At 38.5% G+C, this 141,689-nt stretch overlaps 2 protein-coding genes across 5 annotated transcripts; both read left to right on the top strand.

Moving 5' to 3' along the window:
• The first annotated feature begins 45,614 nt into the window (after positions 1-45,614).
• On the top strand, positions 45,615-104,492 carry FOLH1B (folate hydrolase 1B). Of its 3 annotated transcripts, XM_032358132.1 has the most exons (19): positions 45,616-45,885; positions 47,827-47,935; positions 53,446-53,632; positions 59,890-59,991; positions 69,862-69,987; positions 70,833-71,019; positions 73,511-73,604; positions 77,374-77,472; positions 77,765-77,850; positions 79,364-79,483; positions 81,645-81,727; positions 86,448-86,511; positions 90,987-91,054; positions 92,877-92,968; positions 94,551-94,641; positions 97,886-98,150; positions 98,425-98,506; positions 101,892-101,984; positions 103,559-104,492. In XM_032358132.1, the coding sequence occupies exons 1-19, from the start codon at positions 45,768-45,770 to the stop codon at positions 103,746-103,748; spliced, it is 2,256 nt and encodes a 751-aa protein (XP_032214023.1). In that variant the 5' UTR covers positions 45,616-45,767; the 3' UTR covers positions 103,749-104,492. The 3 variants fall into 3 exon arrangements, with proteins under 3 accessions (XP_032214025.1, XP_032214023.1, XP_032214024.1); XM_032358134.1 differs by lacking the exon at positions 101,892-101,984 and having other exon boundaries at positions 45,615-45,885; positions 98,425-98,502; positions 103,559-103,680; XM_032358133.1 differs by lacking the exon at positions 103,559-104,492 and having other exon boundaries at positions 101,833-101,921.
• A 25,686-nt stretch (positions 104,493-130,178) lies between these two features.
• Positions 130,179-137,763, top strand: LOC116598806 (tripartite motif-containing protein 77-like). Of its 2 annotated transcripts, XM_032358136.1 has the most exons (5): positions 130,179-130,530; positions 132,909-132,956; positions 133,849-133,871; positions 134,602-134,699; positions 136,627-137,763. In XM_032358136.1, exons 1-5 carry the CDS (start codon positions 130,513-130,515, stop codon positions 136,707-136,709), a joined length of 270 nt encoding a protein of 89 aa, XP_032214027.1. In that variant the 5' UTR covers positions 130,179-130,512; the 3' UTR covers positions 136,710-137,763. The 2 variants fall into 2 exon arrangements, with proteins under 2 accessions (XP_032214027.1, XP_032214026.1); XM_032358135.1 differs by lacking the exon at positions 136,627-137,763 and having other exon boundaries at positions 134,602-135,010.
• Positions 137,764-141,689: the final 3,926 nt, after the last annotated feature.

Raw genomic sequence — 141,689 nt, 5'->3', positions numbered from 1 at the left:
TCCTAAAGGAAATTAGAAAATACTGTTACCCGGGGCGGACATGACACATATGAAAAATAGGTAACGAATATATGGTTGATACATGGAGTACCAACATCAAATTTTGTTTCATTGATTTTCTTTTAGGAATATTCTGATAAAACAAATACCTCCCAGACTTGGAACCTTCAACTATTGAAAACTTAAGCCTGATTGTTTTAGTCCAGCACAGGAAATAAAATCACATGAGTGAGAATTTAGCTCTTGGATACTGGCGTAAAGGAAGGATTCTGGACAAATGAAGAGAACAGGAAGTCATCACATGGCTTTGATTCACTTCCATCCAAAAACAGTGTTTGAACAAGAGTAAATCCCTGGTCATCATCTCTTCTCAGATGCCTTTTCATTAACTAATGAGAGGGGACTATCTGTTATATCCTTAGGTACCAGGATTCAAATTCTAGGAGCAAAGAGCACAGTATGGATACCATGATGGATGATAAGGAAAACAATACCAAGGTCTCTGATTAGTTCAACTCCCTCCTCAAAGATCCTCAGGGACACCTGTTGATCACACAAAGCCAAGACTCTTAAGCTTTCTGAGAAAGTGACAGCAAAACGTTAGCAAGGGTATCCATAGTTCTCAAGAGGGAAAATTTAGGGAGAGGTATGTCTAGAATTTGGATTGGGGGATAATTGATAGACATAGTGATTTTAGAGTAGAAGTTAATAAGCATGGTCTAGGCCCGAGTTGGTCAGAATTTATAAACAAGACAAATCGGTAAGACAGTCATGGTCTTCTCTTTGAAAAATACGAGTTCAGACTTAGGATTAATCAATTCATCTGTGGTCTTATCTTGGAACACATGGGTCTAAATGGGGCAATGTTAAAGCAGTTTGGGCTTATGCAGTGTATGCTGATGCCGTAATTTAGTATAGTCTGTCGTACAAGTCATGCTATGTTTTGTAAATTATCATTTCTATTTTAGCTTCTCAGAATGTACGGAATAAGCTCTTAAAAGAGATGTTCAACCTCCTCCACTACAGTGGTGGATTCCTAACAAGGAAGAATGAGGAAAACAATACTTTTGTGTGAAGGGAAGATTCCAAACTTTTGAGTGAAAAGCCAATGTTGTTATCACTCCTACACTCATTTTATCCAGGTGGCTTACTGAAGAAATACTTGAGAAAAATACATCAGACACTGGAAAAGTGAGGGTAATTTCCATTTCTAGAATATATCAGATAGATTTTCATGTAAGAAATATTGCCAAGAACATCTGGCATTGTGAATGATCCAGACAGAGTTTATCAGCCTGTTTCCTAACTACATCATCAGAATGACTGGAAATGCTGGCACATTTGTCTTTGAATCTGAAGAAGATACTATGAGCATCCCAGAATATGACAGAACTAATGATAAGCCATTTGAGGACCAAAATAAATGTTGTGGTTGGGTTTTTTGTTTGTTTGTTTGTTTGTCCTGATGCACTGGCAGAGAGAGCTTGAAATATTGGGGAGAATAGGTAAGATAGCAACTAGATATAGCATATACATGGCAATAGCAGGGAATTCCTTAATTCTCTAACAAATAAATATCTCTGAGGAAATAGTGTTGTGGAAACCAACTTTGTTATCTCAATCTTATTAAAGAAAAATAATGCCCCAATCTCTCTATCAAAATAACACTGGGTAGAAACAAAACTTTTTTCTAAGTAATTAAGTATACTTGCCCATAAGCAATTGAATAAACATAATACTTGCTGGTTTCATACATTAATAAAAACAAAGAACAGTGTTCAGAACTAAGCCCCACACAGAGGCAATTGAAACCAGTTACAATTCTAAATCAAAGCAGAGGCAAAGATCTATTATGGTAGCTTACTTAATGAAAAGAATAACTTACCACTATGTGATATGAATAATTATTTAAAATTTTTTTGTCTCCATGACCAAGTGGACTTATGTTAAAAGTATCATAATAACCCAGGTACTCTTTAGAGTTTACAATTCATTCTTATGTATATTAAAGGTTGATTTTCATTAATAGCCCCATGGGCAGTCAGAATCCCCTCTGTGTTAAAGAAGAATATTTTAATTTTAACAAATGCAGCTCAAGCTACTTTAAGAGGAAAAGGAAGACAATTGGTTCATATAACTAGAAAGTTTAAGGATGATAGCTGCATCAGGCATGGGTGGATCCAGGGTCTTAGGAAGATAGAACTCTCCTTCCTTTTTCAGTGTTTTCTTTTGTGTTTTGGCTTCATGTTCACTCTCTATTGGATAATAAGATGTATTGCCATTTAAATAGCCATTAGTCTGTTATAGCTTCCCATCAAAAGATGGGTAACTCCTTTTCTCTGACATGTGCATATCAAATTTCACAGTAAATCTCTGAGTGACCTTGCTTGGGTCAAGTTCTTAACCCTAAACCAATCACTACAACCAAAGAGATGAAGCATTCCGATTGTCACATGTGTAATGCCTATAGCTGGGTTAAGTTGACAGAGTTAACACCACTGCTGCATAGTGGGGGATTGGTTTCCCAAGGAAATAAATACTGAGTAAACAAATAATGTCTGTCCAATACAACCACCATTGTACAATGTACTAATGACAAATGACTAGCTACCCTTAGCATGAAATATAATCTTAAATTGAATCGTAAGTTTTCTCAGAATTTAACTCCAGATGGTCTCTCCAAGTTACCTATTTTACTCTCTTACATACACCCCTTAATCAAGAAACATCTTCCGAATTCTTAAGACCCCCATGATTTCCCTCATCTTGAGGGAAATCTATCCCTTTCCCCTTGGCATGCTCCTTTTCATCTCTTGATTTTGACTTGAAGAGGATGTCTCTATACCTTCCTTCTAACCTTGTTAGCCACTGGTAACATTAGCTCTTGGAGTTGCCTTTACCTGCCCAAATGTAGCTCTTACATCCCATCATTACTTGGCTACCTGGTTGTTAGTGCATAAGCTCCATGTGAGCAGCACCTAGCATATAGTAAGGGCTCCATAAATACCTATCGAATGAAGAACTGAGCACTACTAACGTCATGAGAAGCCAGGTTTTTGATTCCTGTACCGGAGCTCACTAAATCACAGCACACAACTTTACTAAAGCGCAGCAAAGTTTAAAAGAACGAGAAAACACAATCATCAATATAAATTTGCTACCACAGGCAGTGCAAGAGGAACAAAATTCAGACATTTCAGCCTGGCTACAGAATTCAGTTCCTAAGTCAGGAAATGACAGATGCTGGCGAGGATGCGGAGAAAGGGGAACCCTCCTACACTGTTGGTGGGAATGCAAGCTGGTGCAGCCACTCTGGAAAACAGCATGGAGGTTCCTCAAAATGTTGAAAATAGAACTGCCCTATGACCCAGCAATTGCACTACTGGGTATTTACCCTAAAGATACAAACGTAGTGATCCAAAGGGGCACGTGCACCTGAATGTTTATAGCAGCAATGTCCACAATCGCCAAACTATGGAAAGAACCTAGATGTCCATCAACAGATGAATGGATCAAGAAGATGTGGTATATATACACAATGGAATACTATGCAGCCATCAAAAGAAATGAAATCTTGCCATTTGCGACAACATGGATGGAACTAGAGCGTATCATGCTTAGCGAAATAAGTCAAGCAGAGAAAGACAACTATCATATGATCTCCCTGATATGAGGAAGTGGTGATGCAACATGGGGGCTTAAGTGGGTAGAAGAAGAATCAATGAAACAAGATGGAATTGGGAGGGAGACAAACCATAAGTGACTCTTAATCTCACAAAACAAACTGAGGGTTGCTGGGGGGAGGGGGTTTGGGAGAAGGGGGTGGGATTATGGACATTGGGGAGGGTGTGTGCTTTGGTGAGTGCTGTGAAGTGTGTAAACCTGGTGATTCACAGACCTGTACCCCTGGGGATAAAAACATATGTTTATAAAAAATAAAAAATTTTAAAAAAAATGAATAAGCCATTAAGATTCAATGAGGCTCAATAAAAATTTTGTTGTGAATCTTCAAAAAAAAAAAAAAAAAAAAAGAAGAAGAATTCAGTTCCTGGCTGTGCAATGGCTGTATCACACTCTGGCTGATCTTGAGTGTCTCCTGCAAATCCCCCAGCAAGAAATGCACTCCTGGAACATGGAACAAAAACAAGTGTTAGCCATAAACAAACAGTTCTCAGTTCGTTGCTAGCATATTTGCAATTCTAAGGAGAAAGTCTCTGCCACTCTCTGGCTGATCTTTAAGTAGGCTCAAACTTAGGCAAACGAGATAGAAACCTACAGTCACTGATTGTTATAAAGTTGAAGAGGTATGATGAGTCAGAGTCAGAAGAAAATAACTTTCCTTTTCTCTAAAAAATAACCATAAATTATGAAAATGATAACTCTACCTTCCCATTTTCTGGTCTCCATTTATAGAAAGAAACAGGATTCTTCATTCCTTTTTGTCTAAGAATGCTCAGTCGTAGGATAGAAAGTCTCTCTCATTCGGTTCATTCTTCCCCTCTGTCTCTCTCAGCCCATTTCCCTTTCTCAAACATGTCCCACATACACATTTCTTTCTTAACTAGTTACATTCTTTGAAATGCCTGTTTTGTTACATTTCACAAATACCTAGGAATCTTCATGGGAATAGCTCCTTTTGAAGTTTGTTCTCCATCACAGATAAAACACACATTTGACACCGCTTCACTTGCATGTAAATCACTCCCATCTCTCAGTGCCTCCCCCTGCCCCCCGTGGCTCTCTGTTTTCTCATTGGCGTACCGCTTACCAAACTCTACCTGTGGTGGACGCTTTGTATAATCTGTCCAGCATCTTCTCTTAGAACAGCTTGTCACTTAACGGCATGGTTGTACTGCTTTTTAAAAAGCTTTATTCAGAAATAATTTATATACAGCAAAATGTACCAATTTTAACAGTACAGTTCAAAGGATTTTGACAAATCTATAAAATTATGTAACCACTACCAAAATAATAATATAAAACAATTCCATTCCTCCAAAGAGTTCTCTCATACTCCTTTACATTCAATCTCTTCCTCTGATCTCTGGCAATCAATTTGTCTTCTTTTTCTCACTATAGTTTTGTCTTTTTCAAAATTTCATATAAAGGAAATCACATAATATATAGTTTCTGTGTGTATGTGTGTATGTGTGTGTGCGTGTGTGTGTGTCTAGCTTATTTCACCTACCATAATCTTTTCATCTGTGTTGCTATGTGTTTCAGGAATCCTTCCTTTCTTGGGGTTTAATGGCCTTGACTTGATTTTGTGGCCCGAATCCTGAATGACTGACTGCTCCAAGGATGGGTCTCTGGGCCAACCTCAGTAAGAAAGGGTTTCAGTATCGTCTCTCTGATGCCTGAAGTCAGGAAATGTAGAGCTCACAAACTGAAGACAGTAATACATGCTTATGTGAAGAAAGCTAGTCGAAAATGAAGAACAGATACAGGACACAGAAAGAATCCTGGCAGCACTGGGTCGTTCCTCCAGGGCGCCAGGTCTTTGGGAAGACCAGCGATAGCCTCCTCCCTGCAGCTTCACCGCTTAGCCTGTGTTTGCATTCCGTTAAGTCAATAAAGTCATTTTCCTTTTTTTTTCTTTTTTCCCACAAAGGGGTGTGTGTGTGTGTGTGTTTGTGCGTGTGTGTGTTGTGTTTCGTTTCATTTTGGAGTGGTGTGGTTTGGTCATAGAGTATTCAACTATGGCTGGTGTGTGTGTGTGTGTGTGTGTGTGTGTGTGTGGTGTGGTGTGGTGTGTTTCGTTTCATTTTGGAGTGGTGTGGTCAGAGTATTCAACTATGGCTGGTGTGTATGTGTGTGTGTGTGTGTGTGTGGTGTGTGTCGTGTTTCGTTTCATTTTGGAGTGGTGTGGTCAGAGTATTCAACTATGGCTGGTGTGTGTGTTTGTGTGTGTGTGTGTGTGTGTGTGTGGTGTGTTTCGTTTCATTTTGGAGTGGTGTGCTTTGGTCAGAGTATTCAACTATGGCTGGTGTGTATGTGTGTGTGTGTGTGTGTGTGTGTGGTGTGTTGTGTTTCGTTTCATTTTGGAGTGGTGTGCTTTGGTCAGAGTATTCAACTATGGCTGGTGTGTATGTGTGTGTGTGTGTGTGTGTGGTGTGTTGTGTTTCGTTTCATTTTGGAGTGGTGTGCTTTGGTCAGAGTATTCAACTATGGCTGGTGTGTGTGTGTGTGTGTGTGTGTGTGTGTGGTGTGTTGTGTTTTGTTTCATTTTGGAGTGGTGTGGTTTGGTCATAGAGTATTCAACTATGGCTGGTGGGGTTATAGCCTCTAGTACCTAAGCTCCCTGAGGGTGAGAGCTTCTGCCTAATTCACTTTTCCACTTCTGTTACCTGACCACAGGCATCCAGTATGTTTGTTAGAAAGTTTAGCTAACCTGAGTCAAACCGTGTATTGTCATCATTGTTTGTTGAGCACGTACTATGTGTGGGACACCGAGTTTAGTGTTAGTGTTAACGATGCCATGTCTGTCTCCCATCTACCTCTCCAATCTTATCTCATAGAAACTTCACTGTATCTTCTCCAACCACACTGGCTACTTCTATCTATGGGTTATTCAGAGGCTCCATTAGTCTTCCCAACCTTTTTACCTCTTAAATCACTCTTTCAGGGAAACCTTTCTTTGCCTTAAAGCTAAGATCCTGTCAAATGTCCCATAGATCCTCAGAGGACCATGCGCTGGCATCTTTAAACAGCATTGGTTAGAACTATAGTTTTACATTGATTATTATATTATTTATTTAATCTGTCCTCTCCAGTAGCTTAAAACCTTGAGGAATGTAGGGCTCATTTGTTTTCATACACCATTGTATTTACAAAGCTTAATAAAGTGCCAGGAACAATAGAGCACAACATATTTTGCTGAGTGTTTGAATAAGATTAGGACCTGCTTTAAAGAATTTATAATCAAATTAAGCTCTACAGATTTTTAAAATGCAGTAAGTTCTCTATTTTTATTTGCTCAATCTGGAAGGTATAAATGAGTCATGCAGATACCTAGGGAAGGCGTCATGAAAGAGATAGTACAAGAACTGAATCGAGTTTGAAAGGTATCAACAAGAGTATTAATTTACTACTGTTGTAGCAGAAAATATTCCCATTTTCTTTGTGGTTTACAACAGCAAACATTTGTCTTACTCAGATTACATGAGGGCTCAGCTCCGTTCAACTCTACCTGTTTTCTCATTCTGGAAAGCAGGTGAAAGCAGGACCCACTCTCTGGGATATACTGTTTTCATGGTAGAAGGTAGAGCTAGAGGCACTGAGCCACGTTATGCACCCACATTCTGCTCAATTACATCCCCTTGCCAAGGCAAGTCATAGGGCCAAGGACAAAGTCAACAAGAAAGGAAACATACTCGTCTACCATAAACAGGGAGCATGGGAAGCAGGGTTGTGAGAACTAGTAAGAACAAAAGCACAGATATGAGAATGCTCTTGTCAACAATGTTTGGGGGAACCTCCACTTATTTTTTATTAAACTTTCTATTTTAGAATGGCTTTGTATTTACAGAAAAGTTGTGAAGGTGGTACAGAGTTCCTGTATACCCACATCCAGTTTCTTTTATGACTAAACATCTTATATTCATGTGGTACATTTGTTACAACTTATTAGTTATTATCAATATTATGTTATAAACTAAAGCCCATGCTTTATTCAGATTTCCTGAGATTTTACCCACTGTCCATTTCCTGTCTTCGGATCTCATCTATAGAATGTCCTACAATATTTAGTCAGTATGTCTCTTTAGGCTCCTTCCAATGTTTCTCTGATTCTAGTTTATTAAAATTGCTTAATTGATCTTACCTCTACAGAATATCTTAAGAGCTGAACCTCAAGGAAATTTCTCTGGACATAGGAAATGAATAAAAAGAGTTACTTTTTTGAAACAAAGTCCAAACTGTGATCTTAATGTTTTATCCTAGCTCCTAAAAAATTGATTTACAACTGTGAGTTTGTTAGGACATGCCTACATTTGGAGTCTCCTGAAAAACAGGGAAGTGGTCTAGTGTTTTTTGTGGGCATCTGAGGGACACACATTGAAGAAAATCAGTGGCTGAGTAACAAGGGACTGGATTTCAAGAGAAATGCTGAATATGCATAGCCTCTTCCATCCCTGAGTTAATGATATAGACATGAAATGTTGCAGATAAGGAATGAGGAAGTCTTTTGGAAGTATAAGAAACTATGCAAAGCATCACCTTAGTGTGGGGCTTTCACATTTTATAGGTCATGCTGAAGGGTATATATGGGGTAACATAGCTTTTAAATTTTTGTCCAGGGAAGCGATCTTGGGCTTCCCACTTTCCCACTTTCTCTTGATTGTAGAGAAAGTAAGTGGGCTGCTGTAAAACACAAGGAGAAAAGTCTAAAATAAATATACAGAGAAACTATGGAACCCCCATTTTCTAAATGAAAATTGGGATGACTATTCTTTTTTCCATTGAAGAATAGTTGACACACAATGTTACATTGGTTTCAGGTATACATCATAGTGATTTGACAATTGTATACGTTACATTATACCAACCACAAGTGTAGCCACCATCTCTCACCTTAAAATGCTATTGCAATACCATTGACTATATTCCTTAGGCTGTACATTTCATCCCCAAAACCAGAAGTCTGTACCACCCAATCCTCAGGATGGGTATTTTTTTTTTAATATTTTATTCAATTATTAGAGAGAGAGAGAGAGAGCACAAGCAGGGTGAGCAGCAGAGGGAGAAGCAGTCTCCCCGCTTAACAGGGAGCCCAACACAGGACTTGATCCCAGCACCCAGAGATCACGACCTGAGACTAAGGCAGATGCTTAACTGACTGGCCACCCAGGTGCCTGGGGATGGACATTCTTTTTTGTTTGTTTGGTTTTGGTTTGTTTGTTTGTTTGTTTGTTTTAAGATTTTATTGGTTTATTTGACAGAGAGAGAGGGAGAGATCATAAGTAGGCAGAGAGGCAGGCAGGGGTGGGGGATGGGGGGGAGCAGGCTCCCTGTGAGCAGAGAGCCCGATGTGGGGCTTGATCCCAGGACTCTGGGATCATGACCCGAACCTAAGGCAGAGGTTTAACCCACAGAGCTACCCCAAGCGCCCCTGGGTTGGATATTCTTAAGTGACTTGAAAATACGACAGATTATTGGAAATGTTTGGTTCTCAAAATTGTATAGTGTGAAATAACTAACATTTATTGAATAGATTAAGTGTTGTGTATGATTATAAACATTCATTTATTATCACAATAGCCTATAAGATAGATTTTATCATCTCTGTTTTCCAGACAAGGGAGAGAGACACAGAAAAATTAAGTAACTTGCACAGTCAGTAGTAGAGCCAGGTTTCTAAATCCAGTGCCAGAGTCAATGCTATAATCTCTACCTTGATTGCCTCTCCTGTAGGATATTGTTAGTACAGGGATGATGGACACAGATGTGAACCACCCAGACCTCCTTCTGGGAAGGATGTGTGCCCTCATTTCTGAGAGTGCTGTCTGTAAGACAAGTGACAAGCCTTGCTCTGTCACCCACACAGTTTCTCAGCACTGGTAATTGATACGTACTTGGCAGCCTCTTGAGGGTAATTCCATTCTACTCCCTGCCTACTGCCCATCTATTAGGTTTCCTCATCAGAACCCTATGACTTCCTCCAAGACCACTTCCCATCCAGATCTTCTCCCTGCTCTACCTCCACATTTCAGTCCATGAATTTCATGTGGTTTCCCCCGGATGTGGGGCTAGACTGTGACTTAGCACAAAGGGGAGACTGAAGCCACTGGGTGTTGCTCACTATCATCCCAAATTTGCCCCCTCAAAAAACACTTTATGTGTTAGCTATCTACACTGAGGTTTGTTTTGCTCCTAGGTTGGTCTCCTTTTCAAGGCCCTATGGACTCACATTTTTGCTAAGAAGTGGTAGAAAAAGTAGGCAGTGTAAGTAAAAAATAAAAGAGCCGTTTCACTATAAATTTGTAAATTGTTGAGATACACATAGGTTTTTTATATTCATGTGGAATAAAGCCATACTAAAACTGGGAGAAAGCTGTTCTCACTGCTCCATGAAGAGATGAAGCCCAGCTTCTGCTCATTGGCTTTGAAGACTCTTGTGAGCATCAGATTGGTGTCTCCAGGACTCCAGCTTAAGCAGCACCTGTACTCAGTAATGAGTGCCTGTTGCAGCCAATTAATCTGTGCAAAGGAAGCTAGAACATAAAGAATGGAGGTGGGGGAGAATATGATAGAAGCAACGAGGCAGCTAATCAAATTAATCTGTGGCATTTTGAAATAGAAGAAGGATGTCATTAAGAGATGGGCACAGACCAGATAAGAGCAAGAGTGGAGCATAGACTTCATACAGGTGAGGAGAAGAGATGAGCAAAAGATAATCTGAAGAATCTCAAAATTGTAGATAACCAAACAACAACAACAGAACATGAGCAGACATTCAATCACAGTGGACATCTGGCCAAAATGATGATGGTACTGAGGGGTGAAGTGGGATTAAGAATATAAATCCAGGTTTGTTTGCTTGTGCTTGGCTATTGTTGCGATGTATCTTTTGCAAAATGGACTTGCCAAAAATGAAATAATGGGTAAAACTTAGTCTTGTGGGATATTCTGCCACAGGAAGAAAGAGAGGTACTTTTAGGATACTATCCTGATGACTTATAGTCTTGCCTGTATTTGGACACTGGAAACACAAAGGCGACAACTTTGCCCATGAAAACCTACCTGCTGTAGAAGTATAGCACACAGCATTAGAGGGGAGCAGGCAACCTCATTTCTCCCGGAAATGTGCATTCACTGCAAAACAACTATTATGGGATGTACTGTGTTCAAAGGGCAAGGATGTCTGCATGCATTGTAGGAAGCTGAATGCTGGGGATTTAAATGTGGACTTTGACCTCAGGTCTGAGAAGACCTCCTGATTATCCAAAGGGACAAGTGTTTACCACTGAGTGGAAGTCATGTATAAAATTAAAGTTCCTCATTCACTCTAAGCCTATTCTGATGTCAGTTTGGAGTTCTGAGAGTTAAAAATATTACTCTGCTGAGTACTTCTACTTTCTGTGGCATAAAGCAGTGGTAAGAGTAGATAACATGATGCCAAGAGAAACTGAATGTTATAAAAACCCAATGCTGAACTATAATTCTCTGGCAGAAAATTAGAAATAGCCACAGAAATATCTATAGAAATAAGATATTTCTATAAATATCTATAAAGTTGTGCTTGAGGAAAGAGAGGCTCTTGACGAGTTAGTGAGATGTTCCAAGGGGAATTGAAGGAGACTTTTCATTCACAACAAAAATGATGGAGGAAAAAAGGAAAGGAGATTACAGCAATGGAATAAAAGGAGTTGTTTACCTCAAGCTGCGACACTTAGAAGGTTTTGCTTTTGGACTACAAGTTTTGAGAGTGTGTAAGCTAACTGGAAATAGCAAAAGGCTACCCAGAGGCCCGCTGAATTCCTGGAAAGCAGGCAGGAGGTACAGAGATCACAGAACAAGCACCACAAAGGCCAGGGAGAGAGCTCATCACAGGTACCAGGAAGATGGCTTCTGTGATTTTAACAAGAATAAGAAAAAGCCAAGACACCTGCAGAAGAACCTCCCTTAGACCTAGCACTCCCAAGTAAGTTAGCTAACTTGCAGGCCAGGAACATGGCAGCAAGAATGAAGAAGGAAGGAGGGAAATATAGAGGGTATTCATCTACTTTCTATGGCACCCTCTCAGTTAATCATAAAATGTGTGGATTTTGTTTGAGCATGCTGGTATACCTCTATCCCTGTGGTGCTTGATAGATCTATCATGTAAGAATACATCCTACTTCATTGTAGTACACTCTATGGACCTGCACTATTAAAAAACACTAATCAAAGTGGAGATTATTTATAAAACTGGCCATCTGCAGCCCTCAAATTCATAAAATGAGAGATGGAAATGACATGCCTATTTAAATAGTCTCTTCAAACACTTGGGAGATTTGTGACTTGAAGCTAACAATTTACCCACACGAAGAGAAAAAATAAACTTCATCCAAATGTTTGGATATGGTAACCAACCAGAGGTATTGGCAGGTTGTCACAGCTTGGGCTCCTGGGAAGCAGATTCTGAGAAGCAGGTTCGTTGGCTTAATTGAGAAGTTGAGAAGTGTCCCTGGGATCCACACCTCTATGCCTGTGGAAGGAAAGAAATGGAACAAGATAGAGTAGGGAGAAATGGACCCGCAAGGGAAACTCAACAGCCTTGGCTGACCCCCTGGGGAGCTCTGTAGCTACAAATATCTTTCAGTGGTCTCCCAACTTCAATCAACATAGCTAGGTCTTTACTTGATACAGATTAGTCATTTTATGAGGGTTACTCTGGGAAGAATGTGTGTTTGGGCAAGGTAGCTATGTAGCTGGGATGGTCTTTGACGGGGCTGGTGGTTGAAGGTTACAACTGATAGCACTCTCAGCTATCAGGGCATTGAGTCCTTCACTGAAGGAAAGCACAGCAAATGTCTAGCCCTCTGGAATGCCTGTGTGTTCAAGGCTATACCAGAGAACATGGAGAAGATAGACAAAATATTTAAGGTATTGTTCTCCACTTTAGGAAAAGAGATCATGGAACATGCACATTCAGGAGGAAATAGAGTATATTTGAAAGAGTCCGTTCTGACACATACAAGTTGTATGAGCTTAACTATTCTATGGTTCAAAATTTTATTTGAAAATTATAGGTAACAGCTGTGCTAATTTTCTATAGCTTTTGTAACAAGTTACTACAAATTTACCAACAGAAAACAACACAGATTTATTAGCTTACCATTCTGTAGGCCGAAAGTCCAAGTGGGGTTGGCCAGTTTCATTTGCCCGGGATCCCACAAGGTGGGCAAAATGTCAGCAGAGCTGTGTCCCTTTTTGGAGGCTCCAAGGGAGAATCCATTTTCTTGCTCATACAGAATTTTGATAGAATTTGGTTTCTACTATTGCAGCACTGGGGTCTTCATTTCTTTACTATCAGCTGAGGGCCACTCCCAGCTTCCAGAAGTTTGTGGCCCACCTTCCCTGAACAAAGGAAAAATAGTGAGTCAAGCCTCTGTCCTGCTTAATATCTTTCCTGCAACGACTTCTTCTACATCTCTGATGCACTTCACTGTCTTCCTCCTCTACTTAAGGGCTCATGTGACTGGATTGGGCCTCCCCATATAACCCAGGATAAGCCCTCTATTTTAAGGTTCATCACTTGAGTTTGTGACATTCTACTTGCTATTTAACATCGTCACAGGTTACACCTATTAAAACTCACAGTGTTGCATGAGATCATACTAAATACCTTTATCTGACGTAGAGTAGACCCTCATAAACAAAGCTCACACCAGGAGTTTAGAAAAGAGACAAAGAGACACTGGAGTCATTCATAAAGGCTTCATGTAAGAGATGCTGGGTCTTGCAGGATAGGAAGAATCTAGATATAGGGAAGGACAGAAAAAAGGCTATCGTGTCATAAGAATAACATAAACAAGGGAACAAGTGCAGTAAATTCTCATAGCAAGATGCAGGATAGACCCGAAGCGTTTACTTTGCTTACAATAAAGTCTGTAAAAAAAAAAAAAAAAGTCTGTTATCTTAAACAATTTAATAAACCTCTCTCAGCCTCAGGGTTCCTCATGTGTGAGTGTGTGTGTGTGTGTGTGTGGTCATCTAGTGAATGCTTATATTCTAGGAGAAAAACAAAGTGTTTAAGCAAACCCACATTGTCTTCACAACCACATCTCCTAGCTACTCCAGGAGGCTAACAAATTCATCTCTAATCAATTTGTGTCATTCCAAAATTCTGACATGAGTAGGTTCACAGGGTTCATAAGCAAATGAGAAAGAGGTCTACAGCAGTAGTCTCCAATTTTTTTTAAGACTTTATTTATTTATTTGACAGACAGAGATCTCAAGTAGGGGAGAGACAGGCAGAGAGAGAGAGGGGAAGAAGCAGGCTCCTCACTGAGCAGAGAGCCCAGTGCAGGGCTCCATCCCAGGACCCTGGGCCAAAGGCTGAGGCTTTAACCCACTGAGCTACCCAGGACCCCCAGTAGTCTCCAATTTTTTTTGATGCTTCAACTGATCAGTGAAGTTTGGATAACGTACTTCCAATATATGAACAATGAATACATATGAATAATGAATATATGTGACTATATGAATAATGAATATGTGTATATATGAATAATGAATATATGTGTATATACAAATAATGAATATACACATATATGTGAACACTGAATATATGTATATATATATTCATTGTTCATATACTGGAAGTATACATTAACATATAAATAATATTAAGATATATGCATTATATTAATTACATATTAATAAACCTAAATTATATTTTAATTATTTTAATTTTAGATCAAAATGATGATTAGCAGAAGTCTTAATATATTCCTCTTACAGCACAATTGGTTGTTTTGCATATTCTTTAAAGTATCCTTGGAGCAGAGGTCTTCTTCAGTTTAGCTGGGAAGGCGGTGATGTGTGCATTCCAACACCTGTCACACATGGCCTATGTTCATAACCTCAGACACCACCCTCCTTTTCTGACTTGTTTAAAGAATGACTCCAACATGTACCTATAGAGGGTATGTTTGGTCTTGGGGTAAAAACTGATCTTGGTACCTTCTGATGAATGATGCACAACAAAGTATGCAGATCAAAAGAATTTCAAATAGCCCAAGTTGTTGCTGATCAAGATTCAGTGACCCTTGTTTAGGGAAAAGCTGGAGATTAAGGAAGAAGGTAAAGCGTGCATTTTACTTGGGGCAACCTCTTCTGACTGCAGCAGCTGTGTCCCAGGCCCCAGGAAATGCCAGGTGGCCCAACCCTCCCCACGAGGAGAAGAGCCCTTAGGAAAATTTACCTATGCCTTTTTCCTTGAAAAGAGTGCTATAGGGGGACATGGGTGGTTCATCTGGTTATGCATCTGACTCTTGATTCCGGCTTAGGTCATGATCTCAGGGTCCTGAGATGGAGCCCTGCATCAGGCTCTGTGCTGGGCATGGAGCCTGCTTAAGATTCTCTCTCTCCTTCTCCCTCTGCCCTCACCCCACTTGCACACTCTCTCTTCCCCAAAAAATAAAAATAAATTAAATTTTGAAATAAATAAAGAAGTGTTTTGTTAGCTCAAGCTTCTTCTCTGAGGAAAAGACTGCATCTTGCTTCCATTGCTTCTGATTCCCCTTTGTCATGAATTATGCTTTATTTCAATATTGGGACTGGACCTCCCCATTTGCACTTCCAAACAGCCTTTACTACTCTTCAGCTTATACTTTAAAAATTGTCTCATATGTACCTCCCCTCTCCATCATAACACTAGTGGATTGGGTTAGATTTTATACAACCTTATTAGAGAAATTTAGATTTAATATTTTTTAAAATGAGTCATTGAAGATTTTGTTCTGAGAAATTATAAGCCTTTACAAAGATGGTCTTGTCCATCGGATTAGAGAAGCATGGAATATGGAGGCTGGGAGTGATTGGGAGTGGAGAGAAGGGCTCAGAGTTGTGTTAGCCAACAATCCGACTAGAGCGTGATAAGGTGTTCCCCCCTCTTTTGGAATGAGGAAAGAGAAAGTTCTAGAAGGGGCTTACAATATTTATGATAGTTATCTGCAATGCACATGGGATGAGAAAACTGCTAGATGCTATTTAATTATTAAGTAATACATTATTAAGGAAGTCTGATTTTAGAGGGGATTCTGGCACATGATTGAAAAATAGCTTATGTTCTGTTTTTGGTGTTGCTACCAATTAACTGTGCGATTTTTGACAAAACACTTATGTCTATAGTTTCCTCAGCCATTACAAAAGCTATTCAATAATATAAACTCCAGGGATTCTTTTGGTCTAGAATTATATGATGGCAAAGAATAAATAATGCCTAAATTTGGGGAAAACTTTTCTTCTTTTTTTCCCCAAGCATCATGCATCATTCTTCAACTATGATTAATTTTTCATATGTACTTATATTTTATTAATCTGCATATGTGATCCCCTCTCCAAGTATTTTTAAAAGGATGTGGCATATAATTTAAAAATCACTATATGGGGGCGCCTGGGTGGCTCAGTGGGTTAAGCCGCTGTCTTCGGCTCAGGTCATGATCTCAGGGTCCTGGGATCGAGTCCCGCATCGGGCTCTCTGCTCAGCAGGGAGCCTGCTTCCTCCTCTCTCTCTCTCTCTCTGCCTGCCTCTCTGCCTACTTGTAATCTCTGTCTGTCAAATAAAATAAATAAAATCTTTAAAAAAAAATCACTATATGGTATTTCAAAAGCAACTCAACATAAATGGAATCAACATTCAATAATTGACCATTATTTCTTCATAAAAACACAAAATGACCAGAATTACATTTTCCTCTGGAGTTATAATGTTGCAGTATTATGAAAGAACTAAGAGATTTCCAAAACAAGGAAGCCAAGTTCAGTGGCATGTTGCTAACTTGAGGGAGTCCATGCATATTACGTATAGAGAAGGACACCTCATTTATCAGCTCTAATGGATAGAGGCATTAGCAGAGAATTTAAACACAATTACGTTATGTCTAACTCTAAACTAGGCTTACAAAATTATATATTAACATGACTGTGCCTAATGTCTTAAGAATTAATGATACTTCAAATTAAATGATGAAATTCCCATTAAGGAAACCCAGGAAGTGTCCAGTTTCCCCATGCAACCAGTGCTTCGAGGAGAATGAAAAGTATTATCTCTACTTCTAAGCAAAGAGATCACTTAAAACTGATTAACTTATTTCTTCAAGTTTACTTTCTTTGGGCAACTAATACTTTGATTTACTTTTTAAAAGATTTTATTTATTTATTTGTGAGAGAGAGAGCATGAGCGAGAGACAGCGTGTGCGGGTGAGGGGGAGGGGCAGAGGGAGAGAGAAGCTCCCACTGAGCAGGGAGCCATATGCCGGCCTAGATCCCAGGACTCTGGGATCATGACCTGAGCTGAGGGCAGATGCTTAATTGACTGAGTCACCCAGGTGCCCCAATATTTTGATTTAAACAACAGTTTTGGTGGATGGGAGTAAGTTTGGAGTCAGAAGACCTGCATTTTTGTTTTGTTTTGGTTTGGTTTTTTCATTTCTAGAAGTTCTACTTTTTATTTTTTATTTATTTTTTCATTTTTCTTCATTATGTTATGTTAGTAGACCTGCATTTAAATACTCCTTTTGCCAACTCGATGGCATGAAACAAGATCAGAAACTCTGTGTATGATCATTAGGAACATGAAATGAATAACAGAGTTTTATCTACCTTATGTTCTTCAAATGAGTGTGGATAAGATACAATAAAATGATTAATGTGCAATTACTTTATAAAATATTTACATTTATAGTAACTTAATGAATTATTACAGATAAAGCAAAATATAATAGTATACATAAAAAAGTGATATATATTGCAGTATATTTTCTTCATATTTTCTGCCACTGTTGCAAAATAAACCACATTTCTTTTAATGACTCTATTTTCTGGATAATATGATCTATCCGAGAAGACATATAAACAAGAAGATTTAACAGTCTCCCACTAATGCCATGGGAGCTTGTGCAAATCTCTAGGGCTTCAAGAAAACACAGAGGCCCCCAAATCAATGACCATTCTTTTTTTTCCTTTTTTTTTTTAAATTTTTACTTATTTATTTGACACAGAGAGAGATCACAAATAGGCAGAGAGGCAGGCGTCCGGGGGGGGGGGGGGGGGGGGGGGAAGCAAGCTCCCTGCTGAGCAGAGAGCTGAATGCGGGGCTCGATCCCAGGACCCCGAGACCATGACCTGAGCTGAAGGCAAAGGCTTAACCCATTGAGCCACCCAGGCGCCCCTCAATGACCATTCTTAACAGCTGAGGCAACTGAGCTCCAGAATTTTAAAGTACGATTTAAGGAAAAGATTCATAAGAAACCTGATATTTGCAAGGGAGATTTGGCCTTAATAAAGGAAAATGTTGCTAGTGCATCTTGCTGAATTGCAGACACGAAAGCCAGAGAGAACAGTAGTGTCTCTAAATCATATCACTTTCTAAGAAGAGTGGGTAGAAGAATTAGCTAAACAACCTGCAGATGTGACCTGAAAGTTGATAGTAATCATGACAACCAAACCCCGGATCGCTAAATTCTGGGGATTTTCTTTCACAATGTAAAGTAGCGGTAAGACACCAGACAGGACAATCCAGTTTCCAATTAGACTCTCAACTTTGGCATGTGTGCTTTCATCAACCCATGAAATGGGTACTGTACTTTGCACAGTGCCCACGTGATGCTGTTTTTAGCAACCAGAGCACTAAAATTCTGCAAGTAGATCAGTCCTAGGCTGTCAGGCAGAACAAGGCACAGGTGCTCAATCTTGGAGGCTTGCAACACTGTATTTTTAAAATGAGGGTTGTAATAAAAATGATTCCTTAAACTGTACAGTGATTTACATGCACTATCTCACAGGATAGTGAGGCACAATACGTAGAGGTCTCCACTCTAGAGGTGAGGAACGAAATATATGTGACTGAGATCACACAGCAAGTGAATAATGAAGCTGGAACCCTACTTCATATTCTCTAACCCAGAGTCCAGTCTTTTGTATTTTCACGGTTCCACGCTCGTCAGTAATAACTATTATTTACCAGGCACTTACTATGTGTTCAATCAACGCCAGATCCCACCGAGAAGGAAACGTTATTACCCGCATTTCACTGGCAAGGAAACTAAAGCCTGTGGGAGAAGTAGGAACACCTTGTTCAAGGTCACAGAGCTCCTATGGGGTGGAACCAGCACCCACACCCGTTTCTGCCTGAGGTCAGCCTGCCCTCCCCCTCTCCCTAGGCAGCTTCTATACCTCTGGCGGTTACCGTTGGAGAAGCTCCCCAAGGTTTGCCTTGAACCAAAAAGCAGTTTGACTTAAAAATAATAAGGCAGAGCAATGAAAGGACCTGCACTCTTGCCCTTATAGGGATCTCTCTTAGTATCTAATCTTAGAACGTGATCTTATTTTATATAATCCGTGCACGCTGAGTTTCATTCTCTGCCCAGTATTTCGGAGCAGAGCTCTCCATCAGGCTGTTTTTTCCCCCAATTTCTTCCTCTCAAAACATAGTCAGTATGCTTGTCGATGGCTAGTAGATATGGATATCTACCCTGGGGCCTCCTCCTGTTTCACCTGCTTGGTTGAGTCCTGGACAATGACAAATATTCTAAAACCGATTGTTCAGCTATATTACTAATGATTTCTATTTACTTTCCAGAATCTAATATACTCTTGAAAAATATTAATTCCACTTCCCACTACCAACATCCATGCTGCACCTCCTTGCTTTTTCCTTCCTTCCTGCTTTCTCCCCCCACCCCCATTCTTTTCTTCTTTCTTTCCTTCTAAACTCCATATAATAGTAATTTGAAGTGACTATAATGTACAAACGTGACCTGGGGGAACTCACTGTCTAGCCAGGAGAAGAGCCCATATATGTATTCAAGAGTAACAATGTGTCACAGACGACACACAATGTAGATTTTCTGTAAACTAACAAAGATCGTGAAAAATAGTTCCCCGTGAAGCTCCAGAACTGACGTTTGAATGATACCAAAATACGTAAAGAGGAAGGGAGAGGCAAGAGAACATATTCTAAATTTCAAAGAGAAAACAGTGGGTACTATGAATTCAGTCTCTTCCCTCAGCAGCTCACCCCCTCACTTGCTAGCCAGCCAACATAGACCGTGGGCAAGCAGATCGCCAGTTTAATACACAATCTTGTGTCTCAATCTTGTGTTTCTTTGCCTCTGCTGCCCCCTCTGCCTGGAATAGTCTCCTGAACTCCCATCCAAACCTGACTTTCTGTGAAAGTCAGCTCAAGGGTAAGTCTGTAAATCCTTTGTGAAGTGCTCTGTGGTTCCCCCAGACAGGCTAGGCTCACCTTTCTTGAGCCCCACTGCACAGGACAGGAGATCCCGTTGTAGCTGTCACCACTATGCTGGGTCAGTGCCTCTCCACGCCGTCTCCACGCCACACCGTGTATTTGTGGTCTAGATTCCAGAACACCAGCAGTGTGCAATGCTTAGTAAATAATCAATATATGTTCCAGGATGGGATATATTCTATAAAACCATATGTGAACTTGGTCTATACAATTCGGGTACGAGAATGGTGGCTCTAAGTGTTAAGGGCTCCATCTAATTCAGGCTATTCTCAAATATACTTACTCTGGGGCTTAACTCTGCAGGAAAGAATTAAAAAGGCATGGTTTGAGAATGTGAGAACCCTCCCATGAGATGAGCTATATGCAATATAAGTATCTAACTGATGCATAAATATGCACGAAAGAGATGAATGAGACATTCATACGACAACAGTGTCTGAGTCTTCTAGAAGTGGTTGATGATTGCAGGCTTCTGTGGAACTTCATGAATAAAAGATGAGGCCGTATGTGTTTTAGGTAGGTGGATGGGTGGGCAGTGCAGAGAGCTGGTAACAAAGAGGGAGAATATTCAGAAATACCTAAAATAAATAATTCATTCCCCCGTGAAAGTGAAACCCCAAACATGACACTTGCTAAAAGTATTACATTTACATGACATATTAAATGAATTTTCTGTAATGTTTTTATAATAAAATGGATCATTCTCCAGATGGAAAAAGGATTTTACACATGTTAGCCAACAGTTGGAGATTGATTGTATGAAAGTGGGAAAAAATATAAAGGTTTTCCAGCTGTACAGAAGGTCACAATCCAGGGGGTTCTGCGTTTAGAATTAAAATTGAGTGAGCAATAAGGGTACCCAGAATTCTCATGTGAGCCGACTTTCCCAGTCACCACTAGAGGTGAATAGTTCTTTGCCACTCTCTTAAGGAATTAGCAAGAGGAGGGAATAGAGTCATCAAAAGTTAGACCTGGAAGATTTATGGGAGTCATCTTCTTTTGCTGCCCTTACTTTCCAATGAGGAAACCTTTTGGAGTCCAGAAAGATAAAGAAACTTACCAGCGGGTCCAAGAACTTAAAAATGTCAGAATTGGAGCTAAAATCCAAGATTTCTAATTCCCAGTCCGGGGTCCTTTCTTCTGCACCAGACTACATCAAAATCAGGCCAAAAATAAAATGCTAAGGCTACTAGGCTTACCATTCAGAAGAGTGTGTACAAGGAAATAGATTTGTTCCATGTCTCAATGTCAAATCTTGGTTTCCTTCTTGTTTACAGAAAGAGCGACTTGGACCACAGTCTCCTACTGACATCTGGTGACTGAATCAGGGTAATACAAAATATGGGATAATGAAAATAAAGCCCCTTCGCGCTTTTATTAACATTTTCTATGGTAATTAAATCTAAAATTTGGAAGATATGTTTTAATTCTTGAAGATAGTCTTTCATGGTTCCCTTCCTCATTAATATGTCTACAAACAAGGCTTTGTTTTAGAATAATTCTCTTATTTGTAATAACAGTGAATTATTTCCCATCTTGTGCCATCTGAGTCTAAATTACCTAATCTATTCAACCAAGGTTTATGAGACCCTACTATGTGACAAAAAACAGTTCTAGTGACTGGGGATACAAATATAGATATCTATCATCTCTTTAAGAACCTCACTGCCTAGCTGGGAAATAAAGTCATTACAGGGAACTATACTATGATGTGATAAGGGCTAAAGTGAAGATATGTGTAAAATATTCTGAGGAAGGAGTGACTGGGAAATCAGGAAGGCTTCAGAGAAAATGAGACCTTCTTAATTTAATTTTAAAAAGCGTTTGGGAGTCCATCTGACTTAGAAAGCAAAAGGTCCCAATTCATTCTTTCCAATATAACACAAAGCCTCTAACATTTCAATGTACTTTTATTAAAGTTCATTCAATGACTATGACTGTCACACTATATTTCTTCAATTTTTATCAACTGGGTTCTCGTAGAGAAGATTAGGCTACTATTTCTAGTCAATACCACAAGGATGCTTCTAATCTTCACACTATTTTTACTTCTATATCTGATGGGTAGAGAAGCTGGGGGACAGAACCCAGAGAGGTCTGACTTTAAAGCATTGCACTGTTACTTACTGAGTGACTACCATGTGTCAGAAATTCTTCATCATGCTGGAGACAAAACAGTGAATGAAATCCAGACCCTCATTATACTTACATTCAATAATTAAATAAGTAAAACATGGTAGTCAGATAGCTATAAGTATTATTAGAAAAAATCGAGTAGAGGCAGGATAGATAGTGCTGGGAGGGATAATTTTCAAGATGGTAGTCAGGGAAAGCCTCCTGGAAAAACTGATGTTTTAATGAAGGAGGCATGGAGGGAGACATGTAGGTATTTGAGGAAGAGAGCTCTAGGAAGGGGGAACTGTGAGAGTAAAAATTCTGTGTTGGTAAGGTGTGGAGCATGAAGAACACCAAGGAGGACGTTGTGACTAATGAATGAAGCCTAAGAAGAGTAGAAGAAATAGATCTAAACAAAAAAGGGGGGGGGCAGATCATACAAGGCCTGTTAGCCACTGTAAGGAGGATGGTGAAAAACCATTGTAGAGTTTAGGGTACAGGGGTGACATTACTCAATCCGATCCAGCTGCCATGTTCCGAACAGGCCACAGGAGGGGGGCACATGCTGAATCAGAAAGACCAAAAGTAGAGTATCATATTTGTCTAGGAAACAGATGATGGCCTCTTGGAGAAGAGTTAGCAGTGGGAGAGGAGTCACCAGATTGTTTATACCCTTTGAAGGTACAATTAACAGAACTGAGTGATGGAGCAAATATGTATGAGAAACAAAGAAAAGTCCACCAGAGGTTGACTCCGGGTTGCTTAAGCCATTGGAAGAGGAAGTTGACATTAAATGCCCAGGAAGATCCGGTTTGGAGGAGCTGGATATCAAGCTCCAGGATGTATTAAATTTAAGGTGTCCATTAACTGCAGAAGGGACGATGTTCAGTAGCAGTTTAACAGAATTCCAAACTCAGGAAAGAACATTTGGGCATCATCAAAATACAGATAATATTTAAAACTGTAATATTGGGTGATATGGCCTTGGGAGATAGTGTTGAGAGAGAAGAGAAGGGAGGTAAGGACAGAACCCCAGTGAGCTCCAGTGGAAAGACGGTAGGAATCAGTGAAGGGAGCTGCAAGAAGCAGCAAAGGGGAGTAGGAGAAGTGAGAGAGTCGCTTCCAAAAGTCAAGTGAAGAAAATATTTCTAGGAGAGATGCATTCACGGCATCACTGCTGCTGAGAGGTGAGTTAGGAAAGACTGAGATTTTACATCATTGCATTTAGCAACTACAAAAGTCATGGGTAATCTTGAGAAGAGTTGCTTTAGGAGTAGAGTCAAGTGAGAACAGGAAGAGAGGAAAGGGGACACAAGAATGAATACAAGAAATCTCTTTCAAGGAAATTTGATATATAGGGAAGCAGAGAAATCAGGTGATAGTTGGAGGTTACTTTAAAGAAGCGAGGTATTTTTCAAAAGATATTATGGGATGCCTATGAGAATGATCTGGTTGAGCTGGAAAAAAAAATGTGACTTAAGGAAGAAGGAGAGTCTAATTGCTGACTTGGATTTTTAAGGAGGACAGAGGAAAAAATGAAAGTGTCGCCTAGGAGAAAGGACCTCTCTAAATCTAGGTCCAGTGACAGAAGAAGTCAGGGAGACAAACCAGCAAACACTTAAGTGTGTGTATTCCCTAAGTTTGTTATTGCTATTATTCTTTCAAAAGATATTTATTAGAATGCCAACAATATTCAGGTCACTAAATGAGAACTTTTTTAAAAAAGATTTTACTTACATATTTATTTATTTTAGAGAGAGCATGAGTGTCCACAAGAAGTGAAGGGGCAGAAGGAGAATGAAAATCTCAGACTCCATACCATTCATGACGCTGAGATCACGACCTGAGCCCAAACCAAGAGTCCGACACTTAACCAACTGAGCCACCCAGGCGCCCCATAAATAAGGACTTCTTAAATAAAGGCTAGCATTATTTGATCCTGCCATTTTCATAGGTTTCATTCCTATCTATTGGCACCCAGCATGTCTGAGAGGAAGATGGGTATTCATATCCCTGAGTTCTAGCCAATTTCCAACTCAGAAGACCAGTCTGTGCTTTCCTACATATGTTCCTGCTATTTAGATTGAAATAGCTTTTCTCAGGGTGCTGGGGTGGCTCAGTCGGTTAAGCATCTGCCTTCACCTTGGGTCATGATTTCAGGGTCCTGAGATTGAGCCCTGTATCGGGCTCCCTGCTCAGGGGAAAGACTGTTTCTCCCTGTCCCTATCACACTCCCCTTGCTTGTGTTCCTTCTCTCACTGTGTCTCTCTTTGTCAAATAAATAAATAAAATCTGAAAGAAAGAGAGAGAGAGAAAGAAAGAAAGAAAGAAAGAAAGAAAGAAAGAAAGAAAGAAAGAAAGAAAGAAAGAGAGAGAGAGAAAGAAAGAAAGAAAAAGAGAGACGGGCTATTCTCTGTTTCCTCTCTATGGTGTTCAGCAGAAAGAACGATGCCTGCATGTTTCCAGAATGGGAAACTCTAATCAATTGGTGTTTTATATTGTCTCCTAACAGTGACACAGTCTCTTCAAAGTGCTTTCAGAGTCTGCAGAGGAAAAGTACCCAAAACATCAGAGCTGCTAGGAACTTAATCACACACCCTAAGCAGGAGATCACTCAAATATAATTGGCCAGAGATTTCATTTTAATCTTTTTTTGCTGGTCACATGTCACAGGCTTACAAATTGTGTTTTGTTGAATTTGTTCTCGTTTTCAATTCACACAACCATAATGATTCTTCTTTGACGAGAGTCTTTCACTCTGATAGTTCAATTCATCCACATGCTTATAATGAACAAGATCTCAGGTCCTAGGGGGAAAGGGAATAAAAAGATGAATGAATTCTGGTCCATGCAGGCCCCGAGCCTGCTGTGAAAAAGGAAGTTTGGTTCACGCTGCCTCCCTAATCCTTTGGCCAGGAAAGAACAGAATATTGTTTTAAGCCTCCTCACATTAGCAACCTCCTGGGGGTGGTGCCTGGAAATAGGAACGATTAGCAGGAACCTCAAATGCTTCTTGTGTACACTAAGCCATCCTAATAACACACCTATATTTCCGATCTGGATCTTCCCTTTAGTAAGTGCTAAGAGATCCTACTTCCTGAAATTTCTTCCTGCCTCAATGTCTTCAGCTCATGTTACTACTTCACAGAAGTTCTGTTTCTCTTCTGTTTACTCTAAAGCAAAATTTACAGACTTTTTAAGAATATGAAATGTTCTAAAATCTACCTGCCATCTATCTTCAGATTCTGTGTTTTGGAAGTCAGTCTTTTTCATGGGGGAAAAAAAAGAGCTGTGGAGTTAAAGACCTTAATCCCAATCAGAGTTAATAAGTCTGGGTGAAAAAGTCCAGGTGGGGAGTAGCACGGTATAGTAACATGAGTTCAGAGCAATGGTTGAGCAAACTTCGGTAAACTCATCTGTAAAGTGGGACAACTATAGGCTACCTAAGATAATGTAAGTCTTTTTTCCAGTCCCTGGCACTTAGTAAGCCTTAAAAAAATAATAATAGCTACCAGTGCCATGTCATTCTACTTATTCTACTTCTCTGTGCTCCAGACAGATGGACTGCTAATGACCCAGAGGTTCTCGCTCATTCTCATCTTGACATCTATAAATGGGCTCTCTCCCCACCGTCTGTCAAAATCAACTGCTCTTTGTAAGCGGAGCTCACATGCTTTTCCTTGGAGGTCTTCCCAGACCATCCCACGGCCAAGGGTGATCACTGTTCGCTGTTCTCTACACACAGCTGTTGCTTTCCTGCTTGACAATTATCACATATTTGTATGCACTGAAATTGCTGTTATAAAAACATGGCTTGCCTTCTTTTCCTTCAAATGATTTGCAACTGTTTTATCTCTCTCTCTCTCTCTGTGTGTGTGTGTATTTTCTTTGTGTTTTATCTTTTTGTTTTAAAGATTCATTTATTTATTTGAGAGGGAGAGAGAGAGAGAGCAGGGGAAGTGGCAGCAGGGAGAGAGAGAGTCCTCAAGAAGACTCTCCACTCAGCGTGGAACCTGATGTGGGGCTTGATCCCAGGACCCTGAGATCATGACTTGAGCCAAAATCAAGAGTCAGATGTTCAACCTCAACTGACTGAGCTACCCAGGAGCTGCCTTTGTGTATATTCTTAATGCTCCACCCCACCACCATCTTCCAGACAATTTGCCCCATGAATGTAGGGATCAGCATCTCTTGCATTCAGCATTGTAGGACCTTTGAGTTGACTATTTAGTTACATAGTTACATCAAGCACTTAATAAATATTTGATGAATAAATTTTGGATCTTAAGGCAGGAATCATGTCTTACATTTTCTATTCCTTACAAAACTGCCACAGAGTATAAAGTCTGTGACAGGATAGGTTACTTGCCCTGAAGACATATTCCAGTGTAGAAAAAAATACCAAAGGAAAAAAATCTGCAGTTGATAAGATGATTGTTTTATAGAGGTACTGCCTTCATTCCCCAAGGACTGCTACTACCAAATTCCACAGATGAGTGGCTTAAACAAGAGGAATTTATTATCTCACGGTTCTGGAGGCTAGAAGTCCAAGACCAAAGTGTTGGTAGGATTGGTTCCTTCCAAAGGCAGTGGGAAAAAGATCTGTTTCATGCCCCTACTCTAACTTCCATTGTTTGCTGACAGTCACTGGTATTGCTTGGCACAGAGAAGCATCATCCTAATCTTTGCTTTGTTTTCACAAGGCATTCTCCCTCTCTGAATGTCTATGTCCACATTTTCCTTTTGCATAAGACACTGGTCATGTTGCATAGTGCTTTGGGGCGTATTCTACTGGCCCCATTTTAGCTCGATTTCCTCTGTAAAGGTCCAGTCTCCAAATAAGATCATATTCTTAGGTACTAGGGGTTAGGATTTCAATGTGTAAATTTTGGGGGGAAATATTTAACATATAACAGGCACATATACATTTGGATAGAGCAGACAAATAACTCATTTCTAGACTTAATTCACCAAAAGATCTGAGATGGCTTACAAAAGATTTATAAAGTGCAACAGAATAAAAAATAAACAAGGATATAGGGAAGATGTGTTAAATTAGCATGCATCCCTAAAATGTTATGGCACATAAAATGATTAACCAATAATAATTCTAAACAAACAAGGTAATAAATGTTTCATTCAAACAAAGGTAATAAATGTTGTTATATATGAAGTGCCAGGTCTTCATCCCCATTTCTGTCCAATGAAAGGAAATTTTTCATTTGGGATCTCCATGAATAGACTCTTCCTGGGAAGACAACTACATTTTTAATGATGCAAGCAGATCAGTAGTCAGCACACATTGGGAGGGAAAAAGTGGAAAAATAAGGGTACATTGCACAGTGAAGGCTGAAAACTATGGCTGTACATATATATGATTAATGTCATTACCAAGAAATATCTGAATGCAGAAGGATATGGTACAAGAGCAGAATGTGAAGACATTTAGAAAGGAATTGGCAAAATTTAGATGAAGCAATAAAGAATTCAACCAAACTAGAATAAAGATGATTCTCACAGCCAGTATAAGTTAAGGGATTACTAAACTGGGATTAAATATTTATACCTGACCAGAGCCCTAGGGTAAACAATCCACACTGAGCGCCGTGTGTGCCTCAAGGGTAGCTACGCAGTGGCTGGTTCTGACAGAACTCTGAAATTCATCATTGGTAATATATAGCCCATAATGAGAGTTAAATTGGTGGTGTAACAAAGGGCATAACTTTTATTATTTTATTTAGAGGAAAGGAATTCTTAGTCTTTTCAAAAATCTTTGTGTTGCAAAGTCCTGAGTTTTAGAACTCCTCCATACTTTGGGCTGTGATAACTTCATCTTACTCTTGCTGACAAAATCCACTACCCAGAATGTACACACCTATAGTAAGCTGTAATAATAATGATGATTGTAATTATAATGAAGATAAAAAATACTAATAAAAATGTCCTACCTATTGAAATAGGACAATACTTATTGAGGTAGTACAAACATCTATGCCACTTGCTTACTAGTCCAAATTATTTTCCTGTGTGCAGGTTTTTTTATTTTAAGACTTATTTATTTATTTATTTATTTGAGAGAGAGCACAAGCATGAGTAGAGGGAGGGGCAGAGGGAGAGATTCTTCAAGCAGACTCCCCACTGAGTGCAGATGCTGAGTCCAAAACAAGACTCAATGCTTATTTCATGACCCTGAGATCATGACCTGAGCTGAAACCAAGAGTTGAATGCACAGTTGACTGAGCCCCCCGGGGAACCCTTCCTGTGTACAGAGTTTTAATTGAATAATGGAATTCACCTGGAATGACAACTTCCAAAAAAAGGTCTTTCTGTCAATAACTTACTCTATCTTTATGAAGTCAGAAGTGAAAATGGGGAGGGGAAAGAAATATTTATGAATTCCCCAAGGGGAAATTAAAAACAAAAAAAAAAACTTAAAAATGAGAAAGTTACTTTTCCCTTTTAAGAATCTTGGATTCACATCCTAGTAAAAGTTTTATTTCCCTTTCTCCCTGTTTCCCATTTCACCGTATTTTTTTTAAGGTTTTATTTATTTATTTGACAGAGAGAGACCACAAGTAGACAGAGAGGCAGGCAGAGAGAGAGAGGGAAGCAGGCTCCCTATTGAGCAGAGAGCCCAATGGGGGACTCAATCCCAGGACACTGGGATCACGACCTGAGCCGAAGGCAGCGGCTTAACCCACTGAGCCACCCAGGCGCCCCAACCCATTTTACCGTATTATATAGCATATATTGCCCTGAACCTCCTATTTCATATCTATCACAGTAAAATTCTGGTCTTACAATGCCAAGGCTGTGAGTATGGCATTTTTTTTTTCTTCTGTGGACTCCATGCTCATTGTGGAGCCTAATATGGGGCTTGAACTAATGGCCTTGAGATCAAGAGCTGAGCTGAAATCAAGAGTCAGATGCTCAACTGACTGACCCATACATGTGCCCCTGGGGGTACAGCTTTTTAGTGGGAATAAGACATCTAGCTTCCTAGCTTTGATAAAAAATAATAATAAAATAATAAAGGCAGACTTCTACTGAGTTACTTGGATTGGCTATAAAAATTGCAACATCTGTCTAAAATACTCTCTACTTATGCCTAAGCATAAAACACAGTAATGACTGCTTGTACACTATAGATAATTCTATTTATGTTTTATTATGTAACCAAAGTAAATTTTATTATATATATCTACCCTCCAGTTCATTGCTCACCTAACATTTCACTGATTTCCATCTGTCCATGTAAACATTTATCACAGTCTCAGACATACAGTAAATAAGAAATGACAGTTATGATCACATGGTTAAATCTTTTAAATATATAAAATCACAGTTCTTGATCCCTGACTTAGCGTTCTTTCCATTAAACAGCAAAATCCATTTGAATAATACAGGAGTAATACATGCTAGTGAGAACAAAATAAATTAAAAATATCCAGGTAGAAACATAGATGGAATAGGGCAGCTTTCCCAAGAAACAGGAAGAAGAGTAGGTACAAGAGATGGAAATGAGTAGAGGCTAAACAACAGAAGGGTATCTTGGCAATCCAGGGCAGAAATGCTTTTCTTCTGGGATCTGAAACTATGTTACAGCTCTCTTTGTCCTTGTCCAAAGGGTAAAGTTTTATTTTGCAAAACAACCGCCAGTTTCCACTTCATGTCAACTTTCTTTACTGGGCTTTCCTAAGAGGGTCCTCCCTGACTAGCTTGCCTCTTTGGAAAGAAGCTGTTCCTCTACATATTTAGGTCTGAGATCTAGAAGCATTCCTTGTCCTGTTTGTTCATCTAGGACAAAGCTAGAGTTTTTCTATCTAATTTGTACTTAAAAAAAAAATTAAAGGAGAAAAATTTTAAAAACTGGAACCAAAAGACATAGAGAAAGAAATTCTAATTCAAATGTGTTTTGAGTGATTGACTTAATTTTTTAGGCTTTCTGGAAAATATCACCTTGAAACCCTCACTCTCAGGTGTCTGTCACCCTTCTCCTATAATTCTCTACTCTCCTTAGCACTTACCTCCTAATGGGAGGAGCTGGAATAGAAGAACAGATCAAATTCCTCACTGGAAAGGGCAAGAAACTATGAAATGAATGGTCAAGCATACATCAATATACATCACCATACATCACCATATAATCATGTCAGAATCACAGGTGGAGAAGTCAATCCCGAGGAACAGGATATTTTCCTTACACTCCTGAAGGGTGAAGAGGTTTTTCCTCTCACAAGGCTGTCCTAGCCACTAACCTTATACCACACAGGGAATTTATTTGCATATTATTGGCCTGGAGCTCAAAAAAACATTTAAGTTCAGCTCTTGGCTGAAGAAAAGGTGGACAATCTTTAGGAGTTTCTTAACCAAGATATAGTACATATTAGAAAAGTACACAATCATAAAATAGACATTTCTGAAGAAAATAACACAATATTCTAGTGTAAGAGGGCATCGAGAACCCCAATATAAAAAGTGTGAAATAGCTCACAACTTTTTCTAAACCCTCAAATGGTTGGTTAACAAATTCCTACTCCAACAACAACAAAAAGTCTTTATAAACCTCCATAAATGACTTGCACTAGAGCATATTTTTGTTAAGAGATCCTTTCTTTATACCCACAGGACTTGGAGGAATCCAAAATCCCAAACTGATAAATGAACATCATCAAGTTAATGAAACCAGGAGGCTGTTAGCCTGATGTGGTTCTAATGCCATGACAGCCTCTGGAAGCAAACCCAAATCCAAGCCACAAGATTAAGAAATCAAAATCCTCAGGACAGGGGTGACTTAGTCTCTTAAGCATTTACCGTCTGCTCAGATCATGATCTCAGGGTCCTTGGATCAAGTCCAAGGATCAAATCCCATGTGTCCTGAGTACCTGGTGGAGGGCTCCCTGCTCACTAGGGAGCCTGCTTCTCCCACCCCAACTCGTGCACATGCTCTCTCTCTCTCTCTCCAATAAATAAAATATTTTCTTAAAAAGTGCTAAGGACAACCAATCACAATCAGCCAACTGGTCTTTAAGCTAGAATCAGTCAGTAATTTCCTCTAATTTCCTCACCTTTGTCCTGCCTTTTCCCTGTTAAAAGACTCATCATGCTTCTGTCAGTGGAATATTCTTAACCACTTCCAGTCTGATGCTCCCTGATTTGAACTGGATTTTTCTTTTTTTGTTTTAGTAACAGATAATATATTATTTTCTTCAGGGGTACAGATCTGTGACTCATCAGTCTTACACAATTCACAGCACTCAGCATAGCACATACCCTCCCCAATGTCCATCCCCCAGCCACCCTATCTCTCCCTCCCCTCTCCAGCAACACTCAGTTTGTTTCCTGAGATTATGAGTCTCTTATAGTTTTTCTCCTTCCCGATCCCATCTTGTTTCATTTTTCCCTCCCTTCCCCCCATTACTCCCTGTCCTCCCTCTTAAATTCCTCATATTAGAGAGACCATATGATAATTGTCTTTCTCTGATTGACTGATTTCACTCAGCATAATGCCCTCTAGTTTCATCTAGGTCATTGCTAATGGCAAGATTTGGGGGTTTTGATGGCTACATAATATTCCATCATTATATATCACCTCTTCTTTATCCATTCATTTGTTGATGGAATCTAGGCTCTTTCTACAGCTTCACTATTTTGGACATTGCTGCTATAAACATTGGGGCACATGTGCCCCTTTGAATCACTATTATATCTTTAGGGCAAATAGCTAGTACTATAATTGCTGGATCGTAGAGTAGCTCTATTTTCAACTTTTTGAGAAACCTCCATACCATTTTCCAGAGTAGCTGCACCAGCTTGCATTCTCACCAACGGTGTAGGGGGGTTTCCCTTTCTCTGCATCCTCACCAACACCTGTCGTTTCCTGACTCGTCAATTTTAGCCATTGCGGCTGGTGTGAGGTGGTATCTCAATGTGGTTTTGATTTGTATTTCCCTGATAGCAAGTCATGTGGAGCACTTTTTCATGTGTCTGTTGTCCATTTGGATGTCTTTGCAGAAATGTCTGTTCATTTCTTGATTGGATTCTTTGTTCTTTCAGTGTTGAGTTTGATAAGTTCTTTATAGATTTTTGGATACTTGTCCTTTATCTGATATGTCATTTGCAAATATCCCATCCCATTCTGTCAGTTGTCTTTTGGTTTTGTTGACTATTTTCTTTGCTCTGCAAAAGTTTTGATCTTGTTGAAGTCCCAATAGTTCATTTTTGCCCTTGCTTCCCTTGCCTTTGGTGATGTTTCTAGGAAGAAGTTGCTGCGGCTGAGGTCGAAGAGGCTGCTGCCTGTGTTCTCCTCAAGGATTTGGATGGATTCTGATCTCACATTGGGGTCTTTCATTCACTTTGAGTCTATTTTTGTGTGGGGTGTAAGGAAATGGTCCATTTTCATTCTTCTCAATGTGGATGTCCAATTTTCCCAACACCATTTGTTGAAGAGACTTTTTTCCTGCTTTGTCAAAGATTAGCTGACCATAGAGTTGAGGGTCTGGAATTGTGATGCCACCAACTTTGGCTTTCTTTTTCAACATTCCTCTGGCTATTCAGGGTCTTTTCTGGTTCCATATATATTTTAGGAATATTTGTTCCACTTCTTTGAAAAAAGTTGGTGGTATTTTGATAGGGATTGAAATAAATGTGTAGGTTGCTCTAGGTAACATAGACATTTTCACAATATTTGTTCTTCCAATCCATGAGCATGGAACGTTTTTCCATTTCTTTGTGTCTTCTTCAATTTCTTTCGTGAGTACTTTATAGTTTTCTGAGTACAGACTCTTTACCTCTGTGGTTAGGTTTATTCCTAGGTATCTTATGGTTTTGAGTGCCATTGTAGGTGGGATCAACTCCTTAATTTCTCTTTCTTCTGTCTTGCTTTTGGTGTAGGGAAATGCAACTGATTTCTGTGCATTGATTTTATATCTTAACACTACTGAATTCCTGTATGAGTTCTAGCGATTTTGGAGTGGAGTCTTTTGGGTTTTCCACAAAAAGCATCATATCATCTGCAAAGAGTGAGAGTTTGACTTCTTCTTTGCCAATTCAGATTCCTTTTATTTCTTTTTGTTGTCTGATTGCTGAGGCTAAGACTTCTAGCACTATGTTAAATAGCAGTGGTGATAGTGGACAGCCCTGCTGTGTTCCTAACCTGAGGGGAAAAGCTCTCAGTTTTTCCCCATTGAAAATGATATTTGCTGCAGGTTTTTCATAGATGGCTTTAATGAGATTGAGGTTCATACCCTCTGTCCCTACACTGTGAAGAGTTTTGATCAAGAAAGTATGCTGTACTTTGTCAAATGCTTTTTCAGCATCTATTGAGAGTATCCTATGTTTCTTATTCTTTCTTTTATTAATGTATTGTATTGCATTGCATTGATTGATTTGTAGATGTTGAATGAAATGTGCAGCCCAGGAATGAATTCCTCTTGGTCGTGGTGAATAATCTTTTTAATGTACTGTTGGATCTTATTGGCTAGTATTTTGGTGAGAATTTTTGCATCCATGTTCATCAGTGATATTGGTATATAATTCTCATTTTTGATAGGGTCTTTGTCTGATTTGGGGATCAAGATAATGCTGGCCTTATAAAATGAATTTGGAAGTTTCCTTCCATTTTTATTTTTTGGAGTAGTTTCAGAAGAATAGGTATTAATTCTTCTTTAAATGTTTGGGAGAATTCCCCTGGGAATCTGTCTAGCCCAGGGCTTTTGTTTGTTGGGAGATTTTTGATGACTGTTTCAATCTCCTTACTGGTTATGGGTCTGTTCAGGTTTTCTACTTCTTCCTGGCTCAGTTTTGGTATTTGTACATCTCTAGGAATGCATCTATTTCTTCCAGATTGTCAAATTTGCTGGTGTATCATTGCTCCTAATATGTTCTTATAATTATTTGTGTTTCTTTGGTGTTTGTTGTGCTCTCTTTAATTCATTTCTTTCATTCATGATCTTATTAATTTGGGTCCTTTGTCTTTTCTTTCTGATAAGTCTGGCCAGGAGTCTATCAATCTTATTAATTCTTTCAAAGAACCAGCTCCTAGTTTTGTGGATTTACACTCTGATCTTTATTATTCCTCTTCTCCCACTGGGTTTAGGCTTTCTTTGCTGTTCTTTCTCCAGCTCCTTTAGGTGTAGGGTTAGGTTGTGTACTTGAGACCTTTATTGTTTCTTGAGAAAGGTTTGTATTGCTATATACTTTCCTCTCAGGACTGCCTTTACTGTTTCCCAAAGATTTTGAACAATTGTGTTTTCATTTTCATTTGTTTCCATGATTTTTTAAATTCTTCTTTAATTTTCTGCTTGACCCATTCATTCTTTAGCAGGTTACCCTTAAGTCTCCATATATTCACATTCTTTCCAATTTTCCTCTTGTGGTTGAGTTCTAGTTTCAAAGCATTGTGGTCTGAAAAAGTGCAGGGAATGCTCCCAATATTTCAGTACCAGTTGGGACCTGATTTGTGACCCAGGATATGATCTATTCTGGAAAATGTTCCAAGTGCGCTAGAGAAGAGTGTGTATTTGTTGCTTTGGGATGGAATGTTTTGAATGTATCTGTGATGTCCATCTGTTCCAGTGTGTAATTTAAAACCTTTATTTCCTTGTTAATCTTTTGCTTAGATGATCTGTCCAATTCAGTGAGGGAGGGTGTTAAAGTACCCTACTATTGTTATATTATTGTCAATGTGTTTCTTTGATTTTGTTATTAATTGGTTTATATATGTCTCTGCTCCTGTGTTAGGGTCATAGATACTTAAAATTGTTAGATCTTCTTGTTGGACAGACTCTTTAAGTATGATACAGTGTCCTTCCTCATCTCTTATTATAGTCTTTGGCTTAAAATCTAATTTATCTGCTATAGGGATTGCCACCCCAGCTTTTTTTTGATGTCCATTAGCATGGTAAATAGTTTCCCTCCCCCCACTTTAAATATCGATGTGTCTTTGAGTCTAAAATGAGTTTCTCACAGACACCATATCAGTGGGTCTTGTTTTGTTTCTTTGGGTTTTTTTTGTTTTTTGTTTTTTGTTTTTAACCATTCCGATACCCTGTGTCTTTTGATTGGGGCATTTAGCCAATTTACATTCAGGGTAACTACTGAAAGATATGAATTTAGTACCATTATACTGCCTATAAGGTGACTATTACTGTATATAGTTTCTGTTCCTTTTTTATCTGCTACTTTTAGGCTCTCTCTTTGCTTAGAAAACCACTTTCAATATTTCCTGTAGGGCTCGTTTGGTGTTAGCAAATTCTCTTAGTTTTTGTTTGTCTAGGAAGCTTTTGCTCTTTCCTTCTATTTTCAATGACAGCCTAGATGGTTATAGTATTCTTGACTGCATACTTTTCTCATTTAGTGTTCTGAATATAACATGCCAGTCCTTTCTGGCCTGCCAAGTCTCTGTGGATAGATCTGCTGCCTATCTAATATTTCTACAAATGTACATTACAGACCTCTTGTCCCAAGTTGCTTTCAGGATATTCTCTTTGTCACTGAGACTTATAAATTTTATTATTAGATGATGGGGTGTTGATCTATTTTTGTTGATTTTGAGGAGCGTTCTCTGTGCCTCCTGGATTTTGACGCTTATTCCCTTCCCCCAGTTAGGGAAATTCTCTGTTATAATATGCTCTAATACACCTTCTGCCCCCCTCTCTCTTTCTTCTTCTTCTGGTATCCCAATTATTCTAAGATTGTTTCCAGTAGTTGTCTATCTCTCTTTTTCTCAGCTGCTTTATTCTCCATCATTTGTTCTTCTATATTACCAATTCTCTCTTCTGTCTCATTTATCCAAGCATTAAGAGCCTCCATTTTTATATTGTACTTCATTAATAGCTTTTTAAAATTTCAACTTGGTTAGATTTTTAGTTCTTTTCTTTCTCCAGAAATGGTTTTTATTTCTCTAGAAAGGGATTCTCTAGTATCTCCTATGCTTTTTTCAAGCCCAGCTAGTATCTTTATAATCATCATTCTGAACTCTAGTTCTGACATCTTACTAATGTCTGTATTTATTAGGTCCCTAGCTGTCAGTACAGCCTCTTGTTCTTTTTTTTTTTTTTTTGAGGTGAGTTTCTCCACCTTGTCATTTTATCCAGAGAAGAATGGATGAATGAGAGAACAAAATACTAAAAGTGTAGCAACAACCCCAGAAAAATATACACTAAGTAAATCAGAAGAGACCTAAGACTGGGGGCAGAAGAAAGGAGGAAAAAAATATATAGATATAGATATAGATATAGATATAGATATAGATATATACGGTTAGACTGGTGAATAGAACAAAGCCACACACTTGATTCTGGGTGTATTTTGGTCTGTTAGAAGAAACTGCCTCCCAACATTTTAAAGAAAGAAAAACTTACATACATACAAAAATAAGGGTAAATATGATAAAGGGATGGGGTATGACTGTAAAGATGAAAATTTTAAAAAGATACTATAAAAGAAATTGATAAGATAATCAGTTGGTTGAAAAAAAGAGAAAATGTGGTCAGGCTGGAGATTAGAACAATGCCATATGCTAGATTTAGGGTATATTTTCATTTGTTAGAAGAAATTGTATCCCTAAATTTTAAAGAAAGAAAAACTTATATGTATACAAAAAATAAGGTTAAATACAATGAAGGATAGAATATGACTATAACAATGAAGATTTAAAAATATTTTTTCAAAGGTATTGATCAGATAAAATAGTTTAAAAGGGTTAAAATAGGAAAGAGGAAAATTTTTAAAAAATAAGAAAAAAATAGAATTAAAAAAATTTAGCTTTGAAAGACTAAAGAATCATGAGGAAAAATGCCATGAATTCAATGTGCAGCATTGCCCTAGCTCTGGAGTTTTGCAGCAATCTGCTTGGGTTTTTCTCAGTAGATTTTGTTCCCTGAACGCTTTCTGTACAGCTTTGGAGGGAAAAATGAAGATGGCGGCCTCCCAGTCTCCGACCCAGAGGAGCCAAAAGCTCAGGCCCCACTCCTCAGCACACCCTCAGAAAAAAAGCAGTCAACCCCTCCCATCTCCCAGGTCTCTGGCTGCACTGCAAGCTCACCCAGCCTGTGACTGAGAGTTTCTATCTCTGGCACATGGCCCTTGTTTATGTCTCCAGACCCAGCAGATTCCTGCAGTGCAGTCCTGTGTCACTCTTCCCGGAAGAGAAAGGAGGAGGTATCCCCAGTCTGCCACCTGTGGGGTCCCTGCTCAAAGATCCGTGGTCTGACTGTGCCTTAGCTCACTGTTTAAGGTAACCTCAAGCTGAGAGCCCCCTCTTTGGCTCTGTCTCTGCATCCAGCTTCCCAGGTCTGATACTTGGGGGCTCTGCACACTCAGGCATCCCTGGTCTTTTTGTGTCCCTGCAGGTCCTGAGACCACACTGTCCCCACAAGGAATCCACCCCCCCACTCAGCCTCTGGAGCAACATCCCTCAGTGGAGCAGACTTCTAACAGTTCGGATTTTGTGCTCAACTGCTCTACCACTTACCAGCAGTCAGCCCTACCCCACAGTCTATCTTCCCATATATCTCCTTGGATTCACTTCTCCACACATCCTACCTTCCAGAAAGTGGTCACTTTTGTTCCTAGAATTGCTGATATTCTTGTCTTTAATCTCCTATTGAGTTATAAGTGTTCAGAATGGTTTAATAGCTATCTAGCTGAATTCCTGAGACCAAACAAAGTTTAGGCCTCCTACTCCTCCACTATCTTGCCCCTCTGTCTCTTGAATTGATTTTTCTTAAGTAAACTCTTCAAATTTTAATCTGCCTCAGTTTATCTTTTAATAGTTTTGGTTTCATAAGAGGGAACAAAAGGAGGCCTCCCTCACCCCACAATGGCCCCCAGGAGCAAATGAGCAACCAGATAAAGGTACCTGCTGAGCCCCTTAATTCTGCTTTCTGGCTGCCTCTGGAAGTGATGCGGGCTGGGAATGGGGAACTAGAGTTGAATGAGTGATGAAACTGGAGAGCTTAATTACTCAGGATTTTAAGCAGAGAAACCAATTCCAGTTAGTTTATACAAAAAAGAGACTGAGCAAGGGAACAAGGGTTCATTATAAATACAAAGGAATATTCCACAGAACCCAAGAGCAGGAATGACACTGGGTCTCTAGAAACACTGGAACCAAGATCGTAAAGTTCAGGAACTAGGGCATTTCTGATACTACCTCTGCTTCTCTCTGGAAACTTGCTTCCTTCTACTTTCTAGTTAATCTTGCTTTCTTTCTCTTCTCTCTGTGTGGTAGGCAGAAGCTGACTGGCTGCCTATGTAACACAAAGCCACTTCAAACTCCAACTCAACACCTCAGCAAAAAAGACTTTCCTCTAAGCCAAATCAGGTGTGTTCTTCATTCAATTAACTGTGCCCACAGGCACAAGGTTTTTAAGATTGATGTCCATTACAAGAATGGATTTGAGTAAGGTTTTGGAAAAATGTGCAGATCTTGATGAAGAATTTAATCTTGATCTTGCAGGGGGGAAAGCAAGTAAAAACAAAGATTTTCAAACAAAAGATTGAAATGATGATATTTATTTTTTAGGAGACACTGGTTGTCGATAGTTGGGTATATGAGTAAAAGAGAAAACAGGAATCAGGTCTACTTTGTTTATGATTGTGTCTGCTGCACCTGGCATAGGCACATAGAAGACACTAAATAAATATATCATAAGTGAATAAAAAATGACTTAATATTTCATCCTGAACAGCAATGGAGAGTGGTGCATTTACTCAGGGCAGACACAGAAGTCTACCAGGAGGGGGGAGTGGTGTCAGGACAAGGTGTTATGGTTAAGTTCATGTCAACCTGACTGTGCTAAGGGGACACCCAGATAGCTGATAAATACTATTTCTTAGTCTGTGAGGGTGTCTCTGGAAGAGATTAGTGTTTGATTCAATAGACTGAGTAAAAATGATCTTCCCTCACTAATGTGATTGGGACCCTAATTGAATAAAAAGATTTGAAAAAGGCAAATTCCTTTTCTTTCTTCTCGAATGGGGACATACATCTTTTCCTGCTTTCTGACTTCAGAGCAACTGAATCTTGGGTCTTCAGATTTAGGGACTTAACCCAGAGCTCTCCCTCCACACCCAATACCCCTTCTTAGGATTTTGGACTTGGACTGAATTATACCACTGGCTTTCCTGGATCTCTAGCTTGCAGACAGCAGATTAAGGGCTTCTCAGCCTCCACAACCAACTGAGCCAGTTCCTATAATAAATCTTCTCTTATATATAGTCATGTGTATCCTATTGGTTCAGTTTCTTTGCTGAACTTTGACTAACACACCTGGGTAGTAAACCAACTTCTCTTTGGTCATGTGAAGTTTGAGTGGCCAAATAGACTTCTAGGCAAAAAATCTCGATTTAGCAATTAGATATTTAATTCCTGTATCTCAAGGCTGTGATGTTTAAGCTGGCAATAAACGTGAAAAAATGGAACATTCCATCAACATCAGTAATATTGAGTGACACTAGCTACTGTCACAAAGAAATCCATTGGGTTAAAAGATATAGATGTTTATTTTTCACTTCTTTGAAGTCCAGTTAGACTTTCTTGATTACTGGTCACTCCTCCAAGAAATGATTTAGGAATGAGTGTTCTTTCCATCTTGAGGCAATACCATTCCATAGGCCTTGATTCCTCTCTTAAGATCGTGTGCATTCAGCCAAATGATTGATGTGAGGAGGGAGAGTGGACGATTGTACAGGAGGTTTTTAAGGGCCAGGCTTGGCCATGCCAGACATTATTTTCTCCTGTATTTCAGTAACCATCACACAGGAAAGTGGCCTACCCAGTTTCAAGGGATACTGAAACTTGTAATCTAGTTGTGTGCCTAGGAAACAGGGCAAAGTTTGGCAAACCTCTAGGCCAGTTTCTGCCGGAATGCTTAGCACTTGGAGTTTGAAATCACCTAATAGATGCTATATTTCTTTTTTTTTTTTTTTAAGATTTTATTTATTTATTTGACAGAGAGAGATCATGAGTAGGCAGAGAGGCAGGCAGGGAGAGAGAAGAGGAAGCAGGCTCTCTGGCAGAGAGAAAGGAGGAAGCAGGCTCCTTGCTGAGCAGAGAGTTGGATGTGGGGCTCGATCTCAGGACCCTGAGATCATGACCTGAGCTGAAGGCAGAGGCTTTAACCCACTGAGCCACCCAGGGGCCCCTAATGGATGCTATAGAAAGAAAAGAACACAGGGCCAAAGGCAGACCTTAGAGACACTCCCACATTTAAGGGACAGGCTAAGGAGGACCTGGCAACGGAAACTAAGGATTGCCAGTATGTTTGAGAGTGTCGTCTAGTCTAGAAAAAAAAAATGTTAATTGGGGAACTAGTAATTAACTTTGCTAGACACTGTGACTTTTTTTTTTAAATGTTCTTGAGGGCAGGTTTTATACAGAAAAAAAATATTCAGAGGTTCATTTTGATTTTTATAATCAGTATTTGGTTGAATTTTTATTATCAGTATTTGGTTTTATAATCAGTATTTGGTTGAAGTTAGAAATTTTTTAAAACCTCGTTCTTTCACAGAGGCTTTAATTTCAGTGTATGTATCTCATTCTATTTATAAACCTAATAAATTTTAACAATACTATGCGACATTTTTTTCATTTTAGTCTTACTTTACACATCTGATTAAATACTGTTAAACATTTTAAATAGCATTTAGTCATTTAATGGATTCTATTAATTTTTAGACACTTCAATCATTTAACAAAATTTTATAAGTACTTAAAAGTAATTTTTATAAGTCTAATAAATTTAATTTATAATTATGGAGAATCTTAATTTCTTTTACATATTCCAGTAAAACTGCATATAAATACACTGAGTAATTTCAATTTAAGACCCAGAATGTGAACTCAATTACTTGATTATACAACTTAAATTTAAAATTAAGTCTAATTGAATAGGCCAAATTCTCTCAAATATCACACATTACATTTTTGAAATACTAAATATGCCTAAATTTCATATAATTACCCGTACATTTCTGTGTTTAAATAAAAATATTCTGAAGGTAAAAATAAGCTTTTCTCAAAGGAAACATTGGTGTCATCACAGTCTTCAAGGATACTCCCTTAGATATTTAAGATTTGCGTAGCTATCTAAGATACTGAGCAGGGATACTCACATCTGTGCCTGTGATGCCCTATTGTCGTCCCTGTATCAACCCACTAAATGGTCATGTGGATTTCAAAATCCATGTAGATTACATGCTTGGATCTGGATTTAACCTAATACTTCTTCTCATAAGACTCTGCAACCCAGTGATTATACCACTAAACTCAGTTTTCTTTGGTTCTTATGTTATTTAAAATAAGCAAACAAGCAAATCTGTAAGTCTGTTACTTGTGCTCTTGATGGAAACCTACACTTTTGTCATGCTTTTCCTATTTGGTTGGAATGGATGCCGTTATGGGCCTAGATAACTCTAGAGAACGGCATCCCAAGCTTCAGCCATTCTGCTGACAGAGAAAGGGCAGGGTGGGAAGAGAGAGAGAGGGAGGGGAGATAGGCTGGGGCTGGATGGACAGAGAAAGAGAATTGACTACTACCTCGGTAGTTTTGGGAAGACAGTGTTGGGGTCGATTCCACGTTAAAACATGTTAACCCCCTAGGGCCTGCCTGGGCCTACTTGGCCATAGTGACTCCATGTTGCCTAGGTAGACATTTTGTTGTCTAGAAAAGTTACTGCTCTCGGTTCCAGGTAACTGTTACCAAAACACAACACATAAAACAAGGTAACTGTTACTAAAACACACACCTAAAACAAGACCATTTTGTTGTTTAATAAAGCCTCAACAGTTACTAGTGTTGGTTCTAGGTAACCGTTACTAAAACATACAGGTAGGAGACATCCAATCAGCCAAAGCCACATATGCAGATGTCTGCGCTTGTGCCCTATAAAAACTAGCCTGTAAGACCAAGGGGCATCGCTCTCTTCGGAGGCGGCCCTGGCCGGTCAGTCTGACTTCTAATGCTTGGCATAGAATAAAGCTTTGCATAACTTTCACTTTGTCTCAGCCTCATTTCCCTGGCCGGTCAGCCTAACTTCTAATGCTTGGCATAGAATAAGGCTTTGCGTAACTTTGTCTCAGTCTTGTTCCTTTGATAATGGACCCAACAACAGAACAATTGATCTATAATTGTGTATGTGAGTAATTGAGATAGACTTAAAATCAAGTATGGATGGATGATTTTAAAGCCATGACTTTGAGGAGATGTATTTGGCTTAGTTGTATGTGGGGATGTTTATGTCTTTTCAATAATATTTGTTGTTGTTGTTTATTTTTTTATGAGGTGAATATCCTCAATGAATCTAAGATTCAACATTTTGGAAGCCAAATCTTTATGAATTTGTTGTTTGGGTTATAACATGAGCCTGTTAGCATCCTTTAGTTTTTAGAATTGCCATCTAGTTTGCTTTTTAAATAGTGGGGAAAACATTTAATATGAGATCTACCCTTTTAACAGATTATATATTTATTATTTTGCTTTTTGTTTTTATTTTATTTTTTATTTTTTTAATTTCAGTATAATTAACATACAGTGTTGTATCAGCTTCAGGTATGGAATATCCGATACAACAATTCTATACGTCACCCAGTGATGTTAATCTTAATCTCTTACTCTCCTTCACCTATTTCACTCATGCTCCCTACCTATCTCCCCTCTGGTGAGCACTAGTTTGTTCTCTATAATTAAGAGTCTGGAGTTGGGGGGGGGGGGGTTCTTTTTTTCTTTGTTCATTTGCTTTGTTTCTTAAATTCCCCATATGACTGTCATCATACTGTATTTGTTTCTCTCTGACTTATTTCACTTAACATTATCCTCCGTAGATCCACCCAAGTTGTGGCAAATGGCAGATTCCATTATTTTTATGGCTGAGTAGTATTCCATTGTATATCTATACCACCTTTTCTTTATCCAATCATCTCCTGATAGACACTTGGGTTGCCTTCATATCTTGGCCCTCTTTTAACAGATTTCCAAATGCGCAAAACAGTATTGTCATCTATAAAGCACGATGTTATCTATAGGTACAATGATGTGCACCATATATCTAGATCTTTTTCATCTTATACAACTAAAATTTTATAGCCCTTGATTAGCAACTCCCTAGCAACCACTGTTCTATTCTTGGCTCCTTTGAATTTGATTGACTCTTTTAGGCGTATAAGTGGAAGCACGCAGTATTTACCCTTTTGTGACTGGCTATTTTACTTAGCAGAAAGGCCTCAAGGTTCATTGATACTGTTTCTTGTTGCAGGATTTCTTTCTTTTTCAAGGATGAACAATATCCCACTGTATGTATATACCACATTTTTTTAAACCTATTCATTGATTGGTGGACATTTAAGTTGTTTCCACATCCTGGCTGTTGTGTATAATAGGGCTGCAATAAACATGGCAGTGTTAATATCTCGTTGAGATCCTGCTTTCGATTCTTCTGGATGAATACCCAGAACTGGAATTGCTGGTAGTTCTTAAAGTTTTGAGGAAACTCCATACTGTTTTTCATAGTGGCTGTACCGTTCTGCATTCCACTTACAGTATACAAAAATTTCAATTGTTTAAAACAAAACAAAAACAGATTCTAGCTTTCAGTTTCTAGTTAGATATAAATAATGTAGTATTCTTCCATTCCATGTTCCTCTCATTTCCCAATAAAATTGCATTTTAATTGAATCTCCAGTTTCCTCTTCCCCATATTTTTTTTTTAAGATTTTATTTGTTTATTTGAGGGAGAGAAAGACAACAAGGGGGAGGGAGGGGCCGAGGGAGAGGGAGAAGCAGACTCCCTGCTGAGCCGGGAGACCAATGGGGGAACGCAGGGTGGGATCCCAGGACCCCTGAGATCATGACCTGAGCGGAAGGCAGATGTTTAACAGACTGAGCCACCCAGGTGCCCCATCTTATCCCCCATATTCTGCCAAGAGCTTTGAAGAAGATCTTTCTTCTGCCACATGCTAACTCAATTCCCTTCAGTTTTGCTTTAATATATTTTTCTCTGAATTCCCATTTACAGACATTCAAAACTGTGACCTTTAGTGGTGCCCGGGTGGCTCAGTTGGTTTTGTCTGACTCTTTATTTTGACTCAGATCATGATCTCATGGGTCATGAGATCCAGTCCCTTGTTAGGCTCTGTGCTCCACCAGAGTCAGTTTGAGAATTCTCTCCTCTCCCTCTGTCTCCCCACCCCCTGCCCTCCTCACACACAGTCTCTCTCTGGAATAAATAAATCTTAAAATAAACAAGAACTGCAACCTTTGCTAATATTTATGCCCAATCAGCTTCTGGCTGAATTCTTACTTTTATATTCCAAACAAATCTCATTAAGTTTTCATTTTGCTCTGTGCAAATCACAGTCACCTTGCTTCATATCACACTGAAATCACTAAGGTTCTCTGATTACTCTGCTGTGTGTGGAATATGTCCCCTTCGTCTGTCTGGAGAACACGTTCTCATATTTCAAGTTCTTTAAGGGCCACTCCTTTTTAAATGTTTATTCCTGACAAAATTTGTGGTGCTATTTTTCAAAACAGCTTTTAGCTTTAATTTTTTTTTTGTTTTGTTTTTAGCTTTTAGCTTTAATTCAATATATTAAATTCTTTTTTTTTTTTTTTAGATTTTATTTATTTATTTGACAGAGAGAGATCACAAGTAGACAGACAGAGAGGCAGGCAGAGAGAGAGAGGGAAGCCGGCTCCCTGCGGAGCAGAGAGCCCGTTGCGGGACTCGAACCCAGGACCCTGAGATCATGACCTGAGCCGAAGGCAGCGGCTTAACCCACTCAGCCACCCAGGTGCCCCTCAGTATATTAAATTCTTATATGAATCAGCTACAAGTAGAAATTTTTGGTATGCTTAGAATAAAAATTGCATTCACATCTATCCTCAAAAATATAAAGCTACTAAAAACAAGGAAATGATTTATATATTGATATGAAAATCTTCATTATTGAGTCAAAGAAATAAATTTTAAAATTACAGGCATATATATATTTAAAAATTCTTACAAAACTAAAAGAAAAAAGCAGAATACTCAATAGAAAATAGCTTCTTACTTTTGAAGAAAAACCACATTTGTCACATTTAAGCAAAATGCAATATTTTTCTGTTAATTTTTATTACTAAGTGAAACTTGCTTATTTTAAGATAGCTATATATATAGATATATATCTATCTATATACATATATACATATAAAGTAAGAAGTTCAAGAAAATCCTCTACGCCCCTCTCCCAGCCTTCACCATATCACCCTCCGCAAGTAAATACTCTAAACATTTCGGTACTAATCCTACCCAGACATTTTTCTACGCACACACACAAAATACTTCAAGAAACTCAAAGTGAGATCATGCTAGGCCTTTTTTTTTTTTTTTTTTTTTTTAAAGAAAGGTTTTAATTTGCTGTACACAGACACCCAGAAAAGTACAGAAGTCACCATCGGACAGCTTCAGGATGCTGAATGACCCTTGTTGGCACTTTGAGAACCCCCGAAGCTGATTGGTTCGGAGTGAGCTAGAACTACTTTGGGGCGGAGAAACTCGAGTCCCGGGCAGGAAGCGCCTTCCAGCCCTCAGTAGCGGATAAGCGCGGCGAGGGTGGGAGGACGCCTGGGTCCCGCCGCCACGCTGCAGAGGGGCCGCAGCAGAGGCGCAGGGCCTGGGGCGGGGGGTGCGGGGCGCCGGGCGCGCCGAGATGTGGAATCCCCTGCACGAAGCCGACTCGACCTTTGTCGCTTGGCGCCGCCCGCGCTGGCTGTGCGTCGGGGCGCTGGTGCTGGCCGCCGGCCTCCTGATCGTCGGCTTCCTCTTCGGTAGGGGCGCGCTGGACTCGTGCACGCCGGCGCCTACCCCGCGGGCCCGCGGTTCCCGGGACTGAGGGGCCGCTGTCGAGTGCGGTCCTGTAGCGTGTTTCCCCCGGGGACCGTGGTTTGGTTTGCGGGAAGGTGGGGACCGGGCCCCCACGGATTAGTTGGGGGGGGTCACTGGAGCCGGGGCACAGTGGGGTTCAGGACAGGCTATGGTTACCCGGGGTAAGGAGTGGAACGCAGAGACCCTGAAACTGGACTTCATTCAGCCGGTGCCACCCCCTCGAGGTCTTTGAGAAACTGGTGCGCGTTAGGACGAGCGGGGGAGTGGAACCAGGCCGCCCAGGGAGCTTTGCCGGAAAGGACTCTCACCTGTTTGGGGTCTTCGGTCGTCGGATACCTGGGCTGCTTCATGTATGCAGTGGTTATACATAGGGCATTGTTGCACGGAGGCGCTGTTCTCTCCTCATTCTTTCGTCCTTGGCAGTCAGATAATTAGAGGAACGTTTGGAAACGGGCTATGATTTTTCAGCGCCCCGAACAGATCTTTACCGGTAGGTCTTTTGCGTTGCTCTGTGCACTGATTCGCACGCTTAACCCGACTCCGTAAAGAACCAAGGACAACACAGAAAAGCTCAGACTCTTAGATTTTAATTTTGCCTCAGCTACTTCTCTGTGGCTCTGAACAATTTACTGAGTCTCTCCTGGCCTCGGTTTTCAAATTTTTAAGATGAGGAAATCTCTGTAATTTATTCGGAATGATAAATGAAACAGCACTTAAAGCTCCTAGCTCGGTGTTGGGGTGTCGTCACTTTATTCCTTCTCGATGAGGGGATGTGTCTAATTGGACGCTAGCCCACAGGACCAGTAGTTCATCCCTGTCCTGAATTCACTGCCCAGTGAATGACACAGAACAAGCTCTTTATTAATTGTTAACTTTTTCCTAGGATTCTCTGCTTTCCTCTCCCCCACAAGCCTCCAACCTCTTCATTTTGCTCATTTTTCAGCTCTGGATTAAAGCATTTCATTCTCAGCGTGCCTTTCCCTGATCCTATCGAATCCAAGTCCTTTTGTTTTATGTAGGGGTAGAACTGTATTTCCATTTGCTGCCACCCCTTTGTTTCAGTATGCAAGTGTTTGTGTGTGTGTGTGTATGCATGTGTATGATTAATAACTGGAAAGTTCCACGAAAGCTGGATGGGTGATTTTGATAACTATTTTATGCCCAGATTGTGTCATTTCTCTAAATGAAGCCTATAAATATGCCTCATTTCCCCCGGATTAAAAGCCAGCTACCAGAGCTAACCAACCGCTCTACATGATCTGGCTACCTGTTCTCTCTGGCCTCTGTGTGCGCTGGGCATCGTGCAGAGCCATTGGATAGATTTTAGCTTTCTGAAGTTCAAAGTCTCAAGCTGCTTCAACTGGAAACACAGAATCTCAATACATTTTGCTTTAGTTTCTGAAACAGAACAATAATTTATGTGCTTGAAATAGATTCATCATTAATTCATTATCAGCACTTACTAAATGCTCATTATGACTCACCAGAGGAGCAGTCACTTGGGATAGAAGCTTTCAGGAGAAGATAGGTAGATCTCCTTTTTGCCGTAACCTTTAAGAGATCTTGTTTATCCCCATTAGTTGAAACATATTTAATTCAGTCACCTTAGAAAATATTTTGTTTTTATTTTTAGAATCACAGCAATACCTGTTGTTGAAATTGAATTTAAAAATATGTTGTGACTGATCTGTATTTGAAAAGTGTTTCCATGATTCCTTTTTCCCCCAGTGGAAGAGCAAGAGAAATTAAATGTAAGAGAATCTCAGTTACTACTGGAGGTCATTGATACTTTGTGTTTCATGCATGACAAATACAATAATAAGGGAAAATAGGTCCTGTTTGTGAGCTCATGTCTCATTCCTATCTTTGTATATATTTTACAGGTCGGTTTATAAGATCCTCTAATGAACCTACTAACATTGTCCCACAGCGTAATGTGAAGAAGGCGTTTTTGGATGAATTGAAAGCTGAGAACATCAAGAGGTTCTTATAGTAAGCATATACTTGATAGGTTATATGGCTAATCTGTTATTCTGTTCAGAAAATTTTTCAATATTTCACATACAGGAACTGACTTTTTAAAAAAGTTTTATTTGTTGAAAACCTTGTTTCGTATTTTATCTAGACAGGATTAGCTAAACTGTATCACTAGAGAAAATTTTGGGCAGGAGTCATTAAACTGTCTGTAAAGGACCAGCCCTTGTAGGCCTGCGGATCTCTATCACAATTACTCCGCTCTGCTATAGCACAGAAGAAGCCAGAGAAAATATGTAAACCTACGAGAGTGGCAGTTGCAATAATTTAACTATTTATGGGCACTGAAATTTGAATGTCATGTGTGTCACAGAATATTCTTCTCTTTTTTAAGCTATTTAAAATGTAGTAACCATTTTCAGCTTGTAGACCATAAAAAAACAAGGAAGTGGGCTGGACCCAGTCAGAGGAACAGAATTTGCTGACTCTTGTTTTAGAGGAAATTCTGTTTTAGTCAAAAGAATAAACTTGGCCTTTGGACTCAGATATACTTGAACTTAAATTCCGTCTTTGCCCATTGACACTAAAGTCACTTGGAGTGAATACTTAACCTTCCTAAGCTCTTATTTCCACCTCTAAAAGGTGATGACCATGATATCGTTGTGATGAGGATGAATTAGAGAGTGTATACGTAACATGGTTTGAAAACTAGCTCCCTCTTTCCGAAATAGCTGTCTGTAGTATAGAGCAAAAGATGTAAATGAGTAAATTTTAAAGAGTATTTGCAAAGCAACTAAAAATAAAACACTTGTGTGGAATGACTGTATATAACTGATTAGAATACTTAGCCTTTTCAAAGTAAAATACTTGGAGTTCCTGATGGTGATTGAAGGATTCCTTAGTGAATACAAGTTACAATTTTATATAAAAGACAGTTTATATACACACACATATATATGCACAAAAAATGCATAGATGTGCACATACATGATCATATAAACACAGATGTCTGTTTTATTTTTTAGTTTTTTTTTTTTAAGATTTTCTTTATCTGTTTGAGAGAGAAAACACAAGCAGGGGGAACAGTAGAGGGAGAGGAAGAAGCAGGCTCCCCAGTAAGCAGAGATCTGGATGTAGGCCCCATCCCAGGACCCCAGGATCATGACCTGAGCTGAAGGCAGATACTTAATGGAGCTACCCAGGTGTTTCCTATTACAATAGAATTAAAACTATGAATAAAAATGTGCTAGGGCAACTTCCAGGTCTTTGGAAGGGCCATTTCAGCTGAGAGACCCAGAAGCTTAAATATTGTGGAAACCCCTCCTCTGCCTCTTGGAGTTATTTCTCTATAGTTATGCTTAATAGATAAAATAAAAGTGGAGTTCTGGCAAGATACAATGTTCACTCCCAGACAGAGCTACTGTACCCTGCTTCCTTTCCTAATCAGGGAAATGGACTGACCGGCAAGGAAGAAACATGAATGCTTTCACTTATCTTTCTAGACCCTGAGTAAAATGAAAGCAGTTAGTTTCTTGCTTATTCTCCATGCCCCCAACCAAACTCCTCTGTTTAGAGCTCAAGCATTTTTACCACTAGCACAGAAGAAAGAAATTATGAGAACCCAATTCATACCTCCAAATGATGTAGGAAAGACGATGCTAGGGTTTGAACCTGACAACCAGGAAAGAATTCTTGAGATGTCTTTGGTGCAAAAAGGTGATTTTATTAAAGCACAGGGACAAGACCTGTGGGTAGAAAGAGCTGCACCAGGGTCATGAGAAGTGGCACATTATACACTTTCAAGTTGGGAGAGGGTTAGGGATAGTATAAGTCTCAAAGGAACTGGGAAGCAAGGTTTCCAGGATCTTGAGGGGGCTAGCTGGTGTTGGGAAATGTCATTTATTACCATCTAATAAAACCTTAGTCACGAGACCCTTCAGATGTGTATCAGTGAGTCATATGCTTGGAGGATGATTGCCAACATGTATCTTGGGGTAGTTAGAGATAAAGGAAGTTTCTAAAGGAATTTTCACACATTAAAGAAGACTTACAGGATCCTGACTGTGGGCAGGAGGGAGGTTCAGGCTAGGAGTGCCTTTTTCCCTTAGCAAAATATTAACATTGAGGCAGCTGAATCCCTAGAGGAATGTCACTCCACCTGTTTCAAGGAATTATCAGTGGGCTCTAGGTAGTAAGGAAATTTAATAATTTTTCTTCTGCTTTTGTTTCCCATATGACAAGGACCACAGAATTACCGGAAACTTCCTGGACTCTCCAGATTTCCCATTTGCCACTCAACCATCAGAGAGCTTTCAATCTAATTCTACCAATAGGCCAGGGGTTGGTACAGCCTCAGATCTGCCATCTTATCCTCCTTTGCTCTGTAAAGATCCTCTCTACTTCCAAGTTGTCTGCCTCTTCGTTGTGGCTGGATGGATCCCAGCCTCCCTCAGATACAGGGTTGTCCTGTTTCTCTTCTGTTTTGAAAAAACCTGGTTGAATTCTCAGCCCTGTTCACTACTTTGCACCTCTTTAGGGAAATTTTCCTTCCCTTCTACCAGGTTCCTAAAAATAAGATTATTTTGGAAAACTGTTTTAGACCTCTGGGCTCAGAATTTCCGTTACACGCCTTTGAGTGCTTTTACTAGCTGCCTTCCAGACATCTAGGTCCTGCAAGCCCTTTCCATCATTTGTAAACCAGACACAATGTATTAAAACAGGAGTCCTAACAGGTCTCTTTATTAATTGAGATATTGTAATGATACATGGCACTTTTCTAGCCAGACAGAGCCCATTTTTAAATACAAGTTGTTGGCTATTTGGGATGATCTGTAAATTATTATTTTTTAAGAAAACTTGATATTTTATTAGAATCGACAAATTACTTGCAACACACTTCATAATTGATTAAAACAAGAAAAATTATAAGGTGCAGTTTAAGTTACCTAATTGAGCTACAGAGCTTTGGAAAGTAGTGAGGTAGCAATATTTTCCGCGGGTATAGATGAGAAACTGAAGATTTAGCCAGGATTTCAGAGGTTAGTTGCAAAACCTCTACTATACCATTTACAGGATTGTATGAGTTTATTTATCATTGGAAATGAATTTTTCTCCTCTTCTTCATTAGGATCAGCTTTGCTCCAAATGTATGGGTTCCAGCCCTGATTGTAGCACCGTGTTGTATCCTCATTGGTAATTACAAAAGTGTTACGAGGAATTTCACTCATAGCGGCCGGGTCTGATAATCAGTTCCTCCCTCCCTCCCTCACTGCCTTTCTTCCTTCCTTTCTTTTTTGGTGGTAGGGAGAACAGTTTTTTTTTTTTTTTTTAAAGATTTTATTTTTATTTATTTGACAGAAAGAAATCACAAGTAGATGGAGAGGCAGGCAGAGAGAGAGAGAGAGGGAAGCAGGCTCCCTGCCGAGCAGAGAGCCCGATGCGGGACTCGATCCCAGGACCCTGAGATCATGACCTGAGCCGAAGGCAGTGGCTTAATCCACTGAGCCACCCAGGCACCCGGGAGAACAGTTTCAAGAGTCCCTATTGGCAACTGTTCTTTTTTCTTCTTCCTTTTTTTTTTTTTTTTTTTAAGTAAACTCTACCCCTAACGTAGGGCTCTTAAACTCACAACCCCGAGATCAAGAAGCACATGCTCTACCAAACTGAGCCAGCCTGGTGCCCTATGTCTTACATGTAGGGACAGTGATCACTCTGACTTGAAGAAATATGCATAATCTGCATCTACTTGAGTTATGTTACAGTTTATGATCTGTATAATATGGAAAAAATTAACGTGTTGGCTCTTTTTCTGTTATCTCTGCAGGTATACATTGAAAAGATACAAAGACAGCTCAGCTGCCTCTTAGAATTGTGTTATTTTTGTTACTACCTTTTGTGAATACACATTTGAAATTTTGTGTCTGTTGTTGTAAGGGAGCAAGAATGTCTTGTTCCTTCAAGGTCCTACCAGAAGGACTAAATTGGCACAAGAGAGATTCACGGGAGAAAATCAGATTTAATAATGTATGTGTGGGGATCCATATAGACATGGGAATTCCAAAGACAGGCAAAATGAGGTATATCAAAGGAATGCACTTTGTAGGGTGATAAGAAAATCAGATGTTTGGTAATTAGATATTTGCCCTTCCATACAGATGGATCACTCAGATAAAATTGATCTCTGCTAATAATCCTTATTTTGAGAAAGATCACCAATTTAGAGTCTTCCATGTTGTTAAGGGAGTATCAAAAGTTTCTTTTGAGGTTATAAGGGTTTTGATGACCTTCAGCTCAGAAGAACGTTCATGCCAAAGTGGCCCATCTTGGGGCAGCCCACTTTTGACCCCTATAGTGTTATTTTTGGAATGAACGTTTTTTGAATAAGGATTTTAATAACTATCTTTATAAATACAGTTTAAATTATTTTAATAGAATTATAAAAAATAATCACAAGAACTCCATTTTTTTAAAAATTGAGAGTTATTCTTCTGGGCAGTTGATTTTCCAAGTCAAAAATTAAGATAAATTTACAGTAAAAGTAAACATTTGAAAATGGAATTATCATAATCATGTTGCCTATTTGTTAGTTTAAAAAAAAAAAACCCTATAAGGATAGACATGTGTTGGTTTTAGAAAAAAAAACCCTACATATTCAAAAGCAGAAGTGTGTGAAGATCTAGAAATAAATGTCTTTTTATGATACATGATGGCATGTGGATTTTTTTTTTCTTTAAGTGGGTTAAGATGAAAATACCAATGAGCTGAATCTTCAGGGAAACAACACATTTCCAGAAGAGAATGAAATTTAAACAACAAAGGCATTAGTATCCAGATATACTAAATGGGAAAGTAATAAACTCATTAAAATATTTTTGGTAGCTTAAATTCTGCCCACATAACTTATTCATTAGAGACATTCCTGGTCAGGCTTATTATCATCATTGATTTTTAAGTGTATTACTATGCACAATCAATGGAGTACAAGAGATTCAGTCTGAGCTTCTCAAAATATGTTTAGATTTTTCCTTAATGAAGATACTTTATAAAGGTTGCTAATCAAAAAGTTTCTCACTTGGCCATAACTTGAAGTATTTAAAAATAAATGTATTTATCAATCATTCTTGGCACATCACACCTTGGCATTTTGTATGAAAATATCTTACCTTCTAAATCTATTTCATGTAGTGAAACAAGTAATTCCATGAAAGTTCTAAGATGTATGAGCCTTAGGAAAGAAGAGGACACTTTCCTCATCTACTATATAGGGACACCCACCGGACTGCACATAACAGTTTTCTACAAAGATCAGTTTCTCCAATTTTGCTCTTGAATAAGTACAAATTAGAGCATGAAAACTTCAAAATATGCTTTGATAATCTCTTTGATGCGATAATAGTATAACTTCGCTTTTTTAACATACCACATTTCAAAGCACCTTTTAAACGTCAATCTGCCTTCCTTGGTTGTTCATTTGGGATAAAGGCTGACTAAACATTAATTTCTAACCACTTTCAATTTTTGTTCACCAGTAATTTTACACGGCTGCCACATTTAGCAGGAACAGAACAAAACTTTCAGCTTGCAAAGCAAATTCAATCCCAGTGGAAAGAATTTGGCCTGGATTCTGTTGAGTTGGCCCATTACGATGTCCTGTTGTCCTATCCAAATAAGACTCATCCCAACTACATCTCAATAATTGATGAAGACGGAAATGAGGTAAAACAAAGAAATAAGAAACCATCCTCATCTCTATTATTTTTAAGCAGCTTTTATGAGAGTATGCCCTCATACCATCTCTAAGTATTGATAGAAATCAAAATTATTGAAACTTGGGAATATTGTCTTTAGTATCTCATTGCCATTGTCAATTCCTTTCCTATGATGTTTGAATTTGGAGTGATGTTGGAAAAAATTAATGCTTGATGACAGTTGTATATTCTGTTTTTTAGTATTGCGTGCTGATACAGAATATGATATATTAGTACTTCCGGGCAAATGAAATAGACACGATTTTTTATAGGTTTGGACTATAATAGATACTGTCTAAGTGTGGGGGTGTGAGGAAACTCAAGACACCTGGTGTATAGTTTGAGTCTGCAGCTTTTTATTTGTATTCAGTGACATGGCTTATAGGATCATGTGTTCAGCTCTGTGCCCAGAACTTGGATGTGGGCATTTGAAGGCAGAAGAGAGTTTAGAGAGAATGTCTATAGAATGATTATCTAAAGAATTTATAATCTTGTTTGCGAGTTAGGGTATATACTTGAGGAAGAAAAGATAATACAAGTAATTGAGGTATTTCTTAGTATGAAATGTATTCAGTATGAAAGCTGGTAAAGTTAAACTCTTTTGCATACCCCTGTTTATCATAGTTTTAGAGCTATTGTATCTTAACTGAAATAGCCCCTATCAATCTAGATAGTTTCCTTCTGTCCTTTTGTTAGTTGGGCCTTCTCAATTGTATATAGCTTCAATATGTCCAGCTTGATCAGTGACCTGAAAATGTCATGTGATTTAAATATATATAAATTTAAAAAATTTTTTCCCTAGTATGTCGATCACCTTCTATCAACTAATGAATCAATCTTTTAATGGCAAATACGCTATTACGTTTTCCTGTCAGTGATGTAATCCCATGCTAAATTTCCTAATATGATTTAAAACTTTCCATATTAACTACTATTTAAATTATTGTAGTTAATACTTTATCTTTTTAAAATATTAAACTCTCTCAAAATTTAAAAAGTATTTTTAAAAAAGTTATATGGAATATCAGTATACCACATATGGTCCCATAACATTTATATAATTAAGTACTAAGCAGTTTATAAAAGTATGTTTAAGAAAGTTATTTAATGATGAAATAAGAGACAGATAATGTTAAATAAATATACATATGTGTGTGTGTGTGTGTGTGTATATATATATATTTTTTTTCTTTGTCTTGATCTGTCAGATTTGGGGAAGATCTATATAGAATGAGAAAAATAACAAACTTGCACTTCTTTTTTCCTTCTTTCACCTCCCAATTTTGACTGTGACTTTGCTTTTATTATTCCATTTCATTGTTTGTTTGGCCGTTATTGGCATATATTAAATTCTTCAACCTTGTCACATAATAGAAAGGTATCATGTAGAAACATCATTCTGGAGATTTTCTGGAATGGTGTTAGCTGTCTCTTTTGGCTTCCTTGTCCAGTTTCTGTTGGGATGGGGAGTGTTTTTCCTACACATAAAACAATCAATTCTCAGACACCAGTTGGGTGCCCTATAATTCAACTCAATTCTGACGCTATTTACGTGGTGATAGTGTCAGATTCCATAGTTAAGAGTTCAGTCTCATAAGACTGCCCCCTCCCCCACCTATTCAGATACCAGTTGCAAGCCCAGCCTGTTTCTGACCTACCAGCTATAGACTGGAGGTTCCAGTGACCCCATCCAACACAGGATGACAGTTGAAAGTCCAGGTTGTTAACAGTACTTCTGACAGATGGGTAGAAATCAGAGGTTCCTATGATCTCCTCCTCAGGTTTAATTAATTTGCTAGAGTAAATTCACATTTGCAAAAATATTTTACATTCAGATTACTGATTTATTAAAAGGATGGTAAATGATACAAATCAATACCAGATGAAGGATGCATAGGGTAAAGTGTGTGGGAAAGAGCAGAGAGCTTCCATGTCCTCTCTAGGAGCCCCAGTCCCCGGACATCTCCATGTGTTCACCAACCCAGAATCTCTTAACCCTGTCCTTTGGGTTTTTACGGAGGCTTCATTACATAGGTGTGATGATTAAATTTTGACTATTGGTGATTGATTCAACTTCCAGCTCCATCTCTCCTCCTGGTTGGGAGTTTGGCAGTGGGACTGAAAGTTCCAACCCTGTCATCACTAAGCTGGTTCTCCTGGCTACCAGCTCCCATCCTTAAGAGGTATCCAAAAGTTAAGTCGTTAACATAACAATAGACAGCTTTGTTGCTTTCATCAGGAAATTCCTTTTAGGAGGTTTTAGGAGCTCAGTGCCAGATAAGGATGAAGATCAAATATACATTTATTATAAATCACAATATCACACTGCCTAAAGCTTCCTATCATTAGTTCCTATAAAGCTATATCATTAGTTCATTTTCCTTTTTTTATTTTCATTCAAAGTACATCTGAACATAAAGAGTCACATACTTCTCCAAAGTGCCTTGCTTCCTCCCTAATTCTCCCTTTCCTGAAACAAACACTATTCAACTGTTGACACAAAATGAACACACCTTTTAAATTTTAAAGGAATGGCAAAAGAGTTTTATTTGAACCCAAGTTAAGACAGCTGCCCAGGATACACGATTTCCACGTAAGAAAAAGGAGCATTGCGGGGGGAAAGGAAAAGTAAAAATCACATAATAGGAGAGTAAAAATGACTTAAATGCTGTGTATAAGTATTGAGAAAAATATTTAAAGGAAAAAATCTGATTAAAAACATAGTGTGGCAGACTAAGTAAAATCAGCTATGTACTATTTTATAAGGAGAGACTTGAACATAACATCACAAGTTTGAAAGAAACAAAACTGAAAAACACCAAGTAGATATTGACTTAAAAAAATGGTTTTATCTTATAAAGTAAGTTTTAGGGCAAAGTCAAAAACCTTATTAAGAGATAAAGAGGGTCACTACCTAAGTGTTTCATTTCACCAACAATTCTAAATTTCTTCTTATCTATTGGAGGAAAAGTTACAACAGGCCCCAAAGGGAGTTACTTGGACTGAGCCCCACTCAGCAAACCAAGACTTAATATCCAACCTAATGCAGCTTCAGCCTCTCCCAGGAATGTGACCTTTAACTAGTCAATCTGGAATTACCCGGTCAGCACTGATGAGGTAATCCACCCAAATAATCCCTTTTGTCCCCTAAAGGCCAAAGATCAATAAGGAAGAATACAAGAAAAGCCTAAAAAACCTAAATAAATAAGGAGTGAAAAAAGAGGCATCTCTAGAGATGCCACACAGATAAGAAAGATAAGAAGAGATAATGCTAGAAAGATGTGTGCCAGTAATTCATAGCTGAGATGAAATGGAAAAAAAAATGAAAATTTACGCAAGTATGCATTATTAAAAATCCAAATAACTTAAAAGAAATTAAATCAGTTCTTCAAAAACTCCTACAACACAGGGCATCAAGACCAAGTGGTTTTCCTTTAAGTTTGAAAGATTAAAAGATCATTTAAATATACTACAACCTACTTCAAAGAATGTTAAAAATGCACTCATTTCATAAGGCAAGTATAATCTAGAAAGGATAACCCAACAAGCAAATTGAAAAAATATAGGACAAATGTGTAATATATACATATAAGTAATATAATTATCATTATGAAAAAGAAAAGTTACATACTTATCTCAAAAAAATCCCCCCCCCAAAAAGCGTTGAACAAATGGAAGTTGAATTCATGATAAAAACGCTTAGTAAACTTGGAAAGGAAGTTAATTTACAACACCTGAGAAACGTCATAGCAACTATCAAAATTAATTGTGAGACAATAAAAAAATTCCCTTTGAGTTTGGATTATCTATCACTACTTTTCAACATGGTACATGGCCCTGGTCCCGGGCATGGGTACGAACAGTGATGGGAGACCGGGAGTGAACCTGACGTCATGTTATCCCAACAAGAGCACCAAGTATCTACCTTTCCTGAGGCACACAGATCCTAACATGAAACCCTAGCAACTGCTACCCTTCAAAAATCCCCACATCCTCCATATAGCCTGTAATTCTGTGACCCACATAAGGTACGAAACTCATCTGAATCATTGAGAAAGAATATAAAAGAAACTGTAATAAAGTTCAATACAAATCCATCTAGAAACAAAGTTCTTGCATCAGCACGTCTTTCAGCCAAGGGAGTACTCAAGTTGGTCTCACTCAATTTGCTGATACGGTAATCTTCAATTTTACAGCTTCTCTGTACGAGGAGATTTTAGAGCAAGTTTATAAGTTATTCTAACAAGTAGGAGAAATTTGTAAGGTCAAGGAGACAACTTTTATTAGAGGAACTTTATCAAAGGTAGACTATATACCAGAAAGCATTGCTCACTTTCCAGAATTCACTAATATTAGCCTCAAATTATGTATTCTGAATATAACTAAAACAATTTAGTTTACAAATTTCTGTTTACCTTTTGTGACATTAAAAAAGGCAGTGTACAGTTCAATCTATATCATGTGTTATCTCTACATGAACAAAGATAAGATAATGTGTCTGTATATATTTGAAATATTTCTGGTAGAATCTATAGAACACTAGTTGTATTTGTTGCCAGTGGAAAGAGGAACTTGTGTGTGTTGTGCAGGAGAGGAGAAGTTTACAGTTTACCACAGAACTCAGCTCTGAATAGTCACAGTAATTAAATTACTCTGGGAGATGGTGATAATACAAAAGCATTCACAGGTGGGACAGAGGGACAAAAACAGTTGAACTGTCACAATGTCCATAGAGAATGCCTAAATCTGAAACACAGCATGTTATTTAAAGAAATAGAGGGGCACCTGCGTGGCTCAGTGGGTTAAAGCCTCTGCCTTCGGCTCAGGTCGTGATCCCAGGGTCCTGGGACGAGCCAGCTTCCTCCTCTCTCTCTCTGCCTGCCTCTCTGCCTACTTGTGATCTCTCTCTGTCGAATAAATAAATAAAATCTTTAAAAAAAAAATAAAAAATAAAAAAATAAAGAAAGAAATAGAAATAAATATCCCCCAAATCAACTCCTGGTTGTGATAAAAGAAGGGAAGTTTTCAACTTCTTATGTTTGTGGGCTCTGCTCCTGGGCTCTCAGAGAAGCTATATTTGAACGTTTACCGAGGTCAAAATGACTCAGCAAAACCTTAAAGTATGTATGGGACTCAGTCAATATTTCTACAATACAGACATTTTAGAATACTTTCACTTTGGTCATACCCTATCAGTTTATGCCCATAATTTTTATTAGCTTGGCCAGGATTCACTGGACTAACTGAATCTTAAGAGTTCATAATTTTATCAGTTTGGAAAATTCTTAATCATTATATATTCAAATTTAGCTCCTTTATATCCTTTCTATTTTCTTCTATCTCTTTTTTAGAAAGATTGACTGATTGATTGATTGATTTTTAGAGGTGGGGGGGCATAGGGAGAGAGAATCTCATGCAGACTCCATGCTGAGTGCAGAGCCCAACGTGGGGCCCAATCTCACAACCCTGAGACCACGAGCTAAGCTGAAACCAAGAATCAGATGCCCAACCAACTGCACCACCCAGGCACCCCTCTCTTCAGTTTACAAGCCCTCATATGTACTAATCTTAACCCTAAAGGGTGTTCTTTGGCAACCCAGCTTTATGCAGTGGTATCTTATTATACTCCATTATCTGGACCATCTCAGAATTTCTGTTTTGGCTCTCATGGGTCTAATGAAGGCAAAGGCAGGCTTTAGTGCAATCTATTGAGATTCTTGCTTTCACACCCCACTTTTTTGGCTTCTGAGATTCCTTACTTTTTTTCCCTTCCAATTTGATGATACACTTAAAAAGATAATATTTTATATATAGTTCAGCATCTTTAGTTCTTTTCAGTGTGAATGTTGTTCAGTGTATCTAGACACTATTTGATAAGGATTCCACCCCCATATGTAAGTTTTTTTATTGAAGCAAATTTGGTATTAAATTTGTTGCTAAATAATCTCTTAGCAATGTTCTAAGGATTTAAGATTACAGTATAATGCTGCTTTTTATTTGGGTGTTAAAATCTCCCTCCTAAGTCAAACCTGGTGCTCTGTAGATGCTCTCTGGGTCTGTAGTTTATTCTTCTAGCACAGTGCTGGGGATTTGATATGTATTTTCAAAATACAAAATACAAAACCCTTTATTGGCAGCAATGATAAAGTACATTTTTCCTTGTTTGTTTGTAGTAATCAAACTTTACCCGACTCAGTTTCGACTAGTTTATTTTTACTTTTCCAGATTTTCAACTCGTCATTGTTTGAACCACTTCCTCCAGGATATGAAAATGTTTCAGATGTTGTGCCACCTTTTAATGCCTTCTCTCCCCAGGGGATGCCAGAGGTAACAATGCAATACAATAATATACAAATAACAGACAGAACCCCCTCATACATGCAGGAAACAATTAAAGAATGATAAGGAGATTTTGACATAATTCAAATTTACCCCCTTTTCATAGGACATTAGAATTTCTTAATAAGAAAAAGCACCATTTATTGTTTGTTGACAGTTTTTAAAGGTAAAATCTACTGCAGTGAGATGCAGAGATCCAAAACATATATTTACTGACTTTTGACAAATGCATGTACCTGTGTAATCCAGACCCCTTAACACACACATTATTACCATCACTTCAGAAAGTACCTTTATGCCCTTTCTCAGTCAGTATCACATCCCTAACCCCCTGCCAGGCAGTCATTCTAATTGTTTTTGCCACATTGATTAGTTTTGCCTATTTTAAAATCTGTATTGATGGAATCGTACAGCATGTAATCATTTGTGTCCAGTTTCTTTCACTAAATTAGGGTCTATGAGATTCACGTGTTTTAGCTTTTAATTCATTCCTTTTTATTGCTAAGTAATTTCCATTGTATGAAAACACTGCCTTAATTACTACTGTTACATAGCACTGATTAGTTTTTAAAGAACTTGAATAATAGTATTGTTGCCATTTTCAAATGAAGAGCATGAATGTCCATTCTAGAAAATTCTGTGTGGTCTACTCAGTTAAGCAGTGTGCATAACTATCATCTGAAATTCTGTAGTCAACCCCCAGATTCCTGTGAGGTACATTTGTTTTTTATAAGAAAGCTAAATTGGAAGAGTTCAATATAATTTATTACTGTCTTTTTAAAAGTTGTCTCTCCTATTATAATATTTGACAGTAAGTAAATTCAATTTTGAATGTATTGGGTTAAAGTGCCCGGGATATAGTCAAAAGAAATTGCTAATTGACAGTTGGGTATATTGAAGTATCACTTAATGGAAGGCTTTTATGAGTCAATTAGGATTTATTACAAGAACATAAAGATGATTTAATACCAGGCAGTGCCATATTTTTTAATAAGTAAGAGAGAAAATATTATTTTTTTATTTTCAAATATATTGGATTTATTAACTTATAATTTAAAAACTCCTGCAAACTTAGAATGAAAGAGTATTTTCCATTGGTTGTATGAAATTTACTTCACATGAATAGTTTGCTTCTTAATGGTATAATATTAGAAAATTTTTTCTAATATTTAGCACATAAATAGAGTGCTCGCCATCATAATTATTTCATAGTTGACATGAGATAGGAAATGAGAAATACAACATTTGGAAGTGAAGAGTTATTTTTGGAAGTGAAAACATATATTTTAGATCTCAGGTGTACTGAGGTCACTTAGACTTACTCCAAGCTTAAGGTGCCTTACTGATGAGGGAGCAGGAGGCTGGCTGAAGACAGAGCAAGAGCTGGCGCCTTGCACCCCCTCTCCATCCGCTCCCCCTCAGTCATATGTGTGGCATTCCTCAGGCACCCTGACTGCCATAAAACGATAAATAGTTAACTTGCAGAGATCACAATCCTGCAGGACAGGAATCTCCCTTGCTCTACAGATGTCCTAGAGATCTAAAACAGGGAGGTTACCTTATCAATACCACAAATTTCCAGAGGCAAATAACTCTCAGTTCCTCAAGCCCTAATGTCTCCCTCCCCATCATAAACGGAACGGGAGGAGGCTGAGGTAGAAGGGAATGTAAATGATAGCAGGATCATAACACCCCACCAAGAATCTCCCAACTATCTTGATGTTAATGCCTGACCTAAAGACGGCATTGATCAAGCCACAAGGGCAAGGCCTCCTCCCGCACCTTGTAGGCCCTCTTTAGCATTTGAAAACTCCACTGAAACCTTCCTTCCCCTCACCTTCCCCCAACCGCAGGGTACATAACCTGCCATCCCTCACAACCCGGGGCAGCAGCTCTTCCTGCCCATGGGTCCTGTCCCCGTGCTTTAATAAACCACCATTTTGCACCAAAGATGTCTCAAGAATTCTTTCTTGGTCATTGGCTCTGGACCCCAGCCCACTGAACCTCACCTAGGTTCTAGAACTTCATCATTACCATCATGAGCCCATGTATGAACCTTAATTTAATTTCTTTTCTTTTCTTTTCATCTCTCATTCTCACTCTCAGTCTCCTTCCTCTCCGCCTGCCCGATGTATTTGTGTCCTTTGCAGCATATATTCTTTTTTGTTTTGTTTTTCTTTAGAGGAAGAGAGCAGGCCGTGCGGGGTATGGAGAGGGAGAGGGAGAGGGAGAATCTTAGGCAAGCTCCAGTCTCGCAAAACTGAGATCATGACCTGAACAGAAATCAAGATTCAGGCACTTAACTGACGGAGCCACCCAGGCTCATATGAAAACATATACCCTGATTTTGTGTTTGATGTATTTTAAATTTATGTAAATAGCATGAAACTTTAGGTCTTCCTTGTTCTCTTACTCTTTTCTGTCAATGGCCTTTAAAAACTCTGTCTGTGTCGCTTTATGTCAGGGTAGTTCATTACTTTTTACTGTTGCTTATCATTCCATGATACATGCACACCACATGGAACTTACCCATTCTCTTTGAGGACAGCGCTGCTTTACTCCGAAATCCTCATCAGCACAGCATTGCCGGGAATATCCTCATATGTGTCCCTGTCTGGGCTTGCAAGGGTTTCTCTGTTTACAGTAAACTCATTGTGGGATTGCTGTTTTGTAGGAATATTTAATTTCACAGTGTCCAGGCAGTAGCAGTTAATTGCTTCCACTGACACTAAATGAGTATTCGTGTTTCCTCATATATTTTCATCAACACTTGAAATTCTCTGACTTTATGATTTTTGATAGTTCTCTGATTACAAGCGAGGTTGCTCATCTGTAAACATATTTATTTATTAGCTGTTCTGGTTTTATTCTGTGCAATGACTAAGTAAAGCCTTCTCTTCTTCCTGTTGAATTTCCAGCCTTTTTCTGATTAAATTTAAGGGTTTCTTAAAAATTTTCATTATTTATTCCATATTGGTTTTGTTATGCCCCAATAATGGGTTCGCGATTAAAGGAGCAAGACTGATACAAAGTGAAGGTCAAGCAATGTTTTATTTCGTGCCAAGCATCAAGAATCAAACTGGGCGGCCTAGGCCGCACCTCTTACAGAGAGGGCGACCCCTCCCTGCTTTCGTTTATAGAGCAAAGGCCATGTGGTTGGGCCTGGCCACACACTGGGTGGCTAATTGAATTACAATTCACCCCACAGTAGCCACAGAAACTAGCCCATCACCTTGTAACTAGGAGATAGTATGCGCCCCCACTGATTGGATGTCTCCACCTGGCCTGACCCACCATTGTATTTGAGCTTTGTTACCTGGGGCTGGTTTCCGGGACTTGTTTTTAAGTAAGTCCCCTGGGGGAAGGGGAGCAGGGACAGTTTAAGGGTTAAACAACAAAGTTCTTGTTTAACCTCAATGGAAGCCTCTGGCTAAAATATAAAAATATAAAGTAGGTCCTTACAGTTTAAATATTACAAAACTTTTTTCCAATTTTCCATCCATTTGTTCATGTTATTTAAACTGTCCTTTATTTTTGATTTATTTATTTATTTTTATTTTTCTGTTTTTTAAGACTTGATTTAATTGACAGTAAGAGACAGCAAGAGATGGAACACAAGCAGAGGGAGTGGGAGAGGGAGAAGCAGACTTCCTCCTGAGCAGGGAGCCTGATGCTGGGCTGGACCCCGGGACCCTGGGATCATGATCTGAGCCAAAGGCAGATGATTAATGACTGAGCCACCCAAGCACCCTTATTTTTTTAAGGATTTTTTTTTTTTTTTAATTTGTGAGATACTGAGAGAGAGCACAAACAGGGGGCAGGCAGAGGGTGAGGGAGAGGCAGACTCTCCGCTGAGCAGAGAGCCCAGACCCTGGACCGTGGGATCATAACCTGAGCCAAAGGCAGACGCTTACCTGACTGAACCAATCAGGCACCCCAAGTTGCCCTTTATTGAAAAGATGTCTTTAATTTTATTATTGCCCAATTGTTCTCCTTATGATTTTATACTTTGGGTCTTCTTTATTCATTATTTACAGTGATATATCTGTATAATCAGAATATACAAAAAAATACTAATACATCATTATTTAAAAATAGCATTAATATTATCAGATTAGAGTTAACTGCATGTGGACAAGTAGTATATAGTAACAGGAAATATAACAAAAAAACTCAATTTAAAAGAGCCATAAGGGCACCTGGGTGGCTCAGTGGATTAAAGCCTCTGCCTTCGGCTCAGGTCATGATCTTGATGAGGGAGCAGGAGGCTGGCTGAGAACGGAGCAGGGGCTGGCGCCTTGCACCCCCTCTCCACCCACTCCCCTTGGTAATATGTGTGACATTTCACAGGCACCCCTGACTGCCCTAAAAGAAGAGCAAATGGTTATCTTGCAGAGATCACAGTCCTGCAAGGCAGGAGTCTCTCTTGGTTTACAAATGTCCTTGAGATTTACAACAAAGAAGTTGCCTTATCAATAGCCCAATTTCCAAAGATACATAACTCAGTTCTTCAAGCCCTAACGTCACCCTCCCCTCCATAAAAAACCGAAGGAGACATAGATAGAAGGAAAAGTAAATAAAGTTAAATTTCTTTTAAGACCTAAATCTCACTAACAAGGACGTTTGATAGCAGGAATGTAACATTCCACCAGGAGACTCCCAATTGTCTTTATGTTAGTGCCTCATTAGAGGGAAAGTGGCCTTGGCTTGATAGTAACCAGGCCTTCAATATCCTGACAGTCTTCTTTACCCCAATAGCCCTTCTGAACACCCCTTTGTCCTCACCTACCCAACTCCTGTGTATATAACCAGACACTCCTCACAGGCCCTGGGCAGCCGCATCTCTGCCTGCCCACGGATCCTGTCCCGTGCTCTAATAAACCACCTTTTTGCACCAGAGACGTCCTAAGAATTCTTTCTTTAGCCGTCGGCTCCGAACTTCACCTAAGTTCAAGAACTTCATCAATCTCAGGGTCCTGGGATCGAGTCTCGAGTTGGGCTCTCTGCTCAGCGGGTAGCCTGCTTCCTCCTCTCTCTCTCTCTCTTTCTGCCTGCCTCTCTGCCTACTTGTAAAATAAATAAAATATTTAAAATAATAATAATAATAAAAGAGCCATAAAATGTTAAATACACTTTAAAAGTTTTCAATGAGTGTGAAGTAGTTAAAGAGCACTGTAAAATTTATTGAGCAGTGAAAATATTATGTATAAAAAAATGTTTCTAGATGAGAAGGCAGAATGCTATAGGGAGAAAATTATTCCCATATATGTTTGTGGGTTTAATGTATAATCGGTTGAAATCGCAAGTAATTTTTGGACTTCGACAGAATTATTTTATTCGTAAGAGTCATAGAGATTATTAACTCATTTCTTTCAAGTAGACCTAAACTCTTCTAGATTAATAGGAAGAGTCTGTGATTCTGTGTTTCTTATGTTCAAATAGTAGATGAGTTTGCTGGCTAATGGGCTTTACTAGATCACCTATACTTAGCCAGTGCAATGCTAATTCTTTTTAAAGTTATATATGTCTGTGCTTAAAATGTTTCACTGCAGGGCACCTGGGTGGCTCAGTCAGGTGAGTGTCTGCCTTCAGCCCAGGTCATGATCCCAGGGTCCTGCATAGGGCTTCTTGCTCCTTGAGGAGCCTGCCTCTCCCTTGGCCTGCTGCTCTCCTGGCTTGACCCATTCTCGATCTTTCTGTCTCTCTGACAAATAAATAAATAAAATGTTTTTTAAAAACTAAAACTAAACTAAAATAAAAATATAATCTAATCTAGCAGTTCTCAAATGTCAACACGTACCATGATAGACTGGAAGACTTGTAAAATGCGTTCTAATTCCCACGCCCTTGAGTTTGCATAGGTCTTCATTGTTCATTTCCAACGAGGCCCCAGGTGACGTGAATTCTGAGGGCTTAAGAACCATGTTTTGGGAGCCAAAGGCCTCGCCTCCCGGTACTGTTTCAATTAACAAGAACAGGAAGATGGAAGCTTGCAAGAAATGGAAAATTCTAGGCTAACAGTGCAAGATTGTATTTATTCGCAGTCATAGAACAATGGTACAGTGTAAACTTTACAAGAAGGTCATTGTCTGAAAACAAAGCCTTTTTCTAACCTACAGTGACAGCTTGCATTTGTGAACTGCCCAGAGGACATATCTATCACGCTTGTTTTTATTTTCACAGTGGACTGTCGTTTTTAAACTAATGTCTCCGATCCCTCATTTGTTTTGTGAGGATTGCAGATTTATCAAAAGATAGCCACCACTTACAGACATTTAATGAAGGAGTCTCCCCGAAGTTGGTGATATTAAATAGGGATAAATTTCAAGTAGGACACTGACACTAAGACAAAATTCACTGAAACTAAATTGGTTAATTACTCTATATTCACAGACTAAGAGTGAGCTCCAAGAGAGGGCTAACAATTATAAATGAGGCATACAGTACGGCCGTTAATAGTGCATTAATATTGCATTGTCTGAGGAAGAAATATAAGAACTAAAATTAACCCCTTTACTGAAGCAAAGATTCAAATGTCCTCTTCCTCAGTAGACTTTACTCGTTTAGTTTAAAATTGCATGCACCCAAGTACTAGATTCTATTTAAACTTTGAAATAATTTTCTATAGCACTTACCACTTTTTAATATACTATGTAATTTACCTGTTAGTTATTATTTTTTTATTATCTTATCTTTCTGCACTTCACTTGAATTTAAGTTCCTCCAAGGACAGGGTCATGCTGTATCTTTAGTTCATAGAACATTGCTGGAATCGTAATGATATATTTTCAACATGTTTATCAAATTGATGAAGTTCCAGAACCTAGGTGAGGTTCGGTGGGCTGAGGTCCGGAGTTGATGACCAAGAAAGAATTCTTGAGACATCTTTGGTGCAAAATGGTGGCTTATTAAAGCATGGGGACAGGACCCGTGGGCAGGAAGAGCTGCTGCCCAGGGTTGTGGAGATGGCAGGTTATGTACCCTGCGGTTGGGGGAAGGTTAGGGGAAGGGAGATTTCAACAGAGCTTTCATATGCTAAGGAGGGCCTACAAGGTGCCAGGGTACCAGAGGCCTTGTCCTTGCAGCTTGGTCAATGTCCTCTTTTGACCAGCCATTAACATTAAGGTAGTTGGGAGACTTTTTGGTGGGATGTCATAATCCTGCTATCAATCGTCTTTGTTAGTGAGATTTAGGACATTTGTAAGCCAAGGGAGACTCCTGTCTAGCAGGATCGTGATCCCTGCAAGTTAACTATTTGCTTATTGTTCACAGCAGTCCAGGCTGCCTGAGGGATGCTACACATATGACTGAGGGGGAGCGGATGGAGAGGGGGGTGCAAGGTGCCAGCTTTTGCTTTGTCTTCAGCCAGCCTCGTGCTCCCTCATCAAAATGAATCCTAGAATTAGCTTGGAAACAATTTTTTGTTAGTATCTGTTGTACATTCCTGTGCACATTCTAAAAGAAATGTAGCTGAAGAGGGAAATTGTCCAGCCCAGCGACTTTAAGCTAGGATGTGTGAAGACTTTCCAAAGGCAGACAGATCATTTTAAAGAGAACGGTGTCCACCACCGATTTCTCAGGGTACAATGACATTGGATTGAGAACTAGCCGATGGTCAGGTCCTGCTGGTACTTTGTTCCCATTTTATTATTTATACTCACTTTTATCTTATTTTTACAAATGAAAGATATCTGTCACCCATCCTAAAACAATATGAAGCATATCTCTGAGTCATAAAAATTTCTGAGGTTCTGAACAAAGAGACAATAGTGAAAGATTCTCATAGCTGGTAACAAGAGATTTGGCAAGTCATATGGTTTGCAGTTGAACAAAATTAGATGAGCCTAGTTGAGCGTCTAGCTGACATCATTAGAATTAACTTGGATAATAGATCGGTGTGTGATTTGGGCATTGTAACTTGGAAGGAGTTTAAATAACTTAGTGAGAATTCTGCAATAGAACTTCTTTTACTCCCATCTTAAGGTTTCTCAGAAATTAAGCCTAAAAACAAGAAATGTGAATAGAACTAATGTGGAGTCCTGTCTCATTCTAGCAACAATTTTTTCATCCAGCGACCTGATGTTTTAATATCTAATAGCATTAAGAAATATATTTCAAGTAAAATTTTATGGTTGGGTATAATTTTCACAAATTTGTGATGTTGTTGGACTCAATCTGATACTGCTAATAATTAGCTTACTCCTAAAGAATTTTCTTAGTGCACACATCCTGTTATAAGACATTTTTAAAATGTGCATACACACACACACACACACACACACACACACACACACATATATTCTTAATCAAGGGAAGTTTGGTAGTGATCAAGAAAAGACTTCCAGGCATTCCTAGATTCTAGGTCACAAGAGCTGAAATGAAATGTAGCATCCTAGACATTAATTAAGAGGTATTCTTTTGGGATCAATAATTGTGTCAGGGGAGGGAAGAGAAGCTGGTTTGAGCAGAGGGAGCCATGAACCTCAAAGGCAGCTCAGGGACAGCGTAGGCTGGCCTGAGGGCGTTTCTGGAGTCAAAAGCGTGCTTCAGAAATGTCCTGGGTGGGACTAAAATATCCAACGCTTTATACTTCCCACTGACCAGTCATCACCCCAAGAAGGGGCATGACTTTGAGCAGGGCTGTTGTCTGTAGCTGAGGCAAATCCTGAAGAGACCTGAGAACTGAAGGCTGTTTGCAGAGAGCCTTCCTTGTGGCTGGAGCCAAAAGGTGCTCATCGAAGGGGAATCTGGGCAGCACATCTCAGTGTCCAGCACAAATATATTTTACCTTAAAGTAAAATTCTCTGGGGAAAGGGGAATAAGACAGAAGTTTGAGGAGAAAAGAGGTGATAAAATTCTGACTGAAAAGTGTCTTCCTTTTCAAATGGATGATGTTGAATAGAAAATCAGTATAGTGTGTATATTTCTTTGGATACATATAAAAAGTGATGTAAAATTGCTTCTCATCATATTAGTAGTTATAGTATACTGGCAATTGCATTTGTTGTAGCTACTTAAAGGTGTGATAAACGATTTTAGATGTCAAGTAAATATATGAGGGGCTATTGTTGTTTTTCAAAATTAATGGAGGGAGTAGGTGAGAAAAAAATGAAGAATCCTGGTCTCATCTAACAGGTCATTTTGCAAATGAGAATACTGAGATTCAGAGATGTTATTAAGACTTGCATGAGGTCACACTAATGATATGAAACCAGACTCCTAAAGCAGTTCTCTTCCTTATGGGTGGTAGTAGAGACCCATTAGGCTACTAGTTGTGAATATACTTTAAGAATGAAGCTGTCTTCAAGGGTTTTTTATTTTTTTTAAAGATTTTATTTATTTATTTGACAGAGAGAGATCACAAGTAGGCAGAGAGGCAGACAGAGACAGAGGAGGAAGCAGGTTCCCCGCTGAACAGAGAGCCTGATGCGCGGGGGTTGATCCCAGGACCTGAGATCATGACTTGAGCCAAAGGCAGAGGCTTTAACCCACTGAGCGCCCCCAGGCGCCCCTCCTCAAGGGTTTCTTGGCCTAGTGTGCCTGGACCCCTCCAGACTGCATGCAGCAATGTGTATATTCATGTACATTTTGGAGGGAACTCTTCTATAGCATTATAGCCACTCTAGAGAAGACATATAGACCAAGCTTACTGTTAAATTCATACATCTCTAACTCAGCCACTTGTCTTAATTCAAGTCCATTTCTCCTTTGAATCTCTTACGTGAGGCTTGTGCTTTTCTCCTTTCCTCCTGCCTGCTCTTACCTCTCCCCTCATTCAAAGATGGGAAATAGTCCTCATGTAGAGAAACCTCCTCAGATTAAATCGTACTTGTACTAAATCATTCCTGATCTCAACAGGGTGATCTCGTGTATGTTAACTATGCCCAGACTGAAGACTTCTTTAAACTAGAGAGGGACCTGAAAATCAATTGCTCTGGGAAGATTGTGATTGCCAGATATGGGAAAGTTTTCAGAGGAAATAAGGTAAAAATCATTTTTTTTCTTTACCCCCAATATAAAAAAATATATTGTATCTTACCTGTATAGAAACTTATCCTTAAAAGTTTCTGAGGATCATGATCCTTTCATATTTTTTAATACAGCCACATTATGGGGAGGACACATTTACTAGCTTATAGACAGGGGTTTTAAATTGGGTCATTGGAGTTTGAACCAGTGTAGAAGTTCAAGGAGAACAAAGCAGATTTTTCCAAACCTGCCCATTATATCTGTGGTCTACATAGAAGCATTCACTGTATTTGTTGTTGCCATCAGTATATTTGTTTTTAATATTATCTTTGAAAATACTTACTAAATTCAATTTTAATGTGAATTTTTATTATAGGTAATCAGAGAAACCAAATTCTACATAGCAGTTTTTAAAAATTACTATCATTTGGTCTGTTCATTTTTTTCCTCTTTTGTGTGAGACATTAAATTTCAAAAATAGTCCTTTCTGGTCATAAGTTATAGAAATCTGGCCTGTAGAGTCAGCTTTCTTCTTGTGCTTCCAGACTAGTGAAAAAAATAACAAGTACTTGCTATCACTATTATGGACATTTCTGAAAGCTACAGCTCTGACGGATGATCCATCCCTAGAAACTCATTTTTATTTTATTATTTTATTTTTTTTCTTAGAAACTCAATTTTAGAACCTGACGTAGGAAAAAGCAAAAGCCAGTCCTCTGTGAGATGTCCTTTGTTGTAGGTCTAATGATAAAAATTGAAAATAAAGTTTAGCTATTCATTTAACTGTAATTTCAAAAAAAAATGATATTATCCAATCTGGAACAACCAACCTGAAATAAGAGAGACATTGTGTTTTCCAGGTTAAAAATGCCCAGCTGGCAGGGGCCAAAGGAGTCATTCTGTATTCAGATCCTGCTGATTACTTTGCTCCTGGGGTAAAGTCCTATCCGGATGGTTGGAATCTGCCCGGACGTGGTGTTCAGCGTGGAAATATCTTAAATCTTAATGGTGCAGGGGACCCTCTCACACCTGGTTACCCAGCAAATGGTGAGTGATCAGACCTTAATCATCACAGGAGACTAAAAAAAAAATTTTAAGTGATTTTATTAAAGAGTTTCCAAATGAAGTATAACTTTTTAAATTCTCTTTACATCTAAGAAGTAACTGGAAATTATTGGCTTAGGTCCCTTACCTATTATTGTTTTCTAATTTTTTTTTAAGATTTTATTTATTTACTTGACAGAGAGAGAGACAGTGAGAGAGGGAACACAGCAGGGAGAGTGAAAGAGGAAGAAGCAGGCTTCCTGCCGAGTAGAGAGCCTGATGCCCGATGCGGGACTCTATCCCAGGACCCTGGGATCATGACCTGAGCTGAAGGCAGAGGCTTAATGACTGAGCCACCCAGGCGCCCCTCCCTTACCTCTTATTTGGAAACTTTGGGCCTGATGGGTTTTAGAACTCAGGTATTTTCAGATATTTAAAAGTACTATGGGGCATATCCCCTATACTGCCTGACACCCAGGATACTGGGATAGAATACAGGAAGCAGGCATATAAATATTTTGCAACAATGTATGGATAATCATAAGCAGAGGTAAGTAGTAAAGGATAAATAATATGAATAACCACATGTCTGCTCAAACTAGATTTCACTGTCAAATGAGTTTGCATCAGATCAGGGTTTTTTGTTTGTTTGTTTGTTTGTTTGTTTGTTTTCAGATCAGGGTTTGATGCGAAGTAATACCTCCACATTTATGGTTTTTAAGTTTTGGGATTTCCTATTTGTGGATAAGGGACAGCAGAAAAGAAGTTCTATAAACCTCCAAAGTGACACATTTAAAATACAGAGTCCTGGTGTGCCTGGGTGGCTCAGTCAGTTAAGCCTCTGACTCTTGATTTCGGCCCGGATCATGATTTTGTGGTTGTGACATTGAGTCCCATATCGGGCTCCACACTCAGCCCAGAGCCTACTTGAGGATTCTCTATCTCCCTCTCTCGTAGCCCCTCTCTCTACCCATACTCTGTTTCCCAATAAATAAATAAAATCTTAAAAAAAAAATAGAGAGTCTAGAAAATGCTTATTGCATCTGTTATATAAATACCATAGTGATAACTTTCTAGGAGTGTTTCCTGAATGACAGCTCTTACATGTATTGACAGACCTATTAGCTTCGTAATATTACTGCTTGTGCTTGACAGAAGGAAACAGAGACAAGAGGGCCGTTGCCCAGATCATCACACTGAGAAGCGACCGCTTCCGGCAGCCTGGCTCCGGATGCACATGCTTGTGTAGGGCTGAAGTGCTTCCCTGTAAAATTGTTGATCATGAACAAAGGGAGCCATTTTATTTTTAATGTACTCCGCTATTTGATAAGGTTTACAAATATCTGTGATCACTGAGTTTGTGTGTGCGTGTTTTGTTTTTTTTAAAGATTTTATTTATTTATGAGAAAGAAAGAGAGAGCCAGAGAGAGCTTGAGCAGGGGCAGAGGGAGAAACAGGCTCCCCACTGAGCAGGGAACCCCAAGTGAGGCTTGATCCCAGGATCCTGGGATTATGACTGGAGCCGAAAGATACTTAACCCACTGAGCCACCCAGGCACCCCTGAGTTTGTGTGGTTTAAAAATAGCTAAGGTGTATATCTTGGATAAAATAGGTCACCAAACCAGGGAAATACAAATCAAAGCCACATTGAGATGCCACCTCACGCCAGTCAGAATGGCTAAAATTAACCAGTCAGGAAACGACAGGTGTTGGTGCAGATGCAAAGAAAGGGGAACCCTCCTACACTGTTGGTGGGACTGAAAAATGGTGCAGCCACTCTGAAAAACAGTATGGCGGTTGCTCAAAAAGTTGGAAATAGAGCTACCCTACACCCAGCAATTTCACTACTGGGTATTTACCCCAAACATACAAATGTAGTGATCCAGAGGGGCACCTGCACCCCAGTGTTTACAGCAGCAATGTCTACAATAGCCAATCTATGGAAAGAGTCCAGATGTCCATTGACAGATGAATGGATGAAGAAGATGTGGTGTATCTATAATGGAATATTATACAGCCATCAAAAATGAAATCCTGCCATTTGCAAAGATGTGGATAGAACTAGAGGGTATTATGCTGAAAGAAATAAGTCAGTCAGAGAAAGATAAATATCATATGATATCACTGATATGTGGAATTTAAGAAACAAAGCAGAGGATCATAGGGGAAGGAAGAGAAAAATGAAAGAAGATGAAACCAGAGAGGGGAAACAAACCATAAGAGACAATCTCAGGGAACAAACTGTGGGTTGCTGAAGAAGAGGAGTGTGGGGGGATGGGGTGGCTGGGTGATGGACATTGGGGAGAGAATGTGTTGTGGTGAATGCTGCTGTGTTGAATGCAAGATGTTAAATCACAGACGTATACCCCTCTCTGCCTATTTGTAATCTCTCTCTCTGTCAAATAAATAAATAAAATATTAAAAAAAAAAGACTTTGGAAAAAGAAAAAAGAAAGGGACTGAATTTTTACTAAGATGTGTTCCACTTTTTTCAGAATACGCTTATAGACGTGAAATCACAGAGGCTGTTGGTCTTCCAAGCATTCCTGTCCATCCAATTGGGTATGATGATGCACAGAAGCTCCTAGAGTAAGTTTGTCAGCAGCAAACAGGTGGCTGTTGAGATATTTCTCTTTATTGGCCACCTTCAACTATCAACAGTATTCAACATCTGACTATTTCTTCAATATTCAGAAATGCTGAAATTCTCTGAGATGGTAGAACCTATGATTTTGTCACCATGCTAAAGAATAGTGGTTCTAGCCTGGAAATTATGGTATAGAGTGGTATCCAATGTGTAACAGTCATAAAAATGAGACTTCCGGCTCTCCAGCTGTAGGGGCATGATTGGTCAGTGGTGTTAGCTACTGCGCTTTGAAATCCATCACCCTGTTTGGGTCAAGGTCGCACTTCCCACAGGCATTCCCAGTCAGTGACTGGTCGCAGCAGGGACAACTGGAAACAGGCCCATCGCTGGGAGGCACATGGGAGACGCTCTCAGGGGGAGACTTTGTCTCAGGAATCTATGACAGGCAGGGTTGCCCAACTTGAAGCCACCACCCACATGAGACCTTCATTGCAGTCTGTTGGCTTTTCAGCCTTGTCCGGCCTCCCCCGCCCCGTCTCCCCCCCCCCCCCCCGCTATTTCTCTCACAAGCTTTTCTCCCAAGAAATCTCTTACTCATCTCATCCTCGTATCGTCCACAGCTTGGGTGACCTGTGATAACACCCTAGGAGAGCAGTTCCATTTTATTTTCCTCCCTATTCTTCTTCCCCCTTTGCTTTCCTGATGTTGGAACCCTTTCCCCATTCCTGCCCTGCTTTTTTCCTTCTGCACGTACCTCCTTGTCCGGTCTCCTTTAGGAAGGAGAGAGCATGACTTCTCTGTAAGTAGGAGTGAGAGAAGCATCTGGTAGTACCTTTTCTTATTTGAGTTTAAGGCATTCTTGATCATTTAATTCCAGTCTCCATAAGGAGACGTTTTATGACCTCCTTTTACAGTGGAGAAGGCTGACATTTGGAGTAGTGGAGGGACCTGTCCCATTTAAGGGCAGATTAAGGAATAGCATCTTGGTCTTTTTTGCTTTTAGACTCAGCTTTGCCCCATGGATTAGAATTCAGGATCCAGGCACAACTTCTGAGGGTACCATGTCTCTGTGTTTATCTAAACATATTTATAAAGTCTAAATATCTTTGATATTTAAAAGCTGAAAGTGATTATAACATTACTTATAATAGTGGAAAACTATAAATAACATATCTTTAATAATCGATAAGTAGTCGGATACATCACTGCCTATGATAGTACATGGAGCTGTTAAAATATGTCTTCTACAAGAACATCTAATGATATGGAAACATGCATATGCTACACTACTAAGTGGAAATGGCAGATTTATCTAGCTATCTAGATATCTAGAGATAAATATATAGATATGCAAAGACATATAGAGAGAATAATCTTAATTATGTAAAAGTTTTTTAAAAACCTCTATTATCTTTTTAATTAGAAAAAGAATTCATGTAAAGAAGATCTGTCATGTAAAGACAGATCTTATAGAATTGATTTGAGGTGTACTTAATTATGTCTACCATTTGACTGCTCTGATTAATTAGTTCAGTGTCAGTTATATCCTAAGTATGGGCTAGAATTACTTGGTCAGAAAAAAAACACAAATGCAGTTTGTCTCTGCTGTACTTAAGTCAGCTTCTTTAAGCCATCTTGTAAATGCAATCACCATTAATAACATCACTACCCATGGAAAAGTGCATTTTGCTTTGAAAACACCGTAATTAAAAATGAACTTTGGAAGCACAGTCTACTTGGAAAGAGGAGATGATCTTTATATATTAAAAGCAGGAAGACAGCTCCTATTTCTTTTCTTTATTATTTTAAAGATTTTATTTTTAAGTAATCCCTACAGCCAACGGTGGGACTCAAACTCACAACCCTAAGATCAAGAGTTGCATAATCCACCAACTGAGCCAGTGGAGCCCCTCTCCTATTTCTTTTTCCATACTTTCCAAGATATAATGAAACATTCTACAAAGTTGGAATTTAGTCTTATACTTTTTTTTTTTGTTTATGAATTTCACTGTGTAAATTTTCTCCCTCAGCACACTTAGGTGAGGATTATGCTTGTTGTCCCTGACAGTTAATTCTCAGATGTCCACGAACAGTTAACCATTTAACATGATGTATTAATTGCAAAAGATGTTTTACAAGTTGGATACATCCTAAAAGAGAATTTCTTAATAAATCTGTGAGACAGTGGAGATACAAAATCATATAAGGGCCCAAGAATGTTGAGCATTTCAATAAAAGATGATGAGATGTGAATTCAAGTAAAGCAAAACCACATTTCCTTGGGTGGGAGGGATTTCCATCTGTACTGGGGGGAATGTGATTACATGGCTTTCATTTGCCTCCTAACTAGGATTGTGATAGTAACACCTACAATAATGACAGCAATAATAATAACATTAAGTCATGCTATTACTTGTCAATTTTGTTGATCTTGTCAAAGAATCAACTTTTGGTGTCCTGGGTTTTCTCTATTTGTTTCCTCTATTCTCTGATTATTTTTGTTACAATCTTTATTCTTTCCTTTCTTATGATTGATACTAGCTTAGTTTGCTCTTTATTGTTCAGTTTTCTAAGGTGGAAGACTAGTTTATTGGCTAATGTCTTTCTACTTCTTGAATATAGATGTTTATGGCTATACATTTCTCTCTAATCACTGCTCTAGCTGCATCCTGTAAGTTTTGATATGTTGTGTTTTCATTTCCATTCAACACCAAGTATATTCTAATTACTCTTGTGAATTTTTTTCTTTCAGCCATTGGGTATTTAGGAGTCAGCTGTTTAATCTCCATAGATTTGCATTTTTCCCAAATTCCCATCTATTATTATTATTTTTTTTTAAGATTTTATTTATTTATTTGACAGACAGAGATCACAAGCAGGCAGAGAGGCAGGCAGAGAGAGAGGAGGAAGCAGGCTCCCTGCTGAGCAGAGAGCCCAATGTGGGGCTCGATCCCAGGACCCTGAGATCATGACCTGAGCCGAAGGCAGCGGCTTAACCCACTGAGCCACCCAGGTGCCCCTCCCATCTATTATTGATTGCTAAATTTTTTATTTTGTAGTTGGATTAATAAACATTATATAATTAATAAGCAGCTTGCCTGATCTCGGTCATTTAAATTTATTTAGACTCATTTCACAGCCTAATCTATAGTCTGTCCTGGTAATATGTTCCATATTCACTTGAGAAGAATGTTTATTCAGCTGTTGTCAGCTAGAGTGTTCCTAATGTGCCATGGGACATTTCTAGCTTGCCAGCTTCTTCAGCTCCAAGTCTGGGGTAGATAAACCAAAAAGGAAACTCAAGGAACTCATCACTTTTCTTGTACTCTGGGGTCCCAAGCTAGTATGTTTTCTTCTCTTCACCCTTCAGAGCCTAATGTTTGTTTTCTATACACTTATGGTCCAGAGAATTTAGTCGTACTTATCAGGAAGAATAGGATAAAGCACATTTCCATTTTCCCAGAAACACAGTTTTACTCCTGAATTTCAGGCTTCTATCATGGTTACCCTAGTGGTTTGACCCTCAGCTGTACCACACACCAGCTGCCTGACTTCACACGTGTTACCTGTCTCTCTAAGCCTCACGCCTCTTATCTTTGAAGGGGGAGTGACAGTAGATCCCGCGTCATAAGAGACATAGTAAGGGGTAAATGGCATTTCCCTGACTCATAGAAGCCTAGGAGCAGGCCCTCAAGAAAGCGAGCTCACAGACATTTTAACTGGTAGCTCCAAAGTGTTCCTTCAGCTAATAACACTTTTTGCATTCAACAGGAAAATGGGTGGGGCCCCGCCTCCAGATAGCAGCTGGAAAGGAAGTCTCCAAGTGCCCTACAATGTTGGACCTGGCTTTCTTGGAAACTTTTCTACACAGTTAAGAGACTCTTTCTATTGTAACTCTCTTTCGGGGGAGGAAATCTTTTTTAAAAAAAAAAAATTACAAAGGATGACTGAAAAAGTGAAATATATCTAGTACCAGCAGGAAAAAGAAATCCCACAGGTGGTGGAGGGGAGAGCTCTTACATCCTTAGTATCAGACAACTGAACAATGGAATTCGTGCATGTGTACATTTAGAAACCTTTAAAGTGATGTAAGAGTTAAAAAATTGTGGGTGACAGAGCGTTAACTAGTATTTTCAGAATGTGTCCTTTATTTTTGCATTAGAAAAGTCAAGATGCACATCCATTCTAACAACAAAGTGACGAGAATATACAATGTGATTGGGACTCTCAGAGGAACTGTAGAACCAGGTAAATTAATCATTTGGCCAGCAGATATTGATTGAGCAGTTCTTCTAGGCCAAGAACTCCTCGGAGCTCTGGGAACATGAGATGAACAGAGCACAGCAATTCTTCGCCCTCAGGGAACTTACATAAGCATAGAATTCATAAATATGAGGTAATTTTGTATTGTGATACATGTTGTCAAGAAAAGTTAGTGTGGGTCCATGTTGGCTAGATGCCCAAGGTTAGTTAATGTAGTGCATGCTTCAAGTAAAGGATCAAGGGAGGAAGGACAGGGAGAGGTCATTTTGAGGTATTTTCTCAGGGTTTCTGGATTTGTTTACCATGTATTTTGCTTGGGTAAATATCTTCATGATAGTTACAAGCATCCGTATAAAAGATAACACCCTTAGAAAATTAAGGTCAACTTGGAGAGCCTAGGTGGCTCAGTCGGTTAAGCATCTAACTCTTGACTTTTGGCTTGGGTCCTGGTGTCAGGGTCATGAGATCAAGTTCTGCATCAGGCTCCACACTCAGCTTAAGATTCTCTGTCTTGCTGTCTCTCTCTCTGCTGCCCAGCCCCACTCATGTGTGCTCACTCTCTAAAACACAAAAAAGAAAGAAAAGTAAGGAGTGAATCCTTTATATAGTTTTATTTTGCACTGAAGTTAATACGATATATAGACACATGATTTTTACAGAATTTCAGAAGAAATTACAGATTAATAAGTTTTATAAAATAGCCTTACTTCATTATGTTTCAGTTCCTTAGGAATTGAGGTTATATGTTTGTTACCAACAGGCATTAGAGTTAAATCGCATTTTTCTTAGAAGCAGCCAGTGCTTCTTTCAGGGATAAAGAATATTGGTATGCTTTCGGTCAGTACTAAATAATATATAATGGGCAATTCATTGAATCTTCCTGGGTACCTGTTTTGTGCTGGCTTTGTATTAGGCATGAGGCATGGAGGGATAAAATGAGGACAAGGAGCCGTGGGCAAGGAGCCATACATTGAAGTGTGGTAACTGCTTTGTCGGATATGATAGGATTGCTCTGACAGCTGGATCGTGGGATAATTTCCCTCCCATTTGGAAGCTAGGAAAGAGTCATAGAGGAGGAAAATCACTGAGCTGTGCCTTGAAAATTGACCAGAAGGAGTAGGAAATGGAGAACCTACTATGTGGCCACTGAGTTCTCTTACTCTGAAAATACTGGAAGCAAAGTGATAAGTAGGTAAGAGAGAAGTAACAGAATTATAAAAAGACATGGATAGAATAATTTCTATAATTCTAGATGTAACATTACTTCTTCTGTACCTATGATTACTATCATATGTTGAAGTATATCTTTGCTTATCACATTCATACTTTCTTCATGCATCAAAATCAGAACAAAATAGTGTATTTATACAAGTCTTCAGGAACCGTGGTATCTTTCTTTGGGTCACGAAAGCTCTGTGTTTGGATGCTTTTGAGTTATTTGCAGTTTGCTCTGTTGTTGACCTGGAATGACAAGTAATTCTGCAATGATGCTTTCTAGACAGATATGTCATTCTTGGAGGTCACCGTGACTCATGGGTGTTTGGTGGCATTGACCCTCAGAGCGGAGCAGCTGTTGTTCATGAAATTGTGAGGAGTTTTGGAACACTGAAGAAAGAAGGTAATATAAACAAAGTAAAAAAGATCAACCTCTCTGAATCTCAGTGTAGTCCTCTGTGAAGTGTGTAAAATCACCGCATTCTTATAGGACTGTGTGGAAGGGTCACCTGAGAGCATGGATGCAAAGTGTACCACCTTCGTAGCATCAAGTCCTTAGAACAGCTTTCACTAACGAGGGGCTATATTACTCATGTGGGTTAGTTAATTATATTGTTTGTTTTTGCTTATTTATAGAATGTAATTTACATTATTGGTATTCATAAAATTATAATCTGAAATAAAGGAGTTCCGCTGTAAGGGATTGTTTCTGACAGCAAAGAAGGTGGAAATGGGTTTCTTCACACGAGAGGACAAACCAAAATAGGTCATAGGCCGAAGTGTCCTGATCAGAGAACTGTGAGTAGAAGTTCCTTGGGCCCTTCTAGCCTCACATGTCAGGTCAGGTGTCCCAGGTGAGGAGATGGAAGCTTTTTCAGAAAAGTACTGGTCTGGCTGCCTAATAGAATTTCTCAGAAGTTTGATGTTTGCCTTTCCACAGCCGCAGCCTTTGTTTGCTCTCCCAAGATTTAGCCTTCCCCTCCTAGCCTTCCCCTCCGTTGCTCCAATCGTTTTAGAATCTTCCTTTGAAAACAAAGATACGATTGAATTGGAACGGCTGCTTTTGAAAATAAATCACACCTCGAGAGCAGAAAATCCACTCTGTATATTGACCCTGCAAATAAGGATTTGGGGCTGGAAATGTGATCCAGGGTTTTTTAGTAACAATAAAAACAATGGCAAAAATATGTTCAGTTTGCATGCTGCTCATTTCCTCAGAGAACCAGTGTTTTTGTGTGTTCTCTATTTTGAACTCCTAGCAACCATGGAGAAATTTAGTTATTTCTGTTCTCGTTTTACCAATAAGCTAGTTAAGGTTTATAGAATCCAGTTGTATCGCTAGTGTGTGATGTAGCTAGTGTATGGCAGAGTCAGAGAACCAGGGTTTCAAGTCAAATTTCTGGCTACCAGTCCGCAAAGCCATGTTTCTCTTTAAAACAAAATGATAAAAGGCTCTGTTCTTTTTTTTTTTTTTCCCCACACAGCTATCTTGTGTTTAAAGAACATAGAATTATGAAAGCTTGAATCTACATAGCTCATAAATTAGCTAGTGCTTAACAGTAGTACAAAAAAAAGTCATGATTTTGCAATAAGACTCCCTATGGTGAATACAAAACATTGCAATGACAAAAATAGCGTGCCCAAAGAATGCGATGATGAGGAATAACAGTTCATAGAAATTTTGAATAATATCATGAATAAACTTGACAAAAATAGAACATTGGACTCAGCTGTAGGGATCCATCTTCTTAATAAGCACAAATGAACTATTTACCAAAATGATGACAAGTTCTAGAGCACATATGAAGTGCTGTATTTGTAAACATGACTCCATTCAGTCTTCCCCCAAATCAAGTAGTATCTTCATCTTTACCTTGCTACTTCTGGGGTACAGATGAAGAAAGGGAAACTGAGGAAGCTTGCATAACTCCCCCCTCAGTCCTCCTGCTAGTAAGCAAAAGAACCAAGAATTGAAATCAGATCTTTCTTTAACTCCGAGGTCAGTGTTCATAACTCCCAGCCGTATCACTTCCTTGTTGAGTGATGCTGAATTATTGCAGCAGCCACAGACATCGGTACTGCTAACAGAGCTTCTGTTGATGGATTCTGGCAGAGAATGGAGTGAAATCACACAACCAGCTGACAGTGAACAATTGTTTGTACGATGCCAGAACGTGGAAGAGTTGTAAGGAATTTTCTCTCCGTTCCCTCTGCTTTCAGAACACAGACCACATCTAGCACTTTCTTCTTTCTCTCCGGGCAGCTGCAGAGCCAGATGGCTGCCTTTGTATATCCAATCGTTATACACCCATTAAAATATTAGGACCTCACAGAATTTTTGATGTGTCTGCATTTTCCCCCTTTTCAGTGCAATTGTGCTTTTTTATTGACAGTTTGGCTTTAAAATCTCATGAAAGGAAATTATATAAGTAAAAATTCTCACCAGAGTTCACCTTTTCTAAACAGCCAATGAAGTTATAGTGTTGTTTTTCTGTGGAGTTTTACAATGTCTTGGATATATTATGCATTTTCCCAGCATTTATGTGTCTACACATATATTTTAGGATGGAGACCTAGAAGAACAATTTTGTTTGCAAGCTGGGATGCAGAAGAATTTGGTCTTCTTGGTTCTACTGAGTGGGCAGAGGTTAGTTGATAATTTGCTACAATATAAATTTTCATAATAGCAAAGCAGTTAGGACTTGATTCTCAAAGATGTAAAAATGACAAGTAAATTCAATGAGAACATATTCACTTTTTTCCAAAATCTGAAACAAAACATCCTTGTTTCAAAATAACAATCTCTTTGCATTAAGGAACTGTTTTGTTTGAACTTTTTAGGCCCCTAATGCCAATAGTCAAAAGGATTACTCTTCACTACCTGGGAGTGTGACAGTAAATAAGTAAATTCACTAGAAACCAAACATCAAAATAAAATATCATGTTTCTATTGCACTTTCCAAATTAGCTTCTAAAGCTAACCACATTTAAATCCCCCCCTTGAACCTGTACAGTAAGGTATACTTTTCACATTTATGTTCCTTATATGACTGACTCTAAATTAAATCATGGTAAAAATAAGGCAGGAAGTCTCACTGCAGAATATTTGATAGGCCCCTTTAGAAGTAATTTTACCTTTACACAGAAGATGTTATACACAAACCCAGTGGTAACCACAGATCAGAAACCAGTAATGGATGTACAAAAAATAAAGAGACAGGAATTCAAGTATGTCACTAGAGAAAGCCAACAAACCATGGGAGAAGAAAGCCAAGGAAGAAAGGAACAGAGAGGAACTATAAAAACAACCATAAAACTAGTAACAAAATGGCAATAAGTACATCACTATCAATAATTACTTTGAATGTAAATGGACTAAACATTCCAATCAAAAGCATTGAGACAGAATAGATAAAAAAGCAAGACCCATATACATGCTGCCTACAAGAGATTCATTTTAGACTTGGATACACATGCGGACTGAAAGTGAAGGGATGGAGAAATATTTATGCAAAAAGATGTGAAAGGAAATCTGGGCTAGCAATACCTACATTGGAGAAGGTGGATTTGGAAACAAAGACTGTAACAAAAGACAAAGAAGGACACTATATAATCATAAAAGAAACTACCCAACAAGAAGATGTAACAATTGTGTTTATGCACCCAACAGGGGAGCACTCAAATACATAAAGCAGTTAACAACAAACATAAAGGAACTAATTGTAATAGTAGGAAACTTTGACACCCTGTTTTACATCAACAGATAGATTATGCAAACAAAATCAATAATGAAATAGGGGCTTTGAATGACACTTTGGACCAGATGGATCTAACAGAATATTCAGAACATCCCATTCTAAGACAGCAGAATACACATTCCTCTCAAGTCTATAAGGAACATTTTCCAGTATAGATCATATATTATGCCACAAGATAAGCCTTAACAAATTCAAAAAGATTGAAGGCCTCCCATGCATCTTTTCTGACCACAACACGTGAAACTACAAGTCAACCACAAAAAAAAAAAAAAAAAAAAAAAAATCTGGGAAGAGCACAAACACATGGAAGTTAAATAACATGCTACTAAGCAATGAGTGGGTCAACCAAGAAATGAAAGAGGAAATCAAAAAACACATGGAAACAAATGAAAATGAAAACACAATGGTCCAAATTCTTTGGGATACAGGAAAAGCTGTTCTAAGAGGGAAGTTTATAGCAATACATGCCTACCTCAAGAAGCAAGAAAAATACCAGATAAACAACCTAACCTTACATCTAAAAAAACTAGAAAAAGAAGAAGAAATAAAACCCCAAATCGATAGAAGGAAGTGAACTGTAAAGATTAGAGCAGAAATAAACAAAATAGAAACTAAAAACAAAATAAACAAAAAACAACAGATCAATGAAACCAGGAGCTTTTTCTCTGAAAAGATCAACAAAATTGATAAACCTTTAGCTAAACTCACCAAAATAAGAGAGGACTCTAAATAAACAAAATCAGAAATGAAAGAGGAGAAATACTAGCCAACACTACAGATACACAAAGGATTAGAAGAGAATATTATGAAAAATTTTATGTGCCAACAAACTGGACAGCCCAGAAGAAATGGATAAATTCTTAGAAACATGTAACTTACATAATTTATCAAAACTGAATCAGGAAGAAATAGAAAATTTGAATAGATCAATAACCAGCAATGAATTTAAATCAGTAATCAAAAAATTCCCAACAAACAAAAATCCAGGACCAGATGGCTTCGCAGGAGAATTCTACCAAAAACTTTAAAAAGTTAATATCTATTTTTTCAAACTAATCCATGAAATAGAAATGGAAAGAAAGTTTCCAAATTCATTCTATGAGACCAACATTAACCTGATACCAAGACCAGGTAAGGACACTACACAAAAAGAACTACAAGCCAGTATCTTTGATGAACATAGATGCAAAAATCCTGAACAAAATGTTAGCTAACTGAATCCAATGATACATTTAAAAAAACATGCACCACAACTAAGTGGGATTTTAAACCTAGGTGGTTCAATATTTGCAAATCAGCTAGTTTGATACATCACATCAGCAAGAGAAAGGATAACCATATACTCATTTCAATAGATGCAGAAAAAGCTTTTGACAAAGTATTATTACATCCATTTGTGAAGAAAACCCTCAACAAAGTAGGTTTAGAGGAAACACACCTCAACATAAAAAGACCATATATGAAAACCCACAGCTGACATCATGCTCAATAATGCCTTTCCTGAGTCAAGGAAAACTAAAACAAAATTAAACTATTGAGGTTATATCAAAAACCTGTACAGCGAAGGAAACAATAAACAGTACTGAAAGATAGGCTACTCTCTTTCGCAAACAACTTACTTGATAAAAGGTTGATATCCAAAACATATAAAGAACTGAACAGCTCAACACATAAGAACCAATCTGATTAAAAAATGAGCAGAAAACATGAACAGACATTTCCCCAACAAGATATACAGATAACCAATGAACACAGGAAAAGATGCTCAATGTCACTCATTATCAGGGAAATGGAAATCAGAACCACAATGAGGTATTGCCTCACACTGGTCAAAATGTATAAAATCAAAACCAAAAGTGTTGGCAAGAATGTGGAGAAAAAGGAACACGTATGCATGGTTGGTGGGAATGCAAACTGGTACAACCACTATGAAAACCAGTATGGAGGTTCCTCAAAAAATTAAAAAAATAGAATCACCATATGATCCAGTAATTCCACTACTCAAATGTGAAAAACACTAACTCAAAAAGATTTATGCACCTATGTGTTTATAGCAGCATTATTTACAATAGCCCAATTATGGAAGCAGCCCAAGTGTCCATTAATAGATGAATGGATAAAGAAGATGTGAGATCTATATAGATATGCATAGAATGGAATACTATGCAGCTGTAAAAAAGAATGAAATCTTGCCATTTGCAATAACATGGATGGATCTAGGGAATATAATGTTAAGTAAAATAAGTCAGAGAAAGATGAATATCATATATGGAATTCAAGAAACAACCAACGGGGGCGGGTAGAGAAAGAGACAAACCAAGAAATAGGCTCTTAACTACAGAGAACGAACAGATGGTTATCAGAGGGAGGTGGGGGGGTGTGAAATAGGTGGTGGGGATTAAGAAACCATGATGAGCACTGGGTAGTGTATAAAACTGTTGAATCACTATATGGTGCACCTGAAACTAATAATATATGCTAACTGTACTGATTTAAAATGTAGATTGCATATATTTAAACTTGCATATATTGTTGGCCTTGTGAAATAGGAGCATTAGCTGTACACATATGCAAAGTTAATGATTATCTCATTAACTGCCAGTCATGCTGTAAAACTTACTTGGCTTCTATTATATACTTTAGGAATTGAAGAAACCGCATAAACTTCAGCTGTCTTCGTGTGGTGGGCAGGGGCGGGGGGGGGGTGGGGAGTAGTAATTCTCTTGAAGACAGGAAAGATTTATGGTGGCATCAGAAAGATCCTAAATATTTCGAGGTTTGTCTCTTCCAGATTCACCACCTCAAGCTTCAGGTTTTTTCCACTTCTCTTCTTACTGTCCAGACGCTTAGGAAATCACATGTTTTGTAGATTCAAAATCCGCTTGATAGCTAAAAAAAAAAAGCCAGCAACACTTTTCCTCAGCATTTTATTATTGTGCAATGATCAGTTTTGACCAGTAGGTGGTGCCATCCCACAGGAAAACTTCATGCTTCTGAGTATAGTACAGAAATTTCATATATTTTTAATCCATAAATTTGAAATTTGAAATTATTGAATCAGGCAAGATTCTTTTCTTAAATAAATGTTCGGATGGAGGCGGTCTGCCTGAGTGGGTCAGTTGGTTAAGCATCCCGCTCCTGAGCTCAGATCAGGTCTGGACCTCAGGGTTGGAAGTTCAAGCCCAGCTGGGCTCCACACTGGTCTTAAAGCCTACTTTAAAAAATGAGAAAGAGAGAGGGATTGAGAGAGAGAGATGTTCATGGGAAGATTTCCACTAAGGGGTTTCTTTCTTAGGTCATTCGTGTTTGCTAAGAGAATTTCTTAAAGGATAAACCATGGCATGGTTAAGGAATCAGCTCATTTTCTATTTACCATATTAAGAATATGGGCAAGTTCATCTTAAATTTTAGTCTTAAAAATGTTTTACTCATTATTTCTTAGAATGATCCTTATCGGAATTCTTCTAAACAAACTCAGTTTTCAGAATCTTATGTATCAATTTTGTGGTCAGCTTACTTCCAAAATCTGCACACAGCACAAGTAGATGTATATTGTTTTAGGGGGAGGTCATGGTATATGTTTATGATTTTTTTTCTTTTTTATTATAGGAGAATTCCAGACTCCTTCAGGAACGTGCTGTGGCCTATGTTAATGCTGATTCTTCCATAGAAGGTGAATAACATTGGTCTCATAGGAAAAGATGTGATCATGGTAGCAGCGGTCATTTAGTTCATACATGATGCTCCCATAAGGAAGGCAAATCCAGTACATGGGGTTAGGGACTCTGCTGCTGGCTGGTCTGGCTGCGCACTTGCCTCACAGCAGCTGTGAGCCCAAGCATGCTAACTGGTGAAAGCAGCCTTCTCTGATTTGCCTCATCTGGCAGATTACCTTGTCTGTGGTAAGGATCGTAACTACCTAGTAAGTGAATAAATAAATCATAGAACTAAAAATTTCTAGTGAAATGAATAAGTAAATCACAGAACTACAGATTCCTATGGTTTTAGAATGGGGTAACAAAAAAAGTATAATTTAAATATAATCCTGTTTTTATCATATCATACATATAGATTTTAGAAAAAAAAATACTGATGTCCAAGTATTTTTTAAATTTTTTTTCAATTTAACAAATAGTTATTGAGCATTTCTCTCTGTAATGCACTTTCCAGTATTTCAAAGGGATCAGAGGTTAGTGAAGAACAGTCTTGCATGAAGGAGTTTGTGGCTCAACACGAATGATTAATTAGTCTAGCTTTCTAATATCTGCAGGTACAAGGAAAAGGCCATATAGACACCTGGGTGGCTCACTCCGTTAAACCACTGCCTTTGGCTCAGTGTCTGACTTTGGTCCAGGTGTCTCTCTCTCTTTCAAATAAATGAATAAAATTTTTAAAAGATCATATTAGTTTTAAAAAACTGCTATAATCAGACTGGTCTGGGTGTTCAGAAGAGAGAATTGAAGTAAGTTCAAGAAAGGCTTGAGTAATGGCACTTGACACTGGCCTTTAAGAATGGATTTGCTTTTGATAAGCAGAGATTGGAATGAAAGGACATTCTTGGGTCTGTTCCCAAGATCAAACAGTCCTTTGCCACTACCCTCCCAGCCACTCATCTTCCTGTTCTTGACCGTGTGCACCTTCCCAGCCCAGGCAGCTGCTGATCCCAGTACTCAGATGACTGCCAGCACCCTCTACCTGCTGAATTCTTACCCTTTCAGCCTCCCCTGAGCTGGAACTTTTCCAGGGAAGCCCTGTCTTCAGCACTCATCACTGTGGAGGCTACCCGACGATTTGCTTTACAAAAGACTTCTATTACTAGGCTGTATTCTTCAGGAGGAACAGACAGGATGTGGATGACTCGTGGCTTCCTAAAGTCTTGTTAAAGAAACACATGTTGCCCAGGTGCCGCCAGTGAATGAGTCAGTGAACGCAGGGTGGACTTTTAGAATCTTCCCTTTAGTGTAGGAGTAAATCTTCCATGTCAGCAGTAATTAAGACATTGCATTTTGCCAGAGGCATGTTGTCATGTCCATTTCTTCTTCGTCCACCTGTCCGAATTACATTGTCCCAGAAGGGAGCTCACGCAGTGCATTTCAGCCATCCTGCCTTGCTTCTCTTACGTTCCGGGGAAGGGCATCGCCTTCCTTGTGGCCCTGCCACTTCCTAGTTATGGTACCTTAGGTTGTGACTCACTTTCCGTGTCTCAGTTTTCTCACCTCTAGATAGAGTTACTGAGCTGCCCGGGTGGCTCAGTCAGTTGAGCGTCTGTCTTCGGCTGAGGTCATGATCTCAGGGTCCTGGGATTGAGCCCCAGGTCAGGCTTCCTGCTCACCGGGGAATCTGCTTCTCCCTCTCCCTCTGCTGCTCCCCCTGCTTGTGCTCTCTCTCTCTTGCTCACTCTCTCTCTCAAATAAATAAATAAAATATTTTTAAAAGAAGAAGAAAAACACTAAAAAAAATTTAAAATTTGAGTTACCGAGAGCACAGATCTCCAAAGCTATTATCAGGGCAAAAGCTGTTAATATTTGCAAAACTCCAAGACCTGTGCCTCTCACAGAATAAAAGTTCAAAAATTAATGTATTTGGCACTTTTATCTAACTTAGAAACACATAATCAGATGAAACACTCTTGCTACAAGAGAGTAAGAACTTAAACATGTATTTTTCAAAAGTAGAATAATGTCCTTATTGCTAGTTCTGTTTTTCAGATTTGATTTTTAATAGTTTTAAATCACTGGAATTTGCTGCTGATGTCACTCCCTGCCTTGCAATGCTGCATTGTCTCCCCATGATTTTCAGGATCAAGAGCATATGACACCATGGTACTCAATGACTAGGCCATTTATATCTTACTTTGCTTTATATTTAAATTTTTGTTAAATACTTATTTTTTAAATAAAAAGTGATACATTGGCTTTCTCATGGTAAAATGCAAAATTGATAAATAAAGCAAAAACCTTTACTAATATCACTTTCAAACTCCGCCCTCTCTCCAAAGGTGCTACTGTCCTAAATTTGGGATATTTCCATCACACTGACATTCACGTATAGAACTTAGCTCTATAAACCGTCAGTGGTGTTGAAGGTGCTGTCTTAAGTTCTTTACATGGAAACATTTATCCAATCTAATAATCCTGTAAGGTAGTACTTTATTATCTCTCTTGTATAGAAGAGAAAACCACCAATTCAGAGAGACTAAGTAACTTTCCCAAGGTCACAGAGCTAGTAAAGGATTGAGCTGAGACTCAAATCCAGCTGTTCAACTTTATCCTTCTAACTACTGTATTCTGCTGCCCCTCACTACCTTAGACAGGTTTTCATTACATATTACATACTACGTACTACATGCTATGTGGTTCTGTGTCTTCTCCTTTTCCATTCAACAGCATATTATGGAAAACTTCGCATGACAGTATATATAGATCTATCCCTTAAAAACAAAAACTTGTACAGTGTTTTCAACAGAGTAATTTATGTCTCAGTTCTCTAGCTGATGGTCAGATGGCTTCAATTTGCTGCAGTAAATATCTTGTTTATTTGCCTACCTTGCCTTTTTCTACATAAGTGGAGAGTAGAGAGCTACAGTATCGTGGCTGGATCATGCTACATGTGCATTACATGGTAATACTTGCTGCCAGACTTCCTCTCTGACTCTCTGGTTTGCACTCCTACTAGCTCTCAAAAATGGCAGTGGCTGGGGATGCCTGGGTGGCTCTGTCCATTGAGCATGTGCCTTCAGCTTGGGTCATGATCCCAGGGTCCTGGGATCGTGTCCATCAGGATCCTTGCTCAGCAGGGAGTCTGCTTCCCTCTCTGCTTGCCTTTCCCTGTGCTTGTGTTCTCTCTCTGTCTCTTTCTGACAAATAAATAAAATATTTTAAAAATGAAAAAATTAAAAAAAAATAAAAATGACAGTGGCTAAAATCTGTACATATGTATTCTTCCAGTTGGATTTTAGAACCAGCCTTTCAGGTTCTATGAACAGTTCCGCTGGGGTGTCTACTTACTATTAAAACCTCAACTTTTTCTGTCCGCAGACATGGATCTGAAGCTTTGAGATAAGAACTGGTGGCCATTCTCTGAGTACATCGTGTACATTTTTATTTCTGGGTATTTGTATGGGCTGATCCTTGATGAAGTTGTCTTAACCTCCCCTTCCCCAGGCCCCCAACCTGCTTTAGCGTCCCCTCCCTGTGCTCCCACAGCTTCTTGGGGGCACCTCTCCTGGCTGTTCACGTGATTCTCAAACTCATCAGTCAGAATTCCTGAGGAATGGGAACATTGTCTCTGTTCTTTATTAAGAAGTAGCTGGAGAGTATCTGCCTTACAAATACATTTTTTTAAAAGATTTTGTTTATTCTATTTGAGAGAAAGAGAGCGTGTGCGTGTGCACACATCTAAGCTGCGGGGAGAGGGAGAGAGAGAATCTCAAGCAGACTCCAAGCTGAGCATGCAGCCCGATGCGGGTATTGATTTCAGGACTCTGAGACCATGACCTGAGCCGAAATCAAGAGTCGGACGCTTTACTGACTGAGCCACCGAGGCACCCCCATAAATGTGTTTTTACAACAAATATTTATTGGGTATATGCTAAAGGCTAGGACTCTGTGCTAAGCCCTGGGAATAGGGCCACAATAAAAGAGAACACCTGCTCCCATGGAACTTCTAGTCTGGTGGGAAGATGGGAAAGAAAAAGGCAAATATTTAACATGTTTGAGAGATAACCAATGAGAAAAATAAGGCACCATCAGGAAAAAAAAGAAAAAAAAAGAGTGGCTAGGATAAAGAGAAGAAAGTGTGCTCCTCTAGGTAGGATGTTTGGGGGAAACTCTCAGAAAACATGTCAGTAGACTAGAGTCAAGCAGATCAGTGCAGAACACTGTTCCAGGCCGAGGGAACTGTATGTGCAAAGCCCCTGAGCAGCGGAGTAGGCAGAGTGGGGGGTGAAGATCTGGAGCGGTCGCGGGGGTTGTTTCATGCTTGGAAATGAGGGCTGTGATGAGCATGATACCTTTATTAAATAATAAGTTGGAGATTTTTTATTGGACTTAGGTTTTAAAAGGATCCTTTTGGCTAAAGAGTTAGGATTTATCTTTGAATGAAAGAATAAAGTAAATGAAATAAAAAAAACCTCTCTTTATCTTTAAGGGAACTATACTCTGAGAGTCGACTGTACCCCACTGATGTACAGCTTGGTATACAACCTAACAAAGGAGGTAAAAATAATTATGAATAATTTTAGAAAGTTTGAGTTCTACAAATGATGCTTTCTTGAGGTACTGATTATGTCCTTTCTCTTGCATAGCAAATATTACATCTACTAAACTCCAGAGAACATTACATCTAATAAACTGTTTATACATGTTACCCCATTTCTCCCAACTACCCTGAAGCAGCCTTGGGATAGCATTGTGTCTGCCATCCCCATTAGAAATTGAGAAAACTAAGATCAAAAACCATTAGCCCCCGAGTCACACAACTCGTGCAGTGGCTGATCACTTGGTCCTGTAATTTCACTCCTTAATTTTAAAACTGATTTATACTCCTTTGTGTGCTGATATCAATTAGCCCAGGCCTCAGGAAGAGTTAAAGTTTCAAGTGACTGAGAAGGAGTATGTGTGGAAACACCAACTGCTGACTCCAGGGTCCAGTAGGTTTGGGGCAGAGGCTAGGTGAGACCATGGACAATGTGCACCGTTCATGTAATTTAAGGTAAATGCTAAGGAAGCTCATCAGTTATACTCTTTTTCTGGCTGCTTTGGTGGCCCCCAGGGACAATCGCAAAAACACCACCCTCTAGGTCAGCTCTGAAATTACACGATGGTTGACAGTTTGGGGGTTGTTTTGTTCTATTTTGTTTGGGGAGAGTGATTAATAGCATTTTACATTTGAGTGATAAATGGAAAATTCAGTACTGTATTTCTACACGGTTCTGAATGTGCATTTTTTAGCATAAATGGAGCAGTGCTGTCCCTTATATCAAAATTTGGTGTCAACTTCTAAGCTTGACTTATTTATTTTGTTGACTTATTTATTCATATTTTACAAATTAAGAGGTTAATAACATAATTTCTGTTAACCTATGTTCTGATTCTCTCCTTGTGCTTATGCTCATTTATGTTCCCATAGACCTTTGCACCCAGCACATTGAATTCCACATTTTTTACTTGCAGTTCCCACTCTTACAGAGTATGTAATGTGTCTTATTGTGCGTCGTATCCCTGGCATTTGCACAAAGTCTTAAATGACATAGGTACTCTATAAGCTTTTAAAAATTGAATTTGTTGAAAAGTAGATCATAGGACTTTTATTAAATATAAAATAAAAAATTATATACCATATAATGTATAATAAATGACCTGTGAGTAGTTGATGGAACATTAATTAAAATTTAGTTTGTGAGTGTTTTCAGCATAACATCTTATACACTAGATTTCAAGAATTGGTCTAGAACTCCATAATAGGTCATATTTTTTTCCTTAGTTTTCTCATCTGTAAAACCAGAAAATGTATTTCAAGCCCAGTATTTAACAAAATTATAATAAATACTCAATTAATTAAATAAAAATTAATGCATTTGTTTTATTATGTTTTAATGACTTTAGCAACCTTACTGTCAAGAAGCAATATTAAAAGAAATACCTTCTTTTAATCACCTTGCTTCTTTTCATTTTCTTTTTTAGAAAAGAATCATGCATGTGTTTTTGAGAGCAGCCTCCCTCAATTCAGAAAAAGTAGACAAAAAAGTCTTACAATATGACCTTTCATTTGCATAAGTGGCTTGGTAATAATATGGCCTGCTTTTCCATATACTTCATGTATTTTTTATAATAGTCACATTTATATATAGTAACATGAACATTTTCCTCTATTGTCAGAAACTCATTATTGCAATTCTTCATGACAGCTAATGTGTAAATTGTGTATCATGCATTTTGCTAAATATAGTTTAGTTATTTATTCCCTGGTTAATGGACATTTAAATTTTAAAATATCTTATTTATAAGTATTTTCTTTTTTTTCACTTTTAATCTGTAGCTCCAAAGCCCCGATGAAGGCTTTGAAGGCAAATCTCTTTATGAGAGCTGGAATGGAAAAAGTCCTTCACCGGAGTTCAGTGGCATGCCGAGGTAAACAAATAAGACTTTCTTCTGGATAGAGTGTAGGACTGGTTCCCTTTCAAAGGGAAGGTGATGCTTTGGTTCACAAATAAAATATTGCCATGTGTTTTGAAGTTAAATCTGTAGGCCATCTAAAAATGGTTCTTTTTTGAGAAGGCAAAACATAGCATGCTCCATAAGTCCAAAGTTATAATTTGTAAAGAAGGTCCCCTAGCATTTCTGTACCTAAGTTACTCAATACATTTTCCTTTTTCTGAATATCATACAGTCAAAAAATATTTTGGTTTCTCTAAGAATAATACAGGCATCATTTCAGTATTGGGTGTGTCTTCACAGGCAAGGTTAAAGGAATAAATATCTTAGAGATATAGATTGATTATAGATAAGATTACCTATCAAGAGTATGAATAATTTAAAAAATTTAAAAAATTTTAAGGTAGGATTTACATCAGAATTATCTAAAAATAATTCTGCTTCTATTAACTTTATCGTGAACAACAAATACGGATGATAAAATAAGTTGAGGGAAAATATTTTCCAACTTAATGAATCTTTAAAAAAATTAACCTATGCAATTGTGATATTATGATTTATAACAGGAAGTATATATTCAATCTTTGGTCCCTTGAGTGGCACAGAGAGCTCCTAAAACCTTTAAAATGTTCTAAGTGATGAAAGAGACAAGGGTATCTCTCATTATGTTAGCAGGGTGACACTTGGACCCCACCTAAGGATGGGGGCTGATGGCCAAGAGAACCGACCATATAATTAGAGGGTTGGGACTTTCAGTCCCACCCCATAAGCAGAGGTTGGATCAGTCTGCTGTAGCCAATTATTCAATCAATTGTGTCTTTGTAATGAAGCCTGCATACAAACTCAAGAAGACAGGGTTCCGAGGGCTTCCACGTTGGGGGATACATGGAACTTAGAGCAGAGTGGGGCACCTGGGGAGGGTGTGGACAGCTGTGTGCTCTTTCCCCACACATTGCCCTCTGCACCTCCTCCTTCTGGCTGTTCCTGAGTTACATCCTTTTATAATAAACCGGTGATCTACCAAGTAAAATTGTTCTCTGGGTTCTGGAAACAGCTCTAGCAAATTAATTGAACCCAAGGAACAGAACTTGGGAATCTCCAATCTGCAGCGGGTCAGTCAGAAACACAGATGACAACCTGGATTTGTGGTTGGTTCTGAAATTGGTGGACAGGCAGTCCTGTAGGACTGAGCTCTTCACCTGTGGAATCTGTGCTACCTTCAGTGTCAGAATTGAGTTGAATTGGAGGACACCCAGCTGGTGTCCCAGAGCATTGCTTGTCTCTGGTATGGGAAACACCACACATCCCCCTCCACATGTTGGAACTGGGTCCAGGAACCCAAAAGAACAATGGTCACTACTACCCAAAATAGTCTTATTGAAGTAGATACTTTGTGATCAATTATTTCTCTCAATTTTTCCTCTCAATTATTTTTTGTTGTTGTTTGTCTGATATGATTTTTATAAAGAAAAATTATAAGAGCAAGAATGAAGTTTAATTAAGCTTTCATTTTAGTCACTGAAGAAACTACTCAGGTAATCTATTTTATCCCTAAAAGGATTAGCAAACTGGGATCTGGTAATGACTTTGAGGTGTTCTTCCAAAGACTTGGAATTGCTTCAGGCAGAGCACGGTACACTAAAAACTGGGTAAGTCTGTCAGTATGTTTTTGAAGATTGCTTATGAATATATTTTAGCTAAACAAATCATTCTGAATTTTAATAAAAGGCAACGTAAGCCTTTAAGAAATAGAGGAATTGAAGCAGAAGTGGTTGAGATGGGGCTACTGTCACACGGGGGAACGCCCGCATCCGGCGTCCTGAGCCTTAGAACTTACTTGCTTGTATTCCTTTAAATCTATTTTCTGTTTCACTAGGTGGCATTGCTTTCACCCAGTTACTAACACTAGAAATATTTGGATTTTTATCCCATTTGATCTCCAGTCAATAAACGTGAAAGTTATGCTCTAAGGCACAAGGAACAATGAACACATATATAGTTCATGATTTTTTCCCTACCATTGTTCATGCTGGTGGTAATGACAATTTTACAGTATTTATGTTTACCAAAGTAACATAAGAACATAGTTCATAAAAGCTCGTAACAGTTCTGTAAGTGTGTATGATGAAAAACACTGGTCCTTTATTCTACTTGTGGGCTTGTCCCACCTCTGATTCTGTTCAACACATTCACATTTAATTCAGTTTTTTCATTGGTTTCATTTTTCATTGCTTACACATACTGTGTTCCTGATGCCATTTATTTCTTTTTCAGTTTGACATATCTTCCATTTACTTCTCATTAGGGAAGATAGGCATTTTTGCGCTTCTATATCAACTTTTCTCCCAGCTCTCAAATATTTTCCCTCATTGCATTTTCTCAATATACTGTTGGACCATACTTGTGGATTAGAGTATCTTTTTTTTCCCCTCCATGTGTCCATAACTAACTCACCACAAACTTTTTAGTATATTCCAACATATCGGTGATCTGGCAGATTTCTTTTTCCCTCTTGGGTTCTTCTTCTCCTGCTCATCTGGGTTCTCTGGTGGTTCTCTTTCCCTGTGACACAGCTCTTGCCTGTGAAATTTTCTTTGACTGAAAAGTCTGAGAGTACCTTCAGTTCTCTCCTCTTCTGCATCCTCTCTTTCCTGGATATTTTATCTTTCTTTTCTGGTTTACTCTTTAGTATGTTTGGAACACATCCTTCAGGAACTTCTTGAAAAGGAGACTTTTTTAAAAGGAAGATTCTGGTATCTTTCATGTGGTCCTCGTTGTATGTGTGTGCCTTGGTTACACTGTTTTTCCTTACACTGGGCTAGGCACAGAGTGGGTCTTTTGGTCTGAAAACCCACATCCTGCAGTTGGAGGGAATGTTTTTCCCTTTGATCACTTCTTCCGTCTTTTGACTTTTTTGAACTATTACTAGTTGTTTAACATCTGGGGATTATTTTCTGATGTGCTTATTTTTTATCTTTTGTTTCTTATCTGTGTTTTTTTTGTTTTTTGTTTGTTTTTTTACTATCAGAAATATTTTGGGGCACCTGGGTGGCTCAGTGGGTTAAAGCCTCTGCCTTTGGCTCAGGTTATGATCTCAGGGTCCTGAGATCGAGACCTGCATCGGGCTCTCTGCTCAGCAGGGAGCCTGCTTCCCTTCCTTTCTTTCTGCCTGCCTCTCTGCCTACTTGTGACCTCTGCCCATCAAATAAATAAATAAAATCTTAAAAAAAAATTTTTTTCTCAACTCTGTCATTCTTTTTTATTGAAATCTTTATATTATTATTATTATTATTATTATTATTATTATTATTATTACTGTAAGTTTCCTTCCACTCCTTGCAGTACCTCCTTACTCTTAAGTTGATTTTATTTTAGTTTGTGTTTTTGGTTTATATCTTTCAAGTCCAAGGCTGTTTTCAAGTGCCTGGTCATCTTTGGCCACCTGTCTTATTTAGGAATTAGTCCGTGAGAAGCTGACTGAAGCCATGTATGCAAGGGTGGCAGCTGTCAAATGGGAAGCTTCAGAGAAGAGTGATCAAGAATGCCTGGGGAGGCAACAACTATAGGTCTATAGAATCTATCGATCTTTTCTCTTGGACTAGTTATTCTCTCCAGACAGGAAATCTTTAATCCTGCCACTGGGGTAGGAAGTTAGGCAGGGTTAGATGGGTTTGGGTTGAGGCTAGATGTTAATATTAACTATGTTTTACTCATGAGAATACTAAAGAAAAACTAATAATCTTTGGGTTAATAACCAGTTAAAGTTATTTGGTAATAGGTCCTACGGGCTGGATTCAAACTCCAGCTGTCTAATTTTAGAATCCTAGCCTCTTCAACACACTGCTAAATAAAGTGTTCTTTTATGTCAATTTAAAAAAAGATTTTTTTTAAAAAAAGATTTTTATTTATTTATTTGATAGAGAGAGATCACAAGTAGGCAGAGAGGCAGGCAGAGAGAGAGGGGGAAGCAGGCTCCCCGCTGAGCAGAGAGCCCGATGTGGGGCTTGATCCCAGGACCCTGAGATCATGACCTGAGCTGAAGGCAGAGGCTTAAACCACTGAGCCACCCAGGCGCCCCTAAAAAAAGATTTTTTTAAAAAAATTTTAAATTAATTTTTTTTAATTAAATTTAATTTTTTAAATTTTTAAAATTAAAAAAAAACCCACAACTAAATAAGACAAAAGACATAAATCAGCAATTCAAAGTTTGAAAAGTCCTTGCCTCAGGCCTTTTGTTTATGTTCTTGGTGTCTGATATATATCTGAGCATTCCTTCTCTCTCCTTCGGGAGATTCTGGATCCACTACATTTCTCCTCACTGGGGGGACTCTTCACTTCCACAGGCTACTTGTCAGAAAATCATCCATTCGTGGAATTTCAGTCATTAGCATTTTGCAGCTCTAACATATATAATGCTGTATAATGCTCATATACCATCGCCTCTAGCAATTCCCTATCTTCTTAAATTATTTAGACTGAAATGCAACATTATCTTGTCTTTGTTTCAGAAATGTTTTCACATCTCCTATATCCTTGAAGACAAGACCATTTGGTCTTTCCAGATAATTTTATTCTATTATTTATGTTGTATACATATATTTTTTAATTACACATCTGGGATATATTTTCATATTAAAATATAAATTATACATAATATATATATATTTTATATATATATATTTTATATATATATATATACATATATAATATGACCCTTTAGTAAGTGTATTATTAAGGTTCTTAAATACATTTCTTTATTCATTACTGGCCAAAACAGTTTTACTAATATTAATAGTAAATATGGTACTATGCATTTATTATAAGCTATTTTTTAAGAGATATAGTTTGGTTTTTATGTTCTTTTGTGTGGCTCATTTTCCTTTTCTTTTTTAGGCAACAAGCAAATTCAGGAGCTATCCATTGTATCACAGTGTCTATGAAACATATGAGTTGGTGGAAAAATTTTATGATCCAACTTTTAAGTACCACCTCGCTGTGGCACAGGTTCGAGGAGGGATGGTATTTGAACTAGCCAATTCCATAGTGCTCCCATTTGACTGTCGAGATTATGCTATTGTTTTGAGAAAGTATGCTGACAAGATCTACAATATTTCAATGAAACATCCACAAGAAATGAACACATACCGTGTGTCATTTGGTAAGCTATACCTCCTCCCTCAAAACATCTCTGTCTTTCAATTAATCTTTAAAATGTAGTGACCGACCTTAGTCCACGTGTTACTTATTGCCAGTCTGTGAGATCAGATACATTGTTTACATCTGTAAATGTATTTGCCATTTCACTGATGCCCCTCTTGTAATATATAAATATAAGAACCTTGTAAAGTACAGAAGAGAACAAACTGCTTCCCATACTGTCCCCTTTGCATAAGCCATAGGACAATGCCCCTAAGCCCCGATTTCTATTTCAGATGCACTTTTCTCTGCCGTGAAGAACTTTACAGAAATTGCTTCTAAGTTCAATGAGAGACTTCAAGACTTGGACAAAAACAAGTATGTTCCACATTTTTAACTTAGAACAGATACAATGAGAAAGAGATACTAATTGACATCTTTGTTGCTGAAATATCTTTGGGAAGTGTTTTGTTCCTTTCTGTCTCTCCACCTTAAGGCATCCTGTACAGGGCTGCCATATCTCAGCAAGATCCAACTCTAACTTTCTTTCTTTTTTTTTTTTTTTTTTAAGATTTTGTTTATTTATTTGACAGAGATCACAAGTAGGCAGAGAGGCAGGCAGAGAGAGAGGGGGAAGCAGACTCCCAGCTGGGCAGGGAGCCAGATGCGGGGCTCGATCCCAGGACCCTGAAATCATGACCTGAGCCGAAGGTAAAGGCTTTAACCCACGGAGCCACCCAGGCTCCCCCATCTCTAACTTTCTGAGTGGCAGCCGTGTGCTGAGAAATTCCAGCAGCTCCTTAATAACCAGCTGTTTAGTTACAAAATTCCCACCTTAGCATTGAAGGTCCTCCACTGTGTGACCCCAGCTTTTTCTAGCCTCATCTCATGTTCTTTCAGTGTCTGTCCATCATACTTCAACCAACTTCTCTTATTTCCAGAACATACTTTCTTTTCTTCTTCTTCTTAATGTCATTACCTCCAGAGTTCCTCATTTCCACTTCTACCTGGTAAAATTCTTTCTCTAGAACAAGTATTGAGAAGTCAGTTTTCTTCCAATATTAAGCATTTAGCATTAATTCTGTGTGAAATCACCAAAATAAATATAATTGGAATAGAACTTTCAGATGGGAGAAAAATAATGAGACAATATTAAGGAAATTTTTTTAAAGTAGAATTTTGAGAGTAAACATTGACTGTGTATTAAGCCTATTATGATGACACAAATATGAAGTCCTTGGGGACTGATGCAAAAATACATTGAAAGATAAGAGCAATCAGTCCAGAAATAGATGAGTGACATATAATAATGCATTTGGGTAAGAAATAGGTATTTTGTAATGAAGGACATACCAACAATTAATGGAGGAAGAAAAATATATTCAACAGTAATGTTGTTTAAGCTCTCAGCAACTGATAAAAAAAAGGGAGTTCTAAATTTCACTTCACATTGCATGCAAACATAAGCAATGGTTGTAGAAAAATTCTTTATTAAAAGTTGAAATTTCCTGGAAGTGAAATTCTAAGTTTAGAAGCAACAGGGAAATGAAAAGGCAATCAGGTTTGAAAACACTGAAATGGTTCAGAATATGAAAGTTAATCATCAAAAGCAAAGATAGAAGGCTGGGAAACCTCTTTTCCAGCAAATATGGAAAGGGAGTAATATGAACATCATAAAAAATATTTTTTGAAAATTGGTTAAGAAAATACAAAAGAGGGGCACCAGGGTGGCTTAGTGGGTTAAGACTCTGTCTTCAGCTCCGGTCATGATTTCAGGGTCCTGGGATTGTGCCTGGCATTGGGCTCTCTGCTCAGTGGGAAGCCTGCTTCCCTCTCTCTGCCTGCCTCTCTGCCTACTTGTGCTCTCTGTCTGTCAAATAGATAAATAAATAAAATATTTTTTTAAAAAAAGAAACTACAAAAGAACAAAGTTGAAAATGTTGGCAATGGACAAGTCAACTCAAAAAGAAGACACTGCCTATACAGACAGACACACACAAAAAAAACATTCAAATTCCCTACTGATTAAAAAATACAAGTAAAAAAAAAGTTATACCATTTTCAAAATAACTATTTTTGTTTCAGCTTAATAATGATTTAAAACCTGGTTGAACCCATTGCACCAGATGGTGTCCTGGAGCAGATTCTCTTGCTCTTTTCTGGTAGTGTTGTGAATTGTTTTAAAAACCTTTTGGAAAAAATAAATAAATAAAAACAAAAAATAAAAACCTTTTTGAAAAAAAAAAAACCTTTTTGAAAAGCATAAATACATACTGTTAAAGTTTCAAGAGCTATTTACAGAGTTCTTAGACTTTGCCATTATATTTCCATTTCTCAGAACTTTTCTTCAGGAAAGAATTTCAAGTTTGGAAAGGAAAAAGAGTTTCTCAGAGAAAGATACAAATTATAACACCAAACAATTCAAGGGACTCCTGGGTGGCTCACTTGGTTAAACATATGACTCTTGACTTCAGCTCAGGTCATGATCTCAGGGTCGTGAGATGGAACCCCAAGTCAGGCTCCATGTTAGGCATGGAACCTGCTTAAGATTCTCTCTCTCCTACTCCCTCTGCCTCTCCCCTGCCCCTCTCCCAGATCATGCTCTTTCTATAAACAAACAAACAAACAAATAAATAAATAAAGATGCCTGGGTGGCTCAGTCAGTTAAATATCTGCCTTTGGCTCAGGTCATTATCTCAGGGTCCTGGGTTCAAGCCCCATGTGGGGCTCCCTGCTAAGAGGGGAGCCTGTTTCTCCTCCTCCCTCTGCCTCTCCTTCTGCTTATGTGCTTTTTCTGTGTCAAATAAATAAATAAAATCTTTAAAAATAAAAAAATAATAATAATAAATAGGAACAGTTTATTAAAAAATATATCAAATAATTTAAAGCAATCAATACCTAAGAGGAGAGAAATTACTAAAAAATTAAATGTCCACTAATTTGAACATTTCATAAGCATTGAAAGAGTTGACTATAAAGGAAATATAAGATATTTACTATAAAATGTGAAGTAAACCAAAAATATTTAAGATTGTGAACACTTTGATTATATTTTAATTGAACAAATATAGAGAAAAATTCAAAGTAGACCAATTAGTATAATAACTATGTCATCCTGGAGTGAACATGGGATTTTTTTTCCTTGCACTTTACAGTTCTTTTCAAATTTTTGTGTGGGTTAAAAAAATATCAACAATAAGCAATAAATCTTAAGGAGATTCCAAACACCATAAATTCTATGAAGTTGATTTTCTGTCTTTAAAAACTATGATCTTTCCTCCCTCTGGCAAAGTGCCTTATAGGAATGGATTATGATACACTAGGACATTTGGCTTTAATAATAAAATAATAATAAAACATTGGCTATCATTTGGTAAATATGCATAATTTTCCAGGAACCCTACTAACCATTAATAGACTGTCCCATTCAATATCGAATGACTGCTTTGAGTATATTATTAGGATTCCTAAGATAAAAAAAAATCTTGCTTATATTTAAAAACTATTGCCAATTAATTATTATTTCAAAATAAATAAAAATTACTGTTGTCCTTTTCAACCACTATAACTTCATGTGGTTTTATAAGCCTCAGCAGAATAGTATTCTATAAGGTTTTAAAAAGGTAACTGTTACACTATTGTTTTAATTTGCATATCATAGAGATTTAAGACATATTATATTTAATATTGTTGTGAATTTTCAGTTTGCAGTGTGGTGCATGTTTTCTCAAGAAGTGACAACTGTATTTGTTTTGTTGTTTAGCCCAATATTATTGAGAATTATGAATGATCAACTGATGTTTTTGGAACGAGCATTTATTGATCCTTTAGGATTACCAGACAGGCCTTTCTATAGGTAAGGATACAAATATGACATTTGATTATATTATTTTTTTTCTTATTTTTTGTACTGTGGAAAAAATATAGTTGATTTCTTGTAAGCAAATAGAAATTTTCGAAATATATGTAGGAAATGATATATTATTCATATAATGTAATGTGATTGCTGCATACTTTTTTAATATATTGTTTACTTCTGATTATAAAAGAACATATGTTCATTGTAGGAAACTTAGAAGATCAACAAAGTCACAAGTAGAAAATAAAAAAAAAACAGTTCTGTCAGTTAGTTATAAAATCATATTTATATTTGGTTTATATAGCTTTAGCCCCCTCTCATTTTAAATATATTTGTCTTTATGTATGTATACACATAAGACATAATAAGTATATGTAAAATGTATAAAATGTGTATTTACATACTCATTCTCCTAATATGCAGATTTTTTTTCTAATTTTTGACAATTCTAAATATTTCTGATAAACATCAGTGATGAACATTAGATCGATCTTGCTAAGAATTGGAGAATAGATTCGATCAGTGACTAGTGAGCAATGGCCCTGTCTTTTTGTTTATGAATTATCAAAGGATCAGAATTAGGAGTAAGGGAATCACCAGACATAGTGACTGTCTCCCAGTGGCAGCACAAGTGTGCTTCTTTCCTTCTTCACCTCTTTGCTTGGGAACTTACCCTTCCCTTCGTGTGCTTTGACATGACTGACATATGTCTTTCAATAAAATATCACCTTCTACCCAGATCGTGTTACACTTTCAAAGCTGTTTTTCATGATTATTCATGCTTTAAGCTAGGCATTCTCACATGTTAGTGTGTCTCCTTTTTTAAAGAGAAAAAAAACACAGTAGTAGGTAGGCAGGTCACAAATAGGACTTTGATCACCGCTGGGCTACATTTCCGGGGGTGATGTGGGACAGTGAAAAGTCAGTACTTACTTGCAATGTAGATTGAGACTAATCACTTCATCTCTCAGATCTCAGTTTCCTCCTCTTTGAAATGCTAGTATCAACTTTGTAGAGGTTTTTTTTTTTAAGATTTATTTATGTATTTTAGAGAGAGAGAGAGGATACACGTGCATGTGCAAGTGGGGAGGGACAGAAGGAGAGAGAGAGAGAGAGGCAGAGAAGCAGACGCCCCACTGAGCGGGGAGCCTGATGAGGGACTGGACCCCAAGACCCTGAGATCATGACTTGAGCTGAAACCAAGAGTCAGAGGCTTAACCGACTCAGCCACCCAGGAACCCCTCTAACATTTATTTTTAAGGAATAGAAAAGTTATAGGCAAATCATTTAATCACAAGCACAATCTATAGTAGATGACAAGCTATTGAGACTATTAATGCTATTTTTGTTGCTCTGAACGATGTGAAGTCCTCTGTTTAAAGTCAAAACATATACTTCCTAGACTGGACTTTGGAGATGATTAAACTTGGCAGTTTAGCTGACAAGTGACTTGTTCAAATCGTGAGATTAGAATTCTGCAGTCCAGGATTTGTAGAGCGCTCCTGTTTTTCTCTTGTGTGTATCGTTTGGACAGCAACTGTCCGAAAACAGCCAACTGTTTTTATCAACAGGCACGTCATCTATGCTCCCAGCAGCCACAACAAGTATGCAGGGGAGTCATTCCCAGGGATTTATGATGCTCTGTTTGATATTGAAAACAGAGTGGATCCGTCCAAGGCCTGGGGAGAGGTGAAGAGGCAGATCTCCATCGCAGCCTTTACGGTGCAGGCTGCAGCCGGGACTCTGAGGGAAGTGGCCTGAGGTGGTTCTTCAGAGAACCCGTACTGACTAGGTGTGGTCTGTCGCTCAGAAAGAATCATAAAAGGCATATTCTAAAAAATAAACTAAAAAATAAAGTTAACACACACACACACACACACACACACACATACTAGCATTCTTTCTTCTCCTTATGAATCAAAAATGAAAGATGGACAATTTTTATTCTATAATTATAGAAGGATATTCTGAATTTGAACTAAGAGTTAAAATTAAGGCAAACACCTGCTGTATTAAAACTCTTGTGTGGCAGTAGAGGGAATCGAGGCTAATTCTGCACTGGCATTGGCCCTATTGGTCACCCAGGGCTGAGAGATCACTATCTTAACCAACTAGTTGAGCTACACTAGTCTAATCACACTGCTGGTAAACATAGTCACTCTGTGCTATAAAGGATAATTACTTTTCTTAAAATATCAAATATTTTATTTCTACCAAAGGGTATATGTAATGTATGTACAGTAAAAAATAATAAAGAAATGAAGATTTGTAGATCTGCCTCCCACAAATAACCAGATTAAGGGAAGGAATGTTACCCATATCTCTGAATGTCCCATCTCCCACTGACGAGTGTGCCTTCCTCTTCTGCCAGAGATACTCACTTTCTTGAATCTTACATGAACCTTTTCTGTTATTTATCATTATTCCACACGTGGCTATATTCTTTATGTGTGTGGGGGTGTTGTTTGGTTTTTAAACTGTAAATAAAATCATACTGTGTATCTATCTTCTAACACTTGATTTTTTCACTCACCTTTGAAGGTGCTTAGGGCTGGAGTTCAGGTCACTGATGTGGAGCAATTCATTTGCATGAACATAACATTTATCAGTCAGGGTCCAGTTAAGACAGAGAAACCATATGGCAACATAAGCAGGGCAAGTTAATATAGAGAATGATTAGTCATAGTAGCATTGCAGTAATGAGATACTATCTAGTTAAAGGTAACAAGAACCTTTATAGCAGGTCCAGGGAGCAGTCACCATCCCTAGGAGTGAGATGAAGTGGCCAGTGAAGGATTTTCCCTGCACCACGGGCCTTACTAAACAGCAGAGAAGGCACCATGGTGCTTTGCTAGCAAAGTGCAAAAAAACTCCCCAGAACCCTGGACTCTAGGCCACCGTGGGAAGCTGATTCAGAGGAATTGCCTTGCCTCTAGAGGCTCTCTACCACCAAACCAACCAACGGCAGTGTTAGAAATAGCTCCCGGCTACTGAGTTCTGGCCACCATGAACTACAAGAAGCAAGCGCTATCCCAGCAGCCTGCACTGCAAGACAGGGGCACTGCAGGATGGGGCCCCTGCAGGATGGGGGCACTGCAGGACACGGGCACTGGAGGACATGGGCACTGCCGGATGGAGGCACTGCAAAACGAGGACCCTGCGGGATGGGGGCACTGGAGGATGGGGACACTGCAGGCAGTAATGAAAACAGTGAAATTGTGTGTCTAAATAAAAAATAAAAAAGACAAAAAATACAAACATATTTAATAATATTTTGACACTCTATCCTGGACAGCCAATCCTGAGAAACATAGGAGTAATGTGACTCAGACCACATAATCTTTTGTTTTAAAAAAAATTCTACTATTTTCTATTGTATTTTCAAAATAGTTTGGAGAAATAAGCTCTTATTAAACAACCAAACATTAATTTTCTCACTAATAAATTCAAATCCTTTTTGGGGGTCAAGTTTTCATGCCAAATAAAAATTAACTGCAGCATTATCAGTCCCATTAGATATCTAGGAGAAAACAGTGAAGGTTATCCTACAAGAATTCAGTAAGAATAGAATGATCTAGATCAACATTATTTGTTAAACTGGGGCTATTTGTGCACTAGCCTCAAACACTGCCAACTGTCCTCAGACTCCAGCCATAGTTCCAGCTCCCAACAGCTTCTCAGTCATCTCCAGGTGTCCTGTCAGCCCTCAGCTTAGGGCAGAGGGATCTCAAACTCGGGACAGGAGGTGTAGCAGGACAGTCCTTGAAGCATCCGCACCAAAACCAAGATCAGAAGAATTTGCTGTAATGCTTTTGGAACCAGAAGCCAAGGAAGGCCCCGCTGGGTCTTTTAGCCCTGGCACCTCCTTTCTGCAGCAGCCAGGAAAGGAATCTGGAATCTCACCTGCTGTGTTATCAGGTGTGTATGTGTGTGTGTAGTGGGGGGGATGAGGGGCCAAGCTGGGGACTACAGATTGGAACGTCCTTCCTCTGCACTATTCCCACCGCACTCAGGGCTCTGGTTCTTTTTCTATTTTTGTCTTAAATGTCAGAGAGAGAGAGCACAAGCAGGAGAGGGGCAGAGGGAGAAGCAGGCTTCCTGCTGAGCAAGAAGCCTTGGGCAGAACTAGATCCCAGGACTCTGGGGTCATGACCAGAGCCCAAAGCAGACATTTAACCAGCTGAGCCACCCAGGCACCCGGTTTCCTTCTCTAAATGTGTTTGCAGTCCTCCTCACCTACCCAGGTTCTTATGCCCTCCCTAACTGCTGGGTGGTTCTGCAGCACTTGTTTTAGCCCATTCTCTAGGCCCCTATTTGTTCTCAGCGCATCAAGAGGCAATTTGCAACTTTCAATAGCTGAATAACTAAATAACTTGAAAAGTCTACAATGTAGAGAATAATTTTAAAAAAATTTAAAATAATTTTAAAATAAAACACTATAATAATTAACACATTATACAAAGGAAGATATTGATAAATTTAAGTTTAGTGCATGATATCTTGTGGATGTGTGTTTTAATTAAGTGATTTGTTAATACTCTAAAAACACATGGCAGCCAAAATTACAAAGCAATGCATACTCCAAAGGATATAAGATTAAAAATAACAATACACTGATATGATTCAAGCTCCAGCTGGGTGATTTAAGAAACCAGAATTTCAATCACATTATTTGCATTACAATATTATGAAGATGACACAAGAAATGTTTACTAAAGTGATGCAATTATTCAGTCACAGATTGTATCAAGACATTCTTTTGGTAGATGATTCAACATAGTAAGTGTTGATTGAAGCACTTTCCCTTATTTATTTTTTGTTGTTGTTCATTTTATTAAAAGAGAGAGAGACTGCTTGTGAGTACAAGCAGGGGGGAGGGACAGCTATGTCACATGTATTTGTATCTATATTTTGTGTACTCTAGTTAATGGAAATGCAGTAGCAAACAAGACAAACAGTATCCCTTCATTATACAACCAGAAATCTAATTCAGAGAAGGCATATAGTGCACATTAAATAAGTAAAATATATGATGTATTAGAGTCTGATAGGAAAGGAGGAGCAGGGAGTGGGCATGAGAACAGAGGATGCCCCAGATCTCAGAAGCAGGGGTAAATAATGGATTGCAGTCCAGCCCATATCGCTCCAAACCCACCTCCTGAGCACCAGTGGGACTACTTTCCAAATATGAGTTGGAAGAGAGGAGTCAGGAATTCACTTGTCAGGAAGGCTCTTGGTGTGCACTTCATCAGGAACTCATTACGTGGGTGAAATTGGTTGGATAAAAGAATTTTGATCCTGGTACAGAGAAGGAGCAGGGAGGGAGAAATAAAGTTCTGAGAGCTCTGGGAATTGACAAGGTTAAGCCCTAGGTGTAACAGATTGACCTGTGGTGAGACAGAGAATCAGCGAGGTTCAGTAGAAGAGATAAAAATAGGGTTATGTAGTGAAAAGAAGGGCCATCTGTACCCTAATGTTTATAGCAGCAATGGCCACGGTCGCCAAACTATGGAAAGAACCAAGATGCCCTTCAACGGACGAATGGATAAGGAAGATGTGGTCCATATACACTATGGAGTATTATGCCTCCATCAGAAAGGACGAATACCCAACTTTTGTAGCAACATGGACCGGACTGGAAGAGATTATGCTGAGTGAAGTAAGTCAAGCAGAGAGAGTCAATTATCATATGGTTTCACTTATTTGTGGAGCATAACAAATAGCATGGAGGACATGGGGAGATAGAGAGGAGAAGGGAGCTGGGGGAAATTGGAAGGGGAGGTGAACCATGAGAGACTATGGACTCTGAAAAACAATCTGAGGGTTTTGAAGGGGTGGGGGGTTGGAGGTCGGGGTACCAGGTGGTGGGTATTATAGAGGGCATGGATTGCATGGAGCACTGGGTGTGGTGCAAAAATAATGAATACTGTTATGCTGAAAATAAATAAAAAATAAATTTTTAAAAAATAGGGTTATATTCTGAGTAACCCAATGTCCTGGCAGGATTATGTGAATTTAAGGAGAGAAACAATCAGAGCTGGGTTTAGAAGATGCCTCCATGTCTCCATGAGGAACAGCATCGTACAGAGAGACCTGAAAGGGAGGACATGGGGATTTGTCAGTAACTCCAGGAAAATACAGCCAGAATGGGTCGTGAGAGAGAACTCTTAAGAAAAAAAGTGCCATAAGCCAGGTAAGGAACTCCTCCAGCCAAAAATGAGGACTGGTGTATCAACGCACTGGACATTCAGCTGCATGGAAATTCTTACTCTCAGCTCAAATCTGTATTCTCTTAAACTTACATCATTTGTTTCCAAAAATATATTTCCATCCCTACACCTGCTTTATTAGGAGAGAGACTCTAGATACATGATTACTTTTTGTTGGGATCGTATGGGTACTCATTCCCCTTTTGCTCATTATTATAATTATTTTCAGAAATAAGTGCTTTATTTGACCACAAAAACCTTTCAGAACTGAGTATTTCCTTGTAGTATTATTTGCAAGATAAAGAGTGAATTGTAGTGGAAAACTGAAATGTGATTCAGTCTCCCAGTGAGTCCATTGCTTAATAGATAAAAAGAATGACATTTTTAAAAAAGCAAAAATTGGGGGCACCTGGGTGGCTCAGTGGGTTAAAACCTCTGCCTTTGGCTCAGGTCATGATCCCAGCTTCCTGGGATCAAGCCCCATATCGGGCTTTCCGCTCATCAGGGAGCCTGTTTCCCTTCCTGTCTTTCTGCCTACTAGTGATCTCTGTCTAATAAATAAATAAAAATCTTAAAAAAAAAAAAAAGCAAAAATGGAAGTGACTGGAGCTACGGTCAGATGTAAGCTAAGTCATTTGCTGTTATATAAAAAGTATACATTTATTCAGAATATTCAACTGTTAGTAGCTAGGAATAGATTTCAGGTGATAAATATTTTACCAGGGCTGGTTCTTTTTTGTATTACCAGTTTTTAATAAGGGCATATGTTATTCATAAAATAGAAAATGTGAATAAATATGTACATATTATCAACAGAATCATTTCTGTAAAACCAGCCAAAATAATTTTTTACAGTATTTTTTGTTTGTTTTAGGTTTTTTTGTTTTGTTTTTGTTTTGTTTTTGCAGAATCACATTATGAAGAGCTATTGTTAATCTGAGGGCTCCCATTTTTAACTGTCAAAAATAATGCTATTATAAATATTTGAGTTCAGGTCTTTGTACAGACATTATTTTAGTTCTCTTGGGTACACCTAGGAGTGGAGTTTCTGGGTTCTCTGGTCAATTAATGTTAATATTTTAAGAAAGTGCAGAATGCCTTTGCCAAGGGTGCTGCATCAGAGCCATCCTGACCCCCTTCCAAGGCACTGGGGCTGCAGGGACAGAAGGACCTGCATTTCCCACCACTCCCTTCTCCCACCACATGTCACAGAAAGCCACAGCAGCAAGTCTGCAACCTGAACTTCCATCCACATGCTTTCCAGAGTACAACTTAAAAGCATCATTGTTCACAAACAGTGGCCTAAGGCAGAGGTTCTCAGAGGATGGTCCAGGCATTAGGACCAGCACCAGCGTCTTAGAGCTTCTTAGATGGGCAAACCCTCCAGCTGTACCCCAGAGCTACTGATCAAGGATCTCTGTAATGGAGGCCCAGCGGTCTGTGCTCTAACAAACCTTGCCAGTGATTCAGACGCTCTTCTTAGGTGAATGCAGTCTGGAGGCTAATCTCTGACGAGAATCCTTTCTCAGGAAGGAAACATGGCACAGCTGGGAAGCGAAGCTTCTTTTGTCCTCTCCCGCTCAAATCCTCCCCTTTCTGAGCCTAGACAGTCTAGGTAGAGATCCAGAGCATCAGTTCTGGGTGGTGGGGGCTGACAGAAACAGGCCAGGGAGGGAAGGTCCCTGAGGAGAAGCAGCAACTGGAACACCTTTTACACACAAAGTGAGGTGTGTAAAACGAGATTGCCTTGCTTCTGGTTACTGTTGCTTTTCTTCCTTTGTAGTTTTCCTGGAGGCTTTTTTCAAAGTGCCAGCCTCATTTCTGCCCTCTCCTTGGAGGTGGGACCAGCTTCAATCAGCATATTCATGTGGAACACACAACACTAACCCCTGATCCCCTTGATGGTGACAGGTTATCCAGAAAGCCTTCACAGAAGTGCAACTGGAGAGCCCCCTTCTGTGCCTGGAGACATGCCTCCAGAGTTCCTTGGCAGGTTCTGAGTTTCACTTCTGTCATTGAAAGAGGATTTGTGCTCTTCATGCAAAGGTCTGTGAACGCCATAGGGACAGCAGTTCTCCTCCACTCTCCCAACACAACTGTGCACGCATATTTTTGCTGCTTGTAATATGTTTATAAAATGCTACATAATGAAAGGATGTTACATTAAATCATTGTAACCCATAATATAGAAAGTTTTTCTCAATCATATTGTTAATTTTTGCTAATGCTTTTGGTTACCTTTTTTTTTTTTCAATTTTGTGATTCAATGAAAGATAATGTTATTAAGAAAATCAGCCAAAAAATTGGAATTGACTGGTAAGGTTTCACTTAGGGGCTTTGAGAGGAACGTTACAGGTGGTTACTATTCACTTAGGGGCTTTGAGAGGAACGTTACAGGTGGTTACTATTCTCTTTCGTGGCTTTGATTTGTATCAATCAGTTGGGGTAAAGGAGGAAATTCATCCCATTTATTTTTGTTGTTCTTCTTCTTCTTGTTCTCTGTCTCTGAGAGGCTGTTACCACCTTCTGAGGAACAGACAAGAGGAGTGCCCTACCTAGAACCTCTGACCCCAAAAGGCTGCTTAAATGCCTGTTTTCAAGAAAACTAGGATGGGGCCTGGGAGTGTGTGATTAGTGTCCTGCTTGGGAATATTATCCTCACGCTGCCAGGGGCTTGTCTCCCAGAGAACAAGGCGTGGGGGAGAGCTATAAGGAGCTCTGTCCTGTGTGCCAGTTGGCTGCTTGCTCTCAAAGCTAGAATGGGAACATTCTCGATTTAGTCCTCCCTAGTCTAAGGGAGCCATGTCTGGGGACACCTGAGAGGCTCTGGCTTCATAAACACACAAAGTTGAGTCTTGGATGTGTGCTCTGCTGGGTGTTTGCGGAGTTCCCAGAACTCATGAGTTCACTTCTCATGCTTCGCCATACCTGGAGACCTCACACACCCCCTCAATTCTGCCATCCCTTTGTGGCTCCGCTATGAACCTAACGGCGGTTCCTGATCTCACCCATGTCTCAAGGCAGCTGAGACCCTCTGTGGCTCTGAGAAGCTCTTATTAAAACCTCTGGAAAGGTTCAAGAGCATGAGGGAGTGATTTACAGAGGTTGTGGGAGTCCAAAGCTGGCATCATGCCCCGCCTACAGACTGAGAACTGAATGAAAGGAGGTCAGACTGTCTACTGACCAGCTCCTTAGTTGAGAACTTTGGCCATTCTCTGCTGACCTTTTAGCCAGGTCAGGGAGTTGCAGGAAGTGATAGTTGAGATCTGTTACTACTGTGGGACATGACCCTGGGGGGTGGACATGACCATGGGGTCCTAGAACCCTGAGTGTGAGAAACGGAGAAGATCTCTACCCTGGACTATATCCAGGGTGTCCATTTCCCAACATCATTTTTCCCTTACCAATTTTAAAGTGTTAAAAACCTTTGAGGGTTTTTCCTGGCTCTTTTACCAATCACTGCTCAGATATGGGTTTTCTCTGCATCTCTTGCTGGGTTTTTACCACTTGCTGCTTGTTTCTCTACTTTTTTTTTTCATCCCTCTTTTTTTGCCCTTCTCACAAGTGTGCTCCCTCTCTCCTTTATCGTCATTCTGTTTATACACATAACACCAGTAATGGTGAAAAGTAGTGCAAGACCCTGGTCCAGTGTCCCCCTGTGAGACAGACACTTTGTTTTGCAAATGAAGAAACAGGCGTCTCAACATATCTGGGCTGGTGAGCAATGGGGCTGGGACTTCTTAACTATGATGCCATATTACTCTCAGCTATGTTGTCCCCTTTGGGCCTTAACAAACAGCAGTTTTGTGCCAATTCCATGAAATGGAATCTTAGTCCACCTGAGAGTAAGTTTGAAACATACGAGACACGTTGCCTGTCACCTCCTCTGTCAGCATCCCATATTCTCTACAACTTGGCTGCTGTTCCCCAAGGATTATCTTCCTCCCAGATTCATGGGTGCATTCACTTAAAGTAAGGGCAATTTACTTTGTGCAGGCACTGTTTGAACTTTTTTCTCTGAACCTGCCCTCAGTACCCCCAGAAGCTTTTTTGGCTTAAACTGCATTTCTCTTTTTGTACTGCTTTCCCGAAGTTCCTCTCTGGTCCTGATGGCTTCTCTTGTCTCACTCTCCTTTCTACTTCTTTACCTGGACATTACTTTTCTCTTTCTCTCTTGGGATTTTTACATAATCCTAAATATCTCCTGTCCAATTAGACATGCTCTCCTCATATGTTTATGGGATCAATCAAGACTGGAGAACCTTCAATCCAACTATTTGAAATGAAGTCATGCCACAAGAATACGACCGAGCAGTTTAAGAACCTTCACCTTTTGCCTCCTCCCCTCAACCTGAGGATCTTACATTCTTATTGCTAGATCTCAGGTAAGAACAGCAGCCCCCATTTCTCATTCTGTGATATTTAGATTATCAGCTCATCTCATGTGGCGAACCTGAAGAAGAAGAACACAGCCTTGGAACGTGGGCAGAAACCTTCTAGACTTCTGTACTGGGATCTGGACTGAAGAAGGACATCAGAATGATTCTGTCAGACCTTATGGTTCTACTGAATATAGGTGCATATAGGGACACAGTCAGAGGACTGTGGCAAGGACAGGGCCTCCCCATTCAGTGCAGAGTATTAATATAAACTAGATTTTAGCAAATAGATGGTATGTCTGTGAGCCAGCATCAAAACCTTCATGATTCAGGAGAGGGAGAGGTCATAAGAACTAGCCTGACTGTCCCTTCAGAGGACGAACAATACAGGGACCGTGAGAACAGAACAAGCACTGTCTCAGAGTGGGGCTGAGGTTTCTCTCTCTCTTCGGGCCACACTTACTGGTTAGGTCCAGATTCCAGTAGTGAAGTTGTTCCTCCATATCCTTACCGATGTTTGGCGTCGTCTACTTTGTTGTTTTGGTTTGATTTTAACGTTAGCTATTCTATTGGGTATGTAGTTGGATCTCATTGTGGTTTTAATTTGCATTCCTTAATGACTAATGGGGTTTAGCGTCTTTTCTTAGGCTTACTTGCCTGTTGTATATTTTCTGAGGTGAAGTGTCTGTTGAATTTTTTGCCTCTATTTTTAATTGGTTTGTTGTCTGTTTATCCACATTTGAAAATTTTTAACAGGTTTTAGACAGAAATCCTTTATCAGGTATGTGATTTACTAATATCTTCTTTTAATCTGGTGGCTGTCTTTTCACAGTCTAAATATTATCTGTTTAAAGAGCAGATGTCTTTCATTTTGATGATGTTCAGTTAGCATTTATTATTATGATTCATGTTTTTGGTGTTGTAGCTAAGAAATCTTTGTACAAATCAGAGTCACAAGAATTTTTAATCAATATCTTCTAAAAGTTTTTGAAATAATTTTACATTTTACATTTATATCTCTGACTCATATTGAATTAATTTTTGCATAAGGAGTGAAGTTTAGTTGGAGGGTATGCCCAACTGTTGCAAAAACCTTTCTCCATTGAATTGATTTTACACCTTTAATCAAAAATCAACTATTCATATGGATGTAAGTCAACTTATGGGCTCTATTCTGTTCCAGTGATCAATGTGTGTGTCTCTTTACCAACACTACACTGTCTTGATTACCATAGCTTTATAGACATTTTTTAAATTAGAAAGTATGGAAAAAAATAAAATTAGAAAATATGATTCTAACCTTATTCTTCATTTCCAAAAATTGTTAATTCTTCGAGCTTCTTTGCCTTTACATGTAAATTTTAATATCAGCTTGTCTGCATCTACAAACATCCTGCTGAAATTTTTGTAGGAATTGCACTATATCTATCAATCAAAATGAAAGGAATTGTCATGTTTCCTATATTGTCTTCCAAACCATAAAAATTATGTCTCTCTCCATTTATTTGGTTTTTTTTATTTTTTTCATTAGGACTTTATAGATTACATCAAACAGATTTTGTACATGTTTTGATAAATTTCCCTACATTTTTCTTACTTTCTCTTTTTCTTTTCTTTTCTCTCTCTTTCTTTCTTTCTTTCTTTTTTTTTTTTTACATATTGTAAATGGTATCTTTATTTTGGTTTTCACATAATACATTGATTTTGTTGTTGTTGTTTCTTTTATATAAACTTGTTATTTTGGACTTGAAAATATTGCACTAATGCTACGGAGAGTTCCTATATAACTTTGCATTTGCTTTTCTAGAGCTGCCATAACAAAGTATCACAAACTGAGGGGCTTAGAACAAATGAAATGGATTGTCTTACACTGCTGGAGCAACTAAAATCAAGGTGTTGGCAGGATCATCCTTCCTCTGAAACCTGCAGGGAGCAATTATTGCTTACAATCCTCCGGGTGTCTGCTGTTTGCTGGCATTCTTTGGCTTTCCTCAGTGCACAGATCCTTCACTCAATCCTTGGTCTTCCCATCGCTGACTTCCCCCAATGCATGCCTGTCTCTGTGTCAAATTTTCCCTACAAAGTAGGGTTAGTATATTGTGGGATGAGGGGTTACCCTAATGACCTCTTCTTAATTTGATTTTCTCTGCAAAGACCCTATTTCCAAACAAGATCAATTACGAGGTTCTGGAGATGGGATTTTAATATATCTTCTTTTGAGGACACACTTCAACCCATAACAACCCCTCATTCAAGGTGTCTCCCTTGTGAACATCTTATGTTATCATGACGCATGTGTCAAAAACTTAAAAAAAAAAAAAAGACACTGGTACATTACCACCGATTAGACTCAGACTTGACTTGGCTTTCCTAAATTTTTCCACTAGTAAGCTCTCTTTATTTAGGATCCAATCGAGAGTATGATACTGAATTGGAATGTTGGGTGTCCCCAATGTCCTCTGACCTGTGACATTTTTTGTCTTTCCTTTTTTTCATGATCTTGGCAATCTTGAGGTATAATGACCAGGTATACTGTAAGAATGTCTTCAATGTGGTGTGTGACTGTTTTTTTATTTCATGGTTAGACTGTGGTTATAAGTTTGGGGAAAGAATACCACAGAGTTGAGGTATCCTTTTCATATCATAATATAAGGCTCTACATGAGGCCTTAAATGGCCATAACAGGATTTATCATTGACGAGTTCACTTTCATTACTTGGTGAAAGTATGTTTTACATACTGTAAAAGTAGTTTTTCTCTTTCCCTATTCTATTCTTTGTAATTAAATCACTGTTTATCCCCATCTCAAAGGTGTATGGAGTAATGATGGTGGGAATTAAGTTGAATCTCCTGGTAAGGGGTTTAAGGCCTACATATATTATTGAAATACTCTATAAGGAAGATTTGGCCACTTCTCTCATACATATTTGCATATATGCATGTATTCAGTGATTTAATTTATATCAATATGAGTTAATTTATATCACATGTATCTATTTTATACTTTGGATTAGAATCCTATATTATATTATTTATTTTCTTTCAAAAATTATTCCAGTCTTGGCCCCTGAGGACTTTTTCAGGTTGTTGGCTCCTTTTTGCTTTTGGCATGCTTCCACTTTTTTTTTTCTTTGAGCTATGTCTCACCTGCTGGTATTGTGAAGTGTTGACGATTCTGTGTGTGTTTTCCTTCCTCAAGACCTAGAATCAGCCATTCTCCAAGTTGCTCTGGTCCTTTTTATTGGAGAATGATATTGAACCCCACCAAGATCTGGGTCATATGTGTTTGTTGTTATTAGCATGTTACTGACTTAACCTTTTCAGCAGAAAATAACTAGGAAATATATGTCTATATATGAATCCATTTACATCTAGATGTATGTATAATATAATTTCTTTATCCATCAGTATATTTTTAAACTAAACGTGAAATCTTAGTATATTGCAGAATTCTATTCAGAACCCCAGTGGTTATTCCAGCCCTCCCCATCCCTTATTTGTCAGTTCTTTTCCCTGACATGAAAAGCCAGGCTTTTATTATCTGCCTTTTGTTTACTATATGTTCATTCTTGACACAGATATAAAGTTCCTTCAGAAATGTTAATACACACCCCTGTGAGGAACAAATTTATAAACTTGAGTCTAGTGTTTATGTATAAATATTTTTTGTCTTCACTTTACAATTTCTAATCAAAATACTGTTTTCCAAATTTACTTAGATCTACTTTCCCCCACTCCCTCAAAGAGGCCGTGCCATTCATTTGTAATACAATGAGATCATTTGTGGCGGTTGGCATTCCATCCTAGGTTCCTTAGATAGCCTATTTGGCTTTGTTAATTTGCATATATTAAAGATCACTCTTGGTGATATAGAATTTTGTGGCTTTGGAGAAATGCGGAGAGGCATGAATCCATCCTTCAGTCCTATCCAAAAGAGGTTCCATTACTGGTTCCGTTACTTTAAGAATTCCTCTGTGTGTCACCTTTGTTGTCAACCAGTTCCCACTCCTATAACCCTGAGACACCAATATTCTGTTTTTCATCCCTATAGTTTAGCTTTTTAGGGGACTTCCCCTAGTGGCATCATAAAATAAGTATCCCTTTGGATCTGGCTCCTTTCTACTCAGCAAAATGCATCTAATATTCATCCATATTATTATGCTCATGAGTAACTCATTCCTTGTTATGACCTAATACCATTTTCTTTTAGGGATGTACCACATACTGCTTATCCATTTACCTGCTGAAGGATATTTTGTTTCCTTCCTGGTGTTTTGATTATGAGCAAACCTTTACAAACATTCCTATACTGGTTTTTGTGTGAACATAAGTTTTCAGTTCCTTTGGGTAAATACCAATGGATGAGGTACTGAGTTATATGCTAAGTCTATGTTTAACTTTATTAAAGGTAGATAGATAGATAGATAGATAGATATCAAATTGTCTTCCAGAGTAACTGGTGCTATTCATTCCCACCAGCACTAAATGAAATTTCCTGTTGTTCTGCATCCTCACCAGTATCTGGTGTTGTCAGTTTTATTTTATTTTATTTTAGCCATTGTATTAGATATATAGTAGTGTGTAATTATGGTTTTAATTCTAGTGTCTCTGATGACTAATGATTCAGAGTATTTACATATACTTATTTGCCATCCAGAGATTTGCTTTAGTGAAATGTCTGTATCTTTCATGCATTTTAAAAATTGGATTATTTGCTTTTGTATGTTTGAGTTTTAAATGTTTTTGTGTGTATCTTCTGAATATAAATTTATCAGTTATTTGACCAAAATATTTTCTCATGGAATGTGGCTTGGTTTATATTCTTAAAACTCTTAAACAATCTTTCAGAGAGCAAGAGTTTTTATTTTTGATAAAGTTAAATTTAACAATCTTCCTTTCATGAAGTGAGCTTTTGATGTTTTAGCTAAGGTTGTCTTTTCTCCCTCAAAGTGCCTTTATGCTTTGGTGGAAAATCAGCTGACATGACTGGGCCGGTCTCTGCTCCACCTTTTGTCTGGCTCTGATGATCCATATGTCTATCCTTTTGTCAATACTACATGTTTTGATTACTGTGTGATTCTAGTAAGTCTTGAAATCCAGTAATGTGGATATTCTAATTTATTTGTTGTTTTAGGATTGTTTTGGCTATTCTATTTGCTTTGGTATACTATAATACACTTTAGACCCAGCTTGTTTGTAACTGCAAACTATTTTCTAGAACTTTGTTAGAGATTACACTGAATTTATAGATCAAATTGAGAGAACTGTCATCGTAACTCTATAAGTTATTCATCCTATGAATGTGGTTTATTCCTTCATTTATTTGGATCTTATTCCTTACTTCATTGCATCGTAGCTTCCACTGTACTGATCTGCACATATTTTGTTAAGTTTATACCTAGTTAATTTACTTTCTTAAAAGTTAACAATTTGTCTTTCTCTGACTTATTTCCCTTAGTATAATAATCTGTCTCCATCCATATCATTGCAAATGGTGATTTCATTCTTTTTTTATGGCTGAGCAATATTCCATTGTATACACACACACACACACACACACACACACACACACACAATGGACATTACCACTTCTTTATCCATTCATCAATTGATGGACATTTGGGCTCTTTCCATACCTTGATAACACTGATATAAATGTCAGGATGTATGTATGCTTTCAAATCTGTATTTTTGTATCCTTTGGTTAAGTGCCTAGTAGTATAATTGCTGGATTGTATGGTAGTGCTTTTTTAAACTTTTTTTGGAAACTCCATACTGTTTTCCAGAGTGGCTGCTCCAGCTTGCATTCCCACCAACAGTGCAAGAGGGTTCCCTTTCCCCACATCCTCGCCAACACTTTGTTTCTTGTGTTTTTGACTTTAGCCATTCTGACCAGTGTGAGGTGATTTCTCAGATTTGTATTTCACTGGTGATGGGTGATGTTGAGCATCTTTTCATGTGTCTATTAACTATCTGGATGTCTTCTTTGGAAAAATGTCTATTCATGTCTTCTGCCCATTTTTTAGTTGAATTACTAGTTTTTTTTTAGCATTTTTATAAGTTCTTTGTATATTTTGAATACTAATTCTTTATCACATATGTCATTCACAAATATCTTCTCCCACTCCATTGGTTTTCTAAAAGATTTGTTGATTGTTTATTTCACTGTGCAGAAGCTTTTTATTTTGATTAAGTCGCAATTGTTCATTTTTTCTTTTCTTTTCTTGCCTGAGAAAAACCTATCTTAAAAGAACTTGCTAGAGCTAATATCAAAAAGGTTATTGTCGGGTTCTCCTCTAGGATTTTAATGGCTTCATGTCTCACATGTCTTCAATCCATTTTGAATTTATTTTTGTATATGGTGTATAGCATATGATTTCATTTATATGTGGGATTTAAGAAACAAAACAAAGGAGTATAGGGGTAAAAAGAGAGAGAGGGGCCAACCAAGAAACAGACACTTAACTATAGAGAACAAACTGTTGGTTATCAGAGAGAGAAGGTGGTTGTAAGAAGGATTAAGTAGGTGATGGGCATTAAGGAGTACATTTATTGTGCTGAACACTGGGTATTGTGTGGAAGTACTGAATCACTAAATAGTACATCTGAAAGTAATATTACACTAATATTAGCTGGAATAAATAAAAAGAAAAAAATTTAATAATTTTACTGTGATATATTTGACATACAGCAAACTGCACATACTAAAAATGCACAATTTGGAAATTTTCATCATAGGTACACATAAGTAACTTTCAACAAAAAAAGGATAATGAACCTATCCATCCATCATCTGTGAAAGTTTCTTTGACCCTTGTTTTTGTTTTCAACTTCTTTATTCTGGTAAGAAGTCTTAACACAAAATGTTCCATTTTAATGCATTTTTAAGTGTACAATACAGTATTGGTAAGAATGTTGTACATCAGCTCTCTAGAATTTACGAATCAAGTTAATTCCCTTCTTGAAGTTTTTGTAAATGTGGGCTTTTTAAAAATTTTAAATATAAATTTTGAAGCTATACATGTGGCATTTTAAAAAACTTTCAGATACAACCTTTTCATTTGCGTATATGTAGGAATCAAGATGACTTACATACTGACCTTTTGTCCTGTGACCTTGCTAAACTCATTCATTAATTCAAGATTTTATTTTTGTAAAGTCTTTGGGATATTCTACACTCATAATCATGTTTTCTGTGAATACATACATTTTATTTCTTCCTTCCCAATGTTTTTTTTCCCCCTCCAACTAGATTTATTGAACACAGGAAAATTCTATATACAAAGTGACTTGGATTTGTTACTTCAAAACATGATCCTTTCTTACTAATATTTTGATAACTTAGTCTATTGAGTATCAAAATGAAGCTCACTCTAAAATTAATAGGGAAGTGCCCAATGCATGCCAAATGAATGGTCTACCCACTGGAACTTTAATAGTTCTACAATATAATTAGCATAGGTAGGATGCAGCCCCTATGACAGACTGCTGGAGAACTGATATGACATGTTAAGAGGTCATTTTGCACACTGCTACTGTGATGCTGTCATGTTTCTGGATCATAATGCTCCCATTATCTGATTCTACATACACCACAGGAGAATCATTTGGGTCTGAGGTTAGCTTGCTGCTTACTAGTCTAGAACAGATATGACTCCAGCATGCTAATCTGACAGGCTCTCACAGAAGCCCAAATTAAGTCCTTGTGAATCTGTGTGCAAGATTCCAGCAATGGAAGGATTCTTCATTGTGTCCTCCAAGTGCTGCTCCAAGGTCACCTCCATCACACCCACTGTCCACCTGGTCTGGGATCCCATAACAAGTCCAATGTTTGTCTTTTTTTGTGTTTTTTTTTTCCTTGTTTTGCTGCACTACCTAGGATTTCCAGTGCAATGTTAAACAGAAGTGGGGAGAGAGGACATCTCTTTTATTATCCTAAAATTGGAAAAGAAGAATTTGGATTCTCACTGTTAAGAATGTTCTCAGCATTAGTTTTTTTCATAGAAACTCTTATTGAGTCCAAGAAGCTCCTTTCTTTTCCTGGTTGCTGAGACTTTTTATCATGAATGGATGTTGTACTTTGTTGAGTGTTTTTTTCCGCTTATATTGATATGATGTGGTTTTTCTTCTTTAGTAATTTAATAAGGTAATTTACATGGATTATATTTGAAATGTGGAAGTACTCTCATGTTTTCTTGAACAAACAAACTTTGTCATTCTATATTACCTTTTTAAATATTGTTGGATTCTTTTCTTGCAGATATTTTATTAAGGATTTTTGCCTTGGTGTTTAAGGGACATTTAGGAATATGCTTTCTTGTTTGATTTTAGATTCAGTTGTTTTCTCAATTGTCTTTCTGTTTTCAACTTTACTCATTCCTGCTGTAACTTTTATTAGTTTCTCCTTTCTGTTTGCTCTATTTATAACCTGCTTTTATTTCTCTAGTTTAAGTTGAATATTACATTATTGTTTTAGATCTTTCCTTTCTCCTTATATATGCATTTAATGCTATAATTCTTCCACTAAGAATTAATTCAGCTACAGCCCAAATTTTGATATGTTATATGACATTTTTCATTGAATTTAACATATTTTAAAATTTCTCTTATGATTCTTTTTTTGAGCAATGGATCATTATGCTTTTTAAAAAAATTTCCAGTATCTTGAGATTCTCCTGATATTTTTGTTTAACTAATTCCCATTTTAGTCTAAGAACATATATTGTAAGATTTTTGTTATTTCAAACACGTAAGACTTTTTTAATGGCCCAAAACATGATCTATCTTGATTAATGTTTCATGTACATTTGGGAAAAATGTATAGTCTGTGTTGTTAGGCGGAATGATTTATTAAGTATTAGTTAAGCTCAGTCAGTTGATAGTGCTCCTAAGGGTATCTATATCCTTATAATTTTCTTCCTACTTATTTTATTAATTACCTAAAGAGGAATGTTGAAATCTCCAAAGATACTAGTGGATTTTTTTTCTCTTTTTGTGTATATCAGTTTTTGCTTCGTGTGTTATGAAATTCTTTTGTTTCATGCATACATGCTTAGGATTTTTATGTATTCTTAATCAACTTCTATATCATTGTGTAATACCTTCTTAATCCTTAATGTTCTTCCCTGTTCCTATGTCTTTAAAATTAACAGAGCTACTCCAGTTTTCTTTAGGTTAGGGTTCATGTGTATCTTTCTTATCCTTTTATTTTCAGCTGAGGCCTTTACACTTAAAGTAGGCTTATTGTAGACTGCACAGAATTTCAGATTATGTTTTATGCATTCTAACAATCTCTGTTTGATTGGTGAGCTGAAAGTATTCATATTTGTCATAGTTATTGATGTAATTAAATTAAACAGTAACATTAGATGTCTGTTTTCTATTTTTCTCTTTTTCCCACTTACTTTTTCCTGCTTTCTTGAGATTAAGTAGGCATACTTTTTTAGGTTTTTATTTAAATTCCAGTTAGTTACATGGATGGAGTTAAGAGAGTATTATGCTAAGCAAATTAAGTGGGCATTTTAAAATATAAAACTGCTTAGAAGAGATCAAATTTCAACTTTTTTTATTTTTTAAAATAAACTATCTTCAGAGAAGTTTAAAGTTCACAGAAAAAATTCAGGAGAGAGTACAAAGAGTTCTTGTATACCACACACTTACAACCTTTCCTACTATATATAAACTTTTCTACTATAGACAACCTTTCCTACCAGAGTGGCACATTGTGACAATTGATTAATCTACATGGACACATCATTATCAACCAAAGTCTGTAATTTACATTAGGCATCACTCTTAGTATTGTACCTTCTGTGGGTTATAACAACATAATGACATGGTATTGTAGTATCATATAGAATGGTATTACTGCCCCAGAAATCTTTTGTACTTAACCTATCCAATACATCCTCACAACAACCGCTGGAAACAACTGATTTTTTTTTTCTTGCTGTCTCCAGTTTTGCCTTTCCTAGAATGGCATATAGTTGGATTCATGTAGTATGTAGTTTTTTCATAGTGGCTTCCTTCACTTAGTGATACTCATTTAAGTTCTTATCTTTTCATGGATTGACAGCTCAATTCTTTTAAGTGTTGAGTACTGTTCACTGGCTGGATGTCCCAAAGTTTATTTATCCATTCCCCTACCTAAAGACATCTTGATTGCTTCCAAGTTTTGGCAGTTATTAACAAAGCTGCTATAAACATGTACAGAGTTTTGTGTGGACATAAGTTTTATATTTATTTGGGAAAATACCAAGGAACACGATTGTTGGAAGAGCATGTTTGGTTTTATAAGAAACTGCCAAACTCTTCCAAACTACCCATACCATTTTGTATTTCCCAACATCAGTGAATGAGAGTTCCTGTTGCTCCACATCTTTATCAGCATTTGATGTTGTCAGTATTCTAAGTTTGGCCCATTAATTGTTTAATTTGCAGTTCCCTAATGACATACAAAGCTACATATATCTTCTGTAGGAAGGTGTCTGTCAGAAGTTTTGTTCATTTTTTAAATTTCCTTACTGAGTTTTTTTTCTTTACCTTAGTTTCTGATTTATTTCACCTTCATCTGTCTAAAAGGACTTCTTTCAACATTTCTTACAAGGTGTGGATCCTGGGCATAGATCCCCTTACATTCTTTTCATTCTTTCCTTTTAAAAAAAAATATTTTATTTATTTATTTGAGAAAGTGTGTGTGTGTGAGCATGAACTGGGGAGGCGGGGGGAAGAGGCAGAGGCAAAAGGAGAAGCAAACTCCCTGCTAATCAGAGACCCTGACCTCAGACTCAATCTCAAGACCCTGAGATTATGATCTGAGCAGAAGGCAGATGCTTAACCAACTAAGCCACCCAGGTGTCCCTCATTCTTTCTTTTTTTAATTTTAATCTGATAAACTCTTTATTTCTCCTTCACTTTTAAGGAATGATTGGGCAGTATACATATTTCTAGGTTTGTGTTTATTTTCTCTCAGTATTTTAAATATTTCATCTACTCTCTTCTTCCCTGCATGATTCCTGAAGAAAAGTCAGATATACTTTGATTCTATGTCAGTAAAATATTTTTACCCATGGCTGCTTTCAAGATTTATTCTTCATATTTAATTTTTAAAATTTAAATATTACATTTTTGGCATTTATTCTCCTTGGTGTCTTCTGAGCTTTCTGATGTGTGGCTTGGTGCCTAACATTAATTTTGGAAAATTCTCACTCAGTATTACTTCAACTAATGTTTGCTCCTTTCTTTCTTCTCCTTCTAGTATTCGCATTATGGGTATGTTATGCTCTTTGTAGTTGTCCTACAGTTATTGGATATTCTTGGGGCTTATAGCCTTCCTTTTTCTCTCTGCTTTTAAATTTAGGTATTTCTATGGAGCTCAAGCTCTAATTCCTTGAAATGTCTAGTATACTAATGAGCCCATCAAAGGCATTCTTCATTTATGTTACATTATTTTTACCTCTAACATTCTTAGAAATACTCTCTTAGCACTTTGGTCTCCCTACTTCTTATCTATCTGTTCTTGTATATTGTCTACTATTTCCATTAACCCCCTTAGCATATTAATCATAGGTTTTCAAATTTAAATATCTCATCTGATATTTCCACCATTCTTGCTATATCTGACTCCAATTCTAATGCCTCTTCAATCTCTTCAAACTGTTTTTTGCTAGTTAGTGTGCCTTGTAATTTCTCAAAAGGCTAACATGACATACTAGATAAAAGGAATTGCAGTAAATGTGCAATTCCAGTAATGTGCTAGTAAGGGGGATATATCGTCTCCCCCCACCTCCTTGGTGAGTGTAGTCTTTTGAGTAGGTCAGACTTTTAGTGATCCTGTGTCCTTGAGCTGTAGAGGTCAGCAGTGCTTCTCAGTTCCCCACTCTTTGCTTGGGTCATCCCTTCTACCAGGGAGGTTGGTTCTGGTTAAATAGTTTCTCCTTTTAAAGAGGACAGTCGTCTTTAAGAAGAATAGAATGCTCTAACACACTTCAAAATGGTTACTTACTATTCCCCTCCCCCTGTCAAAGGAGCTGCAGTTTTTTCCCCTCAATATTCACAGTAAGGACCTGATAAAGTTCCTCTAGGTAAAACTCTCAAAAGTGTGGGTCCTTCCTATGTTTGCATTCCCCTAGAGTTTTTAACTCTCAGCCTTGTGTACCCTGAGCCTCTAACCATACATCAACTGCAGTATAGGTTTTCCTACCCGCACCATATCCCATGGACAGTTCTGCCAGTGAGTTTCTGCTCTGGTAAACTGAGACTCTCTGTATCTGCCTATGTGACTCTCTCCAATTGGGAGCAGCAGCCCTTTGACCTGTGACCTCATTCGCTAATGGATCTAGAGTTGTTGATTTTTCAGTTTTTCAGCTTTTTACCTGCTGGGACATAGTGTGATTTCTGAGCTTCTCACATGTTACACCAGAAACTGGAAGTCTAGGCCTGTACTTTTCAAGTTTATTTTATTTCTTCAAGTGACTCACTCATTATTTATACCTCTACTTTAATTTTTTTTTTAGTATCTGCTTTAGAGTTTAAAATATAAGCATACCTCATTTTATTGCACAGTACAGATACTGAGACTTTTACAAATGAAAGTTTGTGGCAGCCTTTCATCCAGCAAGTCTATCAGCACCATTTTTCCTGTAGCATCTGCTCACTTCATGTCCATGTGTCACATTTTAGTCATTCTCACAACGTTTCTAACTTTATCATTATTATTATATTTGTTATGGTGATCTGTAATCAGGATTATGACCAGCTGAAAGCTTAGATGATGGTTAACATTTTTCAGCAATAAAGTAATATTTAATTAAAGTATATACTTTTTTTATACATAAGGCTTTTGCACACTTGGTTAGAATGTAAATCTAAGTTTTATATGTGTGGGGGAATGAAAAAATTTATTTGACTCACTTCATCACAATATTTGTTTTATGGCAGTTGTTAAGAACCAAACATGTAAGATCTGCAAGGCATTCCTGTAGACCTCCTTAACTAATTTTGTCCACCTTCAGTAATACTATACTCTTATAGTAATACTATACTCTAAAGAGTAATACTCTTTACATGTGATGTCAAAACTTGATCATAGTCCTAATTCTTCTTTACTTTGTCTTGCATCATTGTGATCATTTCACTTTTACATATGTCATAAACACATAGTACATTGTGACTGTCTTTGCTTTAAATAGTTATTATTAAAGAAAATATTATAATACCTCACATTTTATCGAATCTAATTTCTAGTGCCCTCCGTGTCTTTATATAGAGTCAAGTTTCCTCTCAGCATGACATCCTTTTCTCTGAAGAAATTTATACAACTGTACATGTACTTTTTGTACATTTGATTGGCTGATATCAATTCCCTTAATTTTTCTTTCTTTGAAATATTAAAAAATCTCCTACTTTTGAAGGATATTTTCAGTGGATATAGAATTGTGGGATGACTTATTTTCTTTCAATATTTTAAAAACATCATCCATTGTCTTCTCAGTTGCATAGATTCTGATAGGCTTATTGGTATAATTCTTACCTTTATTCCTCTGTATATAATCTTCCCCCATCCATTGTTATGGCTGCTTTCAAGACTTTCTCCTTGTTACTGTTTTCATTCAGTTTGAATGTGACTTGCTAAGGTGTTGGAGGTTTTGTTGGTTCACTTGTTTGTTTTATTTTTCTTTTCTGTTTGATATTTTCTGAACATCAAGAATCTTTTTTTTTTATATTTATCACTAATTTTAGAAAAATTTTTTTAAGTATTTTTTCAGGGGTGGCTGGGTGGCTCAATGGTTTAAGCCTCTGCCTTTGCTCAGGTCATGGTCTCAAGGGTCCTGGGATCGAGCTCTACATCAGACTTTCTGCTCAGCAGGGAGCTGCTTTTCCCTCTCTCTCTGCCTGCTGCTCTGCCTACTTGTGATCTCTCTCTGTCAAATAAATTTTTTAAAATCTTAAAAAAAAAAAAAAGGTGTTTCTTACGTTGTTTCTTTCTGCCCTGTTCTCTTTGTTTTCTTGCTTATGTGTAATCTAATTACACATAAGTTAAATCATTTAATGTTGCCTTATTGCTCGTTGCTACTCTATTCTGTTTTTATTTTCCACTCTTTGTTTTTCCTTTGTGTTTGGATTGTGTGTTTTGTATTTGGATTGTGTGTTTTGTATTGACCTATTTTTGTGGTCATTGACTTTCCTTGGTTATATGACATATACTTTGAAGGCCAACAATGACATTTTCTATAGATTTTGTTTCTAGCTTATCTAAGTCTATCCTACAGTTTTCATCTGTCCTGAAATTACCTGTGTATCTTGCACGTTGTTGACATTTTTCATCAAAGCCTTTAATATACTAATTATAAGTTATTCTGAAGTCCTTGTTTAAAAGCTCAAACATCTGTTTTGTATCTAAGTCTAGCTGTGAGGAGTATTTTGTCAGTTTAGGTCGATTTTTTTAATGCCTTTTGACATGTCTTATGTTTTGTTGAATACCTGACATTATATATGACGATAGATACTGTATTATGACAGTAGATGCTAAGTCCTTTTTACGATACTTGGTAAGCACACACTTTCTTCTGCTAGACCTTTACTATGGGGATTTGTGTTAATCTAGTCAGGACTTGACATGAGTTTGAAGTTTGTTATTGCTCTGGTTACTAAAGTTAGAGTATGTTAATGTTATGTGTTCCAGAGACTTCCAGTGCCTCTGGTAGAGGTTTTCTCCACCTCACACAGTTAGCAAATTGGAGCTGATAACTTTTGTTGTAAATTCTTTCTTGTGCTGTTCACTGTGGGGTATTTAAAGACAACTCTGGCCCCTACCCACTAGATGCTAGTAATATCCCTCAAACTATGATAACCAAAATTGTCTCTAAAGAGTACCAAATTTCCCTGGTTGATTCAGGGTAGGTCTCAGTTGAGAGGCACTACTCTGTTTTCTTCTTGGTTTGGCTCTGGGTCCTCTCTTTGTGCTGCTTTTAAAGAAACTCTCTTTCATCTCTCTACCTGTATTGCCCTCTACATTGATAATCCTAAGGACGTTTGCACGCTTATTTTCACTTGCATTTGGTTTTTAGTGGCTAATTAAAACTAGTATATCTTCATACCAATTTATATGGCCCCTAATAAAATCTCCTCCAGATAAACATGCAGAGAGCCTGTTTTCCTCCATGCTTGTGCCGCCACTATGCATAATCTTAGTTGTTTGATTTGCTTCCTCAATTTTCTAATGGTTTGAACACAAATCATTAATGTTTAGTTTGTCTAGCATTTTTCTTGCAGTAGGAGGGCAGCAACAAATTTTCCAGCTTTCCATATTTCTGAACTGAAATGAGAAGACCCCATTATCTTTATAATGTCCCCCAGTTGTCCTATTGGCTGTTATTTTTTTCAATCTGGGAGTGGGTCAAGGATGGCTTATTCTAGTGAATTTTCATATTTTACTCACCTTTCATGTATAATCCTTTCAAACCATTTTCTCCTAAGAAATTAAGATTATTTGAATAGCCCTGGATTATTGTTTTACATAATGTCTCCTAAGTATATTTGTCTAGCATTCCTCCATGGTTACTTACAGATTAAATGATTCTGGGAGGGATACAGATGTGCCTTTGTGTCCTTAAGTGGTCTACACTTATGAATGTATAAGATCCATGGCCACAGTTTGGTTACTTGGTTAATGTGTCAGCTAAATATCTGCCTTGTAAAGGTACTTTTTTCTTTTTTGCATTTAGGAACTAATATGTGGGGTATACCTTTGTTATATGAATACTCTCTTCCCAAAGGTTTTTATCTTAGTTATTTTAGAATCTATTGATGATTCTTGTTGATTTAGTTAATGTTACAGTGCATCTAAAGTGGCTGTTTTCTACCTCTCCTTTAGGTCTCTCCAGAAAAGATAAGTAGTGTTTAATGACATTTCTGCAAATCCAGAAAGTTTTTTCCCATCCCTTTTGTTAGCTCCAGGCTCTTGGCTGTTATCCTTAGGCTTTAAAACCATAAAATGGCCTTGCAAATGGGCACTGTATCCAAGTAATGTCTGGAAACAAAAACAAAACAAAACAGATTTGTCTCCCATGTTTCTTCTAGAGCAAGAAATATTTTTATAGCCTCTCCTATGAGTCTTTCTTTTTAATCCACTGGTCAAAATTGGAGCACATGCCTTGTGCTAACCAATCAGAAAGAGGAAAATAAAGGAAAAGTATGATGATTTTTGGACCAAATATGGCTCCCCTGCTTATGGCTAGGGATGAGCCAGAACCTCTGATGTATTTGTCTCTGTAAAGGAGACAATATGGTTGACAAATCCCGAATCTCTAATGGGAACTGAGAAGCTGGAAAACAAGCATGCCGGCTGTCGGTCTGGAGGACTCCCCTTCTCCCTTACCAACTTATCCCCAGCACTGCCTATGCTGCTGTTGTGCATGTGTGTATTAGTGAGAGAAGGCTTAACTCAATTCCGTTTCCTTTTCCTTTTATTTCCTCAGAAACATGAATTCTACTTTTGTGCAGCATGTCCCCAGGAGGCTTATCTGCTACATCTGCAAGGACTATTTCACAGACCCTTTCACCCTTAGCTGTGGGCACAACTTTTGTACTCCGTGTCTCTGCCTCCTGTGAGAGGATGCTCAGCATCCTACTCACTGCTCTGTGTGCAGGACAGTATCTCCATGAATAGACTTCAAAGGCATTGTTTTTGCTGTGAAACAAGTTCGTGCTTCCAAAGAATCCATTGCCTGCCAGTTACCGAACTCTGCCAAGCAAGTCTGTAGGATACACCTAGTATTAAAGGACCTCTTCTGTCTAACTGAAAAGAGCCCACTGTGTTTGCACTGCTCCAGTTCCCAAAGACATGCCACTCACAGACACTCACCAGTGTCACAAGCTGCTGAGCAGTGCAGGGTAAGTACCATCACTGTGAAATGTGGAAGACTCCATGCCTTATCATGCAATGATCAACAGTTGTTGATTTTTATTTTTCTCAAGCAAATAGAATTGCAAGATACCATGTGCCATGCACTGTTCTGAAAAATTAGGGATACGACACTGAAGAAACTAGACAAACATCTTTGCTCCCCTAAAGTTTAAATTCTGTTGGGTTGAGGGAGAATGGTGATGAGTTGAGGAGGGTGTTGGCATTTCAGCGTAACTAACAGGGTATGTAATCTCTAGAGACAGTGACAGTCATTGGCTACTTCAGCAATGATGACAACAAACGTCTTTTAGTGATAGCAGATTTAGAAATAATGTATTGTAATCATACCATAGAAAAAGTGATAGCCATCATTTCAAAATTAAATATGAATCAAGATTCACTTCTGAACACTGTCCATATTACATATAATGTAAGTAGTAGATTCCTCAGATTATGGATTACATTTTCTAAATTCAGGAACTCTATTTTTGATCAGTCTCCCAGATTTGACTATTAGTGTTCCCAGAGAAAATCATTGACATATCTGCTTTCTTTACTTTTTTATTTTTCTCATGTCTATCCCCTTATCAATTTTTGAGGCATCTGAAAAGTGCTATTTCTGTTTTTCTAGTGCTTAAATTTGCAGTTCTTTTACAGGAGAAACTTCTGATGCAAATGAAGTCTATTTGGAAAAGCAGACAGAAAAATCAGAAAAATCTAAACAAAGAGTACAACTTGTTTAGAGCATGGAAGTTAAGAGTAGGCCCTGTTTCCCTTGGAACCAGCTTGGGAGAGATACCATGGTAACTGACAGTGGAAGAACTTAAATTAAATCATGATGTTTCTTGAGCAGGTAATCAGAAAAAGAGCTACATCTGTTTCTCTACAGGAAACATGGCCTTCAGTACAGGATTTCACACTGAGCCCATTGTGTAACTGAAAGACTTTTCCTGGTTTTTCTGGATAAAACAATATCTACCAGCAATACATCATCAGGGATAAGAAAATGCACTATCTCAAGACAGAATGCAATGATCACAGGGATGGAGGTAAATACGGAGTTCTACAGGAACTTAGCAAATTTTGAATGTTAAGAAAAGCTTCTCAAACAAGTGAAAATCAATGTGATGTTTGTATGTTAGTAGAATTTGTCATTTCCTGGATATTGATGGCAGAGGGATCTAAGGGACAAGAAAAGTAAAGATGAAACAAACCAGACAACCCATGAAATTGTTCGAGATCTGCTTGCTGCTCTCATCAGTGATGAGGGATGTGGCTAGAAATGTCGTTATGCCCAGATCAAGAATACAAATGCCTAGCTAAGGATTTTGGATTGTGTCATTGTTGATTCATGAAGAAGAACTGAGAACCTGAATCTGAAGAAGACAACTAGACCTTTCTTTTCAAAGAACTCAAGCAATACTGAAGGAGACATATGAGAGACCACTATTAGAGAATAAAAATTCATTGAACAGTTATCTGTGCATGGTACTATGAGAATGCCAAAGAGGAATAAGAACATTATGTTGATCATTTAGGATGGGTTTCTTTTTTTTTTTTTTTCAAGATTTTATTTATTTTAGAGAGCATGTGAGCAGGGGTAAGAAGTGGTAAGGAAGGTCAGAGGGAGAGAGAATCTTAAGCAGACTTCACGCTGAACACAGAGTCTGAGACAGGGCTTGATCTCTTAATTCTGAGATCATGACTGGAGCAGAAATTAAGAGTCCTACACTCCCATCCAGATGGATTTCTAATGAGTCATTCATTCATATGAGGACTTTTGATGTGTTGCTCACTGTTCTAGGCCAACAAAGAGATACAGGAATGGGCAAAAAGAGAAACAAATCACTGAGCTCGGGAGTTTATAATCAGTAAAAGAACTTGATCCAGAAATTTAAAAAGTAAAAGTTGTGATATATCACGTTTATGAAGTGCTTGGGTAAAATGAAAGCAGAAAATGAGTATAAGGAGTGTGGGCTTGGGGAATGTATGCTGGCCATGGTTACACCTGGGCAGAGATCAGAAGGAGCTGGTCAGGGGTGAGGGAGCTGGGGGACGAGCGCCCTCTCTGAGAACACAGCTCTCTGCAGTAGGAAACAGAGGGATTAGTAAAAGCAATGGGCAGGAAATAATTCAAACATGGAAAGAAGGTGAAGTAATATAAGAATGAATCATATTATTTGGATTTAGTAAAAACAGGCTCTTGGCAAGTTGGAATGTGTAGTTCAGGAAAGAGTAGGGAACAGAAGCAAGGAGTCATTGCTTGGATGAATAACCGGAAATTACACCCATGGACACACTGAGTTTGATTCCATTTGGTCAATAAGTTGGCTTTTATGGCAATAAAAGTGTTAGCATAGAAGCTAGCTAAAGCCATTTTAACAAGGATGTTTAATGTTGATACTTCCAAAATAATTTGGTAAATCCGCATGTGTTTAAAGATGGTGTGAAGAGAAAGGGAGAAAGTGAACTGGAGACAGACCCACAGAACAAGGGATTCAGAGACACAGAGATGTAGGAGACAGAAGAGAGGCAAGAATGTGTGTGTAGGATCGTAAGCTGATGTCTCTAAGGAGGTGAGACAGGGTGGACCAATCACGAGGGGGTGGGTGTGGTCCTGAGGCAGGTGGAGCCAAGCTCTGGTGAAACACAGAGTTTTGGAAATGAAGATAATTTAGAAAGATCATGTGCAATGTCCTTTATTTGCCCGAGGAAGTCAATTTTTGCTTTTTTGCTGAGAGCAGATAGTCAGTTTATGAATACGAATGTTCAGGAAAATGAATTATGATTTAAATATTATGAATTATATAAAACAATAAAAATTGATTTTAAATTTCTGTTTTTACATGAAAACATGGATGTTTGAGGGTAAGTCGTTGTAAACAATGGTGCAGGCAATAAATAAATGAAAAAGAAAGAAAGGAAGGAAGGAAAAAGGTAAGAAAGAAACCAAATGTGTGGTTTCTTAGAAGAAAGACGTAAAGCTATATGTAGTACTTCTTTGATGTGAATATATGCTTCAGATCATGATTTGTAGGTTCAAATTCTAATCCCTAATGGTAGTAGGAGTGGGGGCTTTGAGTGGTGATAAGATCACGCGGCCAGAGTCCTCAGAAATGGGACACATGTCCTTCTGAAAGAGATGCTAGAAATGTCCCTTGTCCCATCTGCCATTTGAGGACACAATGAAAAGATAGTTATGTAGGAAGTGGGCTCTCATCAAATCTGCCAGCACCAATCCTAGACTTCCCAGCATATAGAATGGTGAGAAATTAATTTCTGTATATATAGCTATCCAGTCTATGGTGCTTTTGTTAAAGGAGCCCAAACAGACTAAGAACACTGTACATAGCACACAGACTATAGATAATGAAAGAAGAAAAAAAGCATCCAGATATATGGCCTAATTAAACCAATGTCATTTCAGGGTTTTGTAAATCTACAGATGATGATGATCAGGGCTGAATATCCTAAGGTAAACCACTATCTCCATGAGGAAAAGCAAAAACATTTAGAGAGCCTGGCAGTGGAAGGCAAGATAGTTTTTAAATCAACTCCGGAGAAATGTAGCTAGAATGCGTACAGGAGGAAACCCCTGAGAAAAATGTATGAGGAACTAAAGGAAATTTGCTGCAAAACAGATGTGGACTTGAACCAGGTAAAGGCTAAGGAAAGATGTCAGGGTGTTGAACACCAGACTGCTCAGAAATCATTTATGTTCACTGAGGTCTATACCCTTGGACCTCCATTATTTTCCTGTTTCCAAGGTCCAATTCTGCCCTCTTTCACTTTGGGATGTCGGGCTTTGCTCCTCCAGTATAACCTGGAAGCTCAGGGTCACATTCACCTTATATGAAAAGGAAAACTATGTAGAAAATTCTGTGGAACAGATACAGGAAAAAAGAAAAAAAAAAAAGTCCTTCTTAACTCTTCTATTGAACTTTCAGTTTCTGACAGCAACAGAGCAGCTCATGAATAGATCATTCGACTCTGTATCTGGACTTGTCAATATGTGGGAATGTGGGATGTATCCATTCTTTTCTGTTTTGAAATTTTAGATTTGGAGCCCACATACCCTTGTAAGAACTTTGGGGAAAGCTCGGTGAATCTCACCATAGATTAGGACAAACACAACCAACTGTTTATTCTAAGAACATCTTCTGTTTTAAATTTTATCATGATCATGATGGTATCAATGTATGCAAATATAGGAAGAGTTTCATCTTTGTAAGGAGGAAAAGAGCAAGTGATTTCACCCAAGAAAGAGAAGTGGAGATACAGAATTTTCCAGGCCAGTCTCATAGCCTCAGACTAGACTAAGCATATCTTGCGCTCAAAGCTAAGGCTTCCTCTCTTTCTCTTCACAGGATTTTGGAGACCTCATGATAAGGTAAGTTTGCCCCTCTGTTCAAGTTGGTTTATGGTGACAGTGGTCAGGCTATTTCTGCTGAGAGGGACACACACCTTTTTGTGGCAAGTTTCTGTCTGCATTTTGAAACAAAGGCAGTCTTCTCTAAACAAGTCTAGGTTTTATACTGGCCACCCTTAGGTAAAAGTGAGGGTTGAGAGGGATGCGGTTTCGGCTGTAAGGCTTAATGCAGAAGTTGCCAAAAGATATTTATTTTTCCTATCTCTAATTTTCAAGATCCCAATTATTTGAGGATCATTCCAGGTCTTCTGTGGGAAAGGCAAATAAGCTCACAGAGGCAGCAGGTGGAAGGAGTGTGAGAAGAGGGGGCAGGACAGGTCCCCAAGAAAGAGTCTCCTACAGAGCTTAGACTCCATATGTACCAGGAAGCAAGTTCCAAAATTTTGGCACCTATTGGATTTCGGCAACTAAAAGGGAATGGCTATATGACTCCCCTAGGGAAGCCGAAGGCAAGAAAGAGATACAATTGTGAGTGAAGTGACATATCTCACTGAGATCGAAGTGGGAAGAGCAGGGTAGCTAATTATAAAATACAAGAACAATTGCAGATTTGCAACTCCCCAAATCCCTGGATTTGTGGAGTTGAAGTCACACCTTCTGCACCTAACAGAGAGGATTCTGATGGAGCATCTTCAAGGGATTGCTTACGATCCCACTGGACGTGATAGTAAGCAGCTCTTTTTCTTTGCAGGAGTCCGTTAATGCAGCTGCACATTCCCCAGCCTGTGAACCCACAGCTGAGCTCACAGACCATCACGGGGATGTCCGAAAGGCTTAACAACTTCCGAGGTGAGAACAGCCACTGTGGTGAGACCTCACTATTTCCTCCAGGAGGAGATATACTTGGAGGACCTCCCCTCATTGCTCTATTGGTCTTCTCAGAGAACAGGGAAGCAGGTCAATATGAATACCCTTATAACTAATTATATTTTATTGTTAATTAACAAGTAAAAGCTATCTGAAGTCTGTCAAAGACAATTGAATATAACCGTTTTCTTATGACAATTTGCACTGAGTTTAAAACCATGAAAGCATGTGGCATTAAAACTACATATTAGGGGCGCCTGGTTGGCTCAGTGGGTTAAGCCTCTGCCTTCGGCTCAGGTCATGACCTCAGGGTCCTGGGATCAAACCCCGCATGGGGCTCTCTGCTCAGCAGGGAGCCTGCTTCCCCCCCCCCTCTCTAACTACTTGTGATCTCTCTCTCTGTCAAATAAATAAATAAAATATTTTTTAAAAAACTATGTATTAATTCAGCTATTTCAATTTGCAGATGTTAACTATGGTTGTATGGAGATGTTCAGATTCTTAGGAGCACCGTTAGTGGTTATTTAAATGTTTATTTAAGAATTTAATTTAAGGAATGTATTTGAAAAATCGCAAGACTTAACAAAGGGGTGAACATATATTTATAAACAATAGGTACAACCAGAAAACAAATGGAACATGTGATTTGTTGTGTGGAGGGACAGATGGTGAGGCTGGCAGACAGGAAAAGCAGGCCTGGGATAGGATAAGTTGGATTCGGATTCCATGATGTAAGAGTTAGAAATTCAGAGAGAAAAACTACTTCTTAAAAAAAAGGCAAATACGGACTTTCAGTTTATTTTACCTTTGCTTGTTTGCATGTTGTGTCCCCATATTTGAGAAAGGTGATCACTATTTAGGACTAATAAAAATAATAATATCATATTTTTAAAGTGATCTGTAGTACATTTATTACTGTTATTATATTTACTTTATTTTGTGCTAGTTGGTGAATGAGAAGACTTAAGCAAGTGAAGGGCCATATTGGTATTTACTTGGCATCGATGTGCAGGCTCCTAAATGTTCAGTGAACTAGTGAAAATAAAGTGAACCTGACATCCTACATGTTTCTGTATTCTCAAAGTTGTCTTTCCTCTAATTCTTTGAAGAGACCTTTACTTGCTCTGTACATAGGCAAAGAGCCCTTGCTGAGGTCTCTGGATTTTCAGTGACACACTCTGTTTAGTCATTTGCGGTAAAAGAGTGTTCTGGAGCAGTTAGTATGGGCTCTGTCATGAAAGCTAACTGTTCCATGTTCCAGAACTTGATGAGGAATTACTAAATGGTAAGTACCACAGTGGGGTGGGAGTGTTCTCAGGAAACGAAGCAAACCAGTTTCCGTTTAGTTTTAGAGATGTGCTTGTTCGGCATTCACCAGAAGACTACTGCACTTTGTCCCCAGAACTTTTAAACTCTGTTCTTTGACTTGACGATTTTCTTCTTACTGAAGTGTGTCTTACATTGGACCATAATATAAGCAGTTCCCGTGTGGCTCTGTTTGAAGCCTGAGACATCTGCAATGCAGTCCTGACTATGAACACATGCCCCCCAGTTCTGCAAGTCCACGGTACACACTCTTGTGGGGAGCTCAGACCTTCACCTCCAGCAAACATTACTGCGAGGTAGAGGTGGGAAACTCTCGTAACTGGATTACAGGACTTTGCAAGGATTCCTGGATAAATTGCAGTGATATGCTGCTCAACCCTGAGGGTATCTTTCTACTTCTGTGCATCCAAGTGGACGACCTCTGACACCTCTTCTCTGCCTCCCCAATATTGTGCCACTACATCCAAAGACCCCAGGGCTAAATAGGGGTGTTTCTAGATTATGCACATAGTACAGTAAGCTTTGTTGACAAAAGCTCCCTTATTTGTAATTTCCTCTCATGCTCCTTTTCTTGCCCTTTCAGACCTTTCATTTGCTGTGGACCCAAATAATGAGGAACAGCTCATAAACCTGTCCAAGGTCTCGGGAATTTTAATAGCTGGGTAGTGTCCTTTCGTGGTGACTTCGCAAATGGGGAAAATCACTTATACCTCATGGACTTGAACTTCATCTTACCTTCAGGAGATTTATCGGCATTATTTTTTAAAGTGGTGACAATGTGAAGTATATACATTTGTCTTTTCTGTTTTATTTAAGTAAAAGTAATCTCTCTTATTTTCTTGTGTAGGATATGTGCACTTTTCATTTGCTGAGCTTCCTAGACATGGAGGAATGCATGGGTGTGGAAGCTCACTAAATGGATGAACACAAAGCACAGAGAATTCTCCTTCCAGACAGTTCTTGTCAAAACCCAGTGTCACTTTGGGTCACTCTTCCTCCTCCATTCATCTGGCTAAGTCCCTCCTCCATGCATTCTCCCTTTACTGGAATAGATTAGGTTCCATTATAACAAGACCTCAAGAACAGCTTATCTAACCTTTGTAAAACTCAACAACTCGACAACAGAATTCAGGTCTTTTCTAGTTTGCCAATCACAAGATGGATGGCCAATCTCAGTGCTCTTCATACCACATTCCAAGAATGAATCAGCAGCCTGGCGGCATGAAAGATAACAACAAAATATTTGAATAAATAAATAAAAGAATGTGTAAAAAAATATTAAAAGCAAAGGCTACAGAACCAACAGAAAGTTAGGATAATGAAGACACAGTAAGACAGGAAGTGCTGAGAAACATTATTGAATAAAGAAATGAATTATGTTACTGTTCAGATTCATGGGTCACAAATTCCCTTTAACTGAAAAGAAAAATATAGATCGTATATAATCTGACTCCTCAGTGTTGCTGTAAGTACTCAGTAACGAGCACAGTATTCCAAGAATACAGACAGATTTTACCAGAATGATAGTTACAGACAAAAATGCCGTGATGCTTGGATACTGAACTAGTTTTCAGGATATTATATAAATAGTCAAAACACACATACACACACAGATTTGGGGGAATGTGTAAACCTCAGTTCTCAACCACACAAAATATCAAATAGCCAACATTCAAATTTCATTTCAAAAAATGCTCCAGACTTAGATCTTAGAAGTTCACAAAGTAATCAGACATTAAAGTAATTCTCTCCAGGAATCCCTGGACATTAAAGTAATTCTCTCCAGGAATCCCTGGACATTAAAGTAATTCTCTCCAGGAATCCCTGCTCTCCTTCTCTTCCCAGAGAATCTTCAGTAGTGAATATTCTGGCAACTAAATTCACTTCTGTGAAAATGTAGCAGCATAAAAGCTACACCTAGATTTTCAGAGTGTTGCCTAGGGAGTCTTTAAAGCAATCTGACCATCCTGATCCCCTCATCTCTTGGAAGGTTCCAAGAGTTGCTACATACTTAACAGTTTTGTGTTGACTTCTGGCACTGGCCAAAATGGAATAAATCCTCGAGTCCAACTCACCCACGGATGACAACTAGAGACGTCTGAACAGACCACCGAAAGTAAGAACTCTGTGAACCCACTCAAATTGCCGACTGGGTGACCCCCAACAACACACACCACCCCCTGCCGACTGGGTGACCCCCAACAACACACACCACCCCCAAAGAGCCTTTACTTGGGATTTCTAAGACTTTACAGAAAGGGTGGCCCAAAGCGCACATGCTCCTTCTGACCTCACCCCCTCCTCCCCACCCCCACTCCCGCCCCCCAGATATTTAGGGCAACCTCACTGGTCATTACAGCTCCTCGCATTTTACACGAGGACATGCCTGTGTTTCAGAAGGATGTCTGCTCCTCCTCCTCCGCAGCCCTTTGAACGCAGGGTTCAAAAACCTGGATCAAGGATAAAATGAAAGGATTGGAGAGAAGAAACAGACAGAGATACAGTCGCCCCGGGGCAGTTTTTGATGCAAATTCCCTGTCAAATACAGGGAAGAGAATGACTGATTCCTCTAAGCCATAGGGACAATAAAATTGTCAAACGGGGAAAGGAAAACAGTCTGTTCTCTAAGAGGCTGATGCAGGAGCTGGACTCTCTGGGCTTCTGAGCTTACCAGGTGTTCCTGAGATACCTGCTGGGCACGAATTTTCATGTCCTTCAGAAAAATACTGAAGAGCTGGCGAAGACCAGATCAGAGAGCGAAAGAAGAGAGAACCAAATACAATAGACAGAAGAAAAAAGAAAACTGCAGACACAACAAAACTATCCCAACGTTTCTCACAATTCTTCTTTGACATAAATACTTGACAAAAGAAAGTTAAAAAAGAAACAGATTTAAAAGATGATTGAAGGTGGATGTGGAGCGAAGCTCCAGAGGGCGCTATAAAACACACTGGGAGTGAGCGGTCCATAATACATTCCGTTGTAGTGCCCACTGGATATTTAGAAATACCAGTTTGGAACATGGGAGCTATCTTCTAGTGGGAAATCTGGGTTAATGAATTACGGTCGAAGCCATAGGGATATGGAGCTCATTGTGGGAGGTATGCAAATCACACTTAGAGAATCACCATCTACCAAGGATGCTGAAAAAGGAGTCCGGATGGATAAAGGAAGATAGTAACCAGAATGAAGTGGAACCAGAAGGGTAAATACCAAAAGGTCAGGGGCAATGGAGTGTTGACCTCCTCAGGAGGCCCTCCTTGTCCTTGCCCACCCCTCCTCCAGCCCACTGATCCCAATCTCTCCTCCTTTAAGAGTCCTACTCTTACCAAGGAACACTATAATCACCTTAATTTGGGAGGGCAGGAAAATCCGCCATTTATATTTTTTCTTACTGAACCAATCTGAGAACGCTCACTCTGGAGACTGAGGCCATCAATAAATACTGTCCTATCTTCCCAGGAAACAGTTTGGGAAGATCTAATCTGGCTTCGTATGAACAATCTAAGTCAAGAAAGTTTTTAACGAGACTATGTCAGGAATGCTTATCGATAAGAAAGTAGTTAGTTGGGAAATACTGTGGCCTGATTTCTCTCCTATATAGAACAAGACCTGTAACTCAAGAGTGTGTTGCCATAAATCACCTCATGGGAACAGGCATGGAAAAGAAGACTGGCAAGTTCTGTCCAGAATGGCAAAGCCTGGAAACGGGCTATAGGACAGTTTCTATCTTGTCCTCATTGTGGTAGAATTTGAGCCTATTTCTACATTACACTTTTTTTTTAAAGATTTTACTTATTTGTCAGAGAGAGAGGGAGAGCACACAAGGCGGGGCAGAAGGGGGGAGCTTAGGGGGAGGGAAAAACAGACTCCCCACTGAGCAGGGAGCCAGACATAGGGCTCCATCCCAGGACCCTGGGATCATGACCTGAGTCGAAGTCAGCAGACACTTAACTGCCATGAGCCCTCCAGGTGCCCTGTAGATTTTTTTTTTTTTTTAAATAAGGAAATAGTCTCTCTAGAATATGTAAAGTGAAATAAATTTGTTATTTCTGACTCTCTTACTATAAACAATTCCGGTCTCCCTATTCATGAGTTCATGGTACTCTCTGCTTTTTGTAAAATGTTTAGATTTATTATTTGTAGTTATTTTTTTGTCTCTTTTTTAAAAAAGCAAATACATCTAGTAAAAAGTGTTGGGTTAAGGGACAATATTGAATTAAATATTGAAATATTTAATTTGAATTAATAATAATTATAATTAATAATAATAAATAATAATTAATAATAAATTGAATATTGAATTAAAGCTGTTAAATAAAGCCTTCAGGCACCTGGATCCAGCAAGAGCCCTGTAGGTGAATCCCAACAGCCCAGAAGTGGGCTCCATCCAAGTCGGGGGCAGGAGCAGAGGGACTTCTCAGGACCAGCTGACCCTGCAGGTCTGCAGACTGCTGACCCCCATATGCTCCTTGGGTTCAAGGTCCCAGTTTTGAGACAAACCTTTTGAGTCCAAGGGGATTAGGCAACTTCCCTGGGCTTGGCCCTCTGGCTGCCAGAGTTCCAGGGCGGGAAGGCAACCCACAATCTGGGTTTAGGCTCCCACGCTGGAGCAGCCTTCCTCCAAGGAGACTGGCTTTCCTAGAGAAATGTGTGTGTTCGTGCGGATGTGGTGGAGTGGGACTTGGAGTTTGCAGGGCCATCACCAGTAGGGTGGGCTCAGGACATAGACCCCCTGAGTGTGCGGAGCTGGGGGAGGGACGCTTGGGCCTGGCAGGGCTCCGGCGGGATACCAGGCTCCCAGAAACCTCCTGAACGGTGTCTGCTGTTTTCCAACCTGATCAGGAGGCTGCAGTAATTGCCAGCAAACGCAGTCTCTGGATCTCTACCAGGGTCACTCCATATGGATCCGGGATATCTCTCATCCACATTCTGGAAGGATTACTTGTCTAAAACCAGACAGTTACCCAAAATATAATTGCAGTATCATAGCTTCTCTAAAGAGAAAAATGTGACCATCGATATGATCAAATGAAGGCAAACCTAAGTCTGATGTTTGAGACGGTGTAGACAGCGATAGCACAGCTGACGGCAGACCTTAGAGCCGCAAATCCTTTCTCGGGATCCCACGTGATTTCACTAGAAGGGCATAAGCATTTTAACTGGAAATAGCTTGCTTTATGGGGATGCACCACTACCGACAATGACTCTTTCCTCTCTGCCCTTAAAAGAGATGGTGTTTTCTTCTTTCGCTGTTATCCTTTCTATTCCTAATAATATGCAAGTGGTTTCTTGGGGCGCCTGGATGGTACAGTGGGTTGAGCATCCGCCTCTTGGTTTCCGTTCGGGTCACCATCTCGGGGGCTGTGAGATGGAACTCCCCTGCACACTCACCTCAGAGTCTGCCGGAGCGTCTTTCTCCCTCTCCCTCTGCCCGTTCCCCCAAACCCCGCTTGCGCGCGCTCTCTCTCTCTCCGTCTCTCTCTCTAAAATAAAGAAATCTTTAAAAAAGTGGTTTCTTTACATAGTCAAATAAACTCACACGAGCAGTGTAAACACCTTTGAAATAAGCTCACGCTAGTGTAAACGCCTCCGGCTGCGTGAGTGTAAAAACGTGAGAGCACACATCACGGGCTCTCTCTGCTG

Source organism: Mustela erminea, chromosome 9 (assembly GCF_009829155.1).
Source record: "Mustela erminea isolate mMusErm1 chromosome 9, mMusErm1.Pri, whole genome shotgun sequence".
Taxonomy (NCBI): Eukaryota; Metazoa; Chordata; class Mammalia; order Carnivora; family Mustelidae; genus Mustela; species Mustela erminea.
This window is presented reverse-complemented; position numbering and strand designations above follow the sequence as displayed.

What these genes read in the sequence shown, in the direction of transcription:
- FOLH1B (XM_032358132.1), top strand. Translation starts at nt 45,768, where the DNA reads ATGTGGAATCCCCTGCACGAAGCCGACTCGACCTTTGTCGCTTGGCGC. An exon ending in CAGAGGAACTGTAGAACCAG is followed by an intron (nt 77,851 to 79,363) that starts GTAAATTAATCA and finishes GATGCTTTCTAG; the next exon opens with ACAGATATGTCATTCTTGGA. An exon ending in TGGAACACTGAAGAAAGAAG is followed by an intron (nt 79,484 to 81,644) that starts GTAATATAAACA and finishes CATATATTTTAG; the next exon opens with GATGGAGACCTAGAAGAACA.
- LOC116598806 (XM_032358135.1), top strand. An exon ending in TCAGGGCTGAATATCCTAAG is followed by an intron (nt 132,957 to 133,848) that starts GTAAACCACTAT and finishes TTCTCTTCACAG; the next exon opens with GATTTTGGAGACCTCATGAT. An exon ending in TTTGGAGACCTCATGATAAG is followed by an intron (nt 133,872 to 134,601) that starts GTAAGTTTGCCC and finishes TTTTCTTTGCAG; the next exon opens with GAGTCCGTTAATGCAGCTGC.